This window comes from Podarcis filfolensis, assembly GCF_964270895.1.
Source record: "Podarcis filfolensis genome assembly, chromosome: 10".
In the NCBI taxonomy this organism is placed as follows: domain Eukaryota; kingdom Metazoa; phylum Chordata; class Lepidosauria; order Squamata; family Lacertidae; genus Podarcis; species Podarcis filfolensis.
In genome coordinates, this window is record NC_139612.1 from 42,615,188 (window position 1) to 42,730,655 (window position 115,468).

The 115,468-nt window shown below is 42.9% G+C and overlaps 12 protein-coding genes across 24 annotated transcripts in view; 10 read left to right on the plus strand and 2 right to left on the minus strand.

The window, feature by feature from the left end:
- Nucleotides 1–278: 278 nt before the first annotated feature.
- Nucleotides 279–10,630, plus strand: MGP (matrix Gla protein). Of its 2 annotated transcripts, XM_083574225.1 has the most exons (5): nucleotides 279–455; nucleotides 4,898–5,038; nucleotides 6,927–6,962; nucleotides 9,587–9,668; nucleotides 10,252–10,630. In XM_083574225.1, exons 2-5 carry the CDS (start codon nucleotides 4,978–4,980, stop codon nucleotides 10,388–10,390), a joined length of 318 nt encoding a protein of 105 aa, XP_083430351.1. In that variant the 5' UTR covers nucleotides 279–455; nucleotides 4,898–4,977; the 3' UTR covers nucleotides 10,391–10,630. The 2 variants fall into 2 exon arrangements, with proteins under 2 accessions (XP_083430351.1, XP_083430352.1); XM_083574226.1 differs by lacking the exon at nucleotides 279–455 and having other exon boundaries at nucleotides 4,687–5,038.
- A 7,671-nt stretch (nucleotides 10,631–18,301) lies between these two features.
- LOC310743796 (osteocalcin-like) lies at nucleotides 18,302–24,800 on the plus strand. The gene is made up of 4 exons (XM_083574262.1): nucleotides 18,302–18,888; nucleotides 19,664–19,687; nucleotides 21,925–21,997; nucleotides 22,815–24,800. Exons 1-4 carry the CDS (start codon nucleotides 18,822–18,824, stop codon nucleotides 22,939–22,941), a joined length of 291 nt encoding a protein of 96 aa, XP_083430388.1. The 5' UTR covers nucleotides 18,302–18,821; the 3' UTR covers nucleotides 22,942–24,800.
- A 5,177-nt stretch (nucleotides 24,801–29,977) lies between these two features.
- On the minus strand, nucleotides 29,978–37,535 carry LOC310743502 (uncharacterized protein C12orf60). Of its 5 annotated transcripts, none has more exons than XM_083573847.1 (3): nucleotides 37,445–37,463; nucleotides 33,094–33,158; nucleotides 29,978–30,885 (listed from the first exon to the last, which is right to left on the minus strand). In XM_083573847.1, exon 3 carries the CDS (start codon nucleotides 30,861–30,863, stop codon nucleotides 30,069–30,071), a length of 795 nt encoding a protein of 264 aa, XP_083429973.1. In that variant the 5' UTR covers nucleotides 30,864–30,885; nucleotides 33,094–33,158; nucleotides 37,445–37,463; the 3' UTR covers nucleotides 29,978–30,068. The 5 variants fall into 5 exon arrangements, with proteins under 5 accessions (XP_083429973.1, XP_083429972.1, XP_083429974.1 ...); XM_083573846.1 differs by lacking the exon at nucleotides 37,445–37,463 and adding an exon at nucleotides 34,515–34,617; XM_083573848.1 differs by lacking the exon at nucleotides 33,094–33,158 and having other exon boundaries at nucleotides 37,445–37,535.
- Nucleotides 32,139–37,017, plus strand: SMCO3 (single-pass membrane protein with coiled-coil domains 3). Of its 3 annotated transcripts, XM_083573839.1 has the most exons (3): nucleotides 32,416–32,469; nucleotides 34,793–34,938; nucleotides 35,744–37,017. In XM_083573839.1, exon 3 carries the CDS (start codon nucleotides 35,758–35,760, stop codon nucleotides 36,466–36,468), a length of 711 nt encoding a protein of 236 aa, XP_083429965.1. In that variant the 5' UTR covers nucleotides 32,416–32,469; nucleotides 34,793–34,938; nucleotides 35,744–35,757; the 3' UTR covers nucleotides 36,469–37,017. The 3 variants fall into 3 exon arrangements, with proteins under 3 accessions (XP_083429964.1, XP_083429965.1, XP_083429966.1); XM_083573838.1 differs by lacking the exon at nucleotides 34,793–34,938 and having other exon boundaries at nucleotides 32,139–32,469; XM_083573840.1 differs by lacking the exon at nucleotides 32,416–32,469 and having other exon boundaries at nucleotides 34,796–34,938; nucleotides 35,757–37,017.
- A 2,493-nt stretch (nucleotides 37,536–40,028) lies between the features above and the next one.
- WBP11 (WW domain binding protein 11) lies at nucleotides 40,029–52,095 on the plus strand. Its single transcript, XM_083573791.1, has 12 exons — nucleotides 40,029–40,320; nucleotides 40,696–40,795; nucleotides 42,228–42,259; nucleotides 42,992–43,085; nucleotides 43,811–44,007; nucleotides 44,988–45,121; nucleotides 45,688–45,887; nucleotides 47,539–47,733; nucleotides 48,606–48,707; nucleotides 49,712–50,020; nucleotides 50,517–50,699; nucleotides 51,105–52,095. The coding sequence occupies exons 2-12, from the start codon at nucleotides 40,732–40,734 to the stop codon at nucleotides 51,521–51,523; spliced, it is 1,929 nt and encodes a 642-aa protein (XP_083429917.1). The 5' UTR covers nucleotides 40,029–40,320; nucleotides 40,696–40,731; the 3' UTR covers nucleotides 51,524–52,095.
- A 148-nt stretch (nucleotides 52,096–52,243) lies between these two features.
- Nucleotides 52,244–54,642, minus strand: LOC310743522 (histone H3.2). The gene has a single exon (XM_083573875.1). The coding sequence runs from the start codon at nucleotides 54,017–54,019 to the stop codon at nucleotides 53,609–53,611; it is 411 nt and encodes a 136-aa protein (XP_083430001.1). The 5' UTR covers nucleotides 54,020–54,642; the 3' UTR covers nucleotides 52,244–53,608.
- A 481-nt stretch (nucleotides 54,643–55,123) lies between these two features.
- LOC310743439 (histone H1.5-like) lies at nucleotides 55,124–56,621 on the plus strand (the record flags this gene model as incomplete). The annotated part of the gene is made up of 1 exon (XM_083573689.1): nucleotides 55,124–56,621. Exon 1 carries the CDS (start codon nucleotides 55,962–55,964, stop codon nucleotides 56,619–56,621), a length of 660 nt encoding a protein of 219 aa, XP_083429815.1. The 5' UTR covers nucleotides 55,124–55,961.
- A 1,300-nt stretch (nucleotides 56,622–57,921) lies between these two features.
- Nucleotides 57,922–58,302, plus strand: LOC310743442 (histone H2B 7-like; the record flags this gene model as incomplete). Its single annotated transcript, XM_083573691.1, has 1 exon — nucleotides 57,922–58,302. One exon carries the CDS (start codon nucleotides 57,922–57,924, stop codon nucleotides 58,300–58,302), a length of 381 nt encoding a protein of 126 aa, XP_083429817.1.
- A 1,233-nt stretch (nucleotides 58,303–59,535) lies between these two features.
- LOC310743441 (histone H3.2) lies at nucleotides 59,536–60,058 on the plus strand (the record flags this gene model as incomplete). Its single annotated transcript, XM_083573690.1, has 1 exon — nucleotides 59,536–60,058. One exon carries the CDS (start codon nucleotides 59,536–59,538, stop codon nucleotides 59,944–59,946), a length of 411 nt encoding a protein of 136 aa, XP_083429816.1. The 3' UTR covers nucleotides 59,947–60,058.
- Nucleotides 60,059–60,074: 16 nt separating this feature from the next.
- LOC310743438 (pentraxin fusion protein-like) lies at nucleotides 60,075–83,366 on the plus strand. Of its 5 annotated transcripts, XM_083573685.1 has the most exons (9): nucleotides 64,652–64,927; nucleotides 65,574–65,624; nucleotides 66,806–67,091; nucleotides 68,909–69,063; nucleotides 76,007–76,111; nucleotides 77,096–77,181; nucleotides 78,389–78,523; nucleotides 81,079–81,184; nucleotides 83,143–83,366. In XM_083573685.1, the coding sequence occupies exons 1-9, from the start codon at nucleotides 64,867–64,869 to the stop codon at nucleotides 83,229–83,231; spliced, it is 1,074 nt and encodes a 357-aa protein (XP_083429811.1). In that variant the 5' UTR covers nucleotides 64,652–64,866; the 3' UTR covers nucleotides 83,232–83,366. The 5 variants fall into 5 exon arrangements, with proteins under 5 accessions (XP_083429810.1, XP_083429812.1, XP_083429811.1 ...); XM_083573687.1 differs by lacking the exon at nucleotides 76,007–76,111; XM_083573684.1 differs by lacking the exons at nucleotides 76,007–76,111; nucleotides 77,096–77,181; nucleotides 78,389–78,523; nucleotides 81,079–81,184; nucleotides 83,143–83,366 and adding exons at nucleotides 60,075–60,162; nucleotides 70,403–70,450; nucleotides 70,625–71,483 and having other exon boundaries at nucleotides 64,647–64,927.
- Nucleotides 83,367–87,374: 4,008 nt separating this feature from the next.
- On the plus strand, nucleotides 87,375–100,228 carry LOC310743467 (uncharacterized protein). Of its 2 annotated transcripts, XM_083573784.1 has the most exons (14): nucleotides 87,375–87,592; nucleotides 88,751–89,036; nucleotides 89,760–89,911; nucleotides 91,516–91,575; nucleotides 92,399–92,684; nucleotides 92,975–93,126; nucleotides 93,854–93,898; nucleotides 94,396–94,485; nucleotides 94,956–95,241; nucleotides 95,738–95,892; nucleotides 97,084–97,369; nucleotides 97,737–97,888; nucleotides 98,985–99,028; nucleotides 100,005–100,228. In XM_083573784.1, exons 1-13 carry the CDS (start codon nucleotides 87,514–87,516, stop codon nucleotides 99,020–99,022), a joined length of 2,067 nt encoding a protein of 688 aa, XP_083429910.1. In that variant the 5' UTR covers nucleotides 87,375–87,513; the 3' UTR covers nucleotides 99,023–99,028; nucleotides 100,005–100,228. The 2 variants fall into 2 exon arrangements, with proteins under 2 accessions (XP_083429910.1, XP_083429911.1); XM_083573785.1 differs by lacking the exon at nucleotides 93,854–93,898 and having other exon boundaries at nucleotides 87,417–87,592.
- A 4,788-nt stretch (nucleotides 100,229–105,016) lies between these two features.
- The window catches only part of LOC310743484 (uncharacterized protein), a 28,980-nt gene continuing 18,528 nt past the window's right edge, over nucleotides 105,017–115,468 (plus strand). Inside the window, exons 1-2 of the mRNA XM_083573814.1 lie at nucleotides 105,017–105,132; nucleotides 105,618–105,765. The gene's annotated coding sequence lies outside the window, so the exon portion shown is untranslated. The remainder of the gene's footprint in view (nucleotides 105,133–105,617; nucleotides 105,766–115,468) is intronic.

The following is a 115,468-nucleotide window of genomic DNA, read 5'->3' on the forward strand; positions in this document are numbered from 1 at the left end:
TGCTCTTGTCTGAGAGTGCTTGTGGTACAGGGCACAACGAATGCTGGAGGAGGGAATGAGGACAGAGGAGATCTGGCCATCAAAGAGCCCCCATTCAAAACTCCTACTGCCTTTCAAGGCCTCCATTCAAGGCCCTTAGTGGTTAATGGCTTAGGCACAGACACTCTGCCCCCAAGATGTGGCTTTGACCCCATTGGCCACTGACGTCCGTGTTCATACGCTCTCCTGGTTCAATTTCCTGAGGTTTCTGATTTCCTGAGTGAGGGAAGGCAATGTTTAGAAAAGAGGTGCCAGACTGGAGGAGGATGCATAGGGAGAGGGAGGGCTTTGGAAGGGAGGGGTCACTTATCACAGATAAAAAGGTCCCCTTCTTTGCCAGTGAAGACTGCAGGGACACTGGGAGAAGAGAACCTTCAGGCAAGTCCTGTCTACAGAAGGAAGTGCAGCACATTACAGTGAGTATGCAGGACCTTACTAATATCTGTATGGGGGTGCCTTGCACATGCAAAATTATAAGAAGTAAATGGCAGAGATCTGAGGGTGCTAATGTGTATGGATTACCTGTTTTGGGTTGTAGGATTTTAAAATGGGCTGATCTGGGCTTTTGCTGATTGGGAAACTCAAGATCAGTCTCAATGATACTTGCTTATAATTAAAAAGACTTAGGACAGGCACATGAGCAATAATACTCTTCTTCCCCTTTGAAAGAGGCTCCAGATCAGGCTGTGTAAAAATATTGGTGGCTGTTCCATTTCTCTAAATGATTTCCCCCTGTCATTGACAACGAAGGAACAAGCTGCTTGTATGCAGCCAGGTAATTTTGGTGAAAATGGTTGACATTACTTTCCATGAATTCTGGCTCAGAACTGAAAGCAGCAATGTTTCTGGCAAAGAACTTCCTGAACGTATTGATTATAAACAAGTAAAATTCTTCCAGGTGTTGTCATGATGACACCCAGAAAAATGTCAGAGTTTCTCTGAGTTGCCAGCCATAGGTCATTGACATGCTGATGAAAACCTGGATGGATCAAAATCAGGCCTTTCACTGAAACTTTATTATGTTAACAAAATCTTTACCAAGCTCTTAGTTGCCCTCGGAAAATGTTAGGCATTTTGTGGGTAAGATGTTTATAGTATCAACATGGTGTTTAAAAAACCCATCCACGCTTCGGTAATGTTGGCAATTAATGTGGTGACAGATGTAACAAATCAAAAGAGACCAAGGAGGAAAAAGTTAGCCAAGAAACGGTGGCGGTTTTTTCTCCCAGCATGCTCTTGGAGAAAGGCTGAAGACGAGAATGGCTGTTAAGAAAGTGAATTGGGCCGTGCTTTTTGTGACAACGCATCACTGTTAGAAGTCTCTTTACAGCTTCTCCCCTCCTCACCTGAAGCCTTTCTCCCAAGCTTATTTTTCTTCTGTTCTTTCTCCCTCCCTTTGCCTCAGCCATCTTTTCTTGGCAGCACTGAGGCCTGCAGACACCAGAGTGGCCGTGATATGCACTTGCCTCATAAAATCCACGTTCTGTAAATCTGAACTCTGTGGGACAGAAGCAATTCCTTACCAAGCAAGTGACTATCCTTAAAGGAGACTAAAAAATCTAGGAGGAGCTGGGGAACAAGGAGTGGAAGGGAAGCTGGTATGAGAGACTGGGATGGATTCATGTCAGGGGCTACATTTCTGGCTCAACCTCCCGGTGAATACAAATCTCAGAGAGAAGCAGTGTTTGAACAAAGATGAGGTTGATGACTGAGAAGGAAAGGTCCGATACTGGGGAAAAGAAGTCCTTTATTCATCTGGGGATAGTGCTTATAAACAGTCTTTTCCTTTCTGCTTTCTCTGTTTCTTTCCACATGCTCACAGAACTTGGAAGAGGGCTATGGGTTTGGAGCGAGCTATTTCCTGGCCCTGCCAATTCCAACGTGATTTGGACATTCTCCTCTTCCAAAGTATTTTTGCCAAAGGGAGTAGTGTGAGTTCCTGCCTACTCCTGTGGAGTTTCATATTATAAGAACATGAGAAGAGCTCAGATAGACCAGGCTAAGGCTCATCTAGTTCAGTATTCTCTTCTCAAAGTGGCCAGCCAGAAGCCTATGGGAAGCCCACAAGCATGGCCTGAAGGCAATAGGGCTCTTCCCACTTGGGATTCCCAGAAACTGGCATCCAGGGAGGCACATCGTCTCCAACAGTGGAGGAAGAACATTTCCACCTTGGATAGTGGCCTCCTCTCCCCCTTTATTCCAGCGGGGCACATGTTGCCATCTGTTCCCAAGACCACTGCTTCTAAGGACCCCTGCCTTAATCTTACGCATCAAGGACATGTAAAAAATAAAAGTTCATAAAACCTCAGGAATAGCTGAAAAATGTGCCCCACCAGCCAGAACAAACTTAAGTGTTCAATGTCTTGTTTGGCTGTAGGGCTCCAGAAGCTTATGGGCTAGCAAGCTGTTCAGACAGCCCAAATCTGGATTGATTTGGCACTTGTAACTGCTCCGTGTAGCCAGTTAGTTTTATTCTGAATGCGGTTTTACAAGTGGTTTGAGTATGGCCACATATTCCATTTTTGGTAATTGTTAAGTTTACAGATGAGTAAATATTACTCTGTTCTTGATTTCTAGGAACTTGGGATCTTAATCCCAATTCAGTTTACTCAGAGAGCTTTTCATTCTGTGCTACTTTCCCTTTCTAGTACATCCAAGGAAGGGGGGAAAGGTAATGATAGAACTTCACCAGGGGGGGAAATATTGTTTTTCATGCCTAGCATTACTGCTCCATCCTGGCTACAGGGCTGTCTAACCAGCATGACCAATGGTTGGGTGTGTGTGTGTGTGTGTGTGTGGACATTGTAGTCTGGCAACATCTAGCTAGCAACATCTAGTCTGGCAACATCTAGCTAGCCAGTCCTGCCATACATACTTCAAACATACTTATTTCTAGGTAGGCATGCATAGGACTGTGGTGTTAATGAATTGCAACAATGCAACTGATATACAAATCCATTGTTGATGTGATGCTAAAAATTTACCTTTTTGACGTGCAGACTGCTCTTGTTACCATTCTGGCCTATTATGGTGGTGGCACATTATCTTCTGGAAAGCTACCAAAGAGTTCAGGCACCATGATTTTGCCATATGGTTTCTGAATCGGCCAAGAGACCAATTTGAACAATTGAACTTGCATCTTCTTCCTGGGTATCTGTGTGAGCAGATGCTCAGCAGACCTGAAGTCCCACATTAACAAAGCACAATATGGAACCAAGCTGTTTAGCTTAAAATCTAGTAGCATAATGAAAAAAACCACGACTCCTCTTGAGTATCTGAAAAGAGCACATTTATTCTCTTACTCTGCCCCATGTCACTTTTCCTGCACATACTCCATCACTTAAAGTGCCCTCCTCACCCTGACTTGGTTCATTTCTAGTAGTGGGAGAAAAGTGCCTACAGCAATTGAGTAAAATGGGGGACAGATCAGTTCTCCTCACTCACACACATTTATTTATTTTTTTGCTACATTAAGTAGATCCCTTGCCATTTTGGGCATGAATAAGAGTCATGCCAAGAACAAATGTGACTGCCTTGGTCATATCTAGTTTGGACCTCACCAAGGTTTCCAACCTGTGTTTGGGCTGCACTATTTCAGTTCAGGCCAAAAGTGTGGGTCCTTACATCACTGAATGCTCCTCCACAACTAAAAAAGCATCTCCTCATAGAAAACATGTAGGTGATGGCGAAGAACAGGTTAGAAACCTTTCTCTCTGGCTTCTAATTTCCTGTGTGGAGGTGTTTTTGTGCACGTAGAGAAGCATTCAGTCCTGACTTGCATTGGCTAGGGATGAGGGACAAATTGGATTCAATATGCATCGAAAGGCAAAATTATGTAATTTGCATTTTCCAAAACAGTACACAAACCGTAGCAGCCGTCCTTCAAAATTCGCACTTCTCTTAATTTTGCAATGCAGTTGTCCAACCAAGTAATGTGTGCAAAAATGCAGATACCGAGGTAAAGTGTGCATATCAATGTATATATTAGCGAAAATAACACACACAAAATGCACTGTATTAGGCAACATTGTATACAAAATTGTGTCTATTTGGAGAAATTCACATTAAAATGCTGGCATATTTTCAAAGCGATGTTAAAAAATAAACCGCAAACTAATGTGTAAATGTAGAGGACTGAAGATCTTAAGATTAGAAAAATGAGAAACTGAAATTAATAGAGTCACACATCCCTGGTAGTGTCTTAGGCCACAAATAAGTTTACCACCACTCTGAGAACCAGGCCACAGAAAGCAGAAGTTCAAAGCAGGATCTGAGGGGGACTTATTTGGTACCCTTAGGAGAGATGTAGGAATCAGACAATTGGTGACAGTGGAATACAAAACAATAGGTCTGGCTCAGGCAGATGGAGTTTAGAAAAGAGAACCCAATGCTAAAATGAATTCTTAAATGAACATGCCCCAGGGAAAGTGGTAAATGTAGTGAATGTACCTGGAGGGATGATGGGCTGCCAAGTTCCAGAACTGTGTATACAAAATGAATGTGGGAAAGGCAAGAAAATCAGAGGATAAATTATAAAATTAAACACATATGTTTAGGAGGAGCTCAGTTCATGGGCCAGCCCTCCACAGACCAACGTTTTCTGGAACATGCAGAGTTAACAACTCACCTCCTTTTGAACTGTGGAGACCTCCCTCTGAAGGAAGGGAGGGGAAGGCAGCTTGCCCACTCCCACCAGAGGCAGATCTTAAAGCCATGAGGAGAGGTGTTTTATAACAGTCTCCTCCTGGAGTGCAAGTGCCAGTAGGTCCCTCCTGCCTTCCTCAGGCCCCCTTCATCTGACTCTCTGGCTCCCCAGCTGTTGCTGTTTTAATAAACACTCCCCTGCTAAACTTTGCAGCTTGCCCAGAGGCTTTAGCTGTCCTCAGTGGAAACAGAGAAGAAGACAGTCGCAGAGAGAGAGAGGCAAAGAGATAAACCATGCGGAGCCTTATCATCCTTGCGCTTCTGGCCGTCCTGATGATGACAGCTTTCTGTTACGGTAGGTGATGTCTTTTATTGCTAGTCATTTGGGAGAATAGTTTGTCACAGGAACTGAATGTTCTGGCCACACACTTTGGTTGAATTTTCACTCCCCCTCTTTGCCACTTATCCTTCTGTCATAACTTACATCCTTGGCATCCTTTCCACACTTGTCTCCTCTGGTTCCTCTACAGTGTCCAAACTGAGCTCTCTTCTTTCTATTTCATGCCTGATACAAACCATTCTGTTCTCAATCACTCACAACCCCTTTTTATCTTCACCACCACCACCACCAGGGAATGTATGTGTGGGGATCAATTATTTTGCCTGCAGGCAGGACAATGGAAACCTCTGCTGCCTGCCTAGAAAATCTTAGGGGCAGATTTTCCAATTCTCTTCAAAATGCATAGACTACTTTTTCAACAAGAGCGGCCCATTGGGATTTCGCTGTGTTAAAGGACTATCAGATTCTCTGTGGGGTAGATCAATAAGATAATTTTTGATGAATTTCAATTGAATGATGCTTCATGAGTAGCCCACTAGGTTAAAGAAGAACACTTGTCCCTTCCAGAAATTCCAACTGCTTCTTTTGAAACCTCAGGGATGGGCAAATGGGAGTGACAGGGAAGTCCTAGGCAAGTGGCTTATCTTGACTGAGGTTGGGAAGCAATTTATCCAGTGTGCAATTGGTTAGCATCTTCACTGGGATTGTCAGTTCCCTTCACTGGCAGAGTCCAAATCAGGTCTTGCTCCCTTGAATGGTTAGGATTTATCCTCCTATAATTATATGTTTATTCTTGCTCTGAATGCATATTTGGTTTCTCCCTCCTTCTTGTGGCACAATTACATGAACTGGATTGATTTGAGATAGAATGTTATAATGTGAGCAGCCTATCAAAGATGATTTGGTTGTGCCTGTTTCCGCCAAATTGCTAAATTTTCTTTAGATTTTTTGTACCTTTCATACTTGCCACTCTGTGATTTATGTTACATGGGATTTACTATCTAACCCCAAAATACCAATCTGTGTCCATTGCTTTGTACTTTTCTTAGCATTCTTTTACTCTGAGAACTATGATATATTTTATCAATGTGATCTAATAAATATTAAGCATTCAACCATACTGAACTAAGTCAGTGCAACATTTTATAAATGCAAGTTGAAAAGGTAAGTGCATACATTCAGGAATCGCAAAATAAATGCATGCAAGAATGCAGCCAAAGTTATACAGTTATACATTTTTATGTTCCCCTCATTTCCATAAGAAACTTAAAACATGCACTTCTATTTCTACCACTGAAATAGAGAACATTCAAAGATTCTTCTGATTTCAGTTCCATACAATAAGATCATAGCGTTATTTCTTATTCCTCCATTTGATTGATGCATTGGTTTTATCTGATGCTATGATTGTCACTAGCACAAATGGCTTTTCAGAGGAATCAATGCATTCTTTAAGGGGCTACATCTGTTGTTAGCTACAGTGCTTTTTCTGTGGGGATGCAGGGGTACGCAAACCCCTAAACATTTTGTGAATCTAAGTTTGGCCTCATTGAGGGGCAGTATTTCAATATGAGTAGGAAAATGAGAGTACCCCTAAACATTTTTTTTAAGAAAAAAAGCACCAGTTAGCTATAATTCATAGTAGCTTAGAATGAAACCTTCATGCCCAGTAGCAGTATATCTCTGACACTGTGAACAAGCAACAAGGAATTATGGACCTCTTCATGCCTTGCTTGTGAACTGGACTGGGGCATCTGGTAAGCTATGTTAGAAGGCAATGTTATGGACAAGACAGTTTTAATCTGGTCCAGCAAGGCTATTCTTATATTTTTTCATGTATATCCTTCTTTGTTTTGTTAACAATGAATTTATGCACTGCCTTGTTTTCTTTTCCCTGTCACAGAGTCTCACGAGAGTATTGAATCGCATGAATTTACAAGTAAGAAATGTTATTATGTACTCTGTGATTTATTATGATACTTGAGGTTCACTTTTTGGATTTTGTGGACATCCCAAATTTTCTTGCCATGCCACTTCATGAGATCCTTGTAAAATATTTTTCCTCTACTCAATCCAGGGAATAAAAATTAAGGAAAGCTCCACCATCACTTCCCTGCCTTCAGTCTGTCCAGTCTGTCCAGTCAAGGGTAATGGTACATTTGACTGCTCCACCATGAAATAAACAATCTGCATGTTGGCATCTAGCAAGTTAGGGACACAGAGAGACTATACCTGCCCTCTCTGATATACCAGTTTTCCACAGGTACAGAATTTTTGACACATAAGTGTATCACACCCTGTTATTACCTTTCCTGCATTCTGCAATGCCTTTTCTGAATTCGCAGAGGCAATTCTGAGATTGGCAGGATGAGAACAGACAATAACCAGTGAGACCTGCAACTAGATGTTGCAGTTTATCCTTCTTCTTACTAGAAGTGCTCCTGTTCACAGTTCCAGCCACTCTTCCAATCATGGCACTCCACCCCTCCTTTCCCTGCTCCCCCAGTTCCTCATTTGCCAAGAGAGCAATCTCAGCATGCTCAATAGTTACAGACTGTGGACCTTCAGCTGGAAAAGAAGCTTAACATCCTGTGCCTATTGGCAGTGGGTTTTTTTGTAAGGTGTGTTTGTTTGTAAACCCCTGAGCATGCAAATATCTCTCCTTTGTTTCTTAGCGGTCCCGTTTTGGTTTTAATCATGTGGCTCTCATCACGCTGGTTTGCTGTTAGAGGGAGTCACTACTGCAGGCAGCCTGTGTTCCTGATGTGGAGTGCAAACTGTGTTCTGGGGAAGGGCAAGGCAAGGGGTATTTCCCCCGGGACATCTTCATTCCCAATGCAGAAAGTCAACACTGCAGATTTCAGAACTCATGCAAGCCCCGTTCCAGTACCTAACCATTTGGTAGACCAGTAAGGGACTACCATGAACTGAAAAGATCTGCACAGCTAGCCCACAGGCCTCTGAAACACTCGCAGGAGCATGTCTGACCCCTTAGGTGGCAAGTTTGTACGTTCTTGCCCAGGACTGAACACAGCAAGGCTTGCTTCCAGCAACTTAAGTCAACGTACGTAGGTTTGGGCTATTAAATAAGTATGAATTAGAAGTAAAGGTAAGGGGGAGGTTGGTTCATTGCAAAGATATAGGGCTTTTAAGTCAAAGTAAAACAACTAGGAAGAATAAGAAGAGAAATAGGAAAGATAGACACTGAGTCACTTGACAAATATGATGCAAAATGCAGATATGCAGTTGCAGAGTCATTTTGCAGGAGCTCTTGAGAGGAAAATAAAACAGGATCCAGGATCCACCTTTAAGCTCTGTCTGCAATATGAAACTTAACTGTTGTCCCTAAATATGCCCATCCCTTCTCTAGGAAAGGTTTTCCCCACTTGGTGTCCTTCAGATCTTTTGGACTAGAATGCCGATCATCCCTGATCATTGTCCATACTGGGTGGGGATGATGGGAGTTGTAGTCTGAAACTTCTGGAGTGATTTTTGAGTTTGCCAGAAGAGTTTTAGACTGAGAGGGTAGTGGCTGTTTTTATTTCTGTGGTCGTAGTGGCAAGGGCTACTGATGTTGGGTATTTTTCCTGAATGTCCTAAATACCAGAAATATTTCATTCAGCTGGGAAACTCACGGAGGGAAAAACACACACAACAAAATATTTCACATACTGGAGACATTGAGTTGTTGAAATAGGAAAGCAGAACCGATTAACTTGTGCCTATCTTGGCCAAATGAAAACTGATAGATTAACCACACACAAGTGTTGGCAAATATATAAATGCCAAGAAAGGAAAAAGTGATGCGACGAGAAGGATATTTATGCAAGGGAAAATATTAGAAGTATTTTCAATTAGAGTGTGGGGTGATGTCTCTATGGAGATGATGGGGCCACAATCATGTAGCACTAATTCAGTCTAGCCCAAAGAAAGCACTGCGGGAACCAACTGGATGTGACACTCCTTAGCCATTCTTACGCTTACGTCTAAGAACTAGAGGAAGCTACCTAGCCTCCCTCTGTCCTCTTCAGCACCAACATTATTTCTTTAATTTGTTCATGAGGTGCTGTTGTAAAATTGGTTACAGTTTGCATTGCAACAGCACTGTAGAGCTTTCCGCAGTGCTTTTGACTCAACTGGTATGGAAAATGGTGATGGCATATTTGGTGAAAGTGTGCAACCCTGCCCATTAGTATTACCTGCCCACCTGCCCTCTGCCATTAGCTTCACCACTGTCCCTCTCTCCTGCTGTCCTTTGTTGCAGAGTTCTTGGAGAAACTCATCAGCCTCACCTCTTACAGTAGCCTTCTTCATGCATTAAGGCTTAGCTGTAGCCAAAAATGGCTTTTGGCCACCTGAAAGCGCCCATTGAAAACTGGAAGAGAGAGGGCATGAGTCGCTATTAACAGCAGAAAGGCAAGAATGTATAGACCAAGCTGGTTGTATTGGCCATCACAAAGACTGATATTGGGAGGATACGGGAAGAGAGCAATGCTTTTCTTTGTATAGAACTATTGGCCTTCGGTTCAATCTCATAATAATGATGAATACCTATCCCTCCAGGTCCCTTCATTAACAGAAGGCACGCCAACATCTTCATGAGAACTCCACCTGAGAACAGGAGGAACCAAGTTGTGCAGGAAAGGTACGTCTTCTTAGTGTCCAGAGTTATTCATGGTGAGTGGGGAATGGAGAGGATGTCTTTTCTTAGGCAAGAGAGAAGCCATTGGAAAATGAACTGAACTGGAAAATGGTAAACTGGGAGAATCTGAAAATGACACATTGCTAATGGCAAGTCATGATCCCTGTTATTAGATCCTTCATGGAATGGCCCCCAGGGCCCTGTGATAATATAAAAAATCTCCACTAGATCCTCTGCAGAATTGCCCCAGGATCCTATTGCATGCAGCCTACTCTCCATTCTGCACCGCTTCTAAGCCATAGAAACAGCACCTGCCCACATGTTTTCATCTCAGGGTCAGACTCTGCACACAGTGTCACCCACATTTCCATAGAGGACATTTGTGTGAAAGCTGCCATATTTCTAAAAAATGACAAACCCTTTCAAGACTTTGCAAAGGTTTTTTGCACATGCTTGTGGACAGAATTAGAAATCGCTTAAAGCCTTGCAAAGATGCAGCTGGAAAAGCGGAAGTAGATGCAAGTCATAATAATATTCTGTCTCTCCACCCCTCCTTCCCATCTTCCCCTCTTGCGACTGTGAGCAGGATCAGAGAGCGCAACAAGACCCCCCAGGAACAGCAGCGGGAGATTTGCGAAGATTACAATCCCTGTGAGCGTTACGCCATGCGCTATGGCTATGCCTCTGCCTACAGGCGCTTCTTTGGGCACAGACGTGGCAAATAAGAACATCAAGAATCGCCGTTCCCAGTGCCTGGAGCCTGGGTTTCCTGTATCTACAAAGAGTGACATCTCCAAAATGTATTGTTGCTTGTTAACTGTATGTTATCCCACCTGCTGCTTCATTCTTTTGTAGCCAATGATTTCTAGATTCTGTGTTAATTAGCACAATGCTGACGTAGTGGTGGTTGGGCAAAGAAGGATGTGGGTGTTTATTATGAAATAAACGTCTGGTTTGATACTGTTTGTTCGAAACTCAAGAGTTTTCTTTGGGTCACTCCCATGCCAAGAACTGGCGTCTATAATTGTACTCACTTGCTTAGCAGTTTTTTTAAAAAACTAACAAAATACGTTTGGGTTTTTTGTTAGATGGACTCTAGGAACGGCAGTAAAAGTGTTCTTTCACATGATGAAAGCTTGGCCTGGATGGCTGATTTGGCAATGGGCTAAAGCAGATTGAATGGTGCAAGTAGCTAAAGAAATGTTTGAATCAGATTTGAGCATATTCACACCTTCACCAAAGTGTGTTCACTGAGCAGATGGTGGAACAGTGGTACTGCACAGCAGTTGTAGTACGTGTGATATGAAGGGCAACTTTTTTGTAGACATGTGCATTGATATAACACACAGGGGCGAACGAAGGCTAGCCGACACCTGGGGCAGAGGAAACCGCCGGTTGCGCATGCGTTGTGCCGCTACTTACGACACATGCATGGCGTCGCTACATAGGGTGCATGTTCGACGTCGCTACGTACAGCGCATGCGTGTGACACCATGCATGTGCTGTATGTAGCGGTTTGCTGCTGGCGCCGCCCGAGCGACGTACAGACGGTGGCCGGATCCTCTGCTCACGGCTGCAGCCGTGAATGGAGGATCCTCCACATGTGGCTGTGGCGGCGTGATGGCTGCTTGCACCGCCACACCCGGGGGCGGCGGGGCGAGCACCCCACGGGGTGCTTTCTTGTCACCCTCCCAGACTCGGCACCCGGGGCGCACCCCCCCACCCCCTTGCGATGCCACTGATAACACACACACACAACCCTCCCACTTAAGAAAAAAGGGGTTGCATGCTGGTGGTGAGTGGACACAGAAACTCGTGGCCCCACTGCACATTTGCATATTTACTCTACATTCTGCCTAGAATGTGGGAAGTTCTGTTACTTTCATATTAGCCAGTTATAAACTCACTCATAATTTTATGGTTTCCATCAGTCTTTTTAAGCTGGTCTCCCTTTTGGATCACCTCTAAGATCAATGTTCTGAAGTATTCAAGCTCTCAAAAGCCTGCCGCTTTTTAGTTTGGGTTATAATTATTATTATTATACACTTTTATCCCAGCCTTCCTCCAAGGAGGTGATGGCATGATCCTCCTCCTTTATCCTCACGATTGCCTTCTGAGGCAAGATAAATGGAAGAACACTGGCTGAGCCAGAGGCAGCAGAAGAACAAATTTCAGGGGTGGGTGGGCGCAGGAGGGGCAAAGTATATGAATTGTCTCCCACATGATAAGATCTCTTAAAGAAAAATTATAGTACATGTTAATGGCTGGAGTCCAGCAATGTGGGGGCAAGTGGGGTGTTTGGGGGATATTTATTCCTGCATCCCCCCCCCCGACACTGCCCATGGATTGGGCCAAGGACACGGAGGAAGCGTTGCGGCTGAGTAGGGATTTGAACTCAGATTTGAATTCCCTACCTCATAGTGAATGCTCCAAACCAGAGATATCCACCATAGTGCTGTCCATGTGTTGTTCGACTACAATTCCCATCATCCCTGGCTATTGGTGATGTTGGCTTATAATGATGAGAGCTGAAGTCCAACAGCATCTGGAGGGCACCCTGTTGGCTACCTCTGTTCTAACCACTACACCACACAGCTTCAAGGTGGACTAATATCACAGTCACCAATATAGAGGAAAGCCCAATTAAACCACATCCTGCTTATACATTGACTCAGTCCATGCAGGACCTCACAAAACACTAAATTACATTATAGAGATCTGCTTAACTGTGAAGCTGAACCAGCAACCCCTTCCGATGAATGCTTCTCCCTCAGGTTACTGTCAAGAACTTCAGATCAAGCATGCACAATCTTTTCTAGGCTGGGGCCAGAAAATTGAAAAAGGAATGGAGAGGCCAATGGCAGGGCTAGGCATGGGGAGAAATGGGATTCAGCTTGCATTTAAAGGTGAACCTACTTAACTCACACTTTCCAAAACACAGCCATTCTTCATAATTCACACTTTTCTGAAATTTGCAGTGCAGTTCTCCAGTCATGTGTGCAAAGACGCATGTACTAGTATGCATAAAAATGCATATATTGGTGGAAATTGCTTTGCAAAATGTGTTCGTAGGAGAAATTTGCACTAAAAGGCTGATGCATTTTCATGAGGGCTAAGACATTCTCAAACTGATGTGGAAATAGAATCATAGAATCACAGAATCGAAGAGTTGGAAGGGACCGAGTGTCATCTACTCCAACCCCCTGCAATGCAGGAATATGCAGCTGGCACATAGGGGGATGGCACCCACGACATTGGCATTATCAGCCCCACACTGTAACCAGCTGAGCTAACTGGATGGCCTCGAATGTGGAGAACTGAACTTAAGACTGGAAAAGTGAGAACCTGAGAGAACCTGAAGGTGACTGATTAGCCCATACCTAGGCAGGCCAGAAGGCAAGAAGGCTTGTAAGGAATTTTGGGATCCAGAAAACAAAGCAGGAAAGATAGGACTGGGCTGTCAAGGTCTATGCTAAATTGAAAGGGAGAATGTGTTATGGAGCAACTGGTTTTACATAGGTTGGGGCTGGAGTAGCCAACATGGTGAGTCCAGATGTTGCTGGACTACAACTCTAATCAGTGGTCTAATCAACCATAGCCAATGGTCAGGGATGATGTGGGTTGTCATCCAAAACATCTGGAGGCACCATGTTGATTACCAGTATGTCCGGGTTGAAGATACCAGCAGTTAAAAGTGTTGCAGACTGTGGGTGGATCCAACTAATGTATCCTGTTAGCACAATGATTTCTGCCTGAGCAATGGAATTTCCCTCCTGTGCATGACACATGCCCTGCCAAATCTGCTCCAGAGGATCGGGGGAGTTTTGTGAACAGATGTAGGGGGCTATGCAGGGAGGTCCTATGGCACAAGTGGAGATCCTTGCACTGATGGGACCATAACTGAATGTTGCATTGGGTAAAACTCTGTGACTTAGAGTAGAATAACTGCAGTTTCCCTACTGTAGTATTAACATGTGCTATATAACCTATAACTCCTTCATGTAGCCGTGCAGCTATTTGCTTCTCTCTTCACGAATTCACACCTTTAATACCTGTTAGCACCTCATCTTGTATTTAGTGTGAACTATAACAAGGACAAAGAGGCCCAAAGGAAAACAAGACATTTCCCAATGAGCCAGTGAAGGCTGCTAGATTTGACAAGACCGAGTCTGCACTGCTGCAAAAGCCCCCACGGCGATGTGATGGTGATCTTGTGCCTGAGTTTTGCTGGCTCTTCGTTTTTCAGCCCCTGGAACTTGGACCAAAGTTCACCAGCCCACCCTGGTAAGACCAATATCAGGATCCTCCTGACCCACTCTTAAGTGCCTTGCCCACTTCTGAACTGAGGCTGATGCTTTTGGCTAGTGAAATATTCTGTTCTATTGCACATGGAGCAAATAGAGCAGCCTCCAAAGAGGGAAGAGTCAGATGCCTGTGCGGGGAGAGAGAAGAAGGTAGTGTGCGAGAAAAACACCAAGCGTCAAGGAGAAAAAGAGAGGGAGAGGTGGACTTTGCATCCCCATGATAAGTAGAGATGGATGGCATGTACAAGAGACAGGGATAAACAATACAGAAGGTGGAGGGAAGAGAAGGAGTGGGGAGATACAGAAAGCATGAATCAGTTTCCTGATTAGGAAGGAGAGCTGTATGCATTAGAATTTGCCACACAAAATGTCCGCCCTAGGACTTTCACGATAATAGACTGTAGAGGTAGCCAACATGGTGCCCTTCAGATGTGGTTGAACTACAGCTCCCATGATCCCCAGACAGTATGACTGGTTGTCAAGAATGTTGAGAATTGTAGTCCCAACAACATCTGGAGGGTACCACATTGGCTACCTGCAATCTACTGTAAGAAATGAATCAGAACAATCTTAATAAGCAGAGAAATCCCCAAGGCCCAGAAAGTCTGAATGTCTCACTTGCAAGAAACCCCTTTTTGCTTCTCTCTCCACCAGAGTCTTCCAAGGAGAAGCAGAGCCGTAGCTAGGTGATCTTGCACCCCTGGCAGAACCGTCCAGATTGCGCCCCCTACCCATGGGCAAATTAGTTCTTCTTTCCACCTCTCCTCCAACCTGCCCCCTTCAATTCACCCTCTATTTAAAATATTTTCTTATGAGGCAATAATTGATATTTTTATTTATAGAGACATATTTATGGACATATTTTTAGCTGATTTTGTGCCCCCCTCTCGCCTGCACCCCTGGCAGGGGCCCACCTCATCACCCCCTAGCTCTGGCCCTGAGGAGAAGGAGACCTGCACCACAGAACTGGTTGCCAGTAAGTTGTGGGTGTCCAGTGTTAAATATTCTGGATTACCTACAAGTAATATAGTACATGCTTCGTAGAGACAAACTCTCTCTGAGTGCCTACTACTCGTAGTAGGTACTAGTACATGCTATTCTGAGAAGGCTCTTCTGTAGTAGCCTTTGAGACTGCCAGCCCAACCTTGGGCGTTTCGTTGCCTCAGTGCCTTTGGCTCTCAACAGATAGAGCTATACTGTGAAAAGTTATGGCCCTGCAACCAAAGCCACAAATATTTGGAAATATCCAAACGAGACGAGCACGTTCTAGGAGACCTAACTTTGCTTCCATCTCATCCCAAATCAATCGCAAGCATTAGTTCCCCAAACCATGCCGAGGCCACCCATGGACTCACTCATACACATGAACTCAGTGCACCCATGTGGCATGTTTATCAACGCCAAAGGAACGGGCAGAGCCCCAAAGCTGGTGCCAGTCTTAAGTGATTATGTAAATATATTTCCAGCCCGCTACTGACCACAGGAGTTTGGATTCCTTCCTTTAAATGTGGCAATGTTAAAACACACAGCAGCCTTTTATATTTGTTAAATATGTGCAATGTCAAGCATTTAGGCCTTCAGTCTATGGTGGGTCCCTTTCAAAGAACTGGAAAGATGGAAGTGACGCGGACAGAGGTAGACCATCCAGGCATGCGTGCTATAAGGTGGTAGGGCTGTGTACATACATAGCCTTTGAGACACATAGGGGCCTGTCTTTGCACTGAGCTTTGTACATAGCAGTTTGCAATCATGCAGATCTTTGTGTGACAGCATCATCTAATATTCAGGTTGCCTGTACACATGGGTAGGCACGCTTCAGACTATTGTACAATGATGTTCTCTAATCCCCTCCCCGCAAATAGTGTTTCCACAGAGCTTTTTAAAGAATATACTCTCACACACGATATATGCTTAGACTGAAAATTGAGAGGGTGTAAGAAGCATGTTGGTTCATTCTCTCCCGTCTTCTCCCCGGCCTTTTTAGCTGTAATTTCCTAATTGTTTTCTAAATTTCTGGTGAATAACCTTTTGGGGGTCGTTGTGCACTGAGACCGATTGTCCCATCACCTCAGTGCGTAGCCCACAAGTCCTCCTAGATGTTTTATCGTGTTTTTAATTGTCTGTTGGGAGGCACCCAGAGTGGATGAGGAAACCCAGGCAGATGGGTGGGGTATAAATAATATACTGTTATTATTATATGCACACACATACATATACTTGGAATCTTTCGAAAGAGAGGAATTGGAAAATGATATGTTGATATGCTGATGTATGGAATATATATATAGCAGTATACATAGGCAGCTATGATACTGCACTGGTTCCTATTTTTCATGTTTCATTCACAGACAAGTTAAACATGGTGAAGGGGAAATGACACAGCTCTGCAATGTCAGTAGGTCTGCCCCATCAGGATGTTGAGAAAGCGCTCTCTGTGTACTCCTGTAGGCGACAAGCTTTGAGATGTATACTGTACAAGCTTTCCAGCAGAATGTACTTCAGGTTGACGAATAGTGTGGGAGAGGGATGACCCGGGGATGATGTACCCCTCAAAAGCTGCTTGCACCCACCACTGGATGCACAATATCTCCTAGTGCACGGGTAGGCAAACAAAGGCCCAGAGGCCGGATCCGGCCCAATCAGCATGTTTTTACATGAGTAGAATGTGTCCTTTTATTTAAAATGCATCTCTGGGTTATTTGTGGGGCATAGGAATTCATCCCCCCCCTTCAAAATATGGTCTGGCCCCCCACAAGATCTGAGGGACAGTGGACCAGCCCCCTGCTGTTTGCTGACCCCTGGCCTAGTGTGTACATGCCTCAAAATGTACTGTGACGCAGATTAAGTTATGGGCGACAGAAATGGGTATAATTTGAAGATTCCGCAGGTCCGCTTTTCTTTATTGGTGTGTGTGTGTGTGTGTGTGTGTGTGTGTGAGAGAGAGAGAGAGAGAGAGAGAGAGCTGCCATCTTGGTTAGAGAGGTCTCCAAAGCAATCCATCCATCTTCGCTTGCGAGTATGAGTACACTTTAGTTGCTGGGTAGCATTAAGTGATTAACTAAGCAAACTTCTCCAAAGTAGCCAAAGATTACTGGGGCCAACAAACGCTCTGCTTTCATGTCATGGTGTTGGAATTGCAAGCCAACACTAATAATAGCATATTTCCAAGTAAATGAAGAACACGTCGATTTGTTTAAACCCTCATGTTCTCCTTGGCTACGTGTCTGAAAATCCAAAGTACAAGGAGAATTGTTGTTTAAATGCAAATTTTTTTGGGGGGGGGGAATAGATCTGGTCCTAAGAGATGGTGTAAAGTCTAAACTTGACAATGGAAAGATCAGAACTATTTCAAAATAAGGATAAATAATTGTTATCAACTTATCATAGAAAAGAGGCAACCAATTTCTGCATTTTTGGGGGGGGGGGAATTCTGTTCCCTAGGCACTGATCCAGTTTACTGGCTCTCTCATGAATCATAATAAAATTGGATCCAGCTCCCTATTTGTGGTATGAACTTTATAGTTACAGTGCTGCACATGCACTCAATCAGAGCTGGGACATCACACGCTGTCAGAGGCTCCTGACTTCTCTGAGCCATAATGTGTTTCTAGGGTTTTAATCTGGGTTTCCTTTTGATGAGAGAACACAGGAGATATACACTGTGTTTCTAATAGCTTATTTTACTTACAAATATATAAGTAGAGTGGAGATGGGCAGGGGAAGCCACAACTCTCTCACATTCCCTCATCTCGTTCGGGTCACTTCCAAATTACAAACTGCTTTTTCATCACAAAGAGACACTTGGCTCCCTGATGTCAAGAGGAGTGATGTCGCCTTCCCTAAGCTCTGGTGGCTTTCTCATTCCAACTCCTTGAAAGAGTTGTCCAGCTATCAAGAGACCACTTCCACAAAAGAACCTGCAGCAGCAAAGAGTTTAAGTATTTCTCCTTCTCATGCAACTTGAAAACAGTTTTCTTCCCCAGATGAGTGAAAGTGAGCTACTTTTTAAAACTACATCCTAACTAGATTTATCAAAGGTCAGATAATATTGCTTTGGTGGACAGCTGTAGCTTGCAGGCTGCCAGTTGGCCAATCCAGTCCTAGAATATTGCATCAGATGGTGGATGATTTCTGCTTTCCAAACAAGGGAGGCTGCAAAAGAACAAAGGCATGGGCATGCTGACTTGTGGAAAAATCAAGATCGAAAAGCTAGTGCAGAACCTTCATTATTTATTTGTTTGATTGTTTATTTTACTGGCATCTACACCTTGCCAGTTAGCCAAAAAGGCTCTTAGAGCAGCTAAAAAATAAGAAATAACACGGTTCTAAGACACTCCCTGTCTTCTTGCTCACAATCTAAATTTCACACCCACACTTACATTTAAAACACTCTCATACCACCTTAACAGTGCTAAAGAATTCTGGGAACTTATGGCTTGCCTGTCTTAAGACACTTTGGATCTTCCGGTGCCTTTCCTCAACCCAGCTGGAATAGCTTTCCCCCAATCCAGCAGGATGTTTGTCATTCAGCAATTTTATATTCTTTGCTTTTCCTTAAAAGAAATTTGCGAGAGTCTCGAAAGTCCTCTGGAAACGCCACAAGCCTTTGGCCTCAGGCAGATGTGCAAATGGATGCCAGAACCGGATGTCGTTTGACCCAAATGGAAAGTTTGGAACTGGGACCAGGACATAAGAATGGCAGAGAGTCAGCGACTTCCTGGCCAGGGACCTGCTCCACTTAAGAGACTCACAGAATATAAGCTGTGGCTGAAAGACAAAAGCTCCTGATAAATTGCTGCATCCTTCATGAGAAGATCGAGTCATAGAAAGGACCGTCTGCAAACAGGAGAAGATGGGGAATCTTCAGGTGCTGCTGTTTGTAACCCTGGTCTTGACAGCCCTCTTCTGTTGTGATGGAGGTAAGGGAATATATATGAGACCCCCAGCCATGATTTTTTCATCAACATTCAAAACTGACGGAGTCCTGGGGAGAGGAGAACAACCTATCTCAGTCTTATGTTTTAGGAACAGAATCACTTTCCTCAAAGCCACTTTAAATCTGGTTGCCATTAGGAACACATCTGCATGGAAGTCCCACTCTTATAAAACTGAGGTTCAGGCCAATTTATTAGCCACAGCATAGAAGCAGGCAGAGAGGGGCTCACATAGCTTGGTGTTTTTGTGTGTGGCCACCACAGTGCTAGAATAATGGGTGAAGTTGACTTCCAATTAAGATTGTCAAATTTACATCGTATCTTTATATTGGTTTGATACCAGTTTCACTGTTATGGCTTCCTCACCCCTCATGAACCCTGGAAAATGTAGTTTAGTGAGGGGACTGGGAATTACCTTGCCACTTTGTAAGCAATTCTGGAAGCCATTTACTATTATTATTATTATTATTATTATTATTCTGCAGAGAAGGATAAAAATGCTTTAAACAAATAAATTATCTGAGGATAGGTATATAAATCACAAATTGCTCAAATACGTATATGAGAACCCATAAACACTGACATGTATGTAAGTCCTCCCCTTTGAATAATTCCTGGATAATACAGAAGCAAGCCTGAGTTAAGGGTTATTTTCCTCAGCTTACATTTGACTGATGGGGGAAATGGGGGTGGAAAGGAAGGGAGGAGGAAGACCACAAGACTGCCAGGTGTCTTACACCATCTGGTCTATATTTTTCAGATATGAACAGGCCCTTGGATGAAGGTAAGAAACTGATGAGAGCAAAGAATTCTCAAGGGCATCTCTGTCCTTTTTTGTACACATTACTTGGTTGCAGGACTGAATTGCAAAATTCAGAGAACTGCGAATTTTGAAGGGCAGCTGAATGGAGGGTAGAGGGATGTGTGAATGTGTGTAGAAATGAGCCTAGGGTGCAAAAGTAAAATTAGCATGTATTGCTCCACCCACTTTTGCCTCTGGCTCTGCCCATCACTGGGATGCGGCCTCTGGAAGATTGACCAGAAGACAATGTGGACCCTGGACTGGAAAAGGTTTCCCACTCCTAGCTCAGGATCTTTGCTTGCCCTTTCCATCCTTCTGGGCTTGCTAAAAGTTCATTAGGGAAAAGCCTCTTCTGGCTCTCTTGAAGTCCCCGCTGGCCTCACACATGGAGGCAGATTATGATGAATAATATTGCTTTGAGGCTCACATTCCCCAGAGAGGCAAATAAAATGGAGGGCGTTTACAAGGAAGCCTGTGTTTCCTGGCACCGCTTAAAGTGATTTTATTTAATTTATTTTTTTATTAAAAAAATTAGGTGCCATAAGATACCTGGCATGAGCTCAATTTCCTAATTATTCCCCCAGTGAATAAGCCCCCTGTTAGCAAGGCAGCTGGATACTTCCTTGCCTGTTAGTCTGGCTAAAAGACTGCGAAAGAAACCTCGGGAAAGGTTGCCATGTTAGTCTGCTGAAGCAAAAACAGCAGAAATGTCTTTTGGTCACATCCAGAGCATGCATTTAAAGCACATGTCTCCCCTCAAAGTTTCCTGGGAATTGTAGTTTTCTCCTCATGGAGCTACAATTCCCAGGATTCTTTCCACGTGCTTTAAACGTATGGTGTGTGGATGCGACCGATTGTGACATAAGTTCTCCTGGCTTAGAAGCCTCTTTGTCAGATACCACCTGATGAACGTCCGCAAGCGCTTCAGCTGCACTAGGCCTGCTAGTCTTTTGAGCCCTGAAGTTGAAGTTGCTGCAAGGTTCTTTGCTGTTTTAGGAAAGAAACCACAGACAACTCAAAGCACCATTGAATTAAACGAAAAAATTGACCAATGGCTTTGAGAAATTTGCAAACTCCAAATGATATCCTGCTAATCTATAATAGCAAGATCACAAAAACTGCGGAGGGGCACTACTGGTTCATGATGAGTACTCATAGGCAACTAACAGCTTCGTTTCCAGAACTGATGGGAAATCTTCCATTCATAAGCCACTACCTGAGACGTGTGAGAGGTATTGTGGCACAAATGATGAGCTGGATAGGCAGCAAAAGGCTGCTCTGGGGCCGGCCCTGCCATTAGGGAGAATGAGGTGGCCACCACAGGCAGCTGGTTTTGGGTGTCATGAAAGGGCAGCAAATTGTCAGTTGTTTCCTTTATGATTGCTGCAATTATACTACCAGGGAGGGGGTTTTTTTGTTTTGTTTTTTTGCCTCAGGTGCCAAAATAACTTGACTGATCTTGGGTGCAAAATGGCATGAGTTGAGGCAGGAAAGGCATAATTTGCTGCTCTGCCTCAGGCAGCAGAATGTCTCGGGCTGGTCCTGGGCGATATTTGAAATGAAACCCCACAGTTATCTAAACCAGGTGTCTTCAACCTCTTTTGGACCCAGGACCCACTTTTATCCCAAACATGCATTTGGGAACCCATTTCTTAATCTTTTACCATATATTTGCATGGTGGTCATTGTTATGTACTGAAGTTCTCACCCTGGGTCAGCAGCGGGATACTCTAGATAGTTTTATGCAAATAAGGGATCGAAAGTGACGTTCAGTGATTGGATAGTTTTAGAAAGTTGTTACAGTAATGTTGTACTGGAGCTCTATATAAGCAGGCTGACTGAACCCTTCAGTTCAGTTCTGTCCTGGCCTGTAAATAAACAAGAGCTGTTTGAAGAATCGCTGTGTCGTCTGATATGTTCACCCACAACTTAACAGTGGTCCGCCTGTTGTGACCCACCCTGGATCAGGCCATGACTCACCAGTTGAAGACCAGTGAGCATTCCTATAGAGGAGCAGGGAACCTCAGGTCCAGGGGCCTAATGTCCCCCCCCGAGTATGTCTACATGGCCTTCCCCAGCCCCACCTCTTTTTCCAAGGCCACATTCCTCACGGATCCTGTTTCTCACCCTCCTTGAATGTTTTTGCCTGTCTAAAATGAGACTCCTTGAACTCGATACTCTCTGTATTCTCATTCCGTAACATTCTGCGTTCATAACAGGGGTTAAGATCAGTCGAGAAACTGCCAATGCCTTTGTGAGAAGGCAGAAGAGGTCTTCTCTGTATTATGAAAGGTAAGAGTGAGAGTCTTCTAGGTTTAATATTGATGTCTATAATTACTAATTTGTGGTTGTAGCCAACCGAGTTACACTCAGAGTAGACCTACTGAAATCAGTAGACTTGGCTAACTGAAGTTCATTTATTTCAGTGGGTTTTACTCTGAGTATACCTCCGTTGGGTACAATACTTGGAAAATAGATGCACATGGTTCATGAGGGGGGAATGAGATATGAGCCTATGCAACATCACAGGGTCACTAACAAGGGACTGCAGCAGATTCTTACAGAAAACAAGTGGGCCCCTCTTTCTTCAAGAAGCCCCAGGAAAGGGGGTGGTGGTGTGGGGAGAGTACCAAGAGACTTGAAGCTCTGAGGGGTAAACTACAGTTTCTTTTTTGTGTGTCTATGGGAATGTGCTTTAAATGTATGGTTGGTGCATAGCCTAATTCACCAACTGTATACAGTGGTACCTCAGGTTACATACGCTTCAGGTTATAGACTCCACTAACCCAGAAATAGTTAAGTTCAGGTTAAGAACTTTGCTTCAGGATGAGAACAGAAATTGTGCTCCGGCGGCGCAGCAGCAGCAGGAGGCCCCATTAGCTAAAGTGGTGCTTCAGGTTAAGAACAGTTTCAGGTTAAGTACGGACCTCTGGAACGAACTAAGTACTTAACCTGAGGTACCACTGTACACTGTGGATAAAGTGAAATGGAGTGCCCAGTACTGAACTGGGTTCTCGGGAAACTGGCTTCATGCTGTGCAGCCTGAACCGAAGAATTTGCATGAGGGAACGCCTCATGTTTGTGGCTTCTTCCTCCCTCTGTTCTCCAGGTACTACGAAAGGTTCAAAACCCCAATGGAGATGAAGCAAGAGCAGTGTGAAAGCCACCCCCTCTGCGACTACTACTCGGAAGTCGTGGGATTCCAGACAGCCTACCGCTACTTCTTTGGAAACTGAAGAAGAGGGGGCATCTCCTGTTCTCACCTGGCTGGGACAGAGGCTGAGATTAAAAGCAATTGGGGTGGGGGTAGGGGTGGGCAGAAGGAGCACAGAATAAAAAGGGCAATCAGACTGGTTTCCCTTCTCTAGCAAAACCTAATAACAATCTTTCCACTTTCCAGACAGGAAATCACAAGCAGATAGAGGCTTCTCTTTGCAAGGAGCATGTCTAGGAATAATCAAATGCCAACACTTGTTGGAAAGTAACCGGCATTCCATGCTAAGGGGGTGGGGGCAAGCAAGGATAAATTGGTTAGTAAGCACAAAAGTCTACCAAGCTGACAATCATTTCTGGGGCTGGTTCTCTTGTGAACACCTTGAAGCATCTTCAGCATACTGCAGAGGTGCCCTGTCAAAATTCATCACTGCTCCAATTTTGGCATTGAAAAAGGGAATTTGGGGAGGGGGCCAAAAAAATAATAATTGGAAAGCACTCCAAACCCTTTCATTTGGGCTAGCTTTTTTGCTGCTTGCAGCCCCAATTGGCTTCTGCCATGAAAGGAACATCATTGGTCTTCTTCCATTCAGAACTAGGAGGCTGGTCACGTAACCAATCAGAATTGTTCAGTGATGATATCACAGAGGGCAGACAAAACTGTTCAGAGTGAAGGCATTGCCCAGAAGCTTTGTTTGCTCTCAGTGATGTTGTTGCTTAGCTCAACTGATTGGCTACATGACAACCTCACCGTTTCAGGGAAGAAGGCTGCTTGATAAAGAATGGCATAGAGGCAGCATCTTACTGGAGTGCAACAGGGACATTGCTGCTTGTAGTTTTTGACAAATATTCTACTGAACGTCTGAATAAGTTAATCAGAGAATAGCGTTCAAAAATTGATAATGTCTGGCTCTTTCCTATTTCCTGTATATAAGTGTCTAATAGACAAATACGTTACCATTACATGTGTTCAGTGCTTTTTTTCTAAAGAATGTTTAGCTACTCTCATTTTCACTGAAGAAAATCACCATTTTATTGTTCGAATCAGGAAAAATAAATACAGTAAATGGACAAAAGTACAAAGATTCACAAAATGTTTAGGGGTATGCATACCCCTGCCCCCCCTCCGAAAAAAAGCACTGCATGTGTTTGATTAGGACTTGGAACCACTGGTTAAATGTCCATCCCTAGTACTTTTTATCCTTGAGAAGACTGATGTAAAGCTAAATTTTTCGGTTACCTGATTCATTGTTGCTGTTCTGCTGCCATCATATGGTGATTTCGGTTAATGACTAAGGTAGCAGCCCAAAATGAAGATATAATTTTAGAGTTGGAGCGGTCTCCTGCAATTTCTAATTCAAGCTGTTTTGGAGAGCTTGGCAGGAAATTTAGGAGCACGTTTCCCAAGACATTATATTTTAGTTTTCCTTTGCACAACATGATTGCCACTTGCTAGCGTTCAATGTAGAATTTCTGAAACAAGTAGATTAATTGCCTTAATGTTCATTACATTCCAATCAAGGTATGTTAGTTAGTGACAATATCTATCGAGCCATGTCTTTGAAAGTTGCAGTTCATTACTCACCTATGCTGAGCAGCAATTTCTAATACTTAAGTTACTTTTCAAGGCACCAGTGAAACCATCGCTTAATTAAAAGGCAATTATGAGCATGGATGAATAATGAATCAGTCTATTTCTGGTCCATGTCACATTCATATGTGTTCACTCGTCATCAGTCAATTCTGTTCTGCTTTCACATTAATCTGCATTTTTTTAAAAAAAATTGCACCAACAGGATTGTATGCAAATACATATTTAAATGTGTATTTCTAAGCATGTTCCCTCTCAAAATATGAATTTTAATAAATTTTTGAAGCACAAGCTATGTCACGTCATTTGGAGGAATGCAAAATCCAATGGATAAAGTACCTTCTCGTTCACATATCAGTACAGGAGGTGCAAAGCACATCAGTTCCTATCAGAATTTGTGGACATCAATTTTCTCAAGTATCCCTATATGCAACTGCCCTGGTAAGAGTACTAGGGGCCCTTTGCTTTCTTGGAGTACTGGACAACCTTCATTCCATACTTTACACTGCCCAAGAGAAATTTATCCTAAAGCATGTTAGTACAGTGTTTTTGATGCCTTTCATTCCTTAGGATTACTTTAAAGAATGGAGCTAGTATAGATTGCTGGTTTATTTTTTTTAAAAAAATAGATTTTTATTAGTTTTCCATACATTCAAATCATTTATCCAAATTTTACCAGATTTTAACAAAATTCATATTTTGGACTTCCTTCAACTTCCCTGACAATCATCCATTTTTACCCTTTAATGCGCATTTCTTTAATAGCATTGCCATTTGTCTTCCCTCCTTTTTCTATTTACTTTCAGCAATACCTCTTTAAAAGTTTTTACAGTGCTTCTTGAAACCCCACTACCGTTGTTTGCACCTCACATACATTTTTCAGATAATCAACAAATTTTCCCCAATCTTCGATGAACTTTTGGTTTCGAACATATCTTATTTTCCCAGTCAGTTTGTCCAGTTCCGCATAGTCAGTCAGTTTCATTCTCCATTCTTGAATCGTCGGTATGTCCTCTTGTTTCCATTTCTGGGCCAAAAGAATTCTTGCTGCCGTAACTGCATACTGGAAGAGTCTAAAGTCTTTTCTTCTTATATCTTTTCCTGTAATCCCTAAAAGAAAGGCTTCTGGTTTCTTAGTAAAGGTATATTTTAACATCTTTTTCAGTTCATTATAGATTGCTTCCCAGAAGCTTTTCACTTTCTTACATTCCCACCACATATGGTAGAATGTTCCCTCTTTTTCTTTACATTTCCAGCATTTATTACATGTTTTGTACATTTTTGCCAATTTTACCGGGGTGATATACCATCTATAAAACATTTTCATGACATTCTCCTTCAACCCCATGCATGCAGTAAATTTTAAACTTTCCTTCCATAATTTTTCCCATTCTTCAAATTGAATATTATATCCAAAATCTTTGGCCCACTGTATCATTACAGATTTAACCTCTTCATCTTTCGTGTTCCATTCTAACAATATCTTGTACATTTTAGACAGAATTTTGTATTCATTAGCTATAATCTCTGTCTGGAACTTAGAGTCTTTTTCTGCATATCCACTTTCCCTTATATCTTTTTTAAACATTTCATTCACCTGAAAGTAATGTAACCAATCATATACATAATCTTTAACCTCTTCGTATGGTTTTAGTTTCCATTTTCCTCCTTCTTTAGTTAATAATTCTCCATATGTCGCCCAATTCCCTCGCATGTTAATTTTCTTAACACTCATAACCTCCAACGGGGATAACCAGTGAGGGACTCTTGGTTCTAGGAGGTTTTTGTACCTGTCCCAAACTTCTATTAAAGAACTCCTGAAGATGTGGTTCCCGAATCCTTTATGGACTTTCTTCTTGTCCGCCCATAAGTATGCGTGCCACCCGAATCTGTTATCAAAACCTTCTAAATCCAATAACTCCGTGTTTTCTAATTTAATCCACTCTAACCAGCAAAGACATGCTGCTTCATAATATAATTTCATATCTGGCAGGGCGAAGCCTCCCCTTTCCTTAGCATCTGTTAATAATTTATATTTTATTCTTGGCTTCTTGCCCTGCCAGATATACCTTGAAATCACTCTTTGCCAATCTCTAAAATTCCCTACCCCCTTAATAACAGGGATAGTCTGAAATAGAAATAACATCTTTGGGAGCACGTTCATCTTTATCGTAGATATTCTGCCCCAAAAGGACAGTTTCATTCTACCCCACACCTCCAGGTCCTTCTTAATTCCTTTCCATATCTGAACATAGTTATTCTGGAACAGGTCAATATTTTTATGAGTCAACCAAATTCCTAAATATTTTACTTTCTTTACCACCTCTATCTCTGTCTGTTGTTGCAATAATTCTATCTTTTTGTTCTCCATATTTTTCACCATTATCTTAGTTTTTTTCTTATTTAATCTGAAACCGGCCACTTTCCCAAATTGTTCCATCTCCTCCAATACTTTTTTAACACTCTCCCCTGGTTCCTCCATCGTTATAACCAGATCGTCGGCAAAGGCTTTTACTTTATATTCGTTCCGACCTACTGATATTCCTTTAATTAATTTATTTTGTCTAATCGAATTTAGCAAAACCTCCAGGACCATTATGAATAGCAATGGCGAGAGCGGACAGCCCTGCCTTGTTCCTTTAGATATTTTTATATCTTCTGTAACCACATTGTTAACTATTAATTTAGCTTTCTGTTCTGTATATATTGCCTTAATTCCATTAAAGAAGTCGTTCCCCACTTCCATATATTCTAAATTCTTTAACATAAAATCCCATACGATGTTATCAAACGCTTTTTCCGCGTCCACAAACATCAATATTGCTTGTTTCTCATTGCTGGCAGTCAAATATTCCAAAATATTAATTATATTCCTTACATTATCTTTCATTTGTCTGCCTGGCAGAAAGCCTGCTTGGTCTTTGTGGATAATATTTTTCAGAATCTTTTTCAATCTCTTCGCCAAAATTCCTGCAAAAATTTTGTAATCTGTGTTCAATAAAGAAATAGGCCTATAGTTTTTAACTTGCGTCAAATCAGAGTCTTGTTTCGGAATCAAAGTGATGTATGCTTCCTTCCATGTTTCTGGGATTTCTCTTGCTTTTAAAATATTATTCATAACTTCTTTCAGTGGAGATAACAGGACATTCTTCATTTCTTTGTAATATCCTGAAGTAAATCCATCTGGTCCCGGGGCTTTACCTCTCTTCAAATCTTTAATCACCTCCTTAATCTCCTCCGTTTCTATTGGGGAATTCAGCTGGTCTCTTTGTTCTGTCGGGATCTTCTGCACCTTTTTATCTTTTAAAAAATTTTCTATTTTCTTCAGGTTGTTTCTCTCTTTATTTTTATATAGTTGTCTGTAAAAATCCAAAAATCCTTTTCTGATTTCTTTCGGATTGAGAATCTCTTCACCATTTACAATAATCTTGTTAATCGTATTCTGTTCTTTTCTCTTTTTGATCTGCCATGCGAGTAATTTCCCTGATTTGTTAGCGAACTCAAAGTTTTTCTGTCGTAATCTCTTTATATTCCATTCCACTTCTTGGTTTATCATCATTGCAAATTGGGTTTGTAGAGTCTTTATTTCTTGTTTAATTTTCACGTTATTTGGTTTTTTGATTAGTTTTTGCTCCTTGTCCATGATCTGCTTTAAAATTTCCTTTTTCCCTTTTTCTCTGTGTTTGTTCTTCAATGAGTTCTGTTGTATGAAGAATCCTCTCATCACTGCTTTACTCGCATCCCAAACGATGTTCATTTTTGTGCCTTTGTCAGTGTTGTCTATAAAATATTCCAGTAACTTCTTTTGTGCCTTTTCTATAATCTTCTGGTCGTCCAGCAAATGATCATTGATTCTCCATCTGAAAGATCTTTCTTCAAAACCTTTTATTTCTGCTTTTATTGCATTGTGGTCTGAAATTACTTTGGGTTGTATTTCTACTTGCTGGATTCTTGGAGTCAGTTCATTTGAGACCCAAATTTGATCAATTCTTGACATGGACTGATTCGGTTCTGAGTAATAAGTGAATTGCTTCTCCAATGGGTGTCTAAGTCTCCAAATATCAACCAAATTACAATTCTTAGTCATTGAGAAGAAAGTCTTTGGTAATTTCCCTTCTCTATTTAATCCTTCTCTTAGTCTATCCATTTCCAGAGACACCACCCCATTCATGTCACCCATTATTATGATTTTCTGATCCATGTACTCAAATAGTTTTTCTTCCAAAGCTTTGTAAAAATCAGTCTTATTTCCGTTAGGTGCATAGATCCCGACAATTATTAGATTTTCGCCTTGCCATTTGATCTGAACTGCTATGATTCTTCCTTCTTCGTCTTTGAAAATTTGTTTAGCGTCAATTTTATTTTTGATATATAACACAACTCCCCTCTTTTTCTCCCTATCCGAAGATACAAATTCGTTCCCTAATCTTTTGTTAATCAGAATTTTCCTGTGCCTCTTTGCCACATGTGTTTCTTGTAGACAGATGATATCCAAATTTTTCTTTCTTAAAAATTTTTAAGATTTTTAAGTATAGATTGCTGGTTTAGATTATATCTAGGAACCTAGGAAACTCGCTTATGCCATATAGAAGGATAAGCCTTACTGAAGAAGAACCAGCATGGCTTCCACAAGGGTAAGTCCTGTCTAACTAATTAGAGAATCACAGAAGGGAGTTGGAAGGGTTCACAAGGGTGATCTGTTTTGGGGCTGAATAAACCCCACTAGAGATGTGATCTTCTCAAGGTGTTCCAGGAGGCCTGACACAATGTCCTGATGTCATGGCTGAGATGTCACAAAGAGCCAGGGGCAGAGCCGAATACCCTCTGAATATTGAGGGGCCCCACCCTCCTAAAACACATTGCCCCCCGAAAGTGCCTCACCCCCAGGAGCTGGCACCTTTGTCCCCCACTTATGTGCATCCCTACATTTCTTTCTGGCTGACACTGATATTACAGTGGTACCTCGGTTTAAGAACAGTCCTGTTTCAAAACGATTCAGTTTACGAACTCTGCAAAACCAGAAATAGTGTCCCAGTTTGCAAACTTTACCTCAGTCTAAGAACAGAATCCGAATGGTGGAAGGGCACCAACGGCAGAAGGACTCATTATGGAAAACGCGCCTCAGTTTAAGAACGGTTTCGGTTTAAGAACGGACTTCTGGAACGGATTAAGTTCATAAACTGAGGTACCACTGTACTGGAAAAGGCTATGTACAAATCGAAAACACGTATCATAAAAGTATTTTATACAAGTTTTTGTTTTTTTAAGCTGCAGAGTTTTCTTCAGATATTTAGCCATTTACATATTGACCTAGTTGTACCTAGTTTAGATTGCTAAACTAAAAATCTAAGCCTGTGCCTCTTTTGAGTACTACAATCTAGAAAAGCTTAAGTGTACCTAGTTTGTCTTTCTTAATGCAGTGCTCAAATATTTACATTAAAAATGCTGTGGAAGGAAGTGTAGATGCCGTAATCAGAAACTGTCTCTTTATTATTTGCGCAACTTCCCTGCCATGTAAACAGAAGCGGTTTTCTACCAGCTGGGCAATCAGCTTCAGGTTCACTGCAACTTATCCACTATCAATGTGATATACTCTTCAGCTGTCTTCACAGTCCTTTGGAATTTTTCACAAGCTGGCTTCAAGATCTTCACAGCGTCTTCGAGGGTGCTTGCCGCTAATTCAACCGTTTTACTAGGTGGCTGTCCTTTGAAAGCTACCCGCATGAAGTTAGTAAGTGAGAAAGCCGTGGTAATGACTGGTTGGCTCTGAGTCCTTGTTCGTGTGGCTGTTGCTACTGCTGCAGCTGCTGCCTGGGATGAGGTGGGGCAGGCGTCTGAAAGCGCTTTGGCAATTTCTTCGTTAGTCATGAGAAGGTCACCCACTCTGAGAGAGAGAACAGGACTGCTTGTTAAATCCCGAATGACGGCGTCTAGTATCTCGGGGAGATTGCCATTTTTCAGTAGTGCTGCTGAAACGGGACCGCTGATATTGTCAATAACTCCCTTATATTTCCCATAAAGGTCCTTTATCAGCTTGATTTTTTCATTTGTGGAGGTGGTAGGCAACACAATACTGGAATACAGTGGAAGGCCGACTTTTTGCTTGATATCCTGATCTTTGGCCTCCACTTTTTCCTGCATCTCTTTCAGAGCACTCATCAGAAGCTGAAGGTTTTCTTTGATGCTCAAGTTTTCCCTTACTGTAATGATGGCTAGGTCAGTTCCCAGAAACTGGTTGAGCATCCGGAAGGCGATGTTGGTCGAAGAAACAAACATGTAGACACAGTCGTACAAGTTGCGGCTGGCATTGAGTAGCCTTTCCTCACCCTTCTGTGCACCGAACTTGCCCAGCATTTCCAAAAAGGGAGATATCACACTGAAATACAAACCAAAGTATGCTCAGCAGAAGAAAGTCAACAAAGCTGTTATATTCAACTTTTGTCCTGGGAAAAACTACGGAAGGAAGATTTGAAATTTACCAGCGTGATGTTTGTTGGAGGAACACTATATGAAAATGATGTATAGATGGTACTTAACACCAGTAAAATTAGCAAAGATGTATAGAACTGCTTCTAATGTATGTTGGAAATGTAAAGAGAAAGAAGGCATGTTCTACCATATGTGGTGGATGTGCAAAGTAACAAAAGCATTCTGGGAAAGGATATATAATGAGCTGAAGAAAATGTTTAAAATAACATTTGTGGAAAAAATCAGAGGCTTTTCTATTAGGTATCTTAGATACAGAGATTCTGAGAGAACAGAAAAGACTTTTCATGTATGCGATGACAGCAGCGAGAATACCACTGGTCCAGAAATGGAAAGAGGATGAAGTTCCAACCGGAGAAGAGTGGCTGATGAAGATGATGGTCTATGCTGAAATGGCGAAATTGACCGTGACAATCAGAGACCAGGATGAGAAGAAGTTTAAGAAAGTATGGGGGAAATCTATAATGTATTTAAGAGAAAACTGTAAACAACTAAAAACTTTGGCAGGATTAGAGTAATATAATATACAAAATACAATGGAAAAACAATAAATAATATTTTTAACAAATTAGAAAAAAAAGGATAGGCTGAAAGAAATAGGGATTGACAACAAAATCCAGAAAAGGGTGGTGGGAAGTCAGGGGATTCTGAGAATCCAAAATGTGATGGTGAATGGTATGTTTAAATTGAAATATGTTATGTAATTAAAAATATTTTTTTAAAAGCTGTTATGTCAGCCATGTATCTCCAAAATTCTCATGAACAGCACTTAATTTAAAAAGTCAAGAATGAAGCAAAATCTACTATTATATAGCTACTAATAGGTACATAAAATATTTCTGAAAACCTATTTCTATATTTGGAGCCCATGGAATATATTTTATTGGAATATATAGTTGTATAAAATGTTGAACTGTTGGTTGGCTGCTTCCTCATCTACTTTAGCTTCTGCTCTGCTCCTCTTGCTCACCTCAGTATTTCTTAATACAACTACTGTTTAAACATTTCTTTAGCATCAGCTGCCAACAGTATGCCTAGAAGACTTAGATTATGTAGAGAAATCCCCCCACTTATGCACAATTGACTCACAAACGACTTTGTATATGCGCAGCAGTGGGAGATCAATCAATCAATCAATCAATCAATCAATCCCTCAATCCATCAATCAATCAGTTCAAACCTGGAAATGGCAGGACAGAACTGGAGAGTCCTTGTGGCTTGTTAGGAGCCCCTCCCCAGAGCCTGAAGAGGATGTCAGTGAGCCAAAAGTTTAAAATAAAGGTTTTTAATGTGTGTTTGTGGTTTTTTTTAAAAAAAATTATGGGCTCCATAACGGCGCACGAGAGCTCCTGCTGTTGCCTGCTACCCTGCTCCACAGCTGTTGGGCAGGAAGCTGCATTGCAGTGGGCTCAGAGGCACGGTTCCCTTTCCTTTCTGGCAATCTGGAGGCAAAGGTATAGTGTAAAAGAAAAAGGTACTGTACTGTATTTCGGATGCCTCTTAAATCACCCCAGTTCTCTGCTCCGACGAGGCTCCTCACTTCCGTGCATTTCACAAGTGTACGTGGGGGCCCAGAACGTAAGCCCCACATAAGTGGGGAGTCACCTCTATTAGATGGCCAATATAGGGATGGGGAGAGGTGTAATGAACTGATAATGGGAAAAGGGTTTTGGAAAAGACCGAGTAGCAATGAAGGCCTGAAGGAATGCCAGGAAAGGCTTGTGATCTCAAACCACGGCACCCATCTGCCACTGCCTGCATACCTTCCCTGTCCTGTGGATTGCGCTATCGGCAACTAAACTCCCCATGATTTTTTTTTTTTTACTTTGAACTAGCAATTATAGAACAAACTGGAAACAGCGCCAGCCCTGAATCTGGCCTTTGGTTTAATATTGAAATGCATTCCCGCATGCCGGCCATTCTTTTGTCAGAAGATGAAAATGGGGGTTGTTTTCACAGTGGAGGCCTCTAGTGCTACTGAGGCCGTTTCTTTTCCACAATCAGATGTCAATGGAATTAAAATGGAGATCCTGTGTAGCATGTTATACAGCGTTATTTTAACTAAGAATGCCCTACTCCACAACCGAGATCTACTCACATGCAAGTGCCATTCAGCAAAGTTTCTTGTTATTGCTTCCTGAAAGCTTTCTGTTTACTATTTTGCTATAATGGAAAGAGAAAACAAAATGGGAAAAGTCCATCAATTTAGCACCCCCACCTCCTGTGGAACGGAAGCTCACCAAATAAACATTTCAGCACTAATCCGCCAGCCCTGTTGACCAAATAAGCAATAAAATGTGCTGAACTTGCAAACTGAAAGCTTTAAACTTAAAGGAACAGTTTGGGCTGGTAGTTATAAAGACAAAAGTCCAAGTTTAGGGATGTGTGAGCTGGAAGCAAGAAGCAGCAGAAGCCAGAGAGAGAAAGAGAGAGAGAGAGACAGACAGACAGACAGACAGATAGACAGACACGCAGAGAGAGGTACTTGTTTTCTGCTTGAATCTAAGGCTGCTGCTTGGGGCGTTAATGCTGTGAGCCCCTCCACTGTAGGCCCAAAATAAATGTGCCAGCTTAAGGATGCTTTTTTATAGTGTGTTTCATTTAATCTGTAGTTTGGTCTTGCTTGACATCAGAAATGTATCACGAGTTAGAAATCCCTGCTGAATTCACATTTTGACAGCTTCTGAAAAATACTCTCGGTGGACCTGCAGACTGATTCTATGAGTTTCTGCTTACTAAGTAAGTCAGTGGCACAATGACTGTGGCCTTGTGACCCCCTAATGCTGAGCTAGCATTGCAAGGCCAGGATGCTGCATCAGAGGTAGGAGTCAGCATTCACCTACCATCAACAGGCAGAGCCCAAAATAGGATGGCGCTCTGCACAAACCCTCAAGCTAATTGTGTCTCGCCGACATGTGAGAAGAGAACTTTATAAACAATTTGTATTGTATGGGTGCAGTTGGGCAAGGCGTGATGCTGATGGGTACTGAGATGGTGGGAAACTGATAATAAGGATTTGGATATTTAGTGATGGTTATTAACTGAACCCAGCATTCAGCTAAGAAGACAAGTCTCCATTTACTTTGCCTACTTGTGTCCACTTGCTGGGAATCCAGTCATTTATTTATTTATTAAAAATGTTTATATACCAGTGTACCATTTAAAAAAATGTATCACAGTGGTTTACAACAATACAAAAATGATGTCAAAACATTTTCACTCTAGCAGTGAAGGGATAAAACCTCTAGGACCTTGGTAGGTAAAGGGACCCCTGACCATTAGGCCCAGTCTTGACCGACTCTGGGGTTGCGGCGCTCATCTCGCTTTACTGGCCGAGGGAGGTGGCGTACAGCTTCCAGGTCATGTGACCAGCATGACTAAGCCGCTTCTGGCGAACCAGAGCGGCACACGGAAACGCCGTTTACCTTCCCGCCGGAGTGGTACCTATTTATCTGCTTGCACTTTGAGGCTGTGGCTAAATGTGGCAGCATTGGGAAATGCTTAAAAACTGCCCTGTACCTTGTCATTCTCCGATTACCAGCCAGCAACTTGGTGCTGCCCAGCACAAATGGGAACAGACTTGAGGCAGCCACTGTAGTCATCTTAGGGGGAGCTCTTCTGTTTCTGCCACTTCAGCCCTGAAATTCCCCACTGGCAGCAGATGAAGCTCCCGCATGGTGAAAATGTAGACAACATACCAAATGGTGTCATGGGCCGCCTATTGGTGCCTCTAGCTCTGCAAGGGAATTCTTGTAGACACAACTTGCTGAATAATAAATATAATCTTCCTCTTTCAGAATAAAATGAAAAGCCCAACAACATGCCTATCTATGTGTGACCAAGTGCAAAATCTGCCCAGCGGGTGGTGCTGTGTGGTTGCGTTGCAACAAGAATCCATGAAGAAGAACTGAAGAACACAGGACACTTGGGATTAATGTATCAAGTAAGTCTGCATTGGAGGGGAGCGGGTGGCACTGTGGGTTAAACCACAGAGCCTAGGGCTTGCCGATCGGAAGGTCAGCGGTTCGAATCCCCGCGGTGGGGTGAGGTCCCGTTGCTCGGTTCCTGCTCCTGCCAACCTAGCAATTCGAAAGCACGTCAACGTGCAAGTAGATAAATAGGTACTGCTCTGGCGGGAAAGTAAACGGCGTTTCCGTGCGCTGCTCTGGTTCGCCAGAAGTGGCTTAGTCATGCTGGCCACATGACCCGGAAGCTGTACGCTGGCTCCATCGGCCAGTAAAGCGAGATGAGCGGCCAAACCCAGAGTTGTCCGCGACTGGACCCCCCCCCTCCATAGAAGGACCCTTTTGCCTTTCTCTTCTTCATCAGTCTGCTACAGAATTTCTTTGTGTTCTGCTAAAGGAGATTATGGTCATTGATTTGATTTTTGTTAACTTTATCCTTAGTAATTACTAAAGTACAATCAAAGCCAACAGCAAAAGCAGACCAATAACACCTCCTACCCTCCCAATTTTTAAAAAAATTGCTGGTGAGGAAAAAGAAAGGTCTTAATACCAGTGCAAAGATGATCACACTTAACATAGAAAAAGTAAAAAAGAATCAACTGAATTAGCAATGGCATGCACATTGCTTTAATAATTTTGAGTTGGCTTCCTGTTTTATCAGTTAGTGGTCTCCCAATATTTTATTTACGAGTATTTTTATTGTACTTCTGCTCCTTGAGTTTATCATCCCTAACCACAATTCCTAATGCTTACAGCAGAACTACTTTCCTCTTCTATAATCAGCTCATCTTTGCAGAATGAGCCTCAGTGACCTTCTCTACCCAAACAATCCACAAAGACGCCAGGATGTGATTGCTTTGCACCAGGAACTGCTTGACTGCATGCAGCTGAATTTTAAGGCTACCGATGAACTAATTGGAGCACTGAATGAACATCTGGGAGCCAAGATTGCGCACGTTAAAATGAAAGAGGGCGGCACCATCAAAGAGAACTGTGACATCATCATCCGAGCCATGACTGATATTCAGCAAGAGGTATGGAAGTTTGATAAAGAAATAAAGGAAAAGCTAGAGCCACTGATGTACCGAAAGCTTTATGATATCAAGGAGCCTGAGTTGGAAAAAATTGCAATAGCTCACAGGATTGTATCTGTTATTCTTGGAGAGGCTACTGCATCGGCAGGTATAGTAGCTGTAAAATTGGTGTGTTCGAATATTGTAACTGTTACTGTTAACAAACTAGTTGCTCTACTTGCTCAGATTGGGTTATCTGTTCTGGGAGGCATTGCCATTAGTGCTCTGGGGCTGGGTATCGACATAATTCTTCATGCTATATTGGGAGCAGTGGAAAGAGATCACCTTGTAGCATGCATTGAGAGCTATGAGCAGCATCTGGCAGAATTTAAGGAAGCCTCGCAGATTTATCATTGTTCCATTACAGAAGTCAGTGCAATGGTGAAAGACAAAGCTAAATTAGGAATATCTGGGGATGTTCCTACACACTGGTGAATACACGAAACGTATTCTAATATGACTGAAAAGAACTTTCCTTTTTAATACGGCTTGTTCGTTTTTGCAATTAGCAATATAGAAATAAAGAGTTTGGTGGTGAATAACCCGTTAAAGACAAAAGACCCTTGCAGATAAGCAGTAACTGAAAGGTGTAGGTTTCTGCAGGTATGTGACATGAGCGAATGCTCTAACGGCACAAACTTAACCATGTTTACTCAGAAGTTAAGTCCCATTGAACTCAGTGGGGATTCCTTCTGGATAAGTGGGGTTGGGATTGTAGCCTTTGATTGCAATCCTAATGTCTCCTCCCTTTCAGTGGGGATTTGTAGAAAAAGCATACACAAATCCACTGTACAACAATTGCATACTAGAAATCAAGATGTAATTATGCAGTTTATCCTTTTCCATGTGAATCAAGCTTGGTAATGTGGAAAATATTGAAAACATGCTTTGCGTTATTGAGTTTTGCATATTATGAAATACAATTTGAAATAGCACAATATATAACTGAATATGTGTTTTCTCAAATAAATGCATTTGCCTGTGCTTTTTTCTCTATTCTATCTGTGCATGTTACATCTCAAATCAGCATAGGGCCAATAAGAAAATATTTTATGAGTTGTAGGTGGGGTCAGTGTAGATGGTACCCTGTGCCCCAACCTGTGGTCCTGTGTGGGTGGGTAGGTGGTGTGGGATAGACTGTATAAGAGCAAGCTTGCCAAATCAGTTCCATTCTTAAAGCCATGGCTTTGTAATCTCTTGGTATTTTTCCTGCCTTATAACTTCCTTTCCTTTCTTTGTCTTACTTTCTTATTATTAACTGAGCTTTGGTGGGAACATTTTGGTAAAAGCAAATTTGACTATATTAGTATGCACATCTGCCTCGTACACTTCTGGACTGGTGAACCACCATGAAACAAAACATCCTAGGAGGAATACAATTAAAATAGATATTAAGAAGTCCCAACCAAACCTGCCATTCAGCTTATTATGAAGAAAAAGTCCGATGGAGAAGGACTAGGCAAGGGCACTTCATCTTGGTGTAGGACTATCAGTTGCTGTAAAATGGTGACATCACAGAGGCTGTGAGGTGGGTAGTCTTGCATGATACAAAGAATGTGACAATGACATCATAGGCTCAAGCAGAGGAGCCAGAAAACATGAAACACATTACATTAAAATGATGCAGACTAAATAGAAAATTCTTTTTCTAGGCTGTACATGCCCAGCTCCCATAGCTTAGACTTTATCATCATGCTTGTTAAATTCAGTTGCAAGGTACAATATTTTCAACAAAAGACACAAGAAGGCCATTTTTCAAGGGGATATTAAGAGGGAGCAAAATTTCTTTATCCACTTCAACTTTCATAATTTTATAAATATCCAGGCTTCTGTAATCCGAGATACCACTCACTGTACTTGGAAGTAACTGACATTGCTATCAATGGGACTTGCAACAAAATGCACTTAGGGTAATGTTTATAAGTCAAACTTCTGTACTGCCAGGAGTCATGTTTTATATAAAGCATTTTTAATGCTCTTTCGATATATGTTATGATATGATGATATGATATGATCTGAACTGAACTGTGTCTTCTTCCCTCTAAAAAGCATTGTGTGATTGAACCTTGCAGTATAAAGTTATTCCTGAGCTTGTGCAAGAAAAGGACTTGGAAGAATTTATTTCTAGGACTGGCAGGCGAGCGCCCCCTCTCGGCCTTCTCTGGTATAACGGACTTCTAGACCGAAAATGGCGCCCTCCCTCTCCCGGCACCTTCTTTCAGTGTTGCCCGGCGATTATGAGAAACCTAAACCATAGAGATGCAGACCTTGGGAGGTCTGAAGGACAAACCGGCCTTGAGCGCCTCTGAGCTCAGGCGAACCAGAAAGAGAGATTTGCGGGCGGTACCGTTACCATAGAGACGGGGGGAAGTACACGGTCTCAGTCCTATACAGACACTTCTGGTCTGATGTTGATTACCTTTCCACTTTACAGTAATTCTAAATACAAAGTACCAAAGAGACGCCGCATCCTGGAGCGTCTAGTAACAAGGACAAGTATAGAGATAGGGAAAATAGTCGGAAATCACACAGAAAGAAAAAAACCTTATGATTCCCTTTGACGTTTCCACATCCCAGGATGTAAATAAGAACTGCCTATATAAAATAATAAAGAAATCGAGGATTTTAGCGTACTTGAGAAGCAGGAGTCCACTCAGAAAGAAATAGTTCTTGCTTTAAGTTAGGACTTACTTTGTGAGAAAAACGTGATTGCTGTCGGGGGAGTTTGTATAAACTGCAGACCACTGTTCCCATGATACTGTGGCTGAGATAGGGTTTCTTTACTTTTGGGGGGTACAAAGTAGTATACTGTCAATCGAGCATGTCAGAAGCTAGTTTGATTTTCCAGCTCCAAATCCCCCACGCTTAACACCTCTCGGGTTGCAGCAAACGGTAAAACTACACAGGGATAGCGAACATGGTGCCTTCGAGGTGTTCTTGAACTCCAACTCCCAGCAGCCCCAGCCAGCATTGCCAGCGGTCAAACGTACTCCAACAACACTTCGCCGGTTCCAAATGGCGACCCCTGGGACGTCACTCACAACTTGCAGCCCAAAGCTCAGTTGGTGCAAAGCCTTGTGCTGTATTTGTTCGCATGCATGTAAGATACCCGCAAAGTGCAGGCGGGGAGAGGAAGGGAGCACTGACTTCCGAAGAGCCATAATCTCCAGTTTACCTCTCCAAAGAGTTAAGTTTTTGTCATTTGTAGAACCCGAGATACGAGGCAAAATGGACAGCTGCTGTTCTTATTTTCGTGTGAGAAATCCACTGCTCCCCTTTTTAGTGCTTTATTCCCCCCCCAAAAAAAAACATTCCTACAGACGCCCATATTGATGGCTGTATCACTGGGCGGTTGCCTCAGGCGACAGCTGAGGGGAAGGAGGAAGCAGTATGAGTTGCATATATTTCCAGTTTTCCACGCCAGGCAAAAACGTTCCTTTTTAACCAGAACTTTGGTTGATTTCATTGAATCCTATGCCCGTTTAAAATATGGTTCTTTTTTTGGAGGGGGGAATTGTTATTAGGTTGTTTTAAATATATATATATGTATATATGTCTCCGCTCCTCCACATGCAGCTGCTGGGTGACCTTGGGCTAGTCACACTTCTCTGAAGTCTCTCAGCCCCACTCGCCTCACAGAGTGTTTATTGTGGGGGAGGAAGGGAAAGGAGAATGTTAGCCGCTTTGAGACTCCTTAAAGGGAGTGAAAGGCGGGATATCAAATCTAAATCCATATGTAGTGGTTTTATATTTTGATTTTTTTTGTGATCCGCCCTGTGAACCTCCGTGCATAGGGCAGTATATATGAATTCAATAATTAAACTAAAAACAAAATATATGAGCTCCGGTGCTTGCTGTCAACCTTTTGTTCGGGGTATCCTAGGCTGCGGATGCTAAAACCCTGACCTCCTTAATGGTCCGCTACTTCAGGCCGAATCAACTTCCCGGAAGTTGGGGACGGAAGCCGAGTCTTTGATGAGAAGTCCACGTGCCTCAAAGTTCCTCATTTTTGCCGGAAGTTCAGGTTGTGGGCTACTCTAGGCGTTCCGCGCCTCTATCGCTGTTGCCGCGAGATCGCGCGGCTTTTCAAGATGGCGGCGACGCGGAGAGTATCCGAGGCGCGGTTTCTGTAGGGCCCTTTCTCTCGTCGGAGCGACCGGGCGCCGCTCTGCCGTCGAGGTTGGCGGGCTCCGGCCTCTTCCTTCGCGCCCCGTGGATCGACTGGGGTCAGGCGCGGATCTAGGCTGTCCGCCTCTCCCTGCTTGGAGCCACCGGCTTTGGCGCCAGGTAACCTGTTACCGTTTCCCAACATAGAAATCCTTTCATCTTCATGGGCACAAACAGTTGTTTATACCACGAAGGCTGGAGCTTTGTGCAGAGCTGCGTCTCCTGATGGTCCGGTGTTAAAACCCTGGTCGGATCAAGGGCGAGCGTTTTTCAGTAAATGCCTGACTTTAACAGAAAAGGTTTTTTTTAATGAATATATATATATACTATATTACTGTTGTTGTTATTATTTATACTATATTATTATTATTATTATTATTATTATTAATTACTATTATAATGAGATGTACTTCTGTATGACTTGCAGAACTTCACTCGTGTGTTTAATACTGACGTTTATGCTGAATTATATATATTTTTCTCCTCCTGGTCTAGTTTTCATTCAGTGAAACAATAAAATAAACTGTCAAAATGGGGCGAAGATCCACGTCATCCACCAAGAGTGGGAAGTTCATGAATCCCACAGATCAAGCTCGTAAGTGTACAGAATTTATTTTTTAAAAGTAAGGGGGAGGGTTTTAGGGGAGACGAATGGTTGAAAGCATGTAGCACAGTGTTAGAAACTAAGATAGGAAAACTAGGAGCCAAATCGCACCTTAAACCTAGGTTACGGGCGCAACAATGGAATGTCTAGGGGTACTTTTTTAAATAACTAGAATACAAAGCTGAAAATGAATGAACTGCTGCTAAAATATTATGTTCATTTTTCACATGGTCTAGTCCTTCCCCTGGCCCTCCCCCCCAATATTCTTAAGAGGGTCTCTTCTCCAGTTTTCAGAGAGTAGCTGAAAGTGGGAAGGCAGAAAAAGGTCCTCCTTTCCTTCTGCTCTGCAGTTTTAATTTGAAATCTGAGGCGCAGTAATGCGCCCAGAGCTCAGAAACTGCTCACACTAATTAAATTCCCTGTTGCAAAATGTGCCTGTAACGATGGGAGTTTCGAACACTAATGTAGCCCGAGGTATAAGACCTAACACTGCAGGCTAAAAACGTTACAGTATACTGTGGGTTTAGCATTAAACAATGTCAGTGAAGGAATGTACAGGAATATAAAATAATGGGATGATGGTAATGTCAAGTGGAGATTTTTCTTCAGAAGATTGCTTTACATCAAGCTAATCAGTTGAAGGCATAATGTTGCTGCTTTATAAATCTCATATACAAATATTTATATTAAATTATTTGAAGAGCAGTCAGTATGACTTGCTTCACTGCAGTCTGTTAATTATAGGATTTCTCATAGTTAAATCTAAGTGCACTTCTGTGCAGCTTTAAGCCGGTCCATGTTTACTATGGCTATGTACACACTATAGCTTAAAAGCACCTTTGAAGCACAGTCTTTTCTTCAAAGAATTTTGAGTACTGCAGTTTATTAAGGGTCCCTGGGAATTATAGGTATGTGCAGTGTAAGCTATAGTGCTCTGAATTTTTTGAGGGAAAGAATTTGCTTCAGATGTGCTTTAAAGGTACTGTATAGTATGTACACAGGCTGTGTTTGCAAGAGTCAGATTCCTTTTGGATGGTAGAACACTCAACTTCTTTTCCTTAAAGACAGTTTTGGAAAAAGGTGGAGTAAGTGCTCAGTGTTGGTCAGGCAACATTGTGTGTGCTTTTGTGAAGTATACAAGTAAAGCCTTATAGACTTAGATTCCTCCTTGGGCAGATGCTGATTGCATTTGCACATAACAATAAACCAGATTTTCTGTCCGGCTGTTGTTTGTCGTGAACAAGCAGCATTCTGGTGCATGTTGCCCAGTTCCTGCTTTGCTCCTTCCCTGGCACAAGTACAGTACTTCTTAGGATTCAAAGTGTACTCTGAAGTACAATGAGTTCCGTGATAAGTGTGGTTTTGATTGCAGCCCAAAGCTTGCTAGTACTGGGTCTGAAATTGAGCATTTATATCTTTGCAGGCAAGGAGGCTCGAAAAAGGGAGCTTAAGAAGGTGAGAGATCGTTGCTTTACTAAAGGCTGGCGACCCTATACTTCTATGTGTTATGTTCCTAACGTAAAGCATACCTTGTTAATGTAGTACTTGCTAACTGATGAGCCCTTTCCTATTTAAAAATACAGTATTTTCCAAGTATTCATAAAGCTGGAGAAATAATGCATTTTTAATAGAATTGTGATAGCACTAATGTTATATATTTATAGTTTTCCTTGGTGGATGATTAGTCTTATTCTCGTCTGTAAGTATAAATATCATGGCAGTGTTTGACCAAGTCCTCAAGTGTCTTTAAACAGGAAGCCAGTAATATAAAACCCCACAGAACTAGAGACTGAGGATTGTAAAGGTTGATAGGGTATAAATGTGAAGGTGTGTTAACACACTGCCTTTAAAATTGGAATGTAAAATCAATTTTAACAGCTTAGAACAGTGTTGTGCAGACTTTAGTCTAGTGGGATCTGCTTTTTTAAAAAACTAGAAACTTATCCTTCAAGTAGAGCCGGGTGCAATATATGTTATAGTGGGGGCAGCAGACTCTTAAAATTAAGGAACAGGGTGCCTCTAAGCACATGTTTGGCCCATAATTGTTTTCCCAGTACCAGAATTGAGCTCACAGTTCTGTCATGCAAAAACCCACTCCTGGATCCCCCTATTTTTTGTATTGTATATGTTGCTTGGTTTGGCCGATACAGGAATCTTTCACTCTCTCTCATTTTCTGGTGAGTCCAGAACAAGAAGCAACGCATGATGGTGAGAGCAGCAGTGTTGAAGATGAAGGATCCCAAGCAAATAATCCGAGATATGGAAAAACTTGATGAAATGGGTAGGTTTGAATAAACCTTTTGGGGGGTTGGGGGAAACTTGAATGGAGAAACCAGATGGGGCCAAATGCATCTGTGAAGCTGAAAGACTTAGGGGTAGGCAATATGGTACTCTCTATATGTTATACTAAAGCTCTCATTGTCCCTGACCACTGGTCATGTTGGCTTATGGGAGTTAATAGTTAAAAAAGTATCTGGAGGAGGAACACATTGGCTGATGTAACAAATGTTATCAGATACCATGTTTCTTTCTTTCTTTCTTTCTTTTTTTTTTTTTGGAGTAAGGAGATCAAGGGCTGGGTACACTCAAATGGCCCCGCCCCCGTGTCCTTTTTCTTTCTCTCTTTTAGAAGCCATCCTAGAAACATTGATGGGGCCAGGCAAGCTGCCCTAGAAAGAGGGTTCATTGAATGGGGAGCCAGGCCCAGGAAGGCCTCCCCCCCCCCTCCCTAGTCACTACTTGGGTTGCTGATCAGGCTGGGGCACCTGGGAACTAACAGAGTTATTTGAGCACCAGTAAGCTGTCTTCCCAAATATGTATTCTCTTTTAGTGGCACTTAGGAGGAAAGCTTTCTTCGGGGTTCTGTTTCTGAACATGGATGCCACAGTGACACATGTGTTATAAATGTGGTGTGGTGAGAGGAAGAGAAAACAATGACTTAATTCAGGCTTTGCTTGTAAATCTCTCTCCTTCCACATGGTGGTCTCAATCCTAATACTGGATCAGAGTTTAACCCAGTGCAGCAACCCCAGCTCAATGAGAAGGTGCTGAAGGACAAGCGTAAGAAATTGCGTGAGACCTTTGAGCGTATCCTGCGGCTCTATGAGAAGGAGAATCCAGACATCTACAAGGAGTTGCGCAAGCTAGAAGTGGAATATGAGCAGAAGAGATCTCAGCTCAGTCAGTACTTCGATGCTGTAAAGGTATCTGCCCTCATCAGATTTGAATGGCATTGATTTAGGGGTTCTTACTCCTGGCTTACTTAAGTGTAGACAGTGCAAAGCCAGTTGCTTGGTTCCTTCTAAGCCCTACTGCGCTTTTTTAAAAATTACAAGGACACCATGCATATGTCTGGTAACAAACAGTACATGCAAGCAGTGGTGTGTTGCATTTGAAAATCATCTATATAAAAACTGGCTTTTCTGAATCTCCTCCCTATGTAGTTTGGTGACCAGAAACCTTCACTTTTCCCTCCTCAGATTTCATTGGAATGGTTTAAATTACTATTTCATTAATTAGACTGGTCGTGTGATGTTCCTTCTAAATGGTTGCTTGCATTTATGAGTTCTCGGGAAACTAAATGTTATGCCACTGATTGCTTCATGTTGCTTTCTCATTTATAAAGCACCTAAAATTTGCTAAGTGCTATGCAACACCCCCCCCAACATTCCTGCCTGCAGGCTTACAATCAACTAGACATGGCTCAGAAGGGAAGTGAAAGCCCTCTTGGCTGATTATTAAAGCTAGTAGTTGTTGTTTTTTAAATTTAAATGTGGTTTTCATTTATGCTAACTGCTTACAGTCTAAGTGACAGAATTCAAAAGAAATGGGGAGGGGAGAGGAAGATAAGTAGGTTCCAGGCCTAAGTCTTTTATGAGGTTGTATCAGGCATAGGCAAACCCGGCCCTGCAGATGTTTTGGGACTACAACTCCCATCATCTCTAGCTAACAGGACCAGTGGTCAGGGATAATGGGGACTGTAGTCTCAAAACATCTGCAGGGCCGAGTTTGCCTATGCCTGGGATATACAATCAAGATACATAATGAGCAAGGGAGGAGAGGATCCAGGTGCCGGGTGATTCCAGTTGAGCTGATGGAGGGGCACTTGTCTCACCTCTCTGTCACATACCCATTGTCACCTCCTGAAGATTAACCTAAGGGAATGTTTAAAAATCTCTTTCAGAATGCTCAGCATGTCGAAGTGGAGAGTATCCCCCTGCCAGATATGCCTCATGCCCCTTCCAACATCCTCATTCAGGACATCCCCCTGCCTGGAGCGCAGCCCCCCTCTATTCTCAAAAAGACATCAGCCTATGGGTAAGCAAGGAAATGCACTGGAAAAGGCCAAAGCTCTTTTTGGGGTTGGTCTGTATGGATTACAATCTGATGCTGCTACTATGATTAATAGGCTTTTGTGAATCTGATGCTGCTACTATGATTAAATAGGCTTTTACTTGTGCATTTAGAGCTTTTAAAAACCACATGCTATAATTTGTGAGCTGCTTTTTGTTCATGCGGTTTAATGGTGGTTCTTGAAGTGTAGCTTAAGGCACAAGACATGGACTGACATCATTTGGGCTGCATGCTAGTACAGAAAAGTGCTAAGTGTGGCTGTCGATTAAATCTGGGGCACATGCATATATTGAATTAGATTGGTGCTCAGCTTCTTGTCCTTGTTGTCAAGCTGTTTTGTTGCTGGCTGAGAAGAAATACTAACTTCAGCCACTAGGGAGACAATTGGCATAATATTCATAGGGCATAAGTAAGTAGCCAGAAACTAGGGCAAAAGCTCAGCTGGTGCTGCAGTGGCATCCAACACTCTAGCTCAGACTGAAAAGCTTGTAAATCCTTAGCTTTTAAACTGTTCAAAACCTTGTTTCTAGACCTCCTGTCCGGCCTGTTTCTGTACTTCCACCCCCTGGGCTTGGTGTTCCTCGCTTACCTCCAGGCAGGAAGCCTCCAGGACCTCCACCAGGGCCGCCTCCACCTCAGGTCTTGCAGATGTACGGTCGGAAGGTTGGATTCACCTCAGAGATGGCCCCTCGGAGAAGAGAAGAGGAAGTGTCTTACAGTCCAGAGACAGGTAGTTTTTTTCCTCATCCGCAAGTGCTACCTTTGAAGGTGACCTAGAAACTACAACTAATCCAGAATGGGGTAGCTAGACTGGTGACTGGGAGTGGCTGCCAAGACCACATAACACCGGTCTTGAAAGATCTATTTTGGCTCCCAGTACATTTCTGAGCACTATTCACAGTGTTGGTGCTGACCTTTAAAGCCCTAAACGGCCTCAGCCCAGTATACCTGAGGGAGCGTCTCCACCCCCATTGTTCAACCCAGACACAGGTCTAGCTTTGAGGCCTTCTGACGGTTCCCTCACTATGAGAAGCGAGGTTATAGGGAACCAGGCAGAGGGCCTTCTCGGAAGTGGTGGCCGCCCTGTGGAACACCCTCCCATCAGATGTCAAGGAAATAAACAACTATCTGACTTTTAGAAGACATCTGAAGGCAGCCCTGTTTAGCGAAGTTTTTAATGTTTGATGTTTTATCGTGTTTTTAATATTCTGTTGGGAGCTGCCCCGAGTGGCTGGGGAAACCCACCAGATGGGTGGGGTATAAATAATAAATTATTATATTAGATTATTATTATTACCATTGTATTTGAGGATGGGGGCTGGGGTTTCATATTCTTCTGTACACAGGCAGTTGTGCTTTGTGGAAAAGTTGGGGAAATCTTCTGACAGTTTCCTATGTTGTTCATTCTCCCCTGTACTTTTAAAAGATGTAAAACTAGATTTAGTTTTGAGGACACAGATCTGTAAGGAGAAGAAAAGACACATTGCCAATTTTGAAGGAGGCCTAAAAGATGGATGGCAAATAAATAGAAAGGAAAGCCATGTAAGACATTCCCATGTTTTGAGCATGGAAGAAGCATTTGAAATATCTGGTATGCATATGTATTCTCGTGTATATGCTTTTAAGAAGCTACTAGTTCCCAAGAAATACATTAGGCTTGTTATTTAGAACTCCCCCCCCTTCCCCCAAATCTCAGATTTATGTGAACGCTTTTTGGGTATGACTGCTATGATACTTTGCGTGCTACAGTTAAACATAGTTAATGGAACACTCCCCTAGCATGAGTGATAAACAATGATCCCTTGCTGAGCAATATGTCTGAATCAGCAGTTGTAGTTTTGTTCCAAGCCACATTGTTAAACCAAGGTTTGTTCTTGGCATACCAACAGTGGCTTGTTTGGATGTAATGGTAAGCCAGAGATTGTATTTTGTTGATCATGCCAAGGAAGGAGTGAAGCAGAAGCAGTTTGTATGTTCCAGGTAAACCATTAACTATGGTGTACAATGATGTTCAAATGTCACCACTAAATAAATATTGTCACTGTTAACCTACTTTGTTATTTATTTATTTTTTGCTTTGTTTGGGAACAATTTTATATAAATTATCATCAGCTATGCTCATTTGTAGACACTTTGCTGTACATCTGTGGGTTTATAGAAGAAACCAGCCATCCAGAAATCAAAGTGGGCAGGTGATGCAGGTATTCTGATATTTCATAATGATTCTTCTTGGCTGTGAAGTTTGCAGGAGACTATTGGACCTGAACTGTTGATTCTCCTCTTCACCTCCCTACCCCATTGTATTGTAAGGGAAAGCTTTTACAGTATCAAAACAAGCTGAACATTGCTTTTCTTGGTGGCTTCATGTTTGAACTACTCAGGTCCACGAGGGCAGGATGATGAAGCTTCCAGTACCAGTGAAGATGAGGGGTATCCCGAGGACATGGATCAGGACAAACACGATGACACTACTGATGACAGCGACAGTGACAGAAGTGATGCAGACAGTGAAGGGGAAGAGTTCATGCATCACGATGACACGGCTGAGAGGGAGGGTGGTGAAGACAAGAAATTGGGTAAGCTTCTCAGGAGAATGGATTCGAAATAGTTATGCTTTCATAGTGTTTGAGTAGGTGAGAGCAAGCATGAATGCTTTACCAACATCTGAATTATTGTTCTAAGCTCTTTCATAGGATGCCTTCCAGCATTATTTTGTAGAGTGGTACAAGCAATCTCTTGAGTTCTTTCTTTATAAACATACTGTTCTTGACTAGTCTGATACGTATCCCACCTGATGTATATACTGGCTGCATCAAAGGGGGAGTTAATACAGCAAAGTCTGCTCTGCTGGGACCAACCATGGGTTGGCTCCTCCTCCTCTTAGAACTGTTTCCCTTAATGGCTGTCCATCTGGTTATTGTAACAATTGCATAACTTGATTCAAGAATTTGTGGCTGAATCTGCTGTTTTGCTCTTCCCCCTCTTACCATTTTTTGTGTGTGTCATGCATATTAACACTGTAAGCTTGTGGAAGAGTACTGTGTGGGCATTAACTTTGTGCAATGCCTAGACCAGCCTGGCACCATCCTGTTGCTTTAGAGTACGACTCCCATCAGCTGTAGCCAGCAGAACCCTGGGATCCAGCAACATCTGGAGGAAACCAGCTTAGAGGAACAATAAACAGGGACATTGAGGCACTTTATAAATAGTAGCTAATAATAATGTTTGGTCATTTGGTTGTTAGAAAAGATAAATAGCTTTGTACAACATAAAATCTAGCAGATAATGTGCTCACCTGTAAGAGTCACTTGAAGCCTTGAAAATACATAGCTACTTAAATTTCTGAATTGCAGCATGGAAGAGCCTGGATTTTTAAAGCACTCCAGACATTAAAACTGAGAGGAGATGACTGATGAATTCCTAATCCTCCATCAATTTACTTCTGCAGGTCATAGTGTACGGTTTGCTGAGATACCTGGAAAATCACGTAAGAAGAAGAAGAACATGAAAGAGCTCACACCACTTCAGGCCATGATGCTGCGAATGGCTGGTAAGAAAGCCTGGATTTTTCTCAGCTTTATTTCCCCCCCCCACAACCTTCTTCATTTTAGTTGCAAGCTATGGAAGTCTGTTTACCCAGAGAAATTAACTCACAAATAGTTTATTAAGCAAGGATTTGCATTAAAAATCTATCTAGAAAGTGCCCTATGATTAGAAGCTAGGATATGGGACCATTTAGCACATCAGCTGACTGATACAGCAGTGACTTTGAACTCATAATTCGCATGTGTGGTTGTCTTCCAAATTCCTGAGTCCCCAACCCCTGATTAAATTAATATGAAGACGGAAGGCAGGGACTGGTTTAAAGGATGCTTTCATAGCTTTCTCAGACTGGTCATGGTGAAGCTGGTATGTAGCTGGGATTTTCAGACACTGTGGGATGAAGGAACCCCATAAGCGGCTGCCCACAAAATATTAACGCAGGACTATTGCAGAAGAGTGTTAAATAGACCTTCAAACCTTGAAGATACACTGAGGAATCCCTAAGCCAATTCTATCTAGCTTTTTGAAACTTAGCGAGAAAATGAATTCCTTGACACCACAGGGCAGCGGGGCACCTTTAATGATGGGTAGGTGTGCCATGGATGGGGGAAGCCCTGTGCAACCATCTCCATGATTCAGAAGAAAGTAAGTGGGTGCAAGAAAAATTCTGAACCCTGCGCTCCTACTCTGGATTAGGTCCCATGCCACTTGCTGGAATTTATTTCCGATCTATGCAAGGCTGGGGCACGGCTGCTAATCTTCCAACCCCATTCAACAGGAGGGATGCAGGAACGAGGCAGTGGGCTTGGAACATCCTGGAGGAAATTTGGGCCTTGCCATAGCCGCCCTGTGGAGATACTTGTAGCATTCAATATCAGTTTCTTAATTTCTGATAGAATATTTTTCCTGGGCCTTCAAATCATTATTTTCTAATGTTGGCCTATGGTCTATATTGCCTTTTAAAGTCCCAGAATCTGTTTTAAAGATCAAGCCTGCATTATTTCTCTTCAGGCCAGGAAATTCCTGAGGGAGGCAAAGAGATAGAGGAATATTCTGAAGAGGAAGATGATGACGACGACGATGACTCAGAGGCTGAAGATACACCACAACAGCAAAGCACGGAAGAGGCCCATGCTGAGACAGCATCGTCGGCAGCCTCTCAAGCATCCCAGCCACAGCAGCAGCCACCACCTCAGCCTGTTCCTCCAGCTCAGATGCAAGCGCCTCCCATGCCTGGGCCACCCCCTCTTGGGCCACCTCCTGCACCACCCTTGAGGCCTCCAGGGCCACCTACTGGCCTCCCTCCTGGTCCTCCTCCAGGTGAGCACCTGATGAAATTTAAGAAATCCAGGCTTCTCTTTGCTTTGGGCTCCCAGCTTGGAAATCCCAAAAACAGGCAGTTGTCTTACTCAGCTAGCATACTGGTGGAGGCTTCCCACTCCAACGTCACATGAATGTTGCACTTCAGACACTTGTCTTTCTCATCAGGCAGATACTCAGTTTTTTGTTTAAGCAGTCTCTTGCAGCCGTGGCAACAAAAGGAGGGGAGGCAGCTACCCAGTGGGTGGATGACTGTTTTTGTACATCTCTGGCACTTTGTAAATGATTTTACGTGATTCAAAAGGAAAAAGTAATGTATTTTGATAAAAAAGTGGTCACCATTACCATGGGCTGTGTTGGAGTGTTTGTGTAAAAAAGCAAGGTAGTTTTAAAACCTCTCTTTCTCATCTCTTTGGCACAACAACAGGTAAATGGTAATGAGGAATTGCCATGTTAACCCATAAACTAAATCATCTTTGTGCAAATGCTTTCACAGGGGCTCCTCCGTTTCTTAGGCCACCTGGGTTGCCTGGAATGCGTGGCCCTTTACCACGACTGTTGCCTCCCGGACCTCCCCCTGGCCGCCCCCCTGGCCCTCCACCTGGTCCACCGCCAGGTCTGCCTCCTGGCCCTCCTCCAAGAGGACCCCCACCTCGCCTACCACCTCCAGCCCCTCCAGGTAATACTACAGTTTACTCACAGGATCTCTTTTATTCACTGTTGTGGATAAACAAAATTAGTCTAGTGGCGTATGCTTTCATCTTAAGTATTTTTATGTAGTAAGAGTTATGTACTGCTTAATAAAAATCATAATTTATAAGTGGTCAACTACAAGCTGTTGTTGAATCCTAAAATTAGAGGGCGATATTTTCCTGTCCTTTTTGTTCCAGCACAGTGAAACACTCTAGGTTTTATGAACCGTTGATACACCTGTTGGAATTTGATGATTTAAAATGTGTGTCCCATGTAATTTTGCAAATATAATGACCTTAAATTAAGGGGAGGCTAAAGGAACTTGAGCTGATGCTGGTATTGGTTCCTTCTGAGCAAAGAGTAGCAGGCTAACTTTTATCTCTTCCTCCAGGCATCCCCCCTCCTCGTCCAGGCATGTTGCGCCCTCCTTTGGTGCCCCCACCTGGGTTATTTCCCCCCGCTCCCATTCCCAATCCTGGGGTGCTGAGTGCTCCCCCCAGCTTGATCCAGCGTCCCAAGGCGGATGACACCAGTGCAGCCACCATTGAGAAGAAAGCCACAGCAACCATCAGCGCCAAGCCACAGATCACCAATCCCAAGGCTGAGATCACCCGCTTCGTGCCCACAGCCTTGCGAGTTCGCCGAGAGAACAAAGGGACAGCTGCCACCACCCAGAGAAAACCTGATGATGAGCCTTCTGTTCAGATAACCAAAGCAACTCCTAAGGCTGGCTCTTCTGCTCCCATTTCTGTGCAGACAAAAGATGATGTCTATGAAGCTTTCATGAAGGAAATGGAGGGGCTACTGTGACAATCTGTTCCCAGTTAACCTGTATATTCTCTATGATTATGAGATCAGACTACTGTTTAGGGGCAGAGGTTCCATGTTATAGTGGCATCCGGTTGAAGAGCTCCTTCATTTGTGACAATAGTCCCCCATCCCAGTTAACTTGTGATCACATTTGGGAGAACGACCACTGCAGAGAGTGGAAAAGGGGTGCAATTACTCTACTCACTTTTTAATGAAAGACTTGGTTGTGTCTGTGTGCTCATGGAAAATCCTGTTGTCTCTTTTTTTATTTTTGTTAAAGGGAGGAATTACTTGAGGAACCAGAACACACTGTTAAAGCATTTCTTCCACATATACCTGATCAAGTTTTTATGTTTTGTTTTGGTGGCTTTCTGTAAATATTTTGTAATGCTGTTTTTAGCTGGGTGAGAAAAATGGGTTTACACATTGTTGTAAGGTGGGCAGGTTACTGTTTGCATATATGGCATGCAAACATTTTGCACCCTGTGTATCCTGCACTCACTACTGTGGCTTCTTGCTGACAGGAGCGATCATTGTCTTATTGAAAGAGAATAAATATTTGATGTAATACACCACTGTCTGACCAGTTATCTGCACTATTTTGGGTTTAGGAAGGAAAAGTAGCCTGAGGACCTGACAAATGGCACCTATGGAAGGTAGCTAATGATGGTTTAGACTTAAGAGAACTCTAGCAAACATCCCTAATATCTGAAGAATCCATAAAAGGGAGAATAGCTGTTCATTCCATTTGGGAAACATGATACAGTTGTATATCTAAAAAGTATCTCTTGCCCCCTTTAAAAATGAACCTGAAAGGAACCCAGGCTCCATTCATAGATCACAGAGATGGCATATACATATAGACTGACCATTGAAGAATATTAGTGAATATAATATGAATATCTACTTTAACTGGATATAGACGTGTATGCATAATCATCACCTGATGAAGTGAGTTGTGTGTAAAAGCTGAAGGGGGTGGAGAGATTGATGCACCAACCCTCTTCCATAGACAACTGGAGTGAAATGTGAAATCCTGTGTCTTCTGTCCAGTATCAGTGCGAGAACGTTGGAACAGCACCTTAATCCAAGGCAAAATGCATTGTCATTCACATATGTATGCCCACTGCTAGTACTATGCTTGCCTTAGAATTGTCATGGTTCACTTGGTTATGTACCATCTAGAGATAACCACCTCACATCACAATAATTTGAAATCCAAAATACCGCACCTAACAATTGCTTGTGTGGAGTTCAGGCATACAGGCCCCATACCCAGTCTGACATCTCTGGTTATAAAAGGGTTGCAGGGCTGGCAGCCAATGACAGGTAGTATTCAGCTAACTAGATGGATTAATTATACAGCAGAGAGCAGCTGGGGTGTTTGCTATAAAATGAGGGGAGGGGGAGAGCCATGTCCACCACCTTAAACTCATTGGACGAAAGCGAAGCCTAAAAAGCTTCAAAAACAGAGCAAGGATTTCAAATGGGTACCCCCCCAAAAAACGTTGCCGGGCAGAGGGAGAACAGGGTAGGTGTATATGTAATACAAATACATTCGCTCTGGCATGAGTATTTTGGAAATCGGATGATTCTAACGTTCGCCAGGAGGAAATATTTCTGCAGATGTAAAGAACAGGAAGATCGCTAGTCCTGGCAGAGGATAGGAGCGTGGTCAATGGTTATGGATGGCGGCAAAGTCAAAACAGCATCTGGGGGCCCCAGGTTCTCCACCCCCGTTTTAAGCTCCTACCCAATTAAAAACCGCAAGTGAAGCTCGAGGGCACCTTAAGGTAAGCCCTTCGCTCCTCGACCAGTCAAGAATTGGGTTGTGAAAATTCAAACTAGTTCCTTCCCGTTCCCAAAATGGCGCTTCATAAAGCAGAAACGGGGACACTTATGTATACAGGAAGTGATCTGAAATCCACCGCTCCCTCTCGCATCGCAGTGCAGAGGCACTTTGTACTAACTCACAAATTAGGGTAGAGGGGAAGAGAAGGGAATCTCAAGCTCTTCTCGGGATGCGGTGTGGTGGCTCTGAAAAGAGCCTTTGGGTTGGTGAGGCGGGGCGAGCGCGAGGGGCGCCTAAGCCCTCTCTCCGCGGATGCGCCGCGCCAGCTGGATGTCCTTGGGCATGATGGTCACCCTCTTGGCGTGGATGGCGCACAGGTTGGTGTCCTCGAAGAGCCCCACCAGGTACGCCTCGCTCGCCTCCTGCAGCGCCATCACGGCCGAGCTCTGGAAGCGCAGGTCCGTCTTGAAGTCCTGCGCGATCTCGCGCACCAGGCGCTGGAAAGGCAGCTTGCGGATCAGCAGCTCCGTCGACTTCTGGTAGCGGCGGATCTCGCGCAGCGCCACGGTGCCCGGCCGGTAGCGGTGAGGCTTCTTCACGCCGCCCGTGGCCGGCGCGCTCTTGCGAGCCGCTTTGGTGGCCAGCTGCTTGCGAGGCGCCTTGCCGCCCGTCGACTTGCGAGCCGTCTGCTTCGTCCGAGCCATCTTTGGGGCGCGTTTGCACTCACGAAAACACCACGATCAGCCCTCAACCTGCCGCAACTACAACTCCGAATAGAGGAGAGACGTGATCGCGACCCTTTATTTATAGTGCGCTCCTGTCTCTGTCCCCATTGGCTGACATCAGTGGGGCAGATTCTCATTGGACAGCTTCTCCATTCGAAAACTCCCGCTTTGGTTTGTGTCACCTACGGACCGCCTCCTAGCAGCCCTATAGATTTTTTTTTGCAATGGCGAGTTTCCCCGGAATATTCACCCTCTAAAATCAAGCAGCTCTGCCTTTTGTGTTCAATGTTGTTCAATACCAGCCGACAGGCTCTTTGCTTGTATAAACTCTCTCTCACTGGAAGCTCCTTTGCTAAGCTCGCCTAAATCTTTTATATAAGATCTTGTTTGAGAACATTTTGGACTGTCTCTTCATTTTTGACGTTTTTCAGCGATTAGTGATATTGACAGGGAAAGACAAACATTTACTGTTTAGGGTTGAACCTCCCCTTCCCGATTTCTCATAGTTTACATTGCACTTTTCTTGGGTTTTTTTATTATTATCCCAAACTACGTGAACTTCAGCTCGTGAGGTTGGAGCCTTTAACATCCTTGGGTGTAAATTCCGTTTAACTCAGAGGGAGCTATTTCCTTGTAGACGTGCACGCGACGGAGTTTATAAATCCCAGTAATTTCTATCGGAGAGCACTTCAAGGCGCGGGGGGGGGGATCCCATTGATTCCAGTTCAAATATACTGTACTTAGCTGTGGCCGCATCTAGGAAATAAGGCTCACATTAGTTAATGGGACTTGTTCCCAAGTTAGTTTGTTTAGAGATGCAGCCTTAACAAGGGGAATCGTATTTTTCACAAACGGTCACCTGTGGAGTTGTCTATTTACAGTAACTGTGACCCACGAGAAGCATTTTTATATACACATATATAGGATTTTGACGCCAAGTAACTTCGAAATACACTCCTTTGGAAGCAAGATGGCTTTTATCTCAGAATGTGTTGTAAGACTGAGGGGTGAACCTGCCCTTTTCACTTTGAGACTAAGGACCACCTGGAGTCTAATCGTTGTTTTCCAGGGGTTTGTTCTGAAAAAACATAGGTAGATTTTAATTATTTATTCAAATTTCTATAACATTCTTAAGGTATCTAAATCAGTCTGCATAAAACAGAGCTGCAGTGAAGTCCAACAGTCAGTCACATACCTTGTGGGTTGTAATTTAAATTCTGCATTAAACTCTTGAATAGTGTTTGTGTGTGTGATCTTACACTATCAATATAGTACTGGCTTTGAATGTACCTAAATAATACAATATTTAGCACCTTTTCTATAGAACAGGCGAGCTGGTAAGGGCTTGGCCGATTAGCAATGGTGAATCTATTTTGTGTAGTCTTGTGTTACCTCCGTTTACTTGAAGTCCACCTGCAACGAGGAGACTAGCTTTAAAAACTCACACCACGTCCTGTGACAGACCTTACTGTCTGAAGATGTGACCCGCACAGTTTTTCGGGTGTTTTGGGGGCTTACATTGCTTTAATTTACAAAGAAAAACAAAAGTTTCGCTCTTGGGAGGTCTCCCCAGCTCCTGCAGCCGAGCCTTAAGAGCCCTTTTCCAAACGTTGCCTTTACTTTTGCGCTTTCAAAAAAGCAACGAATGTGAAGCACCCTTCCCTCTTCGCCCCGGTTGATATATTTGATTATTTGGTGGTCGGTATGGTGTAAAAATCGCACTTTATTAACTCGAAAGAAACACAAACTGGGCGCTCGAAAGAGTTCCTGTCTGCCTGGCAGAGGGGCGGGGCCTGCAGCGGACCAATCGCGAGGCAGCTCCTCTCTATAAATAAACAGCGGCTGACCTACTTGAGCTCACTTTTCTTCTGTCGGGAATCTTTTTGTGTTGTGTGTGTCGCGCATCTCTCTCCTCGCCATCATGTCCGAAACGGCGCCCGCGGTTGCCGTTAGCGCTGCTGCTCCTGTCGTGGCCTCCAAGGCTCCGGCCAAGAAGGCGAAGAAGGCTAGTGGCGGCGCCAAGGCGCGCAAGGCTTCGGGCCCCAGCGTCACCGAGCTGATCACCAAGGCGGTGGCGGCGTCCAAGGAGCGCAAAGGGGTGTCTCTGGCGGCGCTGAAGAAGTCCCTGGCGGCCGGAGGCTACGACGTGGAGAAGAACAACAGCCGCATCAAGCTGGGCCTGAAGAGCCTGGTGAACAAAGGCACTCTGGTGCACACCAAGGGCATCGGCGCCTCGGGGTCCTTCAAGATCGGCAAGAAGGCCGGCGAGGGCAAGGAGAAGGCGCCCAAGAAGAAGGCGGCTGCCGTCAAAGCCAAGAAGCCCGCCGCCAAGAAAGCCGCGGCCGGCGGTGTCAAGAAGCCCAAGAAAGCCGCGGCGGCCAAGAAAAGCCCTAAGAAGCCCAAGAAGCCGGCGGCTAAGAAGGCGGCCAAGAGCCCCAAGAAAGCGGCCAAGCCCGTCAAGCCCAAGAGGGTCGCCAAGAGCCCGGCCAAAGCCAAGGCGGTGAAGCCCAAGACAGCCAAGCCGAAGGCAGCCAAGCCCAAAGCGGCCAAGGCTAAGAAGGCGGCGCCCAAGAAGAAGTAGACGTGCCCCGCGCGCTGCTAAAAAACCCCAACGGCTCTTTTAAGAGCCACCCACCTCCTCCTAAAAAGAGCTTGTCACAAATGTATATATACTATTGCAATATATAGATACACACACAAATACACGCTTGCCACAGTATATCTTGCACATGTTTGGTCAGAATTTCAGTCACTGCACGGTGGGTCTTGCTCCTGGGACCGCGCAGAATTATTAGCCTGAATTTCTGGAAATGGGGTCATTAGATCGGCCTCTATAGCGGGATACTAACTTGCTCTGGGTTGGTTGGTGTGCCATTCTGGAATCCTGTAGCTTCTTGAGAAGAGTGGATCTTGTTAGGCGGGCACGGAAGTGAAAGAAGAGGAGGGAGACGCTTTCATCCCAGAAAAGTTAATTTCTAAAAAGTTATTTTTAAAAACTTGAACTTTGAGCCCTTGAATAAAATCAGCTTGAAAGTATTGTTGCAGAAAGATGGGGGAGAAGCCACGCTACTTGGTTATCCAACTTACAGGTGGTGTTTTTTTTTTGGGGGGGGGTTGTATTTGTGTGAATGAATCCCTCTTCGGTGCGATTTTTTACAAATTTTATGCATTGTTAGGAGCACACGGTGTCGCTAGTGGGATTTATTTCTGCGCCAAAATATATAGAACTGGGTTTCGGTTTTCCTGAAAGTAAGTCCCATTTAAACATAAAGCAGTTTAATTCTGAGTCAATATGTTTAGGACTCGGATTTACAACGTATTAAAACAGCCCTATGCTTGTGGGAAACCGCTGTCAAAAACTAAGATACATTGTACCACGTGTCCAGGGTTAGATTGTCTCGGTTGTCAAAATTTGCTGGCTAGTTCTTAAAGGGTCCTACGATTCACGGCAATTAAATACTAGATGGAGCACCTTCACACTGTCAGTCAATGCCAGCGTCTGCTCAGCCCCATTGAATTCGGTGTATTTACTTTAAAGAATTTAAGACAATTTAAAAGCGGGCGACTTTCAAACTTTTAAAATAGTTTTTTTGTGAATGAACGATCGCTTATGTCAGGTCGAACGGCAGGTCTTTCATTTTCCCGTCAAAGTCGGTGTGAGTTGTGATTGGCTCAAACCGAGAAATTGCTTCAAAACCAGCCAATGGACACTCGGCATCTGGCTGGCCAATCATGAACGAAACCTGAACGCTTGTAACTCTTTGCGAGTTCTCAGCCAATAGGAAATGAAGAATACAAGTCTTTCATTTGCATATCGCCAATATAAAAAACAGCAGCGCTCGTGAGCCCGCGGTGACTGCAGAGCGCATGAAACGGCAGAGATGCCGGAGCCAGCGAAGTCAGTGCCGGCTTCCAAAAAGGGATCCAAGAAAGCTGTGACGAAGACTCATAAGAAAGGCGATAAGAAGCGGAAGAAAGTTAGGAAAGAGAGTTATTCTATCTATGTCTACAAAGTTCTGAAGCAAGTTCACCCGGACACTGGCATTTCCTCCAAAGCCATGAGCATCATGAACTCCTTCGTGAATGATGTTTTTGAGCGCATCGCTGGGGAAGCCACCCGCTTAGCGCACTACAACAAGCGCTCCACTGTCACCTCGAGAGAGATTCAAACGGCTGTCCGGCTCTTGCTGCCCGGGGAGCTGGCTAAACACGCTGTCTCCGAGGGCACGAAGGCTGTCACCAAGTATACCAGCTCCAAGTAAATTACCGCCACTCACTGCAACCTAACGGCTCTTTTAAGAGCCACCTATTTTTTCATTAAGAGAGCTCTACGACACTTCTGTCCCCTACTAAAAGATTTAATGCAGTTTAGCAATAACCTGCAGTTTTATAAGCGTATATATTTAAAGTAGATGAGTAAATGAGCAAATTAAGTTAATTTTGATATGCAGAAGATAATACAGTTCAATTTAAGGAGCCGCAGAAAGGGGAGAAATAAGTCAAGTTTTGAAATGTTTAAAAAATTGTGAAGTTGGTGAAATGTATAAATGTGAAAAGCATATATATATATATATATATATATTTAAAAAGTTTAATGCAGTTTAAATATAAGACATCTCCCCCACTATATGCAGTAGTTAAAAGCTAAATGACCAATAAACAAATGATCGAACAGAGATACCCTAGAGCTCCTTTCATATGATTCTCCTGCGGTGAATAAAATTTACTTCGTTTGTGTATCAGATGAAATCGTAGTTTTATATGCACAGAAAGAATGACTGATGGTTGCAGAAAACCGAATTGTGAAGCAATTTTCTAGTAATAACAGTTGGGTAATTTGAATTACCCGCGCTTTGCAGTTATTGGTGAGCTGTAGCCAGCTCCTATATACGGTTTGTAGACGTGCGGTTGCACAACAAAAGTGGCCAGCGCTTCGAAGTTAGTATCCATGCAGTCTCCAAGTTATTTTTTTAGAACTCACTTATTAAATGTTCGTGAAATGGGTAGGATTACTGGAATTGCAGAACACCTTCGGAAAATACGGTCCCAAATGAGGATATTTTATTACATAAACAGGGTTACACATAGGCGCACACAAACAATTCCTAAGCGATGTGGTTTTTGTGAGGCAGCTTGATAAACATGGACGCATATTTTCTACTTTTAAGAAAATTAAAAGGGTGATTTATGTGAACGAGACACTATACGACCCTTAGGTTTACACGTAGCTTGGCATTCCTCCGCCCCTGGCGCCTACGCAATGCAAAACGGAGGGGAAAATTTAAAAAGCGAGATGCTGACGATTTTTAAATATCAATACGCGCCTTTTCAAACTGTCGAATGAGCTTGAGGTTTTGTAATTCCAACCAATCAACACGTCGACTGTATCCAATGGCGAGAGTTGTTCATCTAGCAATAGCCAATCAGAGGGCAGAACTAGTGTATAAATGTTGCCTTCTGCGCTCAGCTTTTAGTTCTTTTCTGCATCTACGAAGATGGCTCGGACGAAGCAGACGGCTCGCAAGTCGACGGGCGGCAAGGCGCCTCGCAAGCAGCTGGCCACCAAAGCGGCTCGCAAGAGCGCGCCGGCCACGGGCGGCGTGAAGAAGCCTCACCGCTACCGGCCGGGCACCGTGGCGCTGCGCGAGATCCGCCGCTACCAGAAGTCGACGGAGCTGCTGATCCGCAAGCTGCCTTTCCAGCGCCTGGTGCGCGAGATCGCGCAGGACTTCAAGACGGACCTGCGCTTCCAGAGCTCGGCTGTGATGGCGCTGCAGGAGGCGAGCGAGGCGTACCTGGTGGGGCTCTTCGAGGACACCAACCTGTGCGCCATCCACGCCAAGAGGGTGACCATCATGCCCAAGGACATCCAGCTGGCGCGGCGCATCCGCGGAGAGAGGGCTTAGGCGCCCCTCGCGCTCGCCCCGCTTCACCAACCCAAAGGCTCTTTTCAGAGCCACTACACCGCATCCGGAGAAGAGCTTGAGATTCCCTTCCCCTCTACCCCAATTTGTGAGTTAGTACAAAGTGCTTTTGCGATGGGAAAGGGGAGCACATTTAAGTCGAAGGAGCTGCGGAGCCTTTGCTGGTTAGTTTGGTACTTTTAGGCATGCGTGAAAATAGTAAGTTTAGTTCACATCACCTAGACAAAGCACTGAGTTCATTTTTATATTGAAAAGTTTCCTTTAAATTGGGTATTGCCCTATGTCTTCGCACAAGGAACTGATCCCCGTTTTTCTTATCTCCGCCTCTACAACTCGCTGTATGGGTCGTTTTTAAGTGTTTAGTTTCGTCCTAAGCCTTTCATAGGTCTGGGAAAGTCTTGGTGGTTTCTTCCTGTCTGATTGGCGGGAAGCTTGAGACGTTAAGCTTCAAACCAGAAAAGCCCGCGCTCTGCCCTGTTCGGTTGCTCCAACCATCTTTTAGGAGGCGTGTAAGGCGGGAAGTTTGAGCGAGGCCCTTTCCGCTCCCGACTGCTTTCCTACTCCGTCCGAATCCGAGAGAATTTCTGCTTGATCTTTCATTTTACTGCTGCAGCTTCCTCCAGTTCTTCGAAATAAAACCAAAAACCACCTTCGTACTCTGCTTTGTTTATGCTTAGTAATGCCTGAAACAAAACTAAATGCTCTTTCTTTCTGAATAAATAACGCTCTCTTACAGCTGATGCGGAAAGAACCTCAGACACAGTCATGTTGGCACGGATGAGAAGATGTGAAGGCTGTGCTGAGTCGGAGCTGCAGCGAAAAGGAAGCCTTCAAGTTGGCTTCCCTGCTGCCCATCTGCCAGTAACCGCTGTGCCCACTGAGCTTTTCTAGTTCTTATAAATTTTTGTACTTCTACAAGTGTTCAGGTTTACTTGAGCCCACTGGTGCTTTGTGTGCGTGTGCGCGTGCACTGCTGTTTTAGCTACATGAAGATTTGCACTTGAATACTGTAATGAATTTGGTATTTATAAGCATGTATATGACACTGCATATTTCTCGAATTGCACTTGGCGGCTTGGTTAGCTCAAAGCTAGCTGTTGTCCTTCTGAGTATGAATGAGTGTATGGTTTTTTGTGGTTCTCACAGCAAAAAATAAAATAAAAAATCCACTCAGTTCTCTTACATGGCACTTTTCCCTCTTTTGGGTTTTGTTCAGATCCAGAAGTACTCATATGGCGTCTTTATAAATGAAAATACCACTTTTCACCTTTGCAACCATGTTCTTTTTTATTTATTAAAAAACACAGCATGCTTATTTTCTATAAATATACCAAAGTGCTAGTTTTAGGGATATCTAGATGGATCCCAGGGTGGTGTGCAATAATAACAGCAAAAGACAATAAAAACAGTTGGGAAGCTGCAATATGGGGGATATGTTGTGATTACCCTGTGATAAGCAACAGGCCATAGGCAGCTGCCAGCACCCACTATTTGATTCCCCCGCAGTGCTTCGGAAGTAGTGTTACTCCTAGGCATTCTGGGAAATAAAAATGGTCACGCCTGCTGTGGCTCTGCTGCCAGGGGATAACCACTGAGGGTTCCACCAGAGGGCATCTTGCCAGGGAGGGACCCTCCATTCTAAAGCGGGTTCTGATAAGTAAAGGGTGCATTCTACAACTGGGCTAGCCAATGTGGTGCCCTCCAGATGTTGCTGAACTACAACTTCCACCATCCCTGGCCATTGGTCATGCTGGCTGGGGCGGCTGGGAGTTATAGTCCAACAACATCAGGAGGGCACCATGTTGCCTACAGTTGACACCTTGGAGGCATTTAGTAGCTTCAGGTTCCAGGCCTCTGCATGACACTGAAACTGCGATCCATAACTGAAATTAAGGCCTGTTTCAATGTCTTTTCATTTTTATACCTTGTAACTCCAGTTTGTGTGTGCGTGCATCTGTGAATAGTGTTAACCAGGCCAGAAGTTTGATAGATTTCCCTGCATTATCACACCCTTATAAGTAAATTTATAAGCTGGGTGAGTGGCCGAGGGTATCATTTGGTGGGATGTGTCAGAAAACATCAAAGCAGCCTTGCAAAAGTCATGATGCAATATGCTTCTCTCCTCACCCCACAGTCACCAAGCTGTTAGTGCATCCTTGCTAGTATCAAGCTGTCAGGAATAATCTTAAATGCACTCTAGAACCTAGGTGGGCAGTCTGTGTCGCAGGTCAAATGATGGATGGCTTGCGTTTTGCTGGATACTTTGGAGAAGCACACACATTTTGTTATCAAAGCTAACAATTTTTAAACATTTGAAACACTCAGAGCGTCCCAATATCTTCAGCATTAAAAGGGAACTAATGCACAATTTAAGATTATGAGACATTTAGGAAGTGCCACCTGTATATTATACTTCACTCAGAAATCACCTGCTGCATCAGGCAAGTGTTTGGATGTTGGCACTTTATGCTTAGGAACATTGCGTGGAGTCAGAACAGAGATAACAGCCACCTGGGATTAGAAATGGAGGGCTAAGGAAAACTGCCAGTCGCTTGCAAGCTGAAAAAAATTCTATTCATGCTTCCCGATCAGTTAACCTTTCCTAATGATCCATAAAAATAAAGAATTTTGTGATTAACATCTAGTGCTCATATGATGTAGCTCAGCTCTCCTTAGACAGTTAGTGCCCAATAAATTAAATAAATGTGGTGTTGCCTCCTTTGATCACAGAGCAAAGGGAACATCTTTCTTCTTTTTTTTGCAAAGGGAACATCTGAGCCCTGCTTTGGTACTTCAGAATGCAACGGGGCAGCAATCTGAAATAAAGGAGCTGAAGTGGAGTGGGGGGGGGGAGGGAAGCTCTCCTCTCAATATTTATGGAGACCAACCAAGTTGAAAGCCCATCTACCATCTCTTTCCTTGCCTCACTAATGAAACATTCTTTGTTAAGCCATGCCTACACGATACGATTTGCTGCTGATCTTGATAACCACATGCCACAAGCAGAGTGCAGGAATGACCAAGATGTTCCTACACAACAGGTGCCTGCACCTGATTCTGTTTCAAAGGCTGTCCTTTGCCAATGAGCTAAGCCACACACCTGTCTTTTCCTTGTCTCATTAGTGGAGCTGGCTGGAGGCTTCTGTCAGCCTTTAGGCAAGAGTATCTAGGGAGACTGAGATATTGGAGGGGGGGGGGGAAATTTTGCACACCCAAATTCCTTCCTTTTTTTGCAGTGCTGTGGGGTGAACCTATAAAACCAGGCCAGGCATCAGCTGGTGTTTGACCTGGACAAGCCCATAGAAGCAGCCATAGTCACCAACCTTTTAAAAAAAATTAGCACAAATTGGCTGAATTTTTCCATCCCGTAGTCATGCTTTTGAAAATATGTCCCATGTTTGAAAATGTAGTCCAGTGTAGTTTGTTTCTGCCCTTGATCTCCTTTCTGTGGTGCAATGATTTTTGAGAGCTCTAGTTACCCCAGACATTATAAAATACTGTAATGAATTAGGAACTTTCAGTAGGGGAAATTGCAAGCTTCCAGAGCTGAAGGATGGTGGTTTCTACAGCTTTTTGCTATAGGGTCTCCTTCTGCACCACCAGCTTCTGCCCCTCCAGGCTATGCATAAAGCCTTCATAGATAATTCAAATTTTCCCAGTGCAGACTACATTGATAGACTGGGCTACAAACTGGAAATCCATGATTTTGCCACCTTAGGCAGAATGGGACAAGGGCTTACCCATGCAAATTGGAAATGACGTCTAAAAACCCCAACAGTATCATGGAGCACTCTGAGGTGCCCAGAGATAGTTGGCATGGCAGATGTCCATTTAGCTGCGCTGTCCTAGGCAACTGCCTGGTCTACCTGTACATTAGGCCTTGAATCGTAAGTACGCACTATACCTTTAAAGAACATTCAAATCACATTCTTTCCCTCAGAGAATTCTGGGCACTGTAGTTTAACCCTCACAGAGTTACAATTCCCAGCAGCCCTTAACAAACTACAGAGTCCAGAATTCTTGAAGAGGGGAAAATGTGCTTCGAATGTGCTTTAAAGTTATTGTATGTACACAGCCTGAAACATTTAAGTGGAACAAACTAACAGGCAGAATTACCCAGATCCTACCTTTTCATGATTTCTGTATGGGAGTAAAAATTGCAGCTATTTTGAAATCTTTTGGTATAAACAGTATTAGGTTAAATAAATTGACAACTTACATTTATGATATTGTCTGGTAGAATGCTATTTTATCATGACAACAAATGTAATTGAATTCAGTATGTCTAAAAATAATAATAATAATAATAATAATAATAATAATAATAATAATAATAATTTATTTATATGCTGCCCACCTGACTGGATTGCCCCAGCCACTCCAGGTGGCTCCCAACAAAAATTAGTAAAAACACAATACAACACAATGCACTAGAAACTTCCCTGAACTACTTCTGAGTAGACATGGTTAGTTACGGTATCTAGTTTTCAGTTTTATGTGTACACCACAACTTTCTCCTATCCCACTCCCCATCATATTCCGACAGCATAAGAGGGATACCTGTTGTGTATGAAAGGTATGAATAATGTTTCATCTTTTGGAATTTGACTGCTATTTCTATGTTCTGGCTGGTCCTGTTAAGTCAGTCACACCACGGACCCATTATATCTTTATCTTGCCAGATAAAAAGCAGTGCCCAAGAACTGCCCTACTGCTCAAAGCTTTCCCAGCTATAAGACAGCCTGGCTTGTGTGGGTACATTGGATTTCGAAGTTTTGAGGAACAGCCTGAGCACAAGGAGCAAAGTGGTTTATCTGAAAGGAATGGAGAAGGTCTCGGATGCTGAAGCAAAGATGCTGAGAACTCTGTAGAGTGTTCCAAAAAGCGGATAAAATAACAAACATGTTACGCAACTCTGCATTTCTGGTTATTGCTGCTTTGCATTGGCTCATAACACACAAACGTAAGTACAGTTTTGATTAAGTACTTCGGTAGACAGATTGACCCTAAACTGTTTGGGACATGTGGACTTTACTGGATCCAGCAAGGTTACTTGTGTTTGTATATTTGGGGCTAAAAAGTACTGCCAGGACCCAAAGAAGACAAATTGTGTTCCATATGTACACAATATCCCTAATTATATCATACCTTAGTACAGATTTTAATTGTAAGCCACTTTGAGAGCCCACTGTGGCTGGAAAGCAGGATAGACATATGATCAGTAATAAAATAAATTGTTCAGCCTCACTCATCATGAGGATCCTGTTGACTGTAATCCATGAAATATAAGTGATCAAATATATGTGATCAAAGACAAAATCACAGCCAGGGCCCAAGTGACAACGTAATGATATAAAAATGATGATTATTTAAACATGAACAGCTATACATGTAAACATATGTGAGTATGCTTCATGACTTTCGTGAGCATGCACACTTCTTCAGATACCTGAAGTATCTGAAGAAGTGTGCGTGCACACGAAAGCTTATACCCAGAACAAACTTAGTTGGTCTCTAAGGTGCTACTGGACAATTTATTTATTTATTTCGACTGTGTCAGACCAACACAGCTACCTACCTGAATTGGTAATTGCTGTTCTTTTTTCCAGGCAGTGCTGGCAATGTTGCCATTGCAGATGCTTCAATAATCCCAGTTGGAGGTAAATCCTGAGTGTGGCTTATTTCAACCTAAACCCTTCCTTATCCCACTTGCCTGAGATGGCTTATGTAATAATAATAATATTTTTGCTGTTGCTGCTGTTTGTTGGAATTTGTTGCCTGCCCTTCGCCACAAGGTCCTGATGTGGGATATACATTCATTCAACAAAATGGCATTAAAGCATCGCTTTAAACCACAAAAGGCGCAAAGATTACTACAGGGCAAGAAGGTGGGGGACAGAACTATATGATCTTGTCTGCTCCCCAGAGGCTGAAGTAAGAGGTGTCTTTTGCTGGCTACAAAATATAAGAGAAGGAATAGAGGGAAATGATTCACTCTCAAATTATAAAACCAGGAGTCTTGCATGCCTATTTGCATGGGTGGCGGCTGCAGACAAGTGCAGATGCCTGATTTTGGGAAATGCTAGGAAAACAGTACTTTCTGATGTCTGCTGAAAGCAAACTCCTGAGTGTGGTTGTGCACGCAATAAGCCTCTTTTGGACTGCAGGCTACTACTGTGTAAACTCGACAATTCTGTGATTCTATGTCTGATGTACAGGCTCCTCATGAGTCCACTGTGCACCCAGATGGTTGCGTGAATAGACCTTCAGAGTCATTCATCAAAACCAAAAGCAGATTCAAGTGTATGAGAGAGGCAGCAAAATATCTCTTCACACAGTTGTATATGGTTAACATGTGAAATGCCACTAGCACACTAGTATAAACTGATAGATTAGACAACTTGCATCAAAGATAAGTAAGTGGCTATGAGCATTGACAGCTAGATTTGTATCTTCTATATTGAGAGATAATATATTCAGAGATAATAAATCCTTTAAGTTGGAATTGCATAAGACTCATGATCTCATGGGTTGGAACCCCATGTTGGGTGAAAGAATCCTGCATTGCAGGGGGTTGGACTAGATGACTCCGTGGTCCCTTCCAGCTCTGCAATTCTATGCTTCTAAGTACCACATTCTGGGGACAAGAGAGAGTGTGGATATTGCCATCTCACCCTTTTTTCTGAACTGCCACAGAGCATCCAGTTAGCCACTGTCAAAGACTGGTGTTTTAAGTGAACCATTATCTGATCTGACTTCAGTTCGATATCCATGTGCTATTTGTGTTTCTGCTTTTGTTTTGGCAGTAAATAGATGTGTTTTTTCTCCACATCCCCTCCAGATCCTAACATTGCAGTGGGAAAAATGTCGTCCCAGTCGAGCACGTATGAAGAAAAGGGGAAGTCAAAAAAGGCCATAGATGGTTCACTGGCCAATAGTTATGCTAATGGAGACTGCACCCTGACGAGGAAGGATTTTGAGCCCTGGTGGATGGTAGATTTGAATTCAGCATTTCAGGTATCTGCTGTGGTGATCACAAACAGAGGAGACTGTTGCGAGTCAAGGATAAAAGGAGCTGAGATTCTCATTGGAGATTCGCCACAGAAGGGAGGCACGATGAATCCCAGGTATTTCTCTGCTGTTAACAAATGAATGGTGATGGAAAACCAATAAAGATGACATGCAATATGATCTTACTTGGAAGTGAGTCCTGTAGGGTTCAGTGCAACTTACTTCCAATAAACTTTTCTTAGGATTGGAACCTTAGACCCAATCCTAAAAACATTTTTGTTGTGAGTAAGTCCCATAGATTTCACTGGAGCTTACTATTTATTGTTTGTTTTTACGCATTTAACACAATTTATATACCACCTGATGTGCAATCACTTTATCAAAAAAACAAGACTTTCAAGCTGTTTGCAATGTTCCGAGAGTGAATCTGCTGTAGTTTTCGCTAGCAGGTTTGTTAATTATACATAACTGAAAAAATAGACAGATCTGGAAGTCAGTTAGTCGTGTTGGTTTCCAGAGGACTTGGGGGATTTGGAATCTGCAGTATAAGACCATTGATTCCTCACTGATGATGTTGGCAGGGCTCAATCTGAAAAAAATGTACTACTAAAACATGAACATCCTAACCCTCTCAGTTAAACAAATGGAGAGGCTGCTTCTGGGTTTTAACATCTATTGCATCAGCCACTCTTGTAGTCGATCTGTATCTCCTGTCCTCTCTCTTTGGAGGGACGAGCCTGGAAGCTTGGACTATGATTGTGTCCCATACATACACAATATCCCAAATTATATCATACCTTAGTAAAGATTTTAATTGTAAGCCACTTTGAGAGCCGACTGTGGCTGGAAAGCAGGATAGACATATGATCAGTAATAAAATAAATTGTTCAGCCTCACTCATCCTGAGGACTGATCCTGTTGACTGTAATCCATGAAATTGGTAGTTTCCAAAAGATATTCTGGAGGATGCTGTCATTGCATGGAAGCTTCCTAGGGGGTTTTCGGTGAGAAGTCTAGTAATGGTGAACACATCATCTAGATGGTGAACAAACCAAGAGGTTGTGGACTCTCCTTCCTTGGAGGTTTTTAAGCAAAGGTGGATGGCCATCTGTCAGGGATGCTTTAGTTGATATTCCTGCATTGCAGCGGGTTGACTTGAGGTCCCTTCCAGCTATGATTCTAGGAATCCAAACATCCCCAAGCAGCAGCTTCCTCATCACTGCTAGTCTCTCCCTGCATAATGCAGCTATAGGAAAGTGTTGAATATGGTTTCTTGGTGTGTATGAATAATATGTGTATGAATGACATACAGGGTAAGATAGACCTGTTGTATTAACAGAGTAAGTATTCTAGAGCAAGGGCATCCAGTATGGTCCCCTCCAGATACTACGGACTCCAACTCCCATTAGCCCTGGCAAGCATCATTGGCAATCAAGACTATAGAAGTTACAGTCCAATGACAGCTGGGAGGTACCACATTGCTGCAGAACGTGCTGTAGAACTGTCTACACTTCTGCATAGTTGAGCTATGGCATCTCGATCACAATATGTAGTGATGACCACTGTCGCAGATGACTTTGAAAGGGGATTCAATCAATTCATGGAGGATAAGGCCATCAATTGCTACTAGCAATGATGGTCAGGGGAGTGCTGCTACACTCATGTTCTGCTTGTATTGTGGCTTGCAATAGGCAACTGGTTGGCCATTGTGAGAACAGGATGCTGGAGTAGATAGCCCTTTGATCTGGTCCAGCAAGGTTCCTCTTAGGACGTTTAACTGCAAAGAAATGATTGAGCAAAATGTTCTGTGTCTCTTGCTGATATCATTGATCCTTTTGGCCTAAATATTGGTGGAGTTCCCACATTTCCATGTGCCATATCTCCACTGTGCTCTGAGGTCATGCCGCTGAGTAATGCTCTAGTTGCTTTGCAGGTGTGCTACAATCAACAGCATGGGGCGTGGGGAAACCATGTCCTTCACCTGTGCAGGGATGCAGGGCCAGTATGTGACCATTACAGTCCCGGGGAGATACGAGTTCCTCTCACTCTGTGAAGTGCAAGTTCTCGCACACCCATGGCTCCATGTGGGTGAGTAGATGGCCTCTGTTGTGGATTTGATGTGCACAGCAAAGGAACATGTTGCTCATGCGATGTGGGCGAACCAAATCACTGATTGTTAGAAAACCCCTATTATCACAACTCAGGTGAGAGAGGGCCTTCCTGCCTTTTCTAGAGCTGACCCATGAATAGATAATGTCAGTAGCTGCCAATGGGGCTGCATTGCTCTTCCATCTTCCCAACATTGTGTGTCACTACAACTTCTGGGGGTTGGGCAAGGCAGTGGGAGTTTGGCATGGTGTGAGAGGAGCAATGGAACCAATCCAACGCTCTAGCTGCTGCATGTATTTTGTACCCGCAACACATGACGTTCCTGCTGCCTTGCCTCCCCTCTTGGTAACAGGCAGGGAAAAGACAGCCGGGTAATATTCTATTCTATGTTAGTCCTATTCACCGTTGAAGTCAATAGACAGGACTAACTTAGGTTTCTTAATTTCAAAGGGTCTACTCTGACTAGGACTTTGTTGGACACAACCCCAGGAGAGCAACACAGTCCCACTGGCTGCTACTGGAGAACAGTATGTCTGTCGATGGGGAGTAGAAGCTTCTCCTGCCTCCACATCTACTCTTCTGCTGGAACGTCACCTCTCTCTTTCCGTTCCTGATGTATGACAACCCACAGTTTCGTCACATACATTTGGGTTGTTGTTTTTTAAAAAAGCAAATAATTTATTAAGTTCATACAACCCATACAAAATTTAAACATCAAGAATATTATAGAAGTTTACTATCATAGACAGACAGATAATAAAAAGCATATATACTTTCAGCTCCTGTCAGACATAATCTTCATTTTACTGAAACCTGCTCTTATATTTTCCCTGACATAATATGTTTCAGAACTTCATAGAGCTATGTAATCAATTCCCTGCCTTAAAATTTGCAACTCACCCTTTATGTATTGTGTTGCCAGGTTCCGCCCACTGATGACACTAATAACTTCTCTGAACCTCTCTCTCTCAGCTGTTAATTTTACAGCATTTAGCTGTTCTGATATCTTTCTTACTAAGTCTCTGTTATTATGTTTCTGATTAATTATCCAGGCTTTTGCATATAGTATTTTAGCTAGAGTTATAATATATATAACACTTGGTTTTGATCGCATACTCTTATATGGTCTTTTACATAATATTTTACATGAGGAGGTCCAATGAAACCTAGCAGTCCAATATTTCATGAAGGACTGTAATAACCATTTGCCTTATTTCACTTCCACCAAAGGTGAAAGTTTGGTTACATAACACTTGTGATTAATGTGAATATTTTTCTCACCAGCGTCAGAAGCTCAGATATGTCATTTCTTTTGCAGTTCATGATGGTGGACGGAGCCCTGTGAGAGACAGTGAAACTGATTTAGGTAAGTTGCTCAGTTGTGTGTTGGACTATGACTCCCATCGGCTCCAGCCAGCCTGACCAATGACCAAGGATGATGGGAGTTGTAGTTCAGAAGCATATGGAGCGCCACAAGTTCCCCACTGCTTTGCTGAACAGTGATTTCCTGTAGAAGTGCTAATGATGTTTTCCCTTCTAGGTCTGCAGGGCAGAGTTCTGAGTTTCCTTAATGAATCGAAGGAGAGTTATGTTGTCATATCTCCACTGCAGCCTCTGAATGTCATGGAATTCACGCTCTGCATGAGGGTCTCAGTAGAGGATCTGAGCGATCGCAAAGTCATTCTCTTCTCCTACCGCTCTCAAAAGGACGAACTGAGGATCTTGCGTGAGGCAAAGGGCTGCTTTGGCTTACACATGGGGGGTCAGAGTGTGATGTTTGCCCTCCCTGATCTCAGCACTTTGGGAAGTCATATGTGTGTCACCTGGGAAGCTGAGTTTGGCCTCACCGCCTTTTGGATGAATGGGAAAAGGAGCGTCCGAAAAGTGCACAACGTAGGGCATATTGTTCAGTCGGGGGGCACTGCAATGCTTGGATGGGATCAGTGTGCACAAAATACATCCGAACAGCAGAAACGGCGTTTTGTGGGGGAAATAACGGATCTCTACATGTGGGATTATGTACTGAAATCTCAAGACATTCAAGATGTGTTCCAGGTCCACCAGTTTCCTAGAGGAAACATCTTTGACTGGAAAATGTTATCGTACAAGATTACGGGGAATGTGCTGGTATTACCTAAGGATTAACACCCAAGGAGGATATGGGCATTATTAAGATATGCAGGAGATCTTTTGTCTTCCTCCTTTGCAAAAGAATAGACGAAAAGGGAAGGAGGGAAAGCACCACCTGAGATGTGGAAGCGCAGCTGGTGTCATTATTCACATTGCCTGTAATTATTCACATTGTAGGATTGTTGACTGCCGTATGAAAATTCCTTCGTACTGAAAATTGTTGAAGTAAATCATAAATTTTAAATAAAACAGCCCTATGAATAATCAAATTTGAAAACAAGATTTATTTACTCATGGCAAGCTGTTGTGTATATAAGAAAGACATATCTATAACTGTACTAGGGGCTAGAAACTTATTGTGCGTTTGTGAAAGAAAGCTGTGGATTCTTAAAATGTCTATAAAGACCTTGTGGCTTTAATAAGGGTGCTCCAGGAGATATTTGAGATGCAGCGAGCTTTGCTATTTTCATTTTTGTGACCATTATTAAAGTATGTGCACTGTTGCTGGCCTCAGTGTACTGGATAGTCTGAGTCACAAAAACCAGAAACATACAAATGAGAAGCAAAGCTGTTCCTAGCGCCAAAGATCAGACAATCTAAACTTGAAGTACTTAGGGATGCAACAAGGGGAGATGAAAGAGTGACAAAGAGCATTGCTGCTGTGCAGGCTACAGTCTCTAAGCCCGCTGCAGGCTAAAGTTAAATAAAATTCCCAAAAATAAGCTCTGTGGAATAATTATATGAGCAAACATCATGTCATTCAGGACAAAGTTGTGAAGAGTGCTGATGAAATTAGAAATAGGATGAATAGTATCTTTGCACTCCAATAAAATCCATCTGGGAACCCACGGGAGATGGGTTATTGTTTATCCAGTTCAGTTGAAAATGTTTTGAGTGGGGATTCAAGAATCTGACCAAGACAACGTACACACATTTTATTCTAGAATCAATGGAAACTTCATATTTGTGTTTTCTACGTAGCCCACACTCAGTCTAGGTCTAGTGCCCCCCTTTTTTTGCTCCTCAAAAGCACTTATTCAGAAACTGGTTTCATTCTGAAAATAAAAGCTCGTTGCAGATTGATTCTGCATTACCTCACAGTGTGTCCATTTAAAAAGAAATGTAGGTGGTTCTGGCAATGGGGATTCAATTTACACTTGGCCATATACCAAGACTGCAATCACCACATCCTTCTTCGTTCACCTGGGGCATGTGCAGGGAGGAAAAGACAGGGATATCCTAATCAAAGGGAAGGTTTTCCAATGTGTATCAAGTAACCACACACCCACTTTGTCTGATTAATTTATATACACAGTCACCTATATAGAAAAACAACCATTATATAGAAGACTGTCCCCTGACTACTCTTTAGAAATATGGGGATGGATAGCTCAGTTACTACTTGCAAAGCGCTGGAACAGGCCGTGGAATTTGGAGCAGAGAAATGGCAGGAGAAAGGGAATACTTAGCCTTTCCTGCCCCCATAACTTCTTCTAGTTCCTTCCCTGTTTGTTTTTACAGTCTGTGTATATTTGTCATAATAAGTAGATAAAACCAGCTTGGAAGGGAGGAAAGTACAGCATTTCCATCCTATACACTGTTCTATAAACAGTCCTGGCCCCCAGTCCTACTGCTTTGTGGATGAGAAGCAGCTTCCTAGCCCCTTAATGGAAGGTATTAATGTAGTTCCAAGATGGCGTCTTTTGATTTATTAAGATCTCCACCATTGTTTTCCTACCATGAGGTCTTCCAAGTTCTTTTCGCAGAAAGCTTCATTCATTCCTTTATTTGTAAACTACAGCTTCTTCTTCACTGTTACAAGTTGTGCTCAAGCAAACATGCAAAAGCCACATCCTTGGCACATGGCTACACAAAGAACCCCTTAGGCCTTTCCTGTTTTCAGGTGGGTTTCAATCACATACAGGTGAATTCAGGTATTGTAATTAACACTGACTTGGAACCCTTGAACAAAAAAAGCCCCCTGCTCCTCCACCCTGGCACATCAGAATTTTTGCAATAAGGAAAATAAGGGGAAATGCACTGGGAATTGTAGTCCAAAACATCTAGAACAGTGGTTCCCAATTAGGGGGTCCGTGGCCCCATCCCTCGCGGCCCCCCAACTAATTTTTTGTCATTTTTGCATGGTAATATAACAAATTTTATGGTCTGTTTTAGCGCTGTGCAATTTTTCAATATACTGTACAAAAGCACTTTTGAAATCACACCACGATCAGGGGCGTAGGAAAGGGGGGCAGGGGGCCACCCCAGGTGCCATCATGGAGGGGGGTGACAAATTATCAAGGAACAATTACTGCCCTACTAGGGAGGTTCATTAAAAAAAACTTTTTTTAAAAAATGCCTGCTCCAAAGGTCTTATCTTACTACACTAGGGATGATATAGCTACATAAGAAATTTCATGCATATGAGTTAATATCTTGACCCTCCTCCACCAAAATAGCTGTTTATTTGGCCGTTTTCCTATGTCATGAAGGCTGAAATTTCAACAAAGCACACACCTTTGCTAGACTCTTTTCAGGCACCTGCTAAAAGCATTCTTCTTTAGGCAAGCATGCCTAGATGCTTAGGAAGTTGAAGCAATTTTAATCTTAATATTTTAGCTTTTGTATGTTTTAAAGTAGGATTGTTAATTTTTCTTGATTTTACTGCTGTGGTTTTTTTTTGTTTTTTGTTTTGGTAAACCACTTTACCGGTTTTTAAAAATAAATTTTATTAAATAAATAGGCAATAAACATAAATAAAATAACACAAGCCAAAAGACAATCCACAGTATCTGCCCACAGTCGTCTACTTGTTATCAGAGGCTCAGAATCCACATTCCTTTGTAAGAAAATATGAAATAACATAAAACCATTTTTGCAGGCAAAAATAAAAAAATAACAAAAAATCAATGTGTGTGTGGGTGACAATACATTTTCTGCATTGGGTACCACCTGACCTTCCTACGTCTCTGACCACGATAACGATTTTGAGCCAGCAAGACGCAGCAATACAGTGGTACCTCTGGATGCAAGCGCAAACTCCCCCAATGCTGCTGCGTGCGGGAAACTATCTAGGGAGTGTTTCCTGCCGGCAGCTGCGTGGGGGGAGAGGCTCAACAACTTTGGGCCATCTCCCTTCATTTTCCTAAAATTGAGTCCCTAAAAATAGGGGGGCATCTTATAGACAGAAAAGTACGGTAGTTACCATGTGGGGTGTGATGAGATAAAATCAAATGTGGGTCCATAGTAGTAGTAGTAGTAGTAGTAGTAGTAGTAGTAGTAATAATAATAATAATAATAATAATAATAATAATAATAATAAATGTATATCCCGCCTATCTGGCTGGGTTTCCCCAGCCACTCTTCCAACAAAATATTAAAATACAATAGTCTGTTAAACATTAAAAGCTTCCCTAAACAGGGCTGCGTTCAGATGTCTTCTAAAAGTCTGGTAGTTGTTGTTCTCTTTGACATCTGGTGGGAGGGCATTCCACAGGGTGGGTGCCACTACCGAGAAGGCCCTCTGCCTGGTTCCCTGTAACTTGGCTTCTTGCAGCGAGGGAACCGCCAGAAGGCCCTTGGCGCTGGACCTCAGTTTCCGGGCAGAACGATTGTGGTGGAGATGCTCCTTCAGATATATTGGACTGAGGCTGTTTAGGGCTTTAAAGGTCAGCACCAACACTTTGAACTTTGCTCGGAAATGTACTGGGAGCCAATGTAGGTCTTTCAAGATGGTGTTATGTGGTCTTGGCGGCCGCTCCCAGTCACCAGTCTAGCTGCCGCATTCTGGATTAGTTTTAGTTTCCGGGTCACCTTCCAAGGTAGCCCCACATAGAGTGCATTGCAGTAGTCCAAGCGAGAGATAACTAGAGCATGCACCACTCTGGCGAGATAGTGTGTACCTTTTTGAGGAGGAAAGATTGTGTCTTTAGAATATTGTCTATAATAATGTCCCTTATTACTTCAGTTTAATCTGGTGAATTTAATGCATACCTTTCCAGATATGATTGCACTTGGGAAATGCATGATAGAAAAGCAGAATATAACTCACTTCTGGGAAACAAACAAACAAACAAACAAACAACAACCGAACAACATCGGTGTAAAGATGATGACTAATTCCAAATGTATGACGACCAATGTCTGAGTTAAATGGGTGCTTTGTGCAAAGTTAATTGCTGGTTCTTTGGAAGGAGGCTTAGGTAAATATGATAGTAAAAGCAGGAAAAAGGCCAATGATAAATAATCATACCATTGGTTGAAAATCCTGGCATCAAGAACAGTATATCTCTGTGGATATAACATGGCTGATGCAACTCCGTATTTACAGGCTTATGGCACAGGGAGAACAATGTAGTGGAAAAGTTTCAGACAGTTCCCTAGCTATTTGAGTTCCCAAATATTTGGTGTCTGTCTTGAAATTTTCATGTGATTTCACCTTGCTGATCAATGTGGTGTGATGCAATATCTGTATTTATATGACTGGGAGAATCAGAGAACTGTTTCCAATTTACCTGTTTGTTTTTAAATTTAAACACATAGTCCATGCATGTTTGCTGAACTTTTCCTTCATTTCAGTTTCCTTCTTCCATTCATCATTTTGTTATTGACAAGGAGAAATATTTGTTCTCTGAGAAAATCAAATCAGTATCTCGTGTCCTTAGTTTGAAAGAATCCTAATTGGAGGATATCAGTATTCAGAAAGGTATATTAACCTCTTCGAAATTCTCCAGATGCATTGAAGAGGAGAGTGTTTTCCCAACGATTTCTCTTCTGAATTTTCTTTACAAAGCCATTGAGGAGGACACCATGCTTTTAAGAAGAACCTCCATATCTGTGGCATTTTATCTCTGCCTGCTGCTTATGACTCCTCTGCCAACGCTAACTTTCCAAGAAGGTATGTTTCTGAGCTTGGGCATCAATTTCCCCCTTTTCTTCTCTCCTTTTCAGTGATTCCACCAACAGCAAGATTCCATTTATTTATTTATTGCATTTACACCCACCTGTTTCTCCAAGGAGCTCAACGTGGCATACATGGTTCTCCTCATTTAATCCTGTGAGGTAGGTAAGGCGGAGACGCAGTGTCTGGCCCAAGGTCACCCAGTCAGCTTCATGCTGAGTGAGGTTTTGAACTCTGGTCTGCCAGGTCCTACTCTGATACTGTACTCTAACCACTGTACCAAATTGGCTCTCATTCAGAGGCTCATCAGCCCACAGGTACGTACCAATTCACAGCACTCTCGGCATCTCTCCAAATCTGAACTACCGCAGAGTGTTTCTCTGCTCTCCCCTGATTAGCTGAAGTGTATTTTACTTCCAAAAGCAGTTGGGGGTGGAGGGAAGGAAGGGAGCCTTCCAGGGCATCACAGGAAACCTCAGCCATGAGCTCTTGATGGGGGCAAAGGACCAACCAGCCATCTTCCCTTCTGAAATGTGAAACAGAGCTCTAACATCAGAGTGGTATATCTGATGCCAAAACCTCCCTTGCTCTCTCTGCCACTGGCTCTTTCAAAGCACTGGCCTTACTGGCACTGGCTCTACGGCTTCAGAAGGGCTGGGAAGGGGGCATTCTGGTAAGCAATGTGGATCCGAAACATCTTAAGCCATCCTGGTCCCCTAACACACCATTAAAATGGGAAAATATTGAGTCATGTTCCTGAGTGTGACTAAATCTCCCCCTCTCCTTTGGAAAACATTTTTTTTATGGTAATGCGATAAAAGGAGAGAGGAGTGCATGTGTGTTCAAGCCTATTCCCACAGTAAGAGAATAATAACCTGCGCTTCAGCTCTAGGAGTCTCTCTTAGCCAGTCAATCAGATTTTTATTGTTTGTGGTCAATGGACACTGCAATATTATCTAATAACTCTGCCGCTCCTTGCAGGATTCACTTGCCCAGAGAACTGGTTGAAGCGTGAAGGAAAATGTTATGGCTACTTCGAGGAACCTGCGACCTTTGCACAGGCTAGGGTAAGAGATGGTTTATCATTGTATTAGCTGTGCATATGAGGAGTCAACATCCCTTTCCTCTCTGTGAAAATAGAGACTGGACAGGAAGGTGCTGGAAGGGTGGAGTTGGGCCTGGCTATACTGAGGCCGGTGGCCATTGATGGAGCTCATGGTTTGGCGCACTCCCTGTGTGACAGGAATCACTTTGTGGCACAGCGTGGCTGGCTCCACACAATGCGGGAAGGCTGGTGTTGGCCCCCAAATCCCACAAGACCTCACTTGCTCGCATTGCATGGTCTTGCGTGAGTTCTGGGAGCGGGTGGAAAGGAGACCTCCTTAAAGAAGGTTGCTGTGCCTCAGGTCAGTCCTTTCCTCAACGAGTTTCAGATAAGAAGGCACAACAATCTGTGGGGAGAGTGCAGAACTTCAGAGGTTGGTATCAGGGTTGTGGGGCGTCAGGAGTGAACCTACTCGACACTGGATTATCGGTTTATTTACTCAAAGCAAAAGGGTAGTATTGCCAAAGAGTAGATCCCTAATGCACAATATTAATCCAGTAATTTTAAGGCAGAAGAAATAGTAATGAATATAATAAAGAACAATTATCATTATTATTTATTACATTTGTTAGTTGCTTTATCTTGCCCAGGGCAACCCAAAGTGACTTACAACCAACCAACAAACCAGCCAGATCAAAAAACACCACATAGATACATTAGAACCAAGAGGAAAAAGAAATACATGAAAAATATCCCGCCCACTTCTAAAAGGCTACAGAGAGTTGAAGGCCAAAGGACTGGTTATAGAGGAAAGTTTTTGCCAGGCACAAAATCATGACTTTTCAGCCTTGGTAGCATTTATCTGTTTCTCTTTCATTCTTCTGCATTATTGTTTTAATGTAAAAAAAGATGAAAATGGAACAAGGGCAAAACTGGTATTAAATTATGAGCACTTAGCACTAGTGTTTGCACAGGGCTGGAAGGCTTATCCTGCAAAGGCTAAACTGCAACCAGGGGCAACTTAATTGATAAAAAGAAAGAAAGAAAAAAGAAGCTAGACCTGACTCTGTTGATAGCTGAGCTCTAGCTATTGCAGCAAGCAAACCTTTGTTCAGTTTTGGTAGAGGATGATTTGATTAAAAAAGAAAGTCAAAGCTAGCAGCTGGGGACTGTGTCTAGAAGCTGGTGCAACCCATAGAGTGAATGGCATTCTTTGTGTCCTTGTGTAGGAGAAATGCCAAAAGGAACATCGTGCCGACCTAGTCTCTTTCCATAGCAAGGAAGAAGTCTGTGCAATTGCGAAATTTGTTGCCGGCTTCAGTGACAACAAAGATGTTTGGATAGGTCTCCACGATCCTCAAAAGGTGAGTGCAGCAAGCTCCTTGGTGCTTAACGTCTTGGGATGTTTCCAACACTCTTCTCTTCTGAATTTCTCTCTGGATTTTGGAAATCAAAAACAAGATCAAGTAATTCAAAAGTGGAACTGATGCATTGGAGATCTCCATGATGGCAAATATCAACACAATCTGTCAGGAAATGCCACTCTCTGACCTAGAAAGCCTTCTCCAATAATTCCTTATCTGTAAGAACTTTCTCTCTCAAGGTTGGGGAGAAACACATACTGTATTGGACTAGCTGTAATGTGGAAGTGAGAGTGTCAAACTGGGTGCAGGAAGGCCCGGGTTCTAATGTTGAGACAGCCAATCGCCATCTAACCCAGGGAAGGGGAATCTGTGGCCTTCCGGGTGTTGCTGGGCTTCGACACCCGTTGTTGGGAGCGAGCCAGCAATAAATCACACAGACTAAGTGAACTTAACTCTTTATTTGAAGAAGTGGGATCTGCTCAGGAGTGCCAGGCTAATGAGCACTACAACTCTTATTCGGTACAACTTGTTGTTATGAGGCAGTTGCGAAGAATGGAGGCTTCCCACAGCTGCCCAACCCTCCTCCTCTCCCAGGTTTTCCCCAAGCAATCTGAGACTGTGGCTGGGTGTCTGCCTATGCAGACATGGGAGACACCCATGCTTCTTCACCAGCCTGACTCATCTCTGCCTCTTGGCCTCACTCCTCTCCTGCTTCTGTTTCTGCTGCAGCTTCTGGACTTCTCTCTGCCACAAACTCTCCCTGATCACTAAACCCTGTTACCTCTTCAGCTTCTGACACCTCTTCCTCCTCCTTCTCCCTCTGACCACTCATCATTGTCCCACCACCAATCCCCTGTCTCTGAGCCTCCTTCCCTTGGAGCTTCCGCAGCTGGTTCCCCTTATTCTTCCTCTGCATCCAACCAGTCCATGGCAGCCATTAACCCCAGCCAGCATGTCCAGTGCTCGGGATGATGAGTGTTGGAGTCCAACAATACAGTGGTACCTTGGGTTAAATACTTAATTCGTTCCGGCGGTCCATTCTTAACCTGAAGCACCACTTTAGCTAATGGCGCCTCCCGCTGCTGCCGCGCCGCCGGAGCACAATTTCTGTTCTCATCCTGAAGCAAAGTTATTAACCCGAGGTAATATTTCTGGGTTAGCGGAGTCTGTAACCTGAAGCGTATGTAACCTGAAGCGCATGTAACCTGAGCTCCCACTGTATATGCCATAAATTTCTTATCACTGAATGAACTTCATAGGTCAGCAGGGAGGAGAATTTGGTTTGATCTACATTTTTAAGTGAATTGATCAAATTCACACCTCTTGGGCCAATATATATATTATCCTTTGGCTCTCACACTTCTGGTGGAAACACTGGTGCCTGCAGGTGTTGTGTTGGCAACCCCTATGGAAAATGAAGAGCACAGGCCTCCAGAACATATCTGCCCTTTACAGCAGAGTGGGGCGGGGCAGGGGGAACATTTCTTTTCTTTTCTTTTTTCTATAAATATTTATTGAATTTTCCAATTTTATACAAACACGAAAAGAAAAAGAAAAAGAAAAATATTAAAAACAAATCAATTTCAACAACGGTTTTTCAATAACATGTTTCTTTGACTTCCTCATACCTCCCCTTCTTGTTTTCTAGTTCAAATTGTTAATCCAGCAAATCCTAATCTCTTAACATTCCTTTTAACTAACACCTTATTTTCCAATCAACTTTTTAAATTTTATGACTTAAACAATTTTAATCCCAGTTATTTTTATCATAACAGTTAGAGACCGCATAAGTTCAATACAGCGGCAGGGGGAACGTTTCTGGCTGGAGGGGGTCAGATCTTTATCTTCCCCACTCCTCTCAGGACAAAGATGGCAGGTGGGCAACCTGCCAATCACCTCACCTCATAGTGATGTCAGGTGACGCTTCCCCTAGGAACCCCAGTGAGCAGGACTTCAAAGCAAACTGTGGGGCTTTCGAAGAGCCCTTTGTAAACACAGCACACAGGGATGTTTACAAAGCGCCGTTGAATCCTGCACCTGTGCTTCTCCATCAAACCTTCACAGAGATTTGAAGCAGAAATGCAGAGATTTGAAGGTGGTGGTGTTTGAAAGCCTTGAGCATGGTGCATTCCCACTGCCCATCAGCTGATAGGATGGGAATGCAATGTCCTGCATCAAAACTACCCAGAATCTGAAGAAAAAGACCAAGTTGCTTATTGGCTCCCAACCAAGGCATATCACATTGCGGACCTCCTACTTAGCCGTAAACTCAATGAAGTCATACCACAGGTGTGGGAAATCTTTGACCCTCCAAATGCTGCTGAACTACAACTCCTAAGCTTCTGAAAACATGGCTAATAGCCAGAGATGGTGGGAATGTAGTCCAAAAACATATTTGGGGGGGGGTACAGATTCCCAACCACAATTTTATTCCCAGGCAGACTGGTCTAGGACTGCAACCTTGGTAAGTTTCTGCGCCATTCCACGAGCATTCTCCAAAGTATTCCACATGGTTGATTCCCCTAGTAACCGCATTTCTTGCCTTCCACCTGCAGGATAACGTATGGTTTTGGACTGATTCCACCAGGTTTAACTTATATGCATGGCTGGATGACACACAGAGAAAGAATGAACATTGTGCACTATTGCTCCACGGCACAAGTAAGTGTGCAGGTGCTTTGGCAGATGGGGACACAGGGATTCAGGAAGGAGAAGAGCAAAATACGGCTGCTTTTGTGTACCTTCCAGCTCTAACACTTTGAGAGCTGAGATTTATGGGTGTTTCCTCTAAACAGCTGCAAAGCACTGCTTGGGTCAGAGGCGGGAAGGATGCAGTTTGTAGCAAAAAAGTGGCTGGCACACCTAGACACTCCTCTTCTGTTGCAGCCTCTTCCCTCTGCCACATCCACCCCAGCCAGGGTTCCAGGCATGTGCTTGCTGGGTTGTTAAAGCAAGAGCAAAGGGGGAAGAGGATTCCAGAGAAAATGCTTTCGGCAAGTGAGGTAGCTGTTCTGTACAGCAATTGTACTGTGAAATTGCTTGGAGATGCTTCCTAGGATTCCTAAATGACATAAAGGACACCACCACCACTCCGCTTAGCAACTGTTCGGTAGAGGCCTGACTTCCCAAATCTGCCAGCTTTGTAGCTCAAACCAGTGGTAATCCTGATGGGCTTAAAGACTTTTGCCTGCCAGGAAAGGTGGCATATACATCAACCAGGTGGCTAGCACAGGTAGTCATAATCACATTTTTAATATGCTGCCACTGTGTCACCTTAAATATCCCGTGCTGCCACTTGTGTATGTCTGTGCATTCACCTCCAGCCAAGGAGGCTAGAAATTTGGCAATTAGAAATTTGGACACAGAGTTGTGCCTGGAAAGCACAGCTCAAAAGGTAAGTGCACATAAGCCCATTGTCTGTGGTTTCTTATTCTTGCTGCAGCCTGCAGTTTAGCCAGTTTTGCAGGTTTCTGTGGTGCTTCAGGCAATACTTACGACTTTTCCAGACAGCCTTTCTAGACAGTACATTCATGGTTATTTCTGCTTGTGATGGCACAGGGCAGTCTGACGAAAACTTGCTTTCAGTACTCTTTGTGCCTGAAATGTTTTGGGGCAGATATTCTGCTTTGTTTCCAATCAGCGCATGTCCTGCAGCTTTGTATACTTCAAATGTCCCAGGTTATTGTTGTCTTGCCTTTGTTGCCCTGTGGTGCAAGAGTGGCCCCTCCAAATGGCAATGATGCAACAACACCAGGGGCGTATTGCAGAACAACTAATAAAGCAAAATGACGCATGGATGGTCCACTATAAATGCACTGCTCATGCATCAGTGATATGTTGCAGAACACACCCATGCAAAACCCCCATTCTGGAGGAGCCCTCAGTGAAGATGAAAAAGGGGGCTGAGTCAGCCACTCATGCTTAGCATTTGAAATCTCAGGAGCTGAATCGGTGAACTTCCTCCAGGTCAAACATTGTGTTTCTGGTGATGGATACAGAAATTCTGACCATGGTTTTGATCTGCGACAGCTGTTTCAGACATATGCATTTTCCATATAGGAAAAAAGACCTGCATAGTACTGTTCTATTGCTTCAGATGGGCACTGAAGACAGTTTCCCCCTTGGCAAGCTTTGAGGAGGATTGCTCCCAAGTGAATTTCATACCGTTATCTCTCTTGACTTTATTTTATTAGACAGAAAACCCCTATATGTTTTTGTTCATTGTGTGTGTTGTTTCTTGTGCGTTGTAAGTGAACCTGGATAATTCATACAGAGGTGGAATATACAGTATATATTATTTAAAAAGAAAATAAATAATTGAGGCTGTGGTCATCCCACATGAATGTGTGAACTAGCCCAAAAAGGTCGTGGAGTGAACAACACTTTTCTAATAAGACAGAAGACAGTTAATATTTTAATTATTAGTTTTAATAACCTATATTGCCTGTTTAATATTGTTTTGCAGTATGTTGTCCAGAGAATGTTTGTGGACGGGTAGATATAAACATGTAATGCATAAAATAAACAACCCTGGGAGGTTGCATCCCAAGGAGAGCACAGATCCTGCAACCCACAAATCACCCTGGTATCTCAGCTGCCTTATTTTTCTTTCCGCATAGATTACATTGCATGGGACAGCAGAAATTGTGAAACCAAGAGCCCCTACATTTGTAGAAAGACACCACAAATTATCGTTCGTGAGTGCTAACAAGGAGGAACCCTGGCTGGCTGTCTAGAAGAACCTGCACCCAGAGGGATGTCAACTCCTTCCATGACTGCTAAACTCACCTGCTACTCATCTATAGGCTGAAATCCCAAATAAACAGTAGAACTTGCAACTCTATGTGGCTGGGTGTGTCATCTGTTTCAAGATGGGGAAATAGATTCCTTGATTTTTCTTACCTATTTTATTTATTTAAACAGTCATAACCCTTACTTTTACAAAGTGGTTGTGTACCCAGCAGAAATAATTTAGACAGCAAACAATCTTGGGGGTTGAACCCAAGACCTTCTGTGTGCTGTGGCCCTTCCTGTTGAAGATACTCACCTGTCCCACCTGTCTCCTGTCATGGAACCCTGTGATTCTCAGGTAGTCACATGTCCAGGCAGTTTCCAAACCTAGACCTGCTTAGCAACTTCAAAGTGATTGTCTCCTGTGCCTTCACACCATAATAAAAGGCTAATAATAGCACAGTGCACATTGATGCATTTATTAATTTAGGTAAAGGGACCCCTGACCATTAGGTCCAGTCATGACTGACTCTGGGGTTGTGGCGCTCATCTCGCTTTACTGGCCGAGGTAGCCGGCGTACAGCTTCCTGGTCATGCGGCCAGCATGACTTAGCTGCTTCTGGTGAACCAGAGCAGCAAGTCCTAGGCTCTGTGGTTTAACCCACAGCGCCACCCGCGTCCCTTCATTTATTAATTTACTGCATTTATATCTCACCTTTTTCTTCAAGGGGCTCAAGGCGGCATACGTGGTTCTCCCTGCTCATTTATGCTCCACAGCAACCCTGTGAGGTGGGTCAGACTCGGAAGCAGTGCCTGGCCAAAGGTCACCCAGTAAACTTCATGCCAGAGTCTCTCAGGTCTTAGCCTGACACAGACCACTACCCCATGTGGTACTGTGTTCTGTCAGTACCTTTGGGGGCAAAGAGCAGCAGATGGAAGGAAATAAAACCTGCCAAGAAAATGGCATGTTTCCATGGGGCCCTTATCTTTGTCCCACAGAGATCGAGAAAAACCTGTCTTTATTATTGGAAAGAGTTTGAGTGGTGCTAGCAGATGAGTTGTAAGAAACCCACAAGGCGTATGCTGCCAACATTGTACAGTAAACAGCGCTTGTACAGTAAACAGAAAAGTCCATGAAGAGAAAAACAGCACATTGTGCTTGCCTATCAGGTAGAGAGGGACACATATGTCAATTTCAGTTTCTCTCATTTTCTCATTTATTCCAGTCTATTTTCCCAGTCCAGTTTAGTCCCTCACATCAGTTTCTGTGGTTTTTAAAAAAGTACTCAAGACAATTGATCAACATTTTCCTTCAAATTTAACCTACTGTGCATATTTTTGTGTGCAATTTGCCCATACACAATGCCTGGTTGCATCAATAAAACCTTCTCAGGTGGAGGGAGTTTGGAAGAACCCCTCTGGATTTCTGTATAAATATACCGTAACAGAGATATAATGCATGAAACCACAGCATGGCCCATGGGATTTGTTTCTGGGTAGAATATATATGAGAGAAAACCAGCCATGTCATTCTGTGGTGGCAAAAACACATTTAGAATGAGCAAAATGGTGATTCTACCCAACAGATGAGGCAAGGGTTGGTTCAACAACTGAGCTTGGCTGTGGACCAGATTCTCCTTATTGGGTGTCATCCAGATGTTGAACTACAACCCCAGGAGCCCCAGTCAGCTTGGTTGAAGGAGGTTACTGTAGGCAATTGGTTTTTGAGATTGTATTGCTTGTCTCCTACTGCCTTTCAACTGCCATTCCTCCCCTTTTATGGCCATGTGGAACAAAGCTGCCAACCAAGAATCTCACTTCATACATCTGATAAAGTGAACACTCTCTCTCTTTTGCACAGCTGGAGTTTGTTCATAACTTGTAAACAGGTCTATCAGGCTGTTCCAAGGCTGCCACATTAGATTAAATCTTTAGGCCTTGAATCAATATTGCTGCAGTTGAATAATGTTGATTTTCAGGAGCTGAAGCTGCTAGCCTTGAACTCTGTTGCAGAAGAAGTTGAATGGATATTGACAGTTTTCCAGAAACCACCGGGCAGCAGAGTCCCAGCTGTCTTTAGCTAGGCAAGATAAAACTATCTTGCATGCCTCCCACTCTGCTTCTACTCTTGGGCTGGAAAACAGGGAACATGGTCTTAAAACTGTATAGGAATGGGCACATCTGTCCATTTTGGGTTCTCTCAAATTTCCCTTCTTCCACTCTGAAGTTCCAGTGATGCCAACACTGGATTGGGGGCCCTGCATCCACTCACTCACTCACTCACTCACTCAATCCATACATATATGCTTATGTACATTTATTAACTTAGCCTAGTCTGCCTCACAGGGCTGTTGCAAAGATAAAAAGAGGAGAGGACAAGATACACAACCTTGCGCTTCTGAGCTGAATAGCAAGATACAAATATACAACAAGACGCAACAAATGTTTGCTGTTTCAGAACTCTCAGCAAAATAAATACATTCAGGAGGGAAAACACACCCCACAATTTTATCAACCTCAATAAAGAAAAAGCAACAACCTATAGGAATTTAACTTTCCCTTAGCTGTAAGGTGAGGCAATGATTTTAGGGCTGCATTTGCTGATTTGTTTTATATCTTACACTTTTGTTTTATGGTTGTTGCATCTGAATCAATAGCAGCCCAGTGATGACATGCAGGCCAGTAGTGGCTGTGTGGCTGACATGAAAAACTGCATTGGGGTGGGGTGGACACTGCAATATCAAGGAATCATACCAGTATCAAGTAAGTCATACTCAAGCCAGCCAGTTGCGTTTTCCACTGTAAAGGCAGTATGCTTGGGCAGTGGATGAAATACTGTGGACATGGAGGACTGCACTTAAACATGAATCTAGCTAGCTTCTTCCTCCATCCAGTGTCAGACTAGCAGCAATAACAAGATATTTCTTTTTTCCTTGGTGCTCCGTGAGGGTGTCTGGGAGACCCAGGCAGTGTCATGGGTTGGCTGGATACAGAGGAGTGGTGAGAGGCACCAGCTGGGGAACCCCCAAGGGATCCCCCAGACTGAGAGACAGGGGGTTGGGGGTGGGACAATGATGAGTGGTCAGAGGGAGAAGAGAGAGCAGACTGGGAGGAGGAGTTGATGGAAACAGAAGAGGTATCAGGGTTTAGTGAGCAGGAAGAGGCTGAGAAACAGAGCAGTCCTGATTCGGAGGCAGAAGAAGAGGCTGGAGAGGATCGGGCCAAGAGGCAGAGATGAGGCCGGCTGCTGAAGAGTCCAGGGAGTCTCTCTCTCCTGCTCCGACCAGCTCCCCTTCCCCCTGATCTCACACAACACCAAGAGGAATGAAGAGGGTGGAGCAATGAGAGGCTAGACAAAGGAGCCTGAGATTGCTTGTGAAGGACCCGGGGAGAAGTGCAAATCTGAAGGATGACTGTGTTTCAGTTAGCACATTGGTATGGAAAGTGTAAATCAGGCAGATTCCTCCAGCAAATGTGAACTGAATTATATTTCTCTCCCAACCTTAGAAGTGTTCTTGCTTCTTTTGCTTCTGCTTTGATGTTATGCTAATACCATGAGAGGGATTTTCCCTGCTATCCCACCCCTTGTCTTTGGAAGCCTTAGAAGAAGCTGCTGCAGGAGAGGGACACTGAGAAACATGATGGGAGGGGGGTTTCTAGGACCAAGGTGAAACCGTGAAGCTCCTTTGTTATTTTTGCTATTGGAGGCTGCATGTAGTTTCAGTAATCTTGTTATGCAGGTGGGACCATTTTGTGCAGGGGTTCCGTTCCTGACCCCCGCGCACATAAGTCTGCCCTGACCCCATTCCTCCCCATTTTCGGGCCACCTCCAGGTCAGCAGTGATGAACGTGTGCATGACCGCACGTCAAGTGGATGTGAGTAAAATTGTTGCTGTAACTTTGTTCTGAAAGAAAGAACAGGACTCCTATTTATTTTCATTTCAGACCATATTTCATGTACTGTTTCTGATCCTTTGCCTCATTTACCTCAGACTCTGGCCTTTGTTAGCCCTATTTTGTTGTAACTGGCAACAGGTCAAATATTTCTTCAAGCCACAAAATGAACCTTTGAAATGTACCTTTGAATGGTCTTGATTTTGAACAGTTCTCTGATTGGAGGAGAGCAGCATCCACCAGAGTTCAGTAACCTCGTTCCAGTTCTGTTTGGGGCACTCAAATCAAGAGCGCTTCTCTTGGGAAGTGTTCTCTCCTGAGCCTGGCCAGCCTCTTTTTACAGATCCTGCAAAAAAAAGGACACAATGGTTCCAAGAAGGACCGTGAAATACTGCCTTTCGCTGCTGCTTTTGACCATCCTGCCTTCCCGACCTGCGTTGGAGGGTATGTTACCAAGAACTGGGTGTCTTTCCTTCCCCCTATTTTTCTTCACTGGTCTTTCTTTTTATTGTCCCTTGCTTTCTTTTTTCTGTTTCTCTTCTTTGTTTCTCTTCTTTTTGTTCTTTCTTTTGAGTGCGATGACTGGGGCCTTTATTAATGTCCAATGATTGTAGTCTCATGGGGGTGGTAAATGGTAGACGCCTGGGTGAGAGACAGGAAAATGTCAGTCTCCCAGGTGAGAGGCTGGGAGGAGAAATGAAGGATTCCTGGTGAGAGCTGGGAGGAACTACGGTCCTCTGTGGGGGGTTAGGGCTAAGAATTACTATTAAGAGAGGGCTCCGTATTCTGCTTACTTGATTTGTTTTCTTGGTAGTTCTCATTTTACTGTTTTATTCAATAATTTAAAATAAAATCTTAAAAACCAACCAACCAACCAACCCAGAGAAGGCTGTCTTACTTCCTGCTGGAAATGAAAAGGACAAGTTCATTGCTATCCTGTTAATTTCAATAGGGCTTCCTATGTGACTGCCTGCCTTTAGATCAGGGTCCCTGTTTACGTTAAGAAATATTTCTTAACAGCAGTTAATCCGAGTCAAGATAAATTCCTGAAGTACTCAATGTGCCCTCTTCATTGGAAACTACTGTTGCCCACCAGCTTCTGCCCCCTGGGGCTCTTTTGAGTATGGACCACAGCTAACTATTCAGTGACGATTCATAATTATGGGAACTAATGGAAGCACTCCTAACTTATTTACCTCAGAGTAAACTGCATTGAATTTGATAGGACCCTCGGAGCAATTCTAACTATGTCTGCTCAGGGGTTAGTTGACAATGGAACTTGAATTAGTCGTAACTAATTTGTTCCTTTTTTTTTCTATGGGGATTTTAGTGCCACTAAAGTAAACCTCGTTGTTTTAGTGAGATTTACTCCAGGTAAATTAGTACAAAAATGCAGTCTTAACCACAGCTAACCTTTTAATTTGGTTGGAGTATGCAGCTTTTGTGCTGTTTGTTGCAGTAACCTCAAGTTTAATATGACATCTGTTTAGCAGCATCATTACACTTCTGGTTTTATTTTGCTCTGGAAGGTTTCATAATAAGGAACGAGAGCTAATCCACACCTCTGGCAATAAAATGGAAACTTTCCCCTCTCTCTTTCAGTCTCCAATGTGGCCCTCACCGGAGAAGCTTTACAATCCAGCACCTACAACCCGCTGGGAGGAGCTATGAATGCCATTGATGGGTCTTTAGTAGGTATATTTACAGAGGGATCCTGCACCCACACAGATTATGAAAGTAATCCATGGTGGACGGTAGACTTGCAGGCGCAGTATCAAGTAGTCCATGTAAGCATCACCAATCGGGAAGACTGCTGTGCTCACCGTCTTAATGGGGCTGAAATCCGAGTTGGGAACTCCACAGAGAGAGGAGGCACCACAAATCCTAGGTACGGTATATAGATCGTATGCTTTGTAGCCAGGGAAGAAGAAGCCGTGGCCCTCCAGGTGTTACTGTAGTACCACTCTCATCATCCTTAGCCATTGTCCATGTTGGTTAGGGTTGCGATTTGGGAATTCAACAATAATTTGGTTGGCCACAGATTCCTTATCTCTGTCTTACACATTGAGATGTCATGAGGTACAATTTTCTGTTCTTCCCTATTTTCCGTTCCACTTCAGTTCATTGTCTGCCAAAAGCCACATTATTTCATTTTGCTGTCCGCTGTGGGAAAATTACATAATTTATGTAATTCCGTACATAAATTATATAAGTTACAAAGTCCTATGATGCCACCCCACTCATTTAAATGTAAAGAAAATGCAAATTGGGGGGTGTAATATAATCAATTGGACTGAAAGAAGCCAAAACAGCAAATGCTGATCGTATTCACTGGATCAATTTCTGTTCCGCACATGGAGTGAATTTGTCAACATTGGCCAATTCCACTTCTGTTTTTGCAACATCCTGTGGCATCCCTGCTTTACAGGATTATGGCACAGGGAGAACAATGTAGTGGAAAAGTTTCAGACAGATCCCTAGCTATTTGAGTTCCCCAAACATAGCAAATATTTGCTCTCTTTCCTGAAATTTTAATGTGTTTTCACCTTTCTGATAAAGTTCTTCAGTTATTGTTTAACACTGTTTCTTGATGTTTTCTTTTCTTTTCTAGATGTGCTGTAATAAATTCTTTGGATGCTGGGGAAACACGCAGTTTTTACTGCGAAGCGTCAAAAGGGCAGTTTGTTACAATTACCCTACCAAGGGGCGGATACCTCACGCTTTGTGAAGTCCAGGTGTTTGGTCAGAAGATAGATTCCAGTGGTAAGTAGGAAAGATATTGGTATCTGTTTATGTGCAAAGAGACTGAGGCTGCATACATCCCATGTACTTAAAGCACATTTAACTGCATGCTTCCCCCCCACCCCCCAAAATTCCTGGGATCTGTACTTTATAAAAGGGTGCTGGGAACTGTAGCTCTGTGAGAGGTAATTCACAGTTCCCAAGATTCTTTACAGGAAGGTATGTCCTTTAAATGGATGGTGTGTATCCAGCCTAATATACAGGAGAAACACAATGTCTATAATGCTGACTTATTCATTAATGGTCATTCTGGATGCTGTAGTAGCAGATTTTCTTCACTGAGAAGGTGTTGAAGCAGATTACCTTTGAGGTTCCTTCCAGTGCTATGATTCTGCCATGCCAGAGATCCCTGGGAACTGTAGCGTTATATGAGGGAATCTTTCATTAAAGTAATTTTCCCCACAATTCTATGGAAGAAGCCATGACAGTTACATCATTATAATCCATTCCAAACCCAGCACAATATTTTCTAAAACTTTTCCCCCTCTCCTCCCCTGTGACCCACACCTTCTTCAAATCTGCTCTGCAGGGTTGGGAAAACACCCACGTGGTAAGAATTTACTTCTACACCGTTTGTTCATTTCCCAGGTGAGGGAACACCCTTTTAAATAAAAACATGGAGCCAAGAAAATAACAGCAACAGATTCAGCAGAAACTGGGTTTATTAACGCTATTGCAATAGGACAACCTTGCTAACCAGTTGTTCAGCAGAACTGCTAGTTAGAAAAGACTGACATCAGGCACATCAGAACAATATATAGCAGTTTCAAACACAGCCACAAAAGTCATAAAACTTCAAAACATCCTTCTACATGCATCAAGAAAGGTTGCAAGTCATGGGATGTAAAGATATGTACATGACTCCACATTGGAATCAACTTCCTTGGGGTGCCCCCAAAAATTAGGTCTCAACTATCTCATTTTAACTCCAGTTATCTTGGCAACCAAGCTTTCAGTAGGGTCTGTGGGCATTCCAATCCCTCAGTTTACTCCCCTGTTCCCAAAACATGTCAAAGACCTTCAAGAAGAGATGCTGGATTAACACCCGGGTGCTAACTCAAAACAGACATAGCAAAATGTTTTGGCTGTCACTTTCCAGGTCAGATAGAAGAGATGGAATGCAGCCTAGAAGGGGCAGCAGTGTGGAAAGCAACCCGTTCAGAGCATTGGAAGTTAATCCCTGTTATCTCTGTTTCCCCAGAGATAATTCAATAACCAAGATTTATAGCTTGGCTATCATTAATCACCACATCATAATCTCTGCTAAGCTAGAAGGTCGGCCAGAGATATCTAGTCCACCATGTTTTCCTCCCGGAAGTCCACTTTCCTGGACTCTTGATTATGACTTTCATACCCTCTGCTGAATTTTATCTTTGCATGGTTTTAATTGTTGTGATTGACATTTCATTCTTTTTCTCTGCATGCTGCTCTGATAATTTTATCAACGGGAACCCAAGGATAAATAAATAAATAAATAAATCTCTCTAGACTGTGCTGAATGAATTACATCAGCAGATAAAGCTCAGCTAAGCCTTTTATTTCTTTTTATTATAAATTTTTGGCAGCTGACCATGAGCCAGAGAAGAACAAGCCACTCACACCAGGAGAACAAGTTAACACTTCTGGTAAGTAGACCATTGCATTCTGCTAGTTGGGAAGGAATGTTGCTGGTATTGTAGTCTTGTAAATGTGGATGCCAGTTTGGACATGATTCAGCCACTTTTAAGCAATTTCTGCAATGTGAGTTCTTTAAAGTCACTCAGCGCTACTTCCTGATATCCTTTAACTCAAGGGAAGCTGCTGAGCTCATCCATCCTTGGCCATTGGACAGTGGTTTGTGTTGATAGGAGTTGGAGTCCAACCAATCTGGAGGGCCATGGATGCCCCATCTCCGCTTCAACTAGAGATTCTGGTGAATGAATTTAGGACTTGAGAATTCAAGGCATTTGCTCGCCCACTGATTGATGGGCCCTCAACTTTAGCAATAAGACTAGCACTTATAATTCATTCATATATTTATTGCAGATCCATTTTGTATATTCTCATCACCATTGCTCAGTGATTTAAGTGTAGACAGCTTACATAAAAAAGAAATGAAATAAGCATTATTTTTTAAAAAATCACAATTGCCAATAAAGAAATACAGGATGCAGCTGTGTGATTTACTAAGTCAATAATAAAACATAATCAGGAGAAAACAATGAATGGCCTGGTCTAAATCAAATCAAAACAATTACATTTCCCCCCCCCCCCAAAAAAGAAGATAAAAAGTAACCTTAAACTGTACTAAATCCAGACATTCACATAGATCTGCTGGACTTGACGCTCCTGAGCTGCTGTGTTTGCATATGAAATGAAATTAAACCAAATGGGGAATAAGCGATCTTGGGCTCATTGGATCCTGAACACTTTCAAGATTATTTCAAGATTTTCTGCTCTTTCTTATAGTTCCCAATGTGGCTCTTGAAGGGAAAGCATTTCAGTCCAGTATCTACAATGCACTTGGAAACCCTGAGAATGCCATCGATGGGCATATAATTAGTGACTATATGCGTGGCAGCTGCACACACACACAACTAGAATTTAATCCATGGTGGACAGTGGATTTGGGAGCAGAGTTTCGTGTGTCCAGGGTTAGCATCACCAATCGAGGAGACTGCTGTGCGAGGCGGATAAATGGGGCAGAAATCCGAATTGGAAGCTCACCAGTAAAAGGAGGAATCACAAATCCATGGTACGGTAACAGAGTGATGTTATTGATGGGATCATACCTGACTTTTCTTCCTTAAGTTCCTAAGAAGAGCCCTGCTAGATTAGATGAAGGCCAAGATTGAATAGTCTAGCACCTTGTGTTCTGTAGTAGCCAACCACATGCCTGCTGGGACCCCATATATAGAACATGAGGACAACAGCCCTCTTCAGCCATTGACCCTAGTAACTGATATTCAGAGACATGTTGCCTCTCACCTATCCTGCAGTATGACTTCTGGTTAATACTGACACACGAACTGGTTTCCATTCAAGGTGTGCGACAATTAGATCATTGGCCTCAGGGGAAACAGCCATTTATGACTGTGGAGAATTGCAAGGGCAGTATGTGACTATCACCATCCCAGGCATTCATATCCTCTCACTGTGTGAAGTTCAAGTGTTTGGTGAAAAGCTACCTTCCTCGGGTAAGTGTGGAGGATTCCTTCTCATGTTGTGGTTTGGTGGGCTGCTGACCGATGTTGTCCTTGAAAAGAAATGGATGGGAGATGTCTAGGCTAGGAAGTCTTTAATGGCAAGGGAACCTCTGGAGAAGGAATCCATCTCTTCTATTGGATGCTTCATGTCACATGTGCCTCTTTGTCTTTTAATAGCTGCAGTATCAAGTGATGATGTACACCAGAGGCAGGGGATCTTTAGCCCATAGGCCTATATAGGCTTGCTAGGCCTCCCTGTTTTGGCCAGGGGGCTATATCAGGAAAGCCGTGCTCACTTGTCCTACAACAGACGACATATAGATGACTTTAACATCTTCATGAAGAAGATGCTGATGCCCTGAGGGTAAAGCTGTGCCTGTAAACCTCTACCCTGCTCCCTTAGAGGCATGGAAGCTTTACCAGTAGAAAGCTGGCAACTTTAGTTAGGAGAAGGCTCAGAGTTCGGTTGTTGACTCAGTCTAGAATGTTTACACCTGTTCTTCCCTTTTCCCATACCCATTATATTCATTGATATTCCTGTGGGACACTGACAAAATTCTTCTCAAGGTCTGTGCTATTTGGGGGTTTGTGATACTAGTGATCCCCATCAACCAAGTATACTTGGGGTTGTTGTTTTCTAAGTAAGGTTTGGCATGGCTCAGATATTTTTCATCACCTAGGAAGTGTTGCTTTGACACTCAATATATGTTTTGTCTAGGAGATGAAAAAGAGACCTCATCTGGAACTACGCAAGAAGCAGAAGGTCAGTAAATGATCCTCACATTCATGCGTTCTAAAAGCCTAAAACATTATATACAAGACATGAACAAGCAGTATTTATTTAGCTGATTAGTTTGAATCAACATGGTAAATTTGGTCTTCGTCACCTCACCAAACACTTCCAGCAACTCTACACTTGTCCCTCTTGTTCCTAAGCTGCTATAAGGCGGCTCATTTCAACTTTCAGAACACAGCCCTCCTTCCCATCCAGGAATCCTTAAGGCAGTGACCTGGGACCTTTCAGATCTTATTGGACTCCAACTCCCATCAGCCCCCACTTGCATGGCCAATGGCCAGGCATGATGGGAGTTGAAGTTCATTTTTTTCTTGGAACTAAATTTGCTCCGTGGAGCTGGATTCACACTGAACTCATTCAGACTTGCTTCCTGGTATGTTTGCTTAGAAATACAACAAAGCACCCAGAATGAAATCATTCTCATATATTGCTAATCTTTTACTTACATTGATTTCTTCCACTAGTTTTTTCACCAATTGAACAATGGGAAAAAGCAAGAGAACCCAAACAGCCGTGGGAAGAAGCAAAAGAGAAGTGGCAACCCTATACAACGGGTAAGCTGACCCTTGTACTGAAGATGAATGTGAAAGATCAGACCTGGTGGTATATGTATTTTTCTTACGGATTGCATAGGAAACTTACCCAGGAGCTCCTGTATGCTCACACAGAGGACACTTGATTTATAAGTGCCAATGTTAAAATATTACTGTTGATATCATAAACCACTCTTCCCTAAGTACATCCTATCAAGCAATTCCTACAACTGTGGATGGGAACATGAGATTTCGGAGGCATAAGGTAAAAGCCCTCTTGTGGATAGAGGTGCTCAAATACACATACAGAAACAAGGACTCATGTATGCATGAATGCAATGCCCTGGTGTGCACAGAACCCCCAAATGTTAATTATTCATTCCACTAATATTTGAGAGCCTACTTTGCAAGTTCCTGTTCCTTCTGGATAGTTTTGCTAAGCTGTTTCTTAGTGGAAACACCTCTCTTCCGTTGGTTTTTTTTTCTTGTAGTCTACAATGCAGCTCTTGAAGGAAAGGCATTCCAGTCCAGCATCTTCAATGATCTGGGATCTGCTGAGCATGCCAATGATGGCTCTACGTCTGCTGACTATTTGCGTGGACACTGCACTCACACCCAAGAAGAAGCTAATCCGTGGTGGACAGTGGACCTTAGGGAAAGATTTGATGTGTCCAGTGTAGTGATCACCAATCGAGGGGACTGTTGTGCGGAAAGGATAAATGGTGCTGAAATTCGAGTTGGGGACTCGGATGAAGAAGGAGGCATCAGAAATCCTAGGTATTGCCAATGTCAGCTACCCAAGGGTGCCAGGCCTAGGACTGGGCATTTGACTGGTCCGATTTAGTCAAGTGGCCAATCAAAAATGGTAAAGCAATGATAAAGTATTTCTTAAAAGATTAACTTTATTAGAAGAATAAGCAAGACTCTTTCACAATTAACAGTAGACTAGCTTTTTAAATAACAAGAATACAAAGCTGAAAATGAATGAACTGCAGCCAAAATCTTATGTTCATTTTTCACATGGTCTAGACCTCATCTGAAGTCTGCAAAAAACAAAGCCAAATACGTGGTCAGTTTACGGGCTAAGTGAATGGCTAAGTGACAGTATTTGACTAGTGAATTGACTGGTATCCTTGCCATATTTTGGATAAAGCATTCATTAGCATAAGACCTTGTTCATGCTTGCCCCTCACCCCCCACCAGGTATTGAACTTGTTGCTGATTGTATTCTTTAAATCTCTCAGTAAGGCTAACATACTGGTTTCCTTTCAAGGTGTGCCACCATCACTTCACTGGGTTTGGGAGAAACAAAAAAATATGACTGTGAGGGAATGCTGGGACGGTATGTGACTATTACCATTCCAGGCGAAGCCAAATATCTCACCCTCTGTGAAGTTCAAGTTTTTGGTCACAGGAGAGCTCCCCCAGGTATGTATAAAAATTTCCCAACAAGTACCTGAGTTGGTATTTGTTGGCATAATTACTTTTTGCTGGAGAAACAGTTGTCTGAGCTGGGTATGGGCACTTTCAGGTGTTTGAAATAAGACGTTCTCAGTACTCTAGGCTGGAATATATTATTACGGTTTTGAGGGGTCAGTCTGGTTGATGATTCCCTTCAAAATCTGTGATAGAGATTAGACTCTATACAAGGAAACCAGTCAAACCAGTTACTTTGTTCAGGTAATGGCATTAGCAGGCCAGGTAAGTCCTGCCATTCATATTAGAAAGACTTATGTCTCACAACAAATGTAACTGATCTGTAGAAAACACAACCTGAAAAAGACACAGTGCAGGTACTTTTGTAAACTAAGAAAACCTTTAATAACAATTATTTTTAAAAAGAAAAGAAAGAGTTTGCCCTGTTGCCCTCCGTCTTGTGCTCAGGTTGTATGTATTTATAAATGAAACTATATATCCTAAAGACATCAAAGTCTCCAAAGATCTTCATTTCAAGGAAACTTCATTCCAGCACACCTGGAGTCTCTTGCTGCTTGGAGATTGGGGTGCACACAACAATATCCATTAGCCTTGTAACATTTGTTTATCCATCTATCCACCTCTCTCTCTCATCTATCTATCATCTATCTATCTATCATCTATCTATCTATCATCTATCTATCTATCTATCTATCTATCTATCTATCTATCTATCATCTATCTATCTATCCTATTTATTTCTCCCTAACAGGGACTTAAGGTGGCTAACATGTAAAATAGGAACAGCTAAAAACATTGGGGAAAATATCATTAAAAACAATTAAGCTTTAATATCTCTATCTCTGTCTCATCTACAAACACACACAAATACACTATTAACCAAGAAAAAGGGCCAGTCAGCAAATAACTATACCATGGGCACGTCCAGATTGGTGACTCATGTTGCTATCCAATCATTTGTTTCTCTACTGAGAGCTACAAGTTGAACTGTGTGTATGTGTGTGTGTGCGTGTGTGTGTGTGTGTACACACCCCTTTGATGTATACAATCTGCTACGTTGCATCCACACTAGTGGGTGTGACAAAGCTGAGATAAGGGCACTGCATTGTTCAAGCAATATCTGGAAACCCAGAACTAGTTTTCTTGTTTAGTTGTGTGAGCATTACTTTCCCTTTCCTGCAGTTCCCAATGTGGCCCTCGAAGGTGAGGCATCCCAGTCCAGTACCTACAACCAACTAGGAGTTGCAAAGAATGCCATTGATGGGTCCACCTGCACTAACTATATGCGTAGATCATGCACTCACACGGATATAGAGCTGAATCCATGGTGGGCGGTGGACTTGAAGGGAGAATTTGATGTGTCTAGCATAAGCATCACCAATCGAGAAGACTGTTGTGCAGACCGGCTGGATGGGGCTGAAATCCGCATTGGCAACTCCTTTGAGAATGGTGGTTCTGCAAATCCCAGGTACCTGCTGGCTGAATGTTCTCAAGGGGGTCACAAGGATAAGGCACAGAGAAGACAATACCATGAGGAAGATGAGACAATGCAGAAACCACAGATAAAAAATATATCTGTGAAATGCAGTGATCTTCCATTATTCATCTGTATCTTTTATTCTTTTCAGTGTGGATCAGGTTGACCAGCAGCCATCCAGATGTGGCTGGACTACAACTCCCATCACCCCTGACCTTTGGCCTGGGGCTGATGGGAGTTGGGTTCCTACAACTTCTAGAGGTCCACTGGTTAGCGATTCCTGGCATAAATCATGTTGCAGTTGGTGGTGTCCTTCAGTCACCTAATATTATTAACATGAATGGATTTCTTTTTCAAGGTGTGCCACTATCACCTCACTAGGTGCTGGAGAAACCCGCAGTTACAGTTGTGGAGGATTCAAAGGGCAGTATGTAACATTGACCATCCCAGGCATTCGGTATCTCACCCTGTGTGAAGTCCAAGTGTTTGGTGTGAAGGTGGATACATCTGGTGAGTAAAAAGGTTTCTTGGGTGGATAAGAAATGTGGATAAGCCCTTAGTGGTGCAATTGATGCCTATCCCCATTTGCTGATAACTGAGCACCAGGCTCAGCATTACTGGCATTAGGCATGTAATAATAATAATAATAATAATAATAATAATAATAATAATAATATCATCTTTATTGTCATTGCCCCCTCTCGGGGACAACGAAATTACTTGACTGCTCCATAAAAACACTAATTAAACAATACAGTATAGTACAGCAAGGAAGATTAGATGACTTTCAAAGTCCAGGCTTCCCATTCAGGGCCAAGATCGCTCTGGAGAAGAAGCTGTTCTTAAGACGGCTCGTTCTTGTCTTCATCGTCCTGTATCTCCGTCCCGACGGCAGGAGCTCGAAGAGACAGTGACCAGGATGCGATGGATCTTTTACTATGTCCAGTGCCTTCCTATGGCACCTTGTGGCATAAATCTGCTCTAAGGTGGAGAGTGGGCAGCCAACAATGCTCTCTGCTGCCTTAACAACTCTGCACAACCCCATCCTGTCCTGGGTAGTACAGCTTCCGTACCACACACATAAGCCATAAGTAAGCACGCTCTCAATGGCACAGTGATAGAAGGCAAGCAGCAGTTTCTGTGGAAGATGGTTTTTCCTTAAAATTCTCAAAAAGTACAGTCTCTGCTGCGCCTTCTTCACAAGCCCACTTGTGTTGACACTCCAGGACAGATCCTCTTGTAATTCAATGCCCAAAAATCTGAACGTTGTTACCCTCTCCACACAGACCCCATCAATCAAAAGTGGCTGGACATTGCTCTTCTGTCTCCTGAAGTCCACCACAATGAGTTCAGCACTAAACTGTTCTAAAACAATTGTGCTTCTAGTCAAGACCTCCCCATTTGGAACGCAGAAAGTGCAAAAGTGAACGGGGCATTTTATCCCAACAGCCAGAAAGGAGCCACCCTAAGGAGACAGGTGGAGATTGGGCAGATGGGGACCCTTTCCCCTCATCATCTGAGGAAGCTTGATGTTGTCAGAATTGGACACTTCTTCTTGTTTTGGATGTAATCACATATAATCATCTTCCCATCTTGAATTCTGCAGGACATCCAGACATCCCATCTGAAAAGGAAGAAGCATAATTGAGAGTAAGTTCATTTCTCTTTAAATTCACAGATCTAAAAGATCTGCCACCCCCAATATTTGCAGAGGTCTACAAGGACTGGTTCTGAACTCTGCCTTGGACTGAATTTTGGGTGAAGTTTTGGGCTTCCACTCAGACAGATTCCCCAAATTTGGCTGAGAGGCTTGCTTCAAATTGGCACCATTTTCTCACATGCTTCAGAGCTACCAACCTAGAGGAAGTGGAGTTTTAGGCTATGCTGATCTCACTTCAGTCGCATCCTTCCCTATAGGAACAAAGACCTCAAGAGCTGAATCAGAGAACTGCCTCTATTGTCAAACATTGTGTTTATGGTGATATATACATTTATTTTATGGTGGTATATATCTGTCCATGGTTTTAGTGTGTGACAGCTGTTTCATTCATATGTATCCTTCCATATAGCAAAGATGGCATGGTAATGTTCTATTGCTTCAGATAGGCAAAGAAGACAATTTTCCACTCTGCAAGCTTTGCGAAGGATTGCTCCTAACTGAATTTCATATCATTATCTCTCTTGAGTTTATTTCATTAGGCAGAAAACCCTATGTGTTTTTTGTATTTTTTTTGTATGTAGTCCTTGTGTATTGTAGGTAACCTTGGATAATTCATACAGAGGCAGAATATACAGTATATATTATTTCAAAAGAAAATAAATAATTGAGGCTGTGGTCATCCCACATGAATGTGTGAACTAGCCTTAAAAGGCCGTGGAGTGAACAACACTTTTCTAATAAGACAGAAGACAGTTAATATTTTAATTATTAGTTTTAATAACCTATATTGCTTGTTTAATATTGTTTTGCAGTATATTGTCCAGGGAATGTTTGTAGATGCGTAGCTGTAAACATGTAATGCATAAAATAAACAACCCTGGCAGGTTGCATCCCAAGGAGAGCACAGATCCTGCAACCCACAAATCACCCTGGTATCTCAGCTGCCTTATTTTTCTTTCCACATAGATTACATTGCATGGGACAGCAGAAATTGTGAAACCAAGAGCCCCTACATTTGTAGAAAGACACCACAAATTATCGTTAGTAGGGACTAACAAGGAGGAACCCTGGCTGGCTGTCTAGAAGAACCTGCACCCAGAGGGATGTCAACTCCTTCCATGACTGCTAAACTCACCTGCTACTCACCTATAGGTTGAAATCCCAAATAAACAGTAGAACTTGCAACTCTATGTGGCTGGGTGTGTCATCTGTTACAAGATGGGGAAACGTATTCCTTGATTTTTCTTACGTACTTTATTTATTTGAATAGTCATAATTCTCACTTTTTCAAACAATTTAAAAATGGCAGACATATTAGTAAAAGCTGTTGGGAAGCAATCTCAGATTTGAAAGGCCATTGTGACTGAGTCAGACCAATGGGTCCATTTGGATCAATATATGAATGTACTGTAACAGAGACGGAACACATGAAACCACAGCATGGCCCATGGGCTTTGTTTCCATGTAGAATATATATGGGAGAAAACCAGCCATGTTATTCTGTTGTGGCAAAAACACATTTGTTATGAACAAAATGGTGATTCTGCCCAACAGGTGAGGCAAGGGTATGGTTGTACCACTGAGCTTGGCTGTGGACCAGACTCTCCTTATTGGGTGTCGTCCAGATGTTGAACTGCACCCCCAGGAGCCCCAGTCAGTTTGGTTGGAGGAGGTTACTGTAGGCAATGGGTTTTTGAGATCACAGATTGTACTCCTTGCTTCCTACTGCCATTCAACTGCCATTCCTCCTCCTTTATGGCCACGTTGCACAAAGCTGCCAACTGATCTGATAAAGGAGACACTCCTCTCTCTCTCTCTCTCTCTCTCTCTCTCTCTCTCTCTCTCTCTCTCTCTCGTAAGCTGATTGAGTTTGTTCATAACTTGCAAACAGGTCTGTCAGGTTGTTCCCAAGGCTGTCCTATTTTCCAGATTAGATTACATCTTTCGGCATTGAATAAATATTGCTATAGCTGAATAATGTTGATTTTCAGGAACTGAAGCTGCTAGTCTTGAACTCTGTTGCAGAAAAAGTTGAATGGATATTGACAGCCTTCCAAAAACCACCCGGCAGCAGAGTTTCAGCTGTCTTTAGCTAGGCAGGATAAAATAAATATCTTGCATGCCTCCCATCCTCCTTTTACTCTTGGGTTGGAAAACAGGGAACATGGTCTTAAAACTGTTTAGGAATGGGTGCATCTGTCAAATTTGGTTTCTCTCAGATTTCCCTTCTGAAGTTCCAGTGATGCCAACACTGGATTTCCCGGGCCAGTTGACTGCATGTTGACTGGGGGCCCGACATCCACCCACTCAGTCCATAGGCAAGAACTGATGTTTATGTATATATATAAAATTATCCTAGTCTGTCTCACGGGGCAATTGCAAAGATAAAAAGAGGGGAGAACAAGGTACACAGGCTTGAGCTCCTGAGCTGAAAAACAAAATACAAATAAACAACAAGAAGCAGCAAATGTGTGCAGTTTCAGAACTGCACAGAAAATAAACACATTCAGAAAGAAATTTTGTCAATGATGATTTTTTAAATTAGAATTTTAACTTTTTTGTAATTTTAAGGTGTGCAATGATTTTACGGATGCATTTGCTGATTCGTTTTATATTTTACATTTATGTTTTGTGGTTACTGCATATGAATCAATGGTAGCCCAATGAAGACAAGGAGACCAGTAGTGGTTGTGTGGCTGACTTGGAAAATTGCATTTACTAGGTAGCAGTGAAGCCTCATTTATTCATTTACCTGCAAGTAAATCATACCAAAAACAGCCAGTTGTGTTTTCCACTGTAAAGGCAGGATACTTGGTGAGTGAATGAAATAATGTGGACATGCAGGACGGCACTTAAATATGCATACAGCTAATCTCTTCATCCAGTGACAGACTAGCAGCAATAACAAGATATTCCTCTTTTTTTCTGCCACCCTGGGAGGCCTGTCTGGGAGTCCCAGGTAGGGGCGGTCAGCATTCCTTCCTCTGATTGCTTAACAACAGAGTTTATGTTCTTGAGCATTCTTGGCAATAGCAGCTTCTCTGTATCTCCCTAATTGTTGCCTCCACATTTTGCTTTCTAGCTTTTTTTATAGATGTTTGATTGGCTTGCCCTCTTTTTAAAAAGAATGTTAAGAATCCAGGGCCCTTGTTGTGTTGGGGGTCTGGTACACGTGTACCCTCTATATTTCCTGTTGACAGTCCTGTTAATTTAAGATCTTCACATCACTGTGATATTTTTTTTAAGAATTCCAAGTCCTCAGAAGAAATCATCAACGTTTTGCATTAATTTCTCCTAATATGCCCATCTTTGTATGTCATTTTGCATAATATACTGTTGCACACCACCTCAATCTATCAGCAGTGCAAGATTCCAGTAGTTCTAGGTACTTACCCAGGGTTTGATTTCCCCAGTATGAGGGACAGCAAAGACACTGGTGTCTTTAGGATATATGGTGTACACACACACACACACACACACACACACACACACACAACTTGAGCCTATGATGGAGGGGCTGACAGCAAGTCTTGTTTCTCCCATAAATGCCGCCTGGGCATTTTTCAGCCAGAATTCACCAGAACTCAGTTCTGTCACCTCTCAGGTAGGCACCATTACCATTATAAGAGAACAAGTAAGGCATTCCTGCTGAGTTCCTGCACCTCTTTTTCTAGAAAAATAGTACTGGCTACAGCTTTGGATTCAGGCATGTCTCTCCACTGCCTACAGGAGTTGCCAGAAGCAGGAATACAAGGTGCAATGCACCCATCATAGAGAGTCCACTCTGGATTTGTGTAGGGATCAAACCAAATTTTATTGGTCAACCAAATACAGGTTAAAGCCTGAAATCAAACGTAAACAAACAGGTCACAAAAACATTATAGCACATAAGGTTAAATCATTATACACACCACAGGTATAGACAAATGGCCAAAAAAACTCCTCAGGGCACAAGACTGGACTCTTGGGCTTTCCTGAGTTGGGAGCCTTTTGTCACTGTCTTAACATAACTGATTTGTTCAAGCTAGACAACAGGTAAGGCTGTGGAGAATTAGCCATGGGGAACCAGGGACAGTTCCATGACAAAAGATCCTGAACAGCTTCCTGTGTGCTGGCATCTTCACACAACAGAGGGAGAAGAGGGAAAGCACTCATTCTCTTTTCTAAGCTCTACACAATTTCACAGTGCATGGAGATTCCTTGCACCAGAGGAGTAGTACTTTCCTGCTTTGAGAGAGTCCTATCAATGGGAGAGAAATATTTTGATAGCTTCCTTTGTTGGTTTGTCTTTGTCTGGCTTGCTTAACTTGTTCCAATCTTTTTCTTTTTGCATTCTTGTAACCACCATATCAGATGGATCTACTTCACTTAATATTTTGAACTGAACTATAGGGCAGATTCTTTTGCCTTTAATTCCTTTCAGCAACTCCTGGCCTAGTTGCTAAACTCCAGGCAGGACAGGTTTTTCTCTTGAGCAAAGCAAATTTGTGCAAGATGTTACAACACTCAACGGCTTTCTTACTTGAAGGAAATGGTAAATTATAGCAATAATAGGTAGAGAGTGACACATCACACCACCCAGTCTCTGTACTCCACAGACAAATGCCGTTCTTATGGGTTTAAAATTAATTAAAAACAGACCTCCGGGGCAAATGTCCTCTGGTCTCCACTCCATAAAATATTGGTAAGACAAGTTGAAACTACTTAACACAAAGTTAAAACAAAGTTAAAACTAATTTAGAACCTCGAGAGCTGTGGAGCAACCTGAGCTGTCAGCTTTCTCCCTTTCACTGTCAGTATGTGTACGGTTTGCTCCTTAGCCTTTTCTTCTCCTGAATATATTCCACAAGGCAGTGCATGTTTAGGTCCAGAATTTTCCTTTTCTTAGATGGGCTACCTTCCCGGATTGATGAGCCCCATCTGCCCCTCATTTCCCTCTACAGCATGTGCAGAAACCACCTTCTTGTCTATTGGACCCACTATTAGTCCCACCCGCTCAATCCCCAGGAGCCTGTCTTCACATGCAAGAGAGTCCTTTAATTCACCAATGGTTTGAAACCCATTGGCTGCCCTCACCTGGTTTAGCTGGCCAGTGAAAGCCATTCCTGGGGTGTGGCTGCTGTCGCATGCTGACAGTTTCTAGGAGCCACAGGTGAGAGCTGGGTGCAGGGTGGGGACCAAAGTTGGGCAAAGTACCCCAGGAACATGTCCCCCACCAGAGGTATCATCCCTCTCCTAACACCCTTGATAACATACTACTAAGTAACTGAAGAGGAGAGAATCAGAAATAGCAAAATATGCAACAATGTAGCACAGCACAAATGCTGAAGAGGTTGAAAAAGTTCTTAAAACACTTGGGGAAAACAAAAAGATATCATCACCTGGTGTTGAAAAGACCAAAACAATTGGAGTGCCACTGCCAAAAAGACCCTTAATCTGGTAGACACCCTTTCTTCTTTTGGAATGGACAATGAAGAGTGTCCAAAGAAGATCTATGGGTCCAAGGAGGCATCTTCACCATCATTTTATTTGGGTACCACATTTCCAGACTCTGGACTTACATCCCTGGAGAAGGTAGAATGGCGCCCTCTTTGTTGTCCTTCTGCTGACAGGTGAAGAGTTTCTCTTTCCAACAGGCTCTTGGAAACTGGCTGCTTTTAATGAAAGGGGTGAAGCACTGGTATGTTTTAAACAGATTTTGTATAGGTATATAGTTTTAATTCTTTTAATGTCTTTTTAATGATTTCTCCCCCTATGTTTTTAACAATTCTTGTTTTTATCTGTAAGCTGCCTTGAGTACTGTCAGGGGGGAAAGGTGATGTAGAAATAAATTAATAATAATAATAATAATAATAATAATAATAATAATAATAATATTTAAAAATATAGTTAAAACTATGCTCATGGTGATGTACAGCATGAATTTACATAATTACAAGTGTTACAAAAGTAGCCATAACAATACACAACCAAAGTAGAAAAAATTCATATAAATTAGGCCAGGTGGGAAAAGGACTGCAAGGCAGGGAGCAGGTCTTCCAGGATTAGCATTCAATACGGTCTCTTGGTTGGGCAAGGAGGCAATCCATTTTAGGTAATCTGACCCAAAGGCTGCTAATGGCTTTAAAGGTTAAAACCAGCACTCTGAATTGGGCCTAGGAACAGATCCACAGCTGACGGTAAAGAGCTGGTGTGATATGATTGGAATAGCTAATCCCAGAACAAGTGTTAGATGCTTCACATGACACAGCTCTATATAGGTTTGGAGCTGGAGGGGTCTTTTTGTGGTTTGTGATACAGTGTTTGTGTAACTTTGTTCTGAAAGAAAGAACTGAACTATTTATTTACATTTAAGACCATTGTTCATGTACTGTTTCTGATATTTTGTCTCATTTATCTCAGCCTGCCCTTTATCAACCTAATCTCCTCATGTTTTAATAACTGGCAAGAGGTCAAATATTTGCTTTGACCACAAAGTTGAAAGGAAACTTTGAGTGGTCTTTGCTATGAACAGTTTTCTGATTGGAGGAGAGCAGCATCCCGGGCAGTTTAATAACCCCCTTTCCACTCTCTTGTCAGCACTCAAGTCAAGAGCGCTTTTCTCTCTCTGTAAGTCTTGTCTCCTGAGCCTTGCCCAAAAAGGACACAATGCTTCGAGGAAGGACTGTGAGATGCTGTCTTTTGCTGATGCTCTTGACCATCCTGCCTACACGGCTTGCATTGCAAGGTGCGTTACCAAGAATTGGGTGTCATTCCTCCCGCTATTTTTCCTTCCCCCCCAATATTCACTGGTGCAAACCCATAGAAGGCTGGCTTAATTCCCACTGGAAAAGAATATGACAAGTTAATGGTGACTTACAGATATCCTGTTAATTTCAATAGGGCTTCCTATATGAGTGCCTGTCTTTAGATCTGGGCCTCTGTTTTGGTTAAGAAATATTTCTTAACAGTAGTTAATCAGAGTCAAGACAAATTCCTGAAGTGCTCAATCTGGCCTCCTCATTGGAAACTACTGTTTGGGGTTTTTATAATAATTTTTATTTTTAATTACAATCCAATAATAGTCTCATTATAGCAATACCAATTTACAATACAATTATTAATACCAATAGTTCAAATACCAAATTGTATAATTTAGATAAGGTGCCCCCCCCCCACATGCTAGAATTGATGGCTTGGTTATTTGCTTTATCTCTGCGTTCCAAAATCTTACTAATTTCCATTACATTCCGGTCATAATAATAATAATCCCTTATATACAACAACTGGAATATTAATAACTTCTATTCATGTTGACACATTAAATTATTTATAAAACTACAAGTCAGGAACTCAAACTATATCCTTGTTCTTCCTGTGTGTGACAATTATTCTGTCCGTAGTGTTTCTTCCTGTCCTTGTAAGATGTCATGTCTTTCTTTCACCCAGTTGTTGCTGTTATCCATCATGCCTTGAGTGAAGCTGATATCCCATTGTTGTTCCAGAAATTTCTCCATCGTTCTGTCCCATGCTTCGTTGTTTTACAACTTTAATAACAGCTGCAAAAATCAGTCTGTCCCAATAAATAACCTGTTTTCACAATTTTTCCACTCAACCTGGGGAAAAGAGTGGTCTGTCAAACTGCAGATGACTCAGTAATGAACCTTATAAGTTCCTTGGCAAGTTCACAGATCTCCTTTTGTCCAAATGAAGATAAATGAGCAATTATACTTCCAATTAAATTAAATTCCAAGTGCTCTTAGCATTATTCAATTCATTCCATAAATAATAAAGGATGGAAAAGTCAGCTTTAAGTTTTCATCATAAACCTTTTGCAAAACAGAGCTTCCCTTCCCTTTTCCTTTTTTTTTTTACACACACAGTTCCGTTTAATGTTATATTGCATATCTATAATCCAATTTATTCCATCCTCGTTGTACAAATATAAATTGAACTAAACATTCAGAGGAGAGTTGCCAAGTCATAATTGTAGAGAAGAAAAAATTTAAATAAAGAAACCATAGGCTCCCCTCCCCCAACACCGTCTTTGGCACTGAATGAGATTTTAGCTCTAATTCAAACCTTAAAGTCCTTGCAGTTGTTAATGTTCCACTGTGATCCCTATCTTTTCCAGTACGCACCTGTACTTTAGTCCAATTAAGCTCTAATTAACAGGATAATGTCTGCTTCTTAATGGTGGCATTGGAGGGTTTTAAGCAGGCAAAGTGCTTTTGCACTCAGCGCCTTCCTGCCTCTCGCAATCCATGCCAGAGTGAGAGCCAGGTACTGAGACAAACTGCGAGTGAAGCCCATTCCCCCTTGTCCCTAGGGGGAATTTGCAAGGATAATTACCCTCAATCACCCTTGTTTTTCCTTCACCAACAATCTCCCGCTGTTGTGGGAGCTGCCTGCATTAAGGCAGTGTGGAACCGGAAGCCCCTCACTGGGCAATTCTAGCCACGTTTGCTATGGGGTTGGTTTAATTGACAACAGAACTTGCATTAGTCACAACTAACTTGTTCCTTTGGTTTCAATGGGCTTTTAGTGTCACTGAAGTAAAGCTCATTGAGTTCAAGGAGATTTACTCCAGGTGAGTACAAGAATGCAGTCTAAAGCACAACCAACCTATACCCTTCAACATTCCTCAAATGAAAATAGGAAAATTTCACCCTCCCCTAACAATTGACACCATTCCTCCACCCCCTGAGCATTTCCACCACCACTACACCAATGGGACACAGCACACCCACCCTCCACCATCCTAGTCCCAATTTTATGGTATCTTTACAGCGTTTCCGTGTGCTGCTCTGGTTCGCCAGAAGCAGCTTAGTCATGCTGGCCACATGACCTGGAAGCTGTCTGCGGACAAATGCCAGCTCCCTCGGCCCATAGAGCAAGATGAGTGCCGCAACCCCAGAGTCGGTCACGACTAGACCTAATGGTCAGGGGTACCTTTACCTGTATTTACAAAAAGAAAAACACACTAATAAATAACTTAAAAGGGGGCAAGGTTAGACATGGGTGCACAAAGTGGTGTTTTTTAAAAAAAACCAAGACTCCTTGCATGCTGCTCTGCTCCCTTTTCCTGCCCAGGATGGTCCTGCTCCGTCTGCACCTTGAAGCCGGCGAGTGGTAGCAGCAGCCTCTCCTCCTCCTCACTCGCTCTCCTGCAGCTGCTTCAAGTGGCCATGGAGAATCCATTGAGAGGCCACCTTAGAGGCACCGGGATGCTCCTGCACAGCTGCCACTGCTGGTGCCACCACTGCTGCTCCAAGCAAGCGCCAGCTCATTCTCCTCCCCAAGCTTCGTGGCGGTGGCAATGATGGGGGAATTGGGGGCATTCCAGAATCAAATCAGAAGCCAGGATGGCTTCTGTAATTCCAGAACTATCCCTGGAAAACAGGGACACTTGGAGGGTATGCTAACCTTTCGTGCTACTTGCTGCAGTAACCTCAAGTAGAATATGACATAGGTTTAGAGGCACCATTATACTTCTGGTTTTACTTTGCACTGGAAGCTTTCATAACACTGAATGAGGGCCCATCAACACTTCTGTTTGTGCCACAATTTCTAGGCAGAGAACTGTGATTTTTAGGCATGGGTGCAAGGGAGTGGGGTTTTTTATTTGTGCCACCACAGAAAACCTGTTTGACTTTTGCTTTGATTAAGCGGTAAACAGTGAGTTTTCCCAGGAAAGTGGTGTGACAAAAAAACGCTGTGCTTGGATCCATGCCTACAAATCACAGACCTGAAAGAAGCATTATTTTTTAAAAAATAATTTATTACAATTGCCAATAAGGAAATACAGGATACAGCTATGTGATTTACTAAGTCAATAATATAAAACATATGCTGAAGAAAAGAATGAATGGCCCATGATTACAAAGGGCTCCATTGTCTAAATCAAAACCATTATAAATCTTTCTTTCATAAAAGAAGATAAAAAGTAATCTTAAAGTTAAAGGTAAAGGGACCCCTGAATGTTAAGTCCAGTCGCGGACGACTCTGGGGTTGTGGTGCTCATTTCTCTATACTTAATCTTAAACTGTATTAAATCCAGACATTCACATAGACCTGCTGGACCTAACGCTCCAGAGCTGCCGTGGTTGTTTATGAAATGAAATAAAACCAAATGGTGAATAAGCGATCTTGGGCTCTTTGGCCCATGGGCACTTTCAGCTTTTGTGATAATTTTTTCAAGATTTTCTATTCATTCTTATAGTTCCCAATGTGGCTCTTGATGGTAAGGCATCACAGTCCAGTATCTACAATGACCTTGGAAAGCCTGAGAATGCCATTGATGGGTCACCATCTACTAACTATATGGATGGCCACTGCACACACACAAAACTAGAACTGAATCCATGGTGGACAGTGGATTTGGGAGCAGAGTTTCGTGTGTCCAGTGTTAGCATCACCAATCGAGGAGACTGCTGTGCACTGCGAATAATTGGGGCTCAAATCCGAATTGGAAACTCACCAGGAAAAGGTGGAAGCACGAGTCCAAGGTAGGGTAACAGAGTTATATTTGACTTTTCTTTAAGATCCTAAGAAGAGCCCTGCTAGATTAGATGAAGGCCAAGGTTAAATAGTCTCTTGTTTTCTGTAGTAGCCAACCACATGCCTGCTGAGACCCCATATATAGAGCATGAGAACAATAGCCTTCTTCAGCCTTTGTCCCTAATAACTGGCATTAAGAAGCATGTTACCTCTGATCCATCCTACAATATGACTTCTAGTTAATACTAATCAATATGAACTGGTTCCTATTCAAGGTGTGCTACAATCATATTACTGGGCCGAGGGAGAACCGCCAATTTTGGCTGTAGAAAAATGCAAGGGCGGTATGTAACTATCACCATCCCAGGCATTCGTATCCTCTCACTGTGTGAAGTTCAAGTGTTTGGTGAAAAGGTACCTTCCTCGGGTAAGTGTGGAGGATTCCTTCTCATGTTGTGGTTTGGTGGGCTGCTGACTGATAGCCTTGAAAAGAAGTGGATGGGAGATGTCTAGGCTAGGAAGTCTTTAATGGCAGGGGAAGCTCTGGAGGAGGAATCCATCTCTTCAGTGGGATGCTTCATGTCACATGTGCCTCTTTGTCTTTTAATAACTGCAGTATCACGTGATGATACACAAGAGGTGGGGAATCTTTAGCCCATAGGCCTATACAGTGGTGCCTCGCAAGATGAAATTAATCCGTTCCGCAAGTCTCTTCGTCTTGCGGTTTTTTCGTCTTGCGAAGCACGGCTATTAGCGGCTCAGCGGCTTAGCGGCTATTAACGGCTTAGCGGTTTAGCGGCTTTAAGAAAAAGGAAACAAACTCACAAGAACTCGCAAGACGTTTCGTCTTGCGAAGCAAGCCCATAGGGAAATTCGTCTTGCGGAACAACTCAAAAAACTGAAAACTCTTTCGTCTTGCGCGTTTTTTGTCTTGCGAGGCATTCGTCTTGCGAGGTACCACTGTATAGGCTTGCTAGGCCTCCCTGTTTTGGCCAGGGGGCTATATCAGGAAAGCCATGCTCACTTGCCCTACAACAGACGACATAGAGGCAGTGATAACTTTAACATCTGCATGAATAAGATGCTGATGCCCTGAGGGTAAAGCTGTGCCTGTAAACCTCTACCCTGCTCCCTTAGAGGCATGGAAGCTTTACCAGTAGAAAGCTGGCAACTTTCTTAGGACAAGACTTAGAGTCCGATTGTAGATTCAGTCCAGAACAGTGTGTCCCAAAGTGGCTGATACTAGCCCCTGGAGGGCACTGGAATGATCCTGGGGGTCTCTCATGGTTCTGGTGGTCATGCTGAAGGTCGTGTTTTCCCAGGCATGGGTGAACTCTTTTCAGCTTCACCCAAGCCCGGGAAGTGGACCACAGCTTGCCAATGCATTTGGCCAATGGCAGGCAGGCTGCAGCACTGGCCCCACTCCTGGAATGGATTGTACTGTGGCTTCATTCTGGTCCACCCCGTGGGTTTTTAATCCCGGGGCCTAGTCCACCTCCTTGTCCAGTTTTGAAAAAACATTCATACACATATCACCGGTTGTGTAATGATGCTTACCGATGTAACCAAGAGTTAAAGCCATAGTGATAACTTTATTTTACTTTACAAAGAAACACACCAAGTGCAAGTTATAACCGATCAGTGGTCCAGTCCTCCAACAGGTCTTGACAAGCAACTGCTGGCAGACGAGCGTGTCATGCATTGTTGGGAAGTCTGATGAACAGGCCAAATAGGTTTGGGAACCTCTGGTCTAGGAAGTTCACATCTGTTATATTCATTGATATTCCTGTGGGACACTGACGAAATTCTTCTCGAGTTCTGTGCTATTTGGGGGTTTGTGATTCCAGTGATCTCCATCAACCAAGTATACTTGGGGTTGTTGTTTTTTAAGTAAGGTTTAGCATGGCTCAGATATTTTTCATCACATAGGAAGTCTTGCTTTGACATTTAATATATGTTTTATCTAGGAGATGAAGAGGGGAGCGCATCTGGAATGGAAGAAACATAAGGTTGGTAATTGATCCTAAGATAACACATGCTCCAAAAGCCTAAAACATTATACACTAAACATGAACAGTCAATATTTATTTAGCTGGTTAGTTTGAATCAATATGGTAATTTTGGTTTTCTTCACCTCACCAAACACTTCCAGCAACTTGACGCTTTCCCCTCTTGTTCCTAAGCCTCTATAAGGTGGCTCATTTCATCTTGCAGGGCACAGCCTTCCATCCCACCCACACCCATCACAATCTTTAAGGCAGTGACCTGGGGCCCTTCAGATCTTATTGGACTCCAACTCCCACCATTACCAGACAATAGGGGCAATGGCCAGGGATGACTGGAGCTCCAGATGGGCATTTCCAGATTGGTGATACATACATAGAGTTATGCAATCATTTGTTTTTCTACTGAGAGCTACAAGTGGAAGTGTGTGTGTGTGTGTGTGTGTATACTCTTTTAATGGGAGCATCCTGCTATATTACATGCACACTAGTGAGTAGGACTAAGCTGACTGGATGGGGAAGCCTCCCATAAGTACCTTTCTGCTGCTCCCACCAGATGCATGTTGCCATTGGTGCATCTTCCTTGGGATATTGTGTATGCCTAAAGAAGCAGCTGGGCCTTGTGCTATCTCTAGAAAGCTAGGTTCGATCGGCACTTGATCCTTGCTTTCTGGGCATGGGTACGAGCAGTTTTCCCCTTGCCCCACTCCTTTCCAAGGGAAAACTTACACTTTAGCGGTGTTGTGTTCATGCTGATACAGAAAATCTGTCCATGGTTCTGATCTGTGACAACTGTCTCATGCATATGCATCCTTCCATATAGGAAAGATGTCCTAGTGAGCAACACTTTTATAATAAGATTATAGTATTACTGTATTTTGCATGTTTAGTATTGTTTTGCAGTACAGTTATACCTTGGAAGTTGAATGGAATCCATTCTGGAAGTCTATTCTACTTCCAAAATCAGCAGCCAATCAGAAGTCACAGAAGCCCCATTGGACGTTCGGGTTCCAAAAGACCATTGGCAAACCAGAACAATAACTTATGGGTTTGCGGCATTCTGGAGCCAAAATGTACAAGTTCCAGGGTGTTTGACAACCAAGGTACGACTGTATGTTGCCCAGGGAATGTTTGGGATGGGTAGCTATAATCATGTAATGAATGGAATAAACCCTGGGAGGTTGCATCCCAAGGAGATGCAACCCACAAATTACCCTGGTATCTCAGCTGCCTTATTTTTCTTTCTGCATAGATTATATTTTATGGGACAGCAGAAATTGTGTAACCAAGAGCCGCTAGATTTGTAGAAAGACATCACAAATTATAGTTAATCAGTGGTAACAAGAAGGAACCTGGTTGGCTGTCTAGAAGAACCTGCACCCAGAGGGATGTCAACACCTTCCATGACTGCTAAAATCCCAAATAAACAGTAGAACTTGCAACTCTATGTGGCTGGGTGTGTCATCTGTTACAAGATGGGGAAACGTATTCCTTACATACTTTATTTAAATAGTCATAACTCTCACTTTTTCAAAGTGGTGGTATACCCAGCAGAAACAATTTAAAAATGGCAAACATATCAATAAAAGCTGTTGGGAAGCAATCTCAGATTTTGAAAGGCCTTCGTGACTGAGTCAGACCATTATGTCCATTTAGATCAATACTGTATATGAATGTACTGTAACAGAGATTTAACACATGAAACTGGAGTGTGGCCCATAGGCTTTGTTTCCATGTAGAACATATACAGTGGTACCTCGGGTTAAGAACTGAATTCATTCTGGAGGTCTGTTCTTAACCTGAAACTATTCTTAACCTGAGGTACCACTTTAGCTAATGGGGCCTCCTGCTGCCGCCGCGCCACCGTCATGCGATTTCTGTTCTCATCCTGAAGCAAAGTTCTTAAGCCGAGATACTATTTCTGGGTTAGTGGAGTCTGTAACCTGAAGTGCTTGTAACCTGAAGCATCTGTAATGCGAGGTACCACTGTATAGGAGAAAACCAGCCATGTTATTCTGTTGTGGAAAAAACACACATTTGGAATGAGCAAAATGGTGATTCTGCCCAACACGTGAGGCAAGGGTGTAGTTCTAACACTGAACGTGGCTGTGAACCAGACTCTCCTTACTGGGTATCGTCCAGATGTTGAACTACAACCCCAGGAGCCCCAGGAGGAGGAGTTGGAGTTGGAGGAAGTTACTGTAGGCAATGGATCTTTGAGATCACAGATTGCACTGCTTGCCTCCTGCTCCCATTCCTCCCCCTTTATGGCCACGTTGCACAAAGCTGCCAACCAAGGATTTCACTTTGTGCATCTGATAAAGCGGACACCGTCTCTCTTTCCCACAGCTAGTGTTTGTTCATAACTTGCAAACAGGTCCGTCAGGCTGTTCCCAAGGTTGCCCTATTTTCCACTCCATCTTTCAGCCTTGAATGACTATTGCTGCAGTTGTATAGTGTTTATTTTCAGGAGCTGAAGCTGCTAGCCTTGAACTCTGTTGCAGAAGAAGTTGAACGGATATTGACAGCCTTCCAAAAAACAGCAGGCAGCAGGGTTTCAGCTGTCTTTAGGCAAGATAAAACTATCTTGCATGCCTCCCACCCTGCTTTTACTCTTGGGTTGGAAAACAGGGAACATGGTCTTAAAACTGTATAGGAATGGGCGCATCTGTCCATTTTGGGTTCTCTCTGATTTCCCTTCTTCCCTTCTGAAGTTCCAGTGATACCAACAGGATTTCCTAAGGCAGTTCGCTGCATGTCGATTGGGGGCCCTGCATCCACCAACACAATCCATTTGGCAAGAACTGCTGCTGATGTATCCTAGTCTTGTATAAGTTATCCTAGTCTGTCTCACGGGGCTGTTGCAAAGATAAAAAGAGGGGAGGACAAGGTACACAGCCATGAGTTCCTGAGCTGAAAAGCAAAATACAAATATACAACAAGAATCAACAAATATGTGCAGTTTCAGAACTCTCAGGGGGGGCAAACACCCCCCACAATTTTGTCAACCTTAATAAACACAAAAAAGCAACCTTATGTTAAAGTGCAGCCTATAAGAATTTTCACCTTCTGTAGCTGTAAAGTGTGCATTGATTATATGGGTGTATTTGCTGATTTTTTAAAAATATATTTTACACTTTTGATTTATGCTTAGTGCATATGAGTCAGTAACAGCCCAGTGATGACAGCAAATCAGCAGTGGCTGTGGGGCTGACATGAAAAACCACATTGGGGTGGGGCGGACACTGCAGTATAAAGTCATCATAACCATATCAAGTGAATCATACCCAAACTTTTGCTAGGTAGGAGAGGAGCCTCATTTATTCAAGAGAATTACTTGCAAGTACTGTATTTGCTCAAGTCTAATGCGCTAGCGCCATTTTGTTTCAAAACCTTGAAATAAAAAGCTCTGGAAAGTGATCCCTGAGTTTTAATGGCAGAATGGGTGACTTGTTGGGGAGTTATTTGTAGCTCAGCTTGTCCTTGAACAATGTAAGGAATGTTTTCTAAGGAGTGGACTGTAAATGGATAGACAACGAGGGCAGTTGATCTCTTCACACACCAGGTCTGGGAACAGAGTGCCAGAAGGGCTGCATGCACGAAATGGATTTCTATATGTTTGGGAAACCACAGTGGTGCTGACTGTATGGAAATAATCAAGGCCAGCTTTGACAATGGATTAAAACTAGCAGAAGGACGAGAAGGCGATGAAAAGAAGAAGGAATGTAGCAACAACAGGAGGAATTGGACATATGTTTGTAACAACGTGTGGGAAATTATTTAAAAAATTGTATAAAATTTAAAAAATATGGACTGATTTGTTAAAATCTGGAAAACTAATAAAAGAAATAAAAAAGAAACAAAAAACGTATTTGCTGGTGAATGTAATGTGCATCGGCAAAATCTGCACTTTTTATAACGAGTTTCAGTCAGCCTGCTGCCTGCACT

What these genes read in the sequence shown, in the direction of transcription:
- LOC310743467 (XM_083573784.1), top strand. Translation starts at nt 87,514, where the DNA reads ATGGTTCCAAGAAGGACCGTGAAATACTGCCTTTCGCTGCTGCTTTTG. An exon ending in GGAGGCACCACAAATCCTAG is followed by an intron (nt 89,037 to 89,759) that starts GTACGGTATATA and finishes TTTCTTTTCTAG; the next exon opens with ATGTGCTGTAATAAATTCTT. An exon ending in GGAGGAATCACAAATCCATG is followed by an intron (nt 92,685 to 92,974) that starts GTACGGTAACAG and finishes TTTCCATTCAAG; the next exon opens with GTGTGCGACAATTAGATCAT.
- LOC310743796 (XM_083574262.1), top strand. Translation starts at nt 18,822, where the DNA reads ATGGGGAATCTTCAGGTGCTGCTGTTTGTAACCCTGGTCTTGACAGCC. An exon ending in GAACAGGCCCTTGGATGAAG is followed by an intron (nt 19,688 to 21,924) that starts GTAAGAAACTGA and finishes CGTTCATAACAG; the next exon opens with GGGTTAAGATCAGTCGAGAA. An exon ending in TCTTCTCTGTATTATGAAAG is followed by an intron (nt 21,998 to 22,814) that starts GTAAGAGTGAGA and finishes TCTGTTCTCCAG; the next exon opens with GTACTACGAAAGGTTCAAAA.
- MGP (XM_083574225.1), top strand. Translation starts at nt 4,978, where the DNA reads ATGCGGAGCCTTATCATCCTTGCGCTTCTGGCCGTCCTGATGATGACA. An exon ending in GATGACAGCTTTCTGTTACG is followed by an intron (nt 5,039 to 6,926) that starts GTAGGTGATGTC and finishes TCCCTGTCACAG; the next exon opens with AGTCTCACGAGAGTATTGAA. An exon ending in AACCAAGTTGTGCAGGAAAG is followed by an intron (nt 9,669 to 10,251) that starts GTACGTCTTCTT and finishes GACTGTGAGCAG; the next exon opens with GATCAGAGAGCGCAACAAGA.
- WBP11 (XM_083573791.1), top strand. Translation starts at nt 40,732, where the DNA reads ATGGGGCGAAGATCCACGTCATCCACCAAGAGTGGGAAGTTCATGAAT. An exon ending in GGAAAAACTTGATGAAATGG is followed by an intron (nt 43,086 to 43,810) that starts GTAGGTTTGAAT and finishes ATACTGGATCAG; the next exon opens with AGTTTAACCCAGTGCAGCAA. An exon ending in CATGATGCTGCGAATGGCTG is followed by an intron (nt 48,708 to 49,711) that starts GTAAGAAAGCCT and finishes ATTTCTCTTCAG; the next exon opens with GCCAGGAAATTCCTGAGGGA.
- LOC310743522 (XM_083573875.1), bottom strand. Translation starts at nt 54,019, where the DNA reads ATGGCTCGGACGAAGCAGACGGCTCGCAAGTCGACGGGCGGCAAGGCG.
- LOC310743438 (XM_083573684.1), top strand. Translation starts at nt 64,867, where the DNA reads ATGTTACGCAACTCTGCATTTCTGGTTATTGCTGCTTTGCATTGGCTC. An exon ending in TTGGCTCATAACACACAAAC is followed by an intron (nt 64,928 to 65,573) that starts GTAAGTACAGTT and finishes TCTTTTTTCCAG; the next exon opens with GCAGTGCTGGCAATGTTGCC. An exon ending in GGAGGCACGATGAATCCCAG is followed by an intron (nt 67,092 to 68,908) that starts GTATTTCTCTGC and finishes GTTGCTTTGCAG; the next exon opens with GTGTGCTACAATCAACAGCA.
- SMCO3 (XM_083573838.1), top strand. Translation starts at nt 32,247, where the DNA reads ATGTCAGTGAGCCAAAAGTTTAAAATAAAGGTTTTTAATGTGTGTTTG. An exon ending in GTATAGTGTAAAAGAAAAAG is followed by an intron (nt 32,470 to 35,743) that starts GTACTGTACTGT and finishes TTCTATAATCAG; the next exon opens with CTCATCTTTGCAGAATGAGC.
- LOC310743502 (XM_083573845.1), bottom strand. Translation starts at nt 34,597, where the DNA reads ATGACTACAGTGGCTGCCTCAAGTCTGTTCCCATTTGTGCTGGGCAGC. An exon ending in GGTAATCGGAGAATGACAAG is followed by an intron (nt 30,886 to 34,514) that starts GTACAGGGCAGT and finishes TTTGTATTTCAG; the next exon opens with TGTGATATCTCCCTTTTTGG.